At 43.0% G+C, this 144,179-nt stretch overlaps 1 protein-coding gene across 4 annotated transcripts; it reads left to right on the top strand.

Annotated features, from left to right (window-relative positions):
* The first annotated feature begins 28,679 nt into the window (after positions 1–28,679).
* GRHL2 (grainyhead like transcription factor 2) lies at positions 28,680–135,038 on the top strand. 4 transcript variants are annotated; one of them, XM_043539255.1, is made up of 16 exons: positions 28,680–28,832; positions 53,941–54,130; positions 62,789–62,856; positions 64,456–64,846; positions 68,254–68,309; positions 71,790–71,943; positions 74,688–74,799; positions 87,682–87,776; positions 99,106–99,264; positions 111,149–111,236; positions 111,328–111,464; positions 114,031–114,062; positions 115,864–115,958; positions 120,548–120,633; positions 129,291–129,355; positions 130,830–135,038. In XM_043539255.1, exons 1-16 carry the CDS (start codon positions 28,813–28,815, stop codon positions 130,942–130,944), a joined length of 1,863 nt encoding a protein of 620 aa, XP_043395190.1. In that variant the 5' UTR covers positions 28,680–28,812; the 3' UTR covers positions 130,945–135,038. The 4 variants fall into 4 exon arrangements, with proteins under 4 accessions (XP_043395190.1, XP_027686874.1, XP_027686875.1 ...); XM_027831073.3 differs by having other exon boundaries at positions 71,787–71,943; XM_027831074.3 differs by having other exon boundaries at positions 28,724–28,832; positions 111,325–111,464.
* The last annotated feature ends 9,141 nt before the right edge of the window (positions 135,039–144,179 follow it).

Genomic DNA, 144,179 nt, shown 5'->3' with positions numbered 1-144,179 from the left:
TGTTATCTATGAGTTGGAGCACTAATTCAGAACACCCAATGACATTAGTTTTACATTCCAGTCAATCCTAAAATGTCACATTGGAGCCTAAGGAACTGGAAGAGGAATCCAAATGTCTCGTTCTCAAGTATCCTATGGATCTTTTGGAGAGCTTACCATGCGAAATCTTACATCTGAAAAAAAATTTCAAGTCTGCTTTCGGAAAAGAACTTGAACTCCCACGACTTACCTAACTTAATGAGATTTACAACAAATAACTACAGCTAATTTTTAGTTAAGTGTGCATAGTCCTATGGGAAAAAATTGTTTTTTTGCACATTGCCAGTGACTGTGGCAGAAGTTGAAAAAAATTGCAATGAGCTGGCACTCATCAAAAACTGCAGGTGATCTCCTATCATGCAGGAACACTTAGGTCATCTTGCTATTGTTTTGTCTATTGAATGTGAACTCACAAGAAAAATTTACTTTAGTGAGGTCATTCATGATTTTGCAACGAAAAAGCTCAGGCCTTATCACTTTACAACTTTATTTTTCTATCTATGCCATTTCAGAAACAACATATACATTTTTCTTTGATTAATTAGTGTGTCTCTGTGGGATGGGATGGGGGCCCATGTTATGAGTTTGCCCCAGTGAAATGTTGATTGGGGTCTGGGCTAGTGCACGCTTAGTGTGAATGAAATCTTTGTGGAATTTAGCTGCTAAAATCTAAGAATTCTTTACTGAACATGTGCAAACTGTGATGTTTCAAAGGCCTATAACTTAGTCAAATTTGGTCAGATTTTCACAGGGATGGCTAACAACACATCCCTGACACCAAGGCCATGCTGTGCTAAATTTCAATTCTCTATCTCAAAGCATAAGAGTGCTAGTCCTGTTCTAAAAAGGTCAGAATTTTTTCACATGAACAAAAACATGTATTTTCCCCTAGCCTCATTTTCAGAAATGGTTGAACTATTTAGGCTGAAATATTCCAGTATAATTCAGCTTGAAGCAGACACTCGGCATGGAAATTTCAGTCCAAACAGTTACAATTTGTCAAAGTCAAAAGTAACTGAAATCCACATCTTATAATGGGAAATGTTGAGCAACTTAAGGATGTCTCTTTCCCCTGTATCTGCTCCTTCTCTCTAAGAGGAGCAAGTTCCCTAGTTTAAACTAATCCCTGTGCACTGAATTCTGAAGGTTTGGCATGCTGGCTTTTTCCCTCCAGCCTTTCAAATTCTTCTTGATTTCGCACATCTTGACTCCTCTCTTGAAATGTTTAGAAACTCTGTTAGACAGTTATGGCTTAGATGCCGTTAAGGTGTGAAGCAGCATCAGTGTTGATGAGCAAATCAGATTGAAGTATTAAATTCCTTAATGTTCATGTTCACAAAAAAGTGTTTAAGAAAATTAATGGATATGCAAAGCTCTGTCACAGGGACACTGCTGGTGTTTTCTGTAACACCTTTAACACCAGCTTCACTTCTCTTCAGAAGGTAATGAGTCTGCTCTCCCTAATAGTGTGAAAATTGTACATCTACCCTGGAATAAAAGACCCACTGGCTTAGCTGACTTGGGTTCATGGGGCTTAGGATTTGGGGTTAAAAATTGTGGTGTAGATGTTTGGGCTCAGTTCATGGGGGTCCCAGAGCTCAGGCTCTAGCCTGAGCCTGAATATCTATGCAGCAATTTTACATCCTGGGCCCTGCGAGCCCGAGTCAGCTGACCCGGGTCTGCTGTGGGTGTTTAAGTGCTGTGTAGATGTACCCTTAAAGAGCATATTATTCAATGCTAAGCAAGGTCCAAATTCTCCACTCAGATCTCCATCCACATTAATGGGAGATGATCACATGGTCTCCGATCCAACTCTCCGTGAAGTCTGTGGGTCTCTTTCCACTAACTTTAATGGGAGGTGGATCAGACTCATGTAAAGAGAGAAAAACACCTAAGCTAAGTACTGCTGTGCAGAGGGGACAGGAGAATTTTGCTCTTGGTTTTGGTGCTATGCATTTCTGCTTCTGGAGACACTTCTTTACTCAATAAGTCAGTGGGGTGTTTTGGTTCCCCCCCGCCCTTTAAGTGAAAAAGGTTGCATTGGATGTAACGAAGAGAAGAATTTGGCCCTATAGGTGGACCAATCACAATATTCCTTTTTCCATACAGGCGCTTAACACAAACTGTTATTTCTTTTAAACAACAGCACATCAACAATTATTCCTTTTCCCAACCTATCCCAACCACTCATTCCTTCTCTGACCATTATTATTATTAAATGTTTATATTGTGGTAGTGCTCAGAGGCCCCAAACGGAACTGGGGTTCCATTGTGCTAGGGGCTGTACAAGCACAGAATGAGAGAGCCCCTCCCCAAAAGAGCTAGCTATGCCCTGAATATCTCCGTAGTGTAATAGTCAAGAAAAAGATGGCAGCGCAGCACTTCCAAACATATTTATTTTTATGTTGTGGTTTGTTCCAGGATGTAACAGGAATGCTCTCTCTTACTTTGTCCTATACTAAACAGCTCTTGAGAATGATTAAACACCTCCTCTTCACTTCAGCTGTTAATCATTCTCACCAGACATGTATTGCTTCAAATGCAATAGAGATTATCCCTTGATTAAGATATTAAACTGCAGTGTACCATCAACTTTTAAAGGCTGGGAGCATTGCTGGCTCCTACTAGGACAAGGCAAATGCTTTCATGTTGTATCTGATTATGTGGATTTTTTCTTCAAACAATGACAGACAACTAGTATGCTACAGAGATCCTTTGTGGTAGAGAGTGATGTTAGTTGATAAAAATATTACTTATATTCAAAATAAGAAAGTCTGGTATTAAATGACTGGGTGAAATAAGCCTTATCTCCATGGAGTTGGATCATGGATGAATTTGGCCCATCACATATTGATAATACAAGAATAATTAGCGTGTTTCATCCATGTCTCCCAGGGCTTTATAAAGATGGGAATCACTCTCTGTGCTTTACTGATGGGAAAATGGAGAGCTGGAGAGGTGAAGTGACCTGCCCAAGGTAATTCTACAACAGTTCAGTTGTCAAGAATGAAACAGGGAAATCTAAACACCCAAACACAAGTGCCTTTTCCCAAATGTAAAAATCTTCTTTGAAAAACCATAAAACTTGCTGCTCATGGAACTGCAGGTAGCATTCAGATGGTAGCATGGTGCTGTACAGAGTATGGAAATATCAAATGTTTTCAAAACATATGTACAATTATTAATTGTCTACATAGTTGATAAGAAACCAGTTTTGTCAGACCCTCTCACTGGAACAAAAGGGTGTCGGATATTGAAGCTGGGGATTCTGAAGGTCTGTTTGGTAGAAGACTATCGTTAGGCGTTGACAGTAGTGCTATTTACCATTGACAAGGTGATTTTCCTTTCAAGTCAGGTTCCTCTTTCAAAACATGTTGTTTGGTGCCATGTGTGCCACTGGTGAGCAAATTCTAAAGAAAATTCTTAAGCTCCATTCTTCGAGCAGTCAGCTCAGCCGACGGACAGCCAGTAAGTGCTGCTATTAGACAGACAAGGAGGAAACGGGCACAACTCCACTCAGATAATCTCTACACTGAGATTCCCCACCACTTTTGCCATCTTTTTCTAGCACCCCGACATTTTATGTGTATCTAATTTACCATTTGTTAGGTTCTCTGATCAATAATCAAACATTCTTGTCACCTGACAAATGGAAAGGGGAAGAAAAAGGGCCAAATGCTCCTTGCAGTCTTTTCCTTGGCTTGTCTTCTCTGATACTATTTATTTTGCTTCTTCACCTTGCAAATAGCTAAAGTCTTCAAGCCAGGGCTAAGCCCAGTCCTTTTGTGCCCTGCAGTCATTGCTGTATCTTTAAGAGAAAACTGATTCTCTGGAATGCTGTGCGTGCACATACCTATCTGAGCTCTACAGCCCACACCTGCCTAACAGGTAAACCAGATCCTCCGTGCTGGGCCTCAGCAGCAACATTCCAGCTAGGCAAGCTATTACTCTCTAATTGTTACCTGTCAAACAGGTAAACTAAGCTCTTGGCCCAGGTCCAAACAAGCATATATTCCCACGAAATCCTAAACCTGCAAACCTTTGACCTTTTCACAGTCCCGCAGATGATTTTAACCAGGACTGACTTAAAATACGATTATATCTTTGGCTGGCAGCAAGAGAGTAGCATTTGCAGTCATTTTTACTGTGACAAAGCTTTCCTGTACATGTTAATACCTGCACTAGTGCCCAGGATTACCACAACATGGCAGAGGAACAATCAGCACAATAAACACGATAATAACCAATGGCTCTGAAACCACCTGCCTCTCTTTATCTGTGTGGTGGTTTTTCAATGATCTCAGCAATAAGATGTTGATACCAAAACTGGTTCGATGACTTTTTGGTGCTAATATATAAAGTTTCCTGAGCCTGAACAAGTTAGTATTCAAAGCCGCCCAGAGCCATTTTGAAGGGCTGGAACTGGCACTTCCTGATCATTTGTTCCAGTTCAGACTTGCTCTGCAGAGCGTAACAGGATCATCTTGCTTGCAACGAGAGGGTCTCCAAACACAGTCTACTGCAATACCCAGTCACTGTTGTCCAGCTTGTCCATATCAGTTATCACCATTGCTCTCCTCTACATTTTATGAAAAGGCAAGAAAGTGCCAGCTAGGGGAAATGGCTCAGGCCCAATTACATCAGCAAACAAGGCTGAGTTTTTTTGGGTAATTACACTAGAAAGCCATTTTCATTGGCTCTTCTGTAAATGTACTTGCAAAGGAAGTCTGCTGCCACTGTAACATCCTTAAAATCTCACAGGCTTCCACAGTGAAAGATGCTATCACAAGGAGAAAAAATAGCTGTTACTTTATTGAGATTTTATAAATTGTACCAAATATTTAACACACAAAACAGAAATGACAAGTACCAGCAAAATAATAAGGAGGAGTGTGACTATTTGGAGAGGCTCTTGCCTTGTTAAGGGTGTATCTTCCTCACGACCTGGACCTTGATGGCAGAGGAGCTGTTGTAAGGGCTCAGTAGGATGCAGCAAAGGGCAAGAATTTAGACTCATGGTAGTAAATAACTTTATGAGACTGTGGCCTCTTCTTAAGGGAAGCTGTTAATCCAGCGGGCCCAGGCTGGCTGTTGGGAGTTCAGGACCAGTCCAGTCCTGGCTACACCAGAGGATGTGCAAACAAATCTAAGTTTTAGCCTTAGAAACCAACAACGAACATCTGAGTAACTCTTGAAAACACCTCTTTTAAAACCAAGGCTTGGTCTACACTACCAACTTATATTTCAGCTTTCAGAGTAGCAGCCGTGTTAGTCTGTATCTGCAAAAAGAACAGGAGTACTCGTGGCACCTTAGAGACTAACAAATTTATTTGAGCATAAGCTTTCGTGAGCTACAGCCCATCTACACCGTTATACTGACCTAACCACCAGTGTAGACAGCTCTGTGTCGATGGGAGAGCTTCTCCCATCCACATAACTACCGCTTCTCATGAAGGTGGATTAACTACCAAAGGGAGAAACTCTTCTGTTGGTGTAGGGAGGGGTCTCAAACTCCCGGCCCGTGGGCCATCTGCGGCCCGAGAACCTCCCCACTGAGGCCTGCGGAGGAGAGATGGGAGGAGAGACGCAGGCAGACCTGCTGCGGCAATGTCCACTGTAGGCGCAGCCTCCTGTAGCTCCCATTGGCTAGGGGTGAGGGACAGAGATATCGTCGGTTTCAGAGTAGCAGCCGTGTTAGTCTGTATCCGCAAAAAGAACAGGAGTACTTGTGGCACCTTAGAGACTAACCAATTTATTTGATCATAAGCTTTCGTGAGCTACAGCCCACTTCATCGGATGCATAGAATGGAACATATATTAAGAAGATATATATACATACAGAGAAGGTGGAAGTTGCCATACAAACTGTACGAGGCTAATTAATTAAGATGAGCTATTATCAGCAACTTCCACCTTCTCCCTATGTGTATATATATCTTCTTACTATACGTTCCATTCTATGCATCCAATGTAGTGAGCGGTAGCCCACGAAAGCTTATGCTCTAACAAATGTGTTAGTCTCTAAGGTGCCACAAGTCCTCCTGTTCTTTTTTACAGATATCATCATTGGTTGCCGGGCAGAGTCAGCCGGGCAGAGGCAGCATCACTCTTTTCCACAATGAATATAAACAAGTCAAAGTACCAAACACAACTATCTGATGCCCACCTTGCTGCAATCCTGCAGGTTTCAACTGCTCAGTCACGCAGGCCAAACATCAACAAACTGACAGAACTGAAGCGTTGCCAGGTGGCTGGCCAACACTAAAAACTCTCTGGCAGGCGAAGAATTGTATAAAGTTGTATGACAGTTTTATTATTTCTAAGAAATTCAGAATAAAAAATACAATATAAACATTTTCTTTTCTGAACACCATCTTCAGTGACATTATTGGCCCGCTGGGAGGATTTGAAGATTGGCACTGGCCGTAAGGCAAATTGAGTTTAAGATCCCTGGTGTAGGGAGTGTTTTCACTTAGCATGACAGTGGCACAGCTGCACCGCTGCAGCACTAGAAGGGTGGACAAACTTTAAGGAAACATGCAGGTAAAAATCTTTTAAGATGGATTGAAGGCTGTTAATGTATCAACTAGCTGGGGTCACACACTTTGATTCATTTATAGGCTGGGCTCATTGAATGCACTGCGAGCACCTTGCATTTTCCCCCACAAGCTCCCTCCCTGAGTGCCATCCCCTCTATTTCAGGGGCTCTGTGGGTTCTCCTTCCCCCCACCATTCTCATTTATTTTCTGTTTTGGAGGGAGAAGTATTTCAGGGTGTCAGGATTTTAAACAACATTGGGAGGCACAGCAGAGCCATGATGGGGGGGCGGGGCGGGGAGGGTGTGGTATTGTTATGCTGAAAGGTGCTAATGGCTGCCATCAGCAGTTCTTTGATCTATAGACAATTACCAAGGTGCTTGAGGCTGATGGCTGTGCTAAGCAGATGCCCCGGGCTCTCTGTGTCAGTTTCCCTCTTGTGTTTTTTTTCCACTTGTCACCATAATCAATACAGTTCTGCAAAAAGAACAGGGGTACTTGTGGCGCCTTAGAGACTAACAAATTTATTTGAGCATAAGCTTTCGTGGGCTACAGCCCACCTTATTGCATGCATAGAATGGAACATATAGTAAGAAGATGTATATATACATACAGAGAACATGAAAAGGTGGAGGAATTAATTAGCATCTTACTCCACCTTTTCATGTTCTCTGTATATATATATATATATATATATATATATCTTCTTACTATATGTTCCATTCTATGCATGCAATAAGGTGGGCTGTAGCCCACGAAAGCTTATGCTCAAATAAATTTGTTAGTCTCTAAGGTGCCACAAGTACTCCTGTTCTTTTTGTGGATACAGACTAACACGGCTGCTGAAATACAGTTCTGGACACCCATGCCTACATAGAACATTCTCTGAAATCTTGGAACTGATCAGATGAAATGTTCAGAAGTTATCGTATTGCAGACAGACAAATGCCATTGAGTTGAGTGTCAGACCTCATTTTTGCTTGGCTAGTTACTAAGGAAAGGTAACCCTAAAAGAACATTGTAGTTTAAATAAATAAAATACTGGACAGCAAGGAAATGGATGCAAAGTTAAGGTTAGAATTCCTAAAAATGTAGGAAAGTATGGAAACAGTGTGTAAGTACCCAAATAACATCCACTCTGACGCCAGGCCCTCCTGCCCAAGAGCATGAGGCAGCTAGAGCTGGCTCCAATTTTCTGAATTTTGATTGTGTGTGTGGTTGGCGTGTGTGTGGCTGTTTTGGAGATTTTTGCTCCATACCAGAAACTGATCTGCAGAGCCCCAAATCCTGCCTCTGCTTTGCAAAGGGGCAGCAGAACCCTTTGTCAGCACATAAAGTTCATAGCTCTTATAAAATTCCATACAAAAGCTATTCAAACACAGGGAGGTACCTTAACAAGCTCCATTCAACTGAATGTTCCTTTTTGCCTTTCCCACTTCGTAATCCGCATACTTGGTCATTAAATAGGTGTCTTATTATCTGCCTCCAGTTCTCTGTCAGGCTTCTAATCTCACAGTTTGCAGTGCTTCATCCCAATTCACCAGGGAAGACATTGCTGTCAAGACTTGGTCAATTTAGTTATTATCTGTTTATTCAGATTCCTTTACTGATGCCCAATAACACAGTGTCTGAGCAACTTTGTTGTATCTAAGGCCAATAGCAATATTTCAGATCAATAGTTCTATTTAGCATAAAATGCAAGACATTTCCAAAAGGAGTTTAATGCAGAACATGCAAAAGATGCCAATTTCAAACAACCATTCTATGAAAATTGACACATTCATTATTAGTACATGCCTCATTTACTGCATAATGGTCATTTTTAAAGTATTCTCAACAATAGCTTTAAACATCTTTTTTGGTCAATCTAATACTGAAAAGCTGAGGAATAAAAGATTATACTATATCAGACCTCACAAAAGCAATCTAATGGTAGAGAATGAAAGATGCTCGTTGAATCAAATACTGTGAGACAATATCTCTTCCGTAACACTATTTTTCATCTTATTTAGGGTCCTGGCTATTGCCAGATTATCCACTGTTTTTTTGTTTGGTTGCACACACCGAGGGCTCCTTGCGTTGTTGGCTTTTTAAGCATGAGCACTCTAACATTTTAGTCCTGCTGTGCTGATGTAGCACTTTTTTACCAATAGAGATTTAGTCACATAAATCTTGCACAGGGCTAGAGACCTTTAAGTATGGTTTATTTTTTCATACTAGCAAACTTTGGTATGCTGTCTTGATGTGCAAAGATGTGAGAACACAGGGTTCTGTGCATTGAAATGTATGTATATGTATGTATATAAATATACATACACACACACACACACACACACACAGGACACCAAGCTGTGAGTTTCTCTGGCGGTGAGCAACCTCAATTTATAGAGCTTCTGACAGCAGCTCTACAGGATCAGGTTGCTCTTCCTTGCACAGTGATTAAAGAGGAGTTTTATGTGGGCAATTGGGAGCACACACCTATTGCTTTCCCAAATTTATGTTCCCAGCACAAGGGTTCCTAAGGATGATTGAAAAATCTTGATTCAACAGATCTAGCTAATGGTAGATGTTTTCATTACATAAATGAACTGAAACCTGTTTCTTAAAAATGTACAGGTGCTATGAGAATTAAATTACTGATGCGATTTCTCAAATAAGAGAAATAATCTTAAAACCAAACAAACCTTTAGTTCTTAATTGCTACTGGGTAAGAAAAATAAATACACTAGTACGGCCACATCCCTGCATTGAAGGGCATTACTCATGTTTATGAAAGTAATGTGTTTTAACTTGAACTTCAGAAAACGACCTAAATCAACTAGCTGATGACTTGGACAAATGAAACCCAGTCAAAATTTCATCTGACGGATGTTGCTTAATAGTTATGTGTCGTAATAATCGTGAAATCACTTAAGCACAGAGGCAGATACGGGCTTAAAAGGGAGTTCAGTACTTCTAATAGAACATTGAAAGGTTTTGAACCAAATTCAGCCCCTCTGTAAGGAGGCATAACTATTGACTTCAGCAGAGTTGTGGCAAGACTATATCTTCCCTCTCTTCATTTGTTTATGTATTTATCTTTCAATCAATGATTAATATAAAAAGGTGCTTTTGGCAGTGGGTTACCGTCTCCCCATGTGACTGCTGCTGCCTCAGTCTCCTTCATCAGTATGTTAATATAGCCCTCTAGCTGAGCCCAGAAGGGGTAGGGTTTTCGTTTAACAGTTCTGAAACAACCTGGAAGTTTCTAGGCCAGCCCGTGTTTTAGATGTGGTGTAGCAGATACGGAAAACTTCTCAAAGTGCCAACTCTTGATTTTTTAAAACCAGACCTTTTCCAATTACTTCTCTCTCTCTCTCTCTCTCTCTCTCTCTGTATGCGTATATGTACATATGTACACTACAACAGAGACTACATATATATATATACTACTATATATAATTGTTACTATAAGTTGCATGTACATAGTCTCTGTTGTCAGGGCGCCATACCAGCAACTTCAGGTAGCTTGGTTTAAGGTATTGTTTTTAACCTAAGAAATCCCATGCAATACTTCCGCAGTAAAGATTAATGGAGGCCCTTGAGCTGGAGCCCCATTATCTTAACCTGGAGAGGGCTGATGTTCTCCAGGAAGGAGCTTTGACTTTGTATCTAGCTTTGCTTTTTGTCTGTAAGCTTGGATTTGTTTGATGGGCCTTTTGGAAAGCCCACCATTTTCCTCAGGCATCCAGGGAGGATTTGGGTCAATGGGCAAGAACTATGGGGGAAGTGGGTTGATCTAATGGTTGCATTATTTTGATCATTGGGAAGGCTGACTCTATTACTGCAGGACTCACAGGCCTCTCTTGCTGATTGTGAATTTTGCACTGAATATTGTGCTTACTTGTGTGATGTGCCTAGAGCATTAGGGCTTGTCTACACAGCACGGCAAAGCACTCTAAAGCAGTGTGATTTGTAGAGCACTAATGCATAGCATCCTAACTGCCCTGCATAGACACTGCTGGCATGCGCTAAAGGTACCTAGTTCACATTCATGTTCAGGACTACATTAACATGAACTAGGAATCTTTTAGAGCACACCAGCAGGGTCTAATTAATTCTGTGACCCCCGACATCAATTCTGCCCTGCCTGTCCCCTTAACTCCTGCATCTGCTCCTCCTGCAGCTCCTGGGAGTCTTCACCCACACCCAGGCCTAGGTGAGCAGCTGCAGTGGGGTCCTCATATCCACCTTCCCATCTAAGTTCTTTCTGCTCCCTCCTCTGAAAACAGTGAGAGCTGTTCCTTCTCCTCCTCCCCTACCCAAAAAGTTCTCTCTGCTCCTGTCAGTGATTGAGTCTTAGGTGGCCTGACCTAGTGGTTGGAGAAAGAGTGCAGCCTCCCACTTAAAGCTGGATTCAGGTGGGGCAGATCCAGGAGCGAAGCCAAGGATCAATGCCGTGTCAGAAACCAACGCCTAAGCCAAGGGGTTAATCAGAGCTGCAGACAGAAGGTGTAACTAGCAGAGGGTCGAAGCTGGGAGTCAGGAAGAAGCTGGGGGCTGGAGCAAGGCTAGAGATAGCAGAGGCAGGGACAAGATCAAGTGCAATTGTGGTCTAAGAATCCATTGAACAGCTACTGGACTGCTGCTGCTACTGAGCTTAAGTATCAGTTGGCTGACTCCTTCAACCAATCAGGAGGCACCATCAATCAGAGAGCTCATTAGGTGTCCAGGAGACTGGCTCTGCTGCAGGCTGTCCCCTGGCATCTCCTGAGTGGGGGAAGGAGAACTCTGTCTGCCTCCTGCAGCAATCCTGATTGGCTGTTCTTTCCAAGGAGGCAGGCAAGTAAGGAAGGCAGCCAACCAGAGGGGGCATTCCTCCCAGGCAGGGTTGAAATTTGCAAGAGGGCTGGAGCTTCTTGGGTTGTGATCAGACTGACTCCAGTCCCAGACAAAACTGTGTTACTCACAAAAAACTTGCAAGAGTTGACAACACTGAGAAATTGATGTTTCACTTCCAAATATTTAGAATGCAGGGGATTTCCTCCCTGTGAATTAAAAAACTTCCAACATTAGTCAAATTAGGTGATTAAAATCCTTGCTGGTTTCATTTTAATGTAGTGGTTTTACATTTTTTATTTTTATTTTTTTATTTTTTTTTTTTTTTGGTCTTAACAAGGCAAAGGGATGGGGGAAAATTTGCAGTTATTCAGATTTAAAGAACTATCTTCCTGCACTGAAATAATAAAGCAAAAGGATTTTGCAAATATTACCCAGAGTATTTCAGAAAAATAGCTTAGTGCCCAATGATGCATGCACTTACTACCTCAAGCAGTGACACTGGAGACCTAGTCAACTCCTGCAGTGTTATCACAGGTTTCACAATAATTGGCGCTTTTCTTAAAGCCCAAGCTACTGGACTCATGTGACTTTTGAGAATCTCAGCCTTCTTCTTTTTTTTTTTTTTTTTCATTTTTGAAGTGTGATGAGCCATACAAGCCCCACGCTGGCAAGGAGGGGGTTAATGAGGGCCTGTGCAGTGCACCCAATCGGCCCTGCCCCATTACACCTGTAGATGTCAAATGTGGAGAGAAGAGTTAAAAGGAGGAGACCAAGCTCAGTCTGGGGGCTGACCAGGAAGAAGAACAGAGCTCTTCAGCCAAGAGTCTAAGACAGCTGGCTGCAAGGATGAATTCGTGGATGGGATGACGCAGCCCAGAAAGGATGGCTAAATGAACAGGCTGCATGAAGGCAAGCCCTGAGTAGAAGGGTGGGGTTCTGCTGAAAGATGATTCTGGTTTTGAATTTGCAGCATCCCTTTATCTTCTGAGTTTGGTACCTTGGAAGGGATGGATCTCAAGCATGCCTTCGCTGGAGGGCTGTAGCACCACTGTACTGGTCCCATGAGAAGGAGCAACCACTGTTGGAGACCCCATGTGCTTTCCTGGGCTCAGTGTCTTGTTGGGCCACAAGGGAGCACCATGGAGGCAGACCCTGTCACAGTAAATTTCTCTATATAAGTGATTTTCTAGGACAGCTTTAAAATGACACCTAAAGGCTCTGATACCAGAAGCCAAATAACTTTCCAATCATTTTTTTTCAAATCTCATGATTTTGGGGGGAGGGCGCGGCACTTGTTCATAATTTAACGTTTGAGTCTGGCGACATTTGGGCTGCTCACAGTAGCATGCCCATGTTCAGTAATGTTTGCAGGACTGGCTGTCATGCTTGTGTCACTCAGGTAGTACTCAGTGTTTTCTGTGCCCTGCACTCTTGAATCTAGCATATGTTTTGAGGCACTTCCTGTCCATATTTTGCATGTGTTCTTCCTGTGCTATGAACTTGGTGCGGAAAAAATGGAAACAGGAATAACAAGACTTGTGCATTTGCAGAAAGACAGCTTGCACTCGCTAATGTGACTTAGGACTCGACAAGCTGTTCATACTGGAGGGCCTTTAACGTGGTGTCTAATTATACTGCTTATTGTTCTGGGAGTTTGGTTCTGTAACGCTGTTTAAATAGTCACATACCCACTCTCGCTTTCTGTTGCCAAATATAATTATTTAATTGCTCCAAGCAATGGTAACAGTTGATCACATGGGACTGCTCTGATTATTTTCAGTTTGCCATAGGTGGGGATTGGGAGGAGTGCACTTCAACTGTCAGTCACTAATTAGCCACTAATCCCGTAGAGTGAAATTCCCACACATGGCAAAGGCATCATTTGGTGACTCTCCCAATTAGCATTATAATACTCCAAGCTTTTGAACAGTTTGTGTATATTTATCTTTAAATTGCATAGGCTGCCATAGATTAAACCAATTTAATACTATACACAAGCCTATTGTCTGGCAGCTGTTAGCCTAAATCACCCTAGCCCTCCTCCTAGGTAATGGTTAGAAGCAAACTTATATTAAAGGGGTATAATTTGTGTTCTTGGTTTGAATTTGCTTGTAATTTAGTGGTATTCCTATGAAACTGGAATTAAATTTACCATCAAAAGGGACAGTTTTTGCCCTTCCTCTCTAGGCACGCAGGACCTAATGGGCAGTGGAGTCAGTGCAGTTCTGCTGTGAGGGTGAGCGTGCAACAGGAGGAAGGGAGGAAAGGACAACCTGTGAGGAGCCCAGTCTCCACAGGAGCTGAATACATGGCAGAGGGGGTTGAGGCAGGGACGAGAACGTGACCACTGGATAAGAGCCTACATGAATCTATGGGGCTGAAGTACCCTTCTGAAAAGGGAGACAGTGGCTGGGAAGCCTTCCGCAGCCCTGAACATTCAGTTACCTTCCAGTGAGGCCAGAACTCACCTGCAGACTGACCTGTGCACAGGGCCAGGTGTTTGACTCTATGGGTCTTGATCCATAGCCCATGGAAGTAAATGGAAAAATTCTCATTGACTACCACAGGCTTTGGATCAGGCCCTAAGAGCAAGTAGTTTAAAGAGAAGAAATCGCAAGCTCTTCAGAGGGCTGGGATAGTCTTTGTGTTTGTACAGTACCTGGCACAACAGAATGCTGACCTTGATTGGGGCACAACCACAGTACAAATGTTCAGTCTTCACGTCTCTAATTCCTAGGAAGACTGCAGGTAGTGGTTATGTCACTGTATCCAGTCTTTAGACAGTAAAAAGCATTTACTTATGTGTTCAGCAATGTGTAGGAGAGAGCAAAGGGAAATAGTCTGAAAGTGCCTCAAAGAATTCCCCCTGGTCTTGCTAGTTATGAAGCAGAACAAAGTAATGCACTGAATAAAAGAAGGCTACACCACATTCATACATGGAAATTCCAAGAACTAGCCCCAACTGTGGTCTAAATCATGAACAGCTAGGTACAATGACGTCACTTATTTCAAACGTTCTCCCCTGAGCTAAAGGAGGTTGCAGATCCATCATGAGATACAGCCAATGAAGTAGAGGCCAACGTTTCAGAGGTGTCCAGATCTTTACCTATGAATCCCAGATTCACAAAGCAACCTTCCACTGTCCATCCCACACTGCTACCAGCATTAGTAATGCCGCCAGGCCAGAAGCCATGCTACCATTGGCTAATGACCCATGACTGATGGCACTTAACTGCTGTACCATCTATCCCTATCTAAATTCATTTCCAATCTACACAACTCCTGCACAGCTTTGCCATTTTTGTTGCCAGCAAACTATAGTCAACAGAGACCAACAGCTGCTAACTTCTGAACTCTGTAGCATCCTGTTAAAGGGAATCTTTGCTGCAATTTTGAGCAAAGGCTGCTCAAGCACTTTAAAGTATTGTCTTAAAGATCAGTTATCTCCATCATGCTTTAATTGCTTGTTTACAATTAAGTAATCTAAATGTGTGACATCCCAGCAGAGCAGCCTCTTCAGCTGGTCTTGTATACAATGAGAATTTTCAGAAATTCTCCTACCTTTGGTGTAGCACCCATGCTTGCTAAAGTTGGGAAGTTTTAGAACCTGAAGAAAATAACGTAGAGCAAGTGTAAGTATTTCTACCATCATGTCACCTAGCCAGCAGGGCTAGATGTTACAGTGGAATAACACCTGCATCCCCCTGACATGCTTTCACCAATGCTAGACCTTTAGGTGCTACCACAGTATAAAAATAACCAACTGTGGGATAACTTCTAACTTCATCAATGAAGATGCAATCCTACAGCGACCTAAAATGCCATGCTCTTCGATTGTACTGAATATAATCTTCTAGACGTTGTGCTTTCTGCATGTATGTTCCTTACAGGTCAGTGAGAGTGGCCACACTTACCTGCTACTTAATTAATATTGAATTTTAGTCAAGTCTTGCCCTTGGATATACATCCACAGATCCTGCTGACTTTAGCGGGTCCATCTGCACGAGAGAATTGCACTGAGCATGTGCACTTAGAACAGTGTTGGCAACATTTGTGCTCTGTTACAACTTGTGTGAGTGGAACATGAAATGTCCAATAAGCAGGGGCTTCCAAAGGCTCTAGCAATGCCGAATTTCCCTTAAATAGATTGACTTGAAGTGAGCAGCATGTCTCCAAGTGAAGAATTTGGCCCTATAAATCCTGTAATTAATTTGCTTTGTTGTACAACCTAGAAGACTTTTTTTCTGAACAAAAGACATCTTAGTTGTATTGTCAGATCTAGTTAGTGCTTGATGTTTGCCCTAGTTCAAGTCATCGTGTTAAAGTTACAGGCACAGCACATCTCCATTATACAGACCCTTAACAAAACTGGTTTAAAGTATGCACTGCAAATATCTGAAGGGACCTTATTTTGATTTCAGCTTAAAATGCTGAGTTTCAAATGTAGTCACAAGTAATGGAACCGCATTCATATTGCAAGAATTCTTTGTTCTTCCGCAACCACTTCCACCATCATGGACAACATACTTTCTATTAGTCTAAGCAGCAAGGCCAAGCACTGATTGAGAATGGTGCCTGAACTACTCTTCCACCCCTAGAGCGGGTCTCTCCAGGGCAAGGTTGAGGGCTGTTGCTGACCATGCTGCATCTGTATGCAATATCCAGCAAAACGTTTAAGAATGTGCACATGGGTAGAATCAGTTACTCCAGTGGGACTACCTCAGTGCTCTGCTGAAGTGGGGCAAGAGTGCTCAGCACCTTGCTGCATCAGGCACTATAAGAGGAAGATCTTGTCTATTGGGTCCATAAGCTTTTCATGGCGGCAACAGTCTGTTACTATGAGTGTGTACAGGGCCTGTGGGGTCTTGATAACACAAAATGTTTCTGGGTTGTGGTTAGAAGACTTGTCTGTCGATCTAACATCCTTCATGAGCAGAGTTCATTACAAGAAATTATGTATCCATGTACACTAGTTCACAGGGGAACGGCACTGACAAAGCACTTGTTTTCACTGTCACACCCAAACTGCTTTTAACTACCTTTTAAAGACTTTAGCTCAGATCTGCTTCCTTTCCCAGACCTGAAGAAGAGCTCTATGTAGCTTGAAAGCTTGTACTTTCCACCTACAGAAGTTGGTCCAATAAAATGTATTACCTCATCCATCTTGTCTCTCTCAGATACTGGAATCAACACGGCTACAACAACATTGCAACACTGAAAACAACTTAACTATGTTTTCAGTTTACAGGGCAGTGATATGTCCCCAGAATGAAAGTAGTGCTGGATTTGCATTCCCCTGTGGAGTGTTAGTACTAGTACGCCAAGTTAGTTTGTGGTAAAATAGAAACACACTCATTCCGTGCACCTTCAAGGCTATTGCTGATGTGTGGGAGCAAGAGAAAGAAGTGGCAAAGAAACTGAAATGTAAATCTTACTGCTTTACGCCTCACAACCATATGCATTAGATAAACAAACAGCCATCTCCATCTACTTTGTTTTTCTAGCTGAACAAAGGCAGGCAAATCCTTAGAATATTTGTATATCTTGGAGCCATGTGAAACTAACTTCTTCAGTAAAATGTACTTTCAACTCACTTGGTGAAAAGAAAATGCTTCCATGTAGGTGGAAAAGAGAAAAACAAACCAAGAAAAAGTAGAATGAAGCAGAAAGAAAAAATACAGGCAGAGTATATAAACCTGTTTATTCTGCGATGTTTGCTTTCCACTGGAATAAAGGAAGCAAAATCTCCAATACAACCCTCATTTGTTTACAAAGTGTCTTGAGGCATTACACAGTATGAAGAGTTTGCAGAGCTCAAACTGCTGAAAGCCTTGAGAAAACATAGATACCACATCTATCTCTTAAACACTGGAACCAAGGAAACAGATATAATGTCATTACACAGTGTATTCCATAGCTTCGAAGCAGGTAACAAAGTCTCTGGAACCCACTATTTACAAACTTTGTTAAAGAACAGTTAATAAACTTGTGCCAGTTCATGCAGCATAGGAACATAAAAAGCACAAGCTTCATCGGATGAAGTGAGCTGTAGCTCACGAAAGCTTATGCTCCAATAAATCTGTTAGTCTCTAAGATGCCACAAGTCCTCCCGTTCTTTTTGCAGATACAGACTAACACAGCTGCTACTCTGAAACCTATAGGAACACAGGGGTTCAGCTAGATAAGTATCTGGTCTTACGAAAGGATAAATAAGGCACAAAGCTACTCCATGCTGCCTGTCCCGGTAGCAGCCTACTTTCAACACAAGGGGCCTGATTTTTGGATCCGGACATGCTGTGATCATTGCAGGACCTAGGAGCTGGAGGAAGGTGGCAAAGTGGCTGTTAGGGAACCATTTGGGAATCTAGTAGATTCTTCACTGCAAGCCAAGGGATAACTAAAATTACTTCCAGTGGGGGTCTAAATATGAGAAATAAAATCTCCTTGGGTGTGCTCTGTGTGTGTATCATATACACACCCACTATCACCTAGATTGTGAGGATAGTCGACTGAGTCTGTTGCTGCAGGGGATCCCGAGCTGGGGTCTTCCTGAATCACTGGGACTGAGTGCTCTTAAAGCTAATGAACATTTAAAAAAAAACAAACCTGGAACCGATAAGCAGCCCTGAGGAAGGCTGAAGGTTATCTCAGCAGGCTCTGATGGTTCAGTGTACTTAGTCTGGCTTGTTGAGTAGATTTATTTCACTTTTAAGCCAGGAAAAATTGTTTATATGCTCTCTTCTTAGAAACTCCCTGTCTGAATGAATAGAAATAAACAATGGAAAGTGATAATATTATGCACATGTCAAACTGACATAAAAACAAAACTTACATAGAAACTCAGATGTGGGCTATTGACCTTGCTATAGGAGTAGAAGCCAGGGCCTCCAGAGTTCTCCTCTGGTTCTAACTCCCCTTAACATTCGACAAGTCACTTAACTCTCCTGCCTCAGTTTCCCTGTAAGTAAAATAACAGTTACCTTCTTCACACAGCTGTTGTGAGGATTTACCAAGTAACATTATAAAGTCCTCTGAAGATTATAAATGCACAGTCGGTATTATCCTGACATTCCTTGAAAGTTGCTTTTCTATTTATAAAAATGCCATTTCCTAATATTTCTTTTGTATTAACACTGAAATAGTCCCTGCCATCATCTAGATTAAAATATCATTGATAATTTTCAAGCATCATTTTCTATAATTTTCATAGTATTGATTTACATTGATAGTTGGGGCCAATTCCAGTGCAATTAAAGCTTTATTTGCTGATTTCAACTGTACTGAATGAAAAGCTTTTTTTCCTGAGACTCTTTGGATTGAGTGAACTATGATTCCTGAAGTGTGGAGAAGGTAAACGAGCTTTGTTTAGAATCCATCCTTCCTGTTAATCTACTGAATGAAAGATTGCAGAGTGCTGGGAAGTATTCTGAATAAAACACCTTGAACAGATATATCTATTACTTTTAAGACAATAAAGTAGAGCAAAAAGAGATCCTGAGAAAACACACAGAACAGTTTTTGAGTCATTTATCATTTCTAATGGATATTTTATATCTGTATTTTCTAAAACTCACAGCAGCTTTACAATTTTTGTAAACTGGCTGTGTTGGACCATATTAAAGAAGTTCTGTATTAAAATCACAAATGAGTTTGATTCCCCATAGTTTAAATTCCAGGGTATTACTAATTAAGAGATCTCTTGGGTTTTGGTACTGTTTCTCTCCCTCTATGTGTGAAACTTGCAAGCTGCTAATTGCGTTAGTACATTCTAAGACAGAGTCTGTTCTCAAAGCAATTCACACAGAGAGAGACTCAAAGCAATACTCTGTAACAACAGAAACAGCACCCAGAGACTCCCCGCCCTTTTGTTGTATTAACAATTGTGATTAAAATAGAGATAGAGGATGTATGTGGATGGATGCTTGGTGTGGATAATAACTGAATGATCAGGGAGGTGCCAGCCTAAGAATCCAGTGTCCATCGGCTGAAGAAGGCGTCAAGTGGAAATAACCAGAGGACCCCCGGAGGGCAGACTGGAATCCACCTAACAGCCTCAAGAATGGGAGAACCAAAGAACAAGATAACATCTAGCAGCACGGAGTCGTCAGGAATGTGCCATCTGCTGATTGATTCAGCAACAGCATGATGAAGCAGTTCCCATAGACTGGCATAGGAAGAAACTCCTATAAAAATGGACTCTAGAAAGTGAGAACTTTGGGGTCTGATTCTGCAAACCAACTTCCAGGAGCATCAGATGAGCATCTGACAAGGCCTTGCTCCCTCCTCATGTCCAGGCCACCTGGCCAGTGGCTTGGCATGAGCAACTCTAAGGCTGGTAACTACGATAACAACCTTGCAGAACCTGTGTGTGTGTGTGTGTTTGTATGAATGAATATGTGAATAAATATGTGATTGAATGGAATGTTATAGCTATAACTAACTGCTTATTATGATTCTTTCTGTATTCACAATAAATGTGGTATTTTGCCTTTTCCTCTTTAATAAGATCCTGCTGGTTTTTATTTTATTGGTATAACAGCTGGAAATTCAGTCAGAGGTCCAATCCTGCACTGAGTGGTGTGAAAGCTCTGTGAAAGTCCAGGGGTCCACCTGCACAGAGCTCACTTCAGGATTAGGGCATTAGAGTGCACGGTGACCTGGATTATGTTGAGTGTAGAGCCAGGAAAAAACACTGCTTTCATCTGTACAACTGAAGGAATTCTTTGGCATAAAACAATAATTTTAATTTGGAAATTTTGGAAAAGGAGACTGAGGTTAAACTAATAATGGCAAATAAAAAAAAAAAGCTATGAATTTTTCCTGCCATTAACAAAAAACTGAGGTCCAAAGTTTAGTGTCGCCTCCTTCTGAGGTTCGACAAAGGCTTGTCACACACTAGATCAAATAATAGCATTTTATGTGTCTCCCCAAGACAGCAAAAACTTAGATCTCAGATGAAGTTACTCCATGAACTTGAAGATTCTCCCCATGATGATTTAGAAAGATTCCCATGGATTTATATGGGAGCTGGATCAAGCCCTAAAACTGATGCCTTGATAGCATTTTCTCATTCACCCCCCACTCTTGCCCATTTATTCTTCAGATTGCACTCCCAACTGCTATATTTACTATAAATTCCTGGAAACTAGAGACTAAATTGTTGGAAGTCAATTCCCAAGATTCCTTCCTCCCCCGCCCCCCCCCCCAAAAAAAACAAGAACCCACCCAAAAAAAACCAAGAAGTAAATAATGTGTTGGGGAGGAGAGGGGGAAAAGAAAGTGCTATGTGTCTTGTTAAAAGAAAATCACCTGAGCTTGCTGGAACTCTCAGGGGGCAAACTGTGGGCCAGATCTTCAGCTAGTATAAACTGGCAGAGCTCCACTGAAGTCAGCTGGGGATCAGGTCCTACATATATTTAGAATAATATAAAGAAATTGAGCGAAACAATCAAATAACATTTCAGCAGGGAGATGATACATAAGATGACTACAAAGGAGAGCCTACAGAAGGGCTTAACATTAAGTGCTACATGTCACAAAATTAGTAGGTAAGCAACTTCTTGTGAGTGCACGCAGTCTGGATCAACAACTGACAATGATATACCAGTACACAAGTGAAAACAGAGGGCAATCCTTTCAAACTAAGGGCATGTCTACACATGTAGAGCACCGGGAGTTAAACCAACCCTTGAAGACCGCAGCAGGGAAAGCACTGCCGTGTGTTCACACTGTCAGCTGCAAGCACAGTGATGTGGCCACATTTGTGGCACTTGCAGCAGCCCTGGGAGCAGTGCATTATGGGCAGCTATCCCACAAAGCACCTCTTCCCATTCTGGTGCTGTGGCTTGTGGGAAGGAGGACTGGGGGCGTGGGGCATTCTGGGTTCTGTCCCAATGCCCTGTGATGCATCGCTTCGCATCCCAGCAATCCCTGTGCTTCCGTCCACATTTGGCGCCATCTTTGAGCGTTTTTTTTCCTGCACGCTCTGTCATCCCTTTCGGTCTGCGGGAATGGATCCTGAACTTGTGAGGAATATGCTGATGGGTCTTGCCAGCACGTCACAAATTGTAGTTGAGTTCCTCCTTAAGCTACAAAGTGACAGCGAGGAGTCCGACAATGATGTCGACTCACATAACGCATACGACATGAGATTGCTTGTGGCATTCATGGACATGCTCACCACCGTGGAACGCCGCTTTTGGGCTCGGGAAACAAGCACTGAGTGGTGGATCACATCATCATGAAAGTCTGGGATGACGTGCAGTGGCTGCAGAACTTTTGGATGAGGAAAGCCACTTTCATGGGACTGTGTGAGGAGCTTGCCCCCACCCTGCGGCACAAGGACACGAGATTGAGAGCTGCCCTGACGGTAGAGAAGTGGGTGGCTATTGCAATCTGAAAGCTGGTAACTCCAGACAGCTACCAATTGGTCGCTAACCAGTTTGGAGTGGGAAAGTCGACCGTTGGACTCATGTTGATGCAAGTTTGCAGGGCCATTAATCACATCCTGCTCAGAAGAACCGTAACTCTGGGTAACGTGCATGACATTTTGGCTGGCTTTGCACAAATGGGTTTCCCTAACTGCGGAGGGGGATAGATGGGATGCATATTCCAATTCTGGCACCAGCCCACCTAGCCTCTGAGTACATAAATCGGAAGGAGTATTTCTCTATGGTTCTCCAGGTGCTTGTGGATCACCATAGGCATTTAATGGACATTAACGCAGGCTGGTCTGGAAAGGTGCATGACGCATGCATCTTTCGGAACACAGGCCCGTTCAGGAAGCTGCAAGCTGGGACTTTCTTCCCAGACCAGAAGATCACTGGAGGGGAAGTCGAAATGCCCATTGTGATCCTTGGAGACCCCACCTATCCTTTAATGCCATGGCTCATGAAACCATACACAGGGAGCCTGGACAGTAGTTAAGGAGTGGTTCAACAACAGGCTGAGTCGGTGCAGAATGATTGTTGAGTGTGCTTTTGGCTGCTTAAAAAGCCGCTGGTGCTTTTTTTATGGGAAGCTGGACCTGGCCGATGACAACATCCCTACGGTTACAGCCGCGTGCTGTATCCTTCATAACATTTGTGAAGGGAAGGGTGAAAACTTCACTCAGGCATGGACCACGGTGGTTCAACACCTGGAGGCTGAATTTGAACAGCCAGAGACTAGGGCTATTAGAGGGGCCAAGCGTGGGGCTTTAAGGATGCCTTGAGGGAGCAATTCGATGCTGAAAGCCACAAGTAATGTTTGGTGCCCTGCACAGGAGTGAAGTGCAGTGGTTCCAATGCTAGAAGGCATCTGTGTTTGCTACGTATGATGCGCTGACTTGCAGTGCCTGTTGCTTTCCTGGGCTATGCTATCTTTTACTTAATGCAATAAAGAATGTTTGCAAAGCCAAAAAATTCATTTCTTGAAAAGAAACACAACTGCTGGGAAACAGAAAGGGCGTGACATATCTGTGCTGCGTGGGAGGAGGGAAGGGCGCAGGATGGGGAACGGGACAATCACAGATTTGCATATGTCCTGTCCTTCCTGTTTGGAGTGCCGTGCAATAAGTGCTGCACTTAAGGCTGGCTAAAGTGCATGGGTGATGGGGGCTGAGTGCAGTGTATAAGGGTTGTAGTTTGCGGGGCTGGGTGGTGAAGCTACAGGTGTTGGAGGCAGCTGGTGGCGATAAGAAACCAGATGTTGGGGAAAGTGGGTTGGCAGTGACATGGGGGCACAAGGGAAAGAGTTTTGGGACAAGGGCTGCAGGGGTGGGTGGGCGCGGATCTGCTCCATATGCAGTGCTATGAGCGCCTGCATCGAGTCCGCTTGGCGCTCCATAATGCTTAGGAGCCGCTCCGAGGTTTGTTGCCGGCGATCCACATTCTCCTGGCGGAGCCTCCTTTCAGTCTCCCGCCACGCCTGTCCTTTTGATTATCAGTAAGGGACTGCTGCATGACTTCATTCAGAAGGTCCTCCTTGTTTCTTCATGGCTGCTTCCTGATTTTTGCAGCCTTTCGGCCGGTGATAACAAGGACAGCTGGGCTCTCAAGGTTGCATCTGTAAAGCCAAAATGCAACATTTAACAGAGGCAGCATTGTTAACACTAGACAGAGCAATGATTCGGCCGAGCTTAAAGACAAGCACAGTGCAAATGATAGCAGAAAGTGCCTGTCCCAAAGCGCACATAACCCACAAGAGCACCGAAATGGTGAGTAACCACAGGGGCAAGGGGGACTGATTGTTGCAGGGCCGTACTGGGGTTCTGTGCTTTGGGGAGAGCCAACAGCTGCAGGTGGCCCCTATACTGAACACTGGCCCCACATTTTCCACAGGATGAGTTTGTCCTGGAAGATATCTCGCTGCTGAGGGTGACATGGGAAGCAAGGGAGGGTCTTCTACTACAATGCAGCTTCCACCCTGGCCCATATGCAGCTTGCCTATGTGCAGCAATGATCCCCCCACCCCTCATGGCACAGTGGCATGGACATGTTAGCCTTACTGGGCCAAGGAGCACAGTAGCTCTTCCAAGGAACCTGTGCAAGCGGATTGCCCAGCTTCTGCATGAGACCTTTGATGAGATCACTGAGGCCAATTACTGTGATGTGAGAGAGCACATCAACGCCCTATTCCGCATCTAGGCATGCATGCAGCCCTGACCCTTCTTTCTGCAATCCTCCTCGCCCCAACAGCCCGCACTGAACATCTCCCTTCCCAAAATAAAAGCCGCATACTGGGCACCTCCTCTGCTCTTTGTTCTTCCACAAGCACCATCTGCTGCGACTGGCTACCTTCCTCCTGGCTTGAAAACAGCTCCTGGCTGCATGCATCTATGGATGTTGGGCCGTCTTCTGGCTCTGGGCGCCCCTCACCTCAGCACCCTCGTTTCTGCTTTGCTCCTCCTGCCTTGTTGCACTCTGGGCTGCAACGGCCTCTGAAGTTTCCACAGTGCTCTCTGGAGTGGAGGTGGGGTCGCCCCCAAGTATCTCGTTCAGCTCTTCGTAGAAACAGCAGGTCATGGGTGCAGCACTGGAGTGGCGGTTTGCCTCCCGTGCTTTGTGGTAAGCGTTCCGCAGCTCCTTCACTTTAACCCTGCATCCTGCACTGCATCCTGGTTATGGCCCCTTTCCATCATGGCCCTTGATATCTGCCTGTAGGTATCGTAATTCCTACAGCTGGAATGCAACTCGGACTGGACAGCTTCCTTCCCCCAAACACTGATGAGGTCCAGCACCTCGCCATTGCTCCATAGTGGGGATCGCCTGGCACGTGGAGGCATGGTCACCTGGAAAGATGCGCTAAGAGCACTCCACACCTTGTTGAACAAACAGGAAGGGGAATTTCAAAATTCCCAGAGAATTTTAAGGGCAGATCTGACGGTTGGTCACCTGAGGACAGGGCAGCAGAGTTCAAAGTGATGACCAGAGTGGCTAGAACAGGCATTGTGGGACACTTCATGGAGGCCAATCAGAGCGCATTAACAGACCAGGGCGTCCACACTGGCACCGCGGCGCTCCAGCCGGGGCACAGCACACTCTATGCTTCTCGTGGAGGTGGATTACCAGGGGTGCTCCAGCCGCGGAGTCCAGGCGCTCTACGTACCTTGCCAGTGTGGACACCTCAGGAGTTAGGGCGCTCAGGGCTGATTTAACGCGCTCCAACTCACAAGTGTAGCCAAGGCCAAAGAGAAGGGGTTGTCAATCATTTGCTGTCTCACTGAACTTCTTCATACCATTGTTTTGATATAAATATAAACCTTTAACACCCTTTATCTCACAGACTTCTTTTAGTAGTTTTCAAAAAACCATTTTAGGTACTTACCCCAATTAGTAACCCTAGTTAAACCTTATTTTCATTTCCTATATTCTCTGCCCAGTACTGGCAAGTCCAAACAATGCTAATATTAGCTGTAACAGAGAAAATAATGCAAACATGAGGTAAGGTCTCAGTTGAATTCTATGCTGGTTCTTTATAGGATAATGCCATAGTAAAACTAGTGGCTGCTGTGCAAACAAGCAAGCCACAGCAAAGTATGAAAAACAGTGGTTGACTGGAACTGTAAATAAAACTGTCGTTTTAATTGTTCTTGTAAGCTCCAAAGACAAGCCATAGATTTTAAAATGTATGCCACACGGCCATTGCATTTTAGCTCACTCACTGTTCATAACACAAGAGAGGAAGACTGCTCTGGTCAGAAGATTACTGTTAGCTGATTTTGCAACTGACTCCATGACACATAAACAAATACAGGTTACGGAAGTTTTGTAGATCACGGTGAATGAGCAGCAGGTTAGACCAGACAGGACTTGTTTGACTTGCTCAACTAGAGCTTGACTCCAACACTTTAAGATTTATTTCAGTCTGCTAGATGTAGCAGAAAAACTCCATCCAAACAAAGAAATCCCCACCAAATATAGTCAGATGATTTCCAGGATCTATTTTCCTTCTCCCACACCTCCAGGCTGGGGAATAAGGATATCACTAGACATCTCCATTATCCACAAAACAAAAAGGGACACTACCCTATAATGTTCTATTCTTGTCCCTAGTTTTGACCTTGGACCACTTTCTTTGAGATTGAAGGCTTATTCAGTCTCCAGGTTAGCTCATTCCAAGGGAATCTCCTGAGATCAGACTGCCAAAAACAGTTTTGTGTTGTGATCTGTGTTAGGACAACAAACTTCAGTTCAGATTACGAATTGGGTTTGACCCAGAATTGCGGATGTGATGAGAAAGTTTTTCTTATAAAGTCACCCAACCTTCTATGTCAACACTCCTACCTCATTACAGGTGGGATTTTCAAAAGTACTCATCAATGGTCTTACTCTGCTTTTATAGACTTCATTAGGAAAATGAAAAATCACATCCTAAATGTTATCGTACTGTTAAAAATAAAGGGAAAGAAAGGATTAGCCCCGATATGGGAACCATCTATTTGCCTTACTCGTACAAATAGTCCTTTTTGGCCCAATAGTTTCTTTCAGGATAACTAAAACATAAGGATTTGGGATGAAATCCTTACCCTATTGAATTTAATGGGAGTGTTCACACTGACAGTAGAGCCAGCATTTCACCATTTATTTTTCCAAAAAAAAAGCTACTGAAGAATTGTACCCTTCGGCCCTCAAGTGGTTTTAAGGTGGTACCATAATTCCTTATTAGAAATGAGCAAATAATTTGTAATGCATAATTTATTGAATGAACTGGCTTTTTTCTATTCAAATTTTGATTTTCTCAGATTTGTTACACACAACTACTTGTAGAATCATTTTTATGAATAATTCTTGGTCTATAGATTGTTTGAGCAGTTTATTGCCAGCATTTGTTATTCAAAATTCAAGCTGTTACTTTGTTTTGACTGGATGTGTAGGTTGCAAGGTATTGTTTTTGTCCCCTAATAATTAGGTCCCGTCTATATTCAAAGCTCTACTGGTGTAGCTAAAATAATTTCAAAATCAATTTAGCTAAACCAATGCAAATTTTTAGTGGACACTCTTAAATCAATTTAAATCTGGCTTATATTGATTTGAGCTTAATTGGCTAGTAACTTGGACTATAAACTCAGGTTTGTGCAAATATTTATGTGCCTGATTCTGATATGCTGATTTTTACATGATTGAAATTCCATTTAATTAAAGAGAGCTGAGCCTTATTTAAACTGGGGTGAGAGGAGAATCCGGCCCCACAAGTTCAAAATTTTCTATATTTGAACATAATATTTACAGAAAAATCTACTGTTTCAGTGAATGTTCCTACCAGGGAATGCCTTTATGAACTAAAAAGGCATGTAAGCGAGCTGAAAATGAAATATCAAGCTCTTAGGTGCCTTATGAATAGCTGTTCATCTAGTGAACTATCTTTTACTTGATTAATTAATTAATCCTACTGTGAAATAGGACAACTAAGTAAATATTATCCCATGTGAAAAAGTATATCATATAATGGCCTAGCTTTATGCACTATTTAGGATATAAAAGATTATTATTTATAAAGCACAGCAAGCTTTTGTCTCTAAGCTTTTCTAGCTCTTACTTTTCCTAGGACTTCTGTGCTTGCAGACTATAGATGTGCCACACCATTTGCTACCACTAGCTCTTAAATTTTGATCGTGGGTATCATCTTCTGGCATCATGTATCTGTCTTCACTATGAAATGTTTTCTACACTGACAAATCCACCAGTTTAAAATTCAGTTCATTCTAGCCTCATGAAGTATTTATTTTAAGCTTGATGAATTGAGTGTCTGTCTAATTCCTGATTCTGTGAAGTTACAGGGCAAATGTTGATGCTACTCTGGAGAACTTCAAATGCCAGCAACAAAACGAAACACAGAAACAGCCAACAGATGTTGGTGTGATACTGACAGGGATCAGGAACTGCAAGAATGGGTGGGTAGGGGGTGCAGGATACTAGTTGACAGGATTTGGTTGGGAAAAATCCTAAGGCATAGACATTAATTTTCCCTACCATGTACTTAATGCCAAATCCAAAGCTGGACAATGCTGTTTGAGCAGAAATCTCACAAGTGCCCTTTTATAGTCCTGATCAGGATTGTAAATCTTGTATGGGTAAAACTGGTACAATGCAATTATGTAATAGATACACTTGTCTCTAAGGTAGCTGTAGACTAGTTACATATTTCTGCCAACCATCCCTCTTTACGAGACAATAAACGTTCTTGTTTGTTGTTCTCAGCCATACCCCATTGGCCATCCAGGACTCTTTATATCCCTGAATTCAATAGCGTTGGCCTTTCCCCCTACTTGGCTGGCATTTCAGCTGTCTGCGGGTGGGGGTAGGGCCGATTGTTAAACAGCCCTAAGGAAAAAGTTGCTTGGAGGGGAGAGAGCTCTAATGGGGCCTCGCTCGGGCCTGCGGGCTCTTGGACCATCAAGTCTCCCCGCAGCTCAGCTCAGCTGCCTGCAGCCAGCCCCGGGCAGCTCTTTTCTCAGCTCTCCCCAGCCAGCCCCATGCTGCCCTGCTCCGCAGCGAGTTGCCTGGAGTTAAGCAGGGGCCTTACCTGAGCGCGCCTCTTCCAATGGCAGATCACCTGAGAGCCACCTCCATCCAATCAGCTCGCAGCTCGTCCCTCTGCCTTGTATCCTTGAGTGAAAGAATCCAGCTCCTCTCGAGAAAGTTACCTGTGGGCGCCTAGGTCTGCTGCTTTCCGCTCTGTGCCTCCCACTGCCCCAGCACCACGGGAGAGAGCCCAGCACCCAGCCTCTGCCCACATGTGAGGGGGGAGGGGGCTCTACCTGTCCTACCTCTGGGGCTGGCGGAGGGGGGGGAGGGAGGAAAGCAGAATTACCAGTAGCTCTGGTTCTCCCGTCCCGGGCGCTCACACACACCTTCACCTGCACAGACTTGAAAGTCCAGTTTCACCAGAGAGACTGAGGCAGCAGGAAAAGGGGAGAGAGTTCATTGGATCAAACATGTCACAAGAGACGGACAAGTAAGTGATCACAGACATCCTGCTGCTCCTGCCGCTTTGGGCTGATCAGACCAACTGGTTTGTTGTGTTTTGTTGGTGGTGGCTCTGGACCTGCTGGGATTACGATTCTGCCTCGATAAAAAGCACTAGACTGAGGAGGTTGAATAAATCCCAGGGCTGCTGAGCACAAAGCTGCAGCTTAGCGTTTCTCCTCTCGCTCTTTTTTATTGGTGTTCCCTTTTCGCTGCGCTTTCTTCCGTGTGGGGGACTCTTTCTTTTCGCCCTGGAGCAGAGAAGCTCCTTCCACTGGCCTCAGGCCCGGGCCGAAAAGTGGCTGTTGGCTTTTGTGTGAATGCAACAAAGAGCTTTTATATTGGATCACAAACGGCCATCTTCTTCCCCCTTCGCCTTCCACTGGTGCGTGTGGCCGAGAGCAGGAGCGGGGAGCTCTGCAATCTCTCCTGGGGAGTGTCTAGGGAGAGACCCCACTCCAGGTCCTGGCTGGGGACGTTGTGAGGAAGGGGGGTGTTTGAAAAGTGGCTTTTGTGGGATTTTGTTTCCTCCCAACGGGAGTCAGGGAGTCCAAGCACGATCTTGTCGGCAAGGTCTTGTTTGACCGTTGTTCTCTGGGCTGCTTGTCACTTTTAATTACTACCTGCATAGATCTATTTTCAGTCTCTAGAACCTGAAATTGTTTTTAACCAGGACGTCTCTGCAGCGCCTAGGCCTCTCGCACCAGCCTGCGTGCGATCCCAGGGGTTACAAAATAACTTTTACAGCCAATTGCCCCAAGAAGCGCCACAATTATTATTATTTTTAAACAGTGCGGAATTAAAACAAACCTGTCCACATGTATTTAACGCAAGGACCCCCCGGAGACAGGCACTTTAGCACGCCCCGGTTCTCGTTAAACTTGAAAACAAATCCCAAAGGACGAACTTTGAAAAAGTTTCATCGAACTTTTTACGCGTGAGTTTCGAAGGCCACGAGACGGCAAAGCTGCTTGTGTGCTGGGGGACTGGTGTGCCCACGGGCGTAGAGTACCTGTCTGGGCAGCAGCCTCCGCTCGCCCGAGCCCTGCCTCCCCCCAGTGTGCGGGGCAGGGGGTGGATCTCTCGGGGAGTTGTTTTTTCCCTCGGGATTAGACTACTCCTTTCAGCGGCGTGAAAGCCCGCTGGCTCTTTGTAGCTTTGTTTGGCGACTTCAGATCAGGCAGCAGCCGCCGGCCCTGCACAGCCCGCCGACGCAGGGAAAGGGGCCAGGCGACCGCAGGAGGCTGGGGCTGGGGAGCAGGAGTAGGAGTAGGAGCCGATTCTGCGCTGGCCAGAATGTGCCCTCTCCTTCCGGGCATGGGCAGGCGCAATGTGCGTCGCGCTGGGAAAGTCACGTCTCGCTGAAGTGGCGGGGCCCTTCCCCTGCCCAGCCAGCGCGGCTGGGTCAGGATTGGGGGCGGGTTTGGATCTGAATGGAGGAACCTGGAGGAGAGACGTTTGGGGGTGGGGAGGGACATCAGAGAAGGGGTCCGGGGACCCAAAGGAGGGGAGGGCGCAGAAATGGAGGAACCTAGGGCATGAGGCGAGGAGCAGCTGGAAAGGGGCAGGAGGGGAAGGGTGGGTGGGCAGGGAAGGCTGGGGTAGGACTAGTGATCAGTGCGTGGGGGGGGGGGAGGCACCCAAGTTGTGCGGACGAAGGGAGGGAATGAGCCAGGAGGAGGGTGTGTGGCTGGAGCGATGCCATGCCAATGGGAGGGGTGTGTGGGGTGTCAGGTATCGGGCCCCTGGGGGGCGGGGGTGGAACTTACAATGTGAGGACACCACGGGCAAGGCTTGTCCGTGTGGACAGAGGGAGGGACAGATCTGAGAGACGTTGAACTGGGAAAAATCCACAGGACTCGGCGGCGACAGGCTGCCTGACTGTGTGGGGTGGAAGAGGAGCTGATGAGGAGACTAGCTGGGCTGGTGGCTTAGACAGAGCGGGAGAAGAAGGGACGGTTTAGAGAGCAGAGGTGGCAAATTTAGTTTTGGCCGCTTCGATCATCACCTGGCAGGAGGATCCTGGAACGGTAGATGCTGAGGAGCCATTAGAGAAGGGGAGGGATTGTAGTGGAGATTTGGGAGTCACCAGAGCACAGATGGGAACTGAAGCCAAGGGAGCAGATGAGGTCAGCAGGGATAAGGTATAGAGAGAGGGACAAGGGCAGAGCCCTGAGCGATGCTGGTATTGAGGGAGGAGCAGCTGAAAGAGAAACAATAGAGTTGGGGGTGGGGGGGGGGGGACCAAATGACTACAGTGTTCCGAAAGGTCAGGAACAAGAGGGAGTGAATGACTCTGTTAAAAACAATGGGTATGTTAAGGAAGATGAGAAGGGAGAAGAGGCTGTTATGCTTGACAAAGAGAATGATCTTAGTGTTAGTGATTTCATTGGAGTAGAGGGGCAGAGCCAGGTTTCAGTGGATCAAGGAGAAAATTGGAGTGGGGAAGTCAGGTGAGGTGAGGGAGGCAAAACCTCCGAACCTCCAAGGCAAAAAAAGGAAGATGGTGGAGTAGGTGCAGAAGTATGCACTTGTCATTACTGTTGCCTGCTAACCACATGGTGGGGAACACCAGAGGGCTAGAGAAGTTGCAGGGGCCATGTACTTCTCAGACATCAACATCTGCTCTCTGCAAGTGTGCCTGTGAAAGATCCTGGGTGAAGGGAAAAGAGGGTTTGAAGAGGAAATAAAAGGTGGAAAAACATCTCTGGTCTTTGTAGACATAGGTGTGAATCAAGAAGGAAAAGTAAAGTTGTTTATCAAGGATGATTTATGAGGAGAGGCTGAGGGAACTGGTATTGTTTAGTCTGCAGAAGAGAATGAGGGGGGATTTGGTAGCTGCTTTCAACTACCTGAAAGGGGGTTCCAAAGAGAATGGATCTAGACTGTTCTCAGTGGTAGTGGATGACAGAACAAGGAGGAATGGTCTCAAGTTGCAGTGGGGGAGGTTTAGGTTGGATATTAGGAAAAACTTTTTCACTAGGAGGGTGGTGAAGCACTGGAATGGGTTACCAAGGGAGGTGTGGAATCTCCTTCCTTAGAGGTTTTTAAGCCCTGGCTTGACAAAGCCCTGACTGGGATAATTTAGTTGGGTTTGGTCCTGCTTTGAGCAAGGGGTTGGACTAGATGACCTCCTGAGGTCCCTTCCAACCCTGAGATTCTATGATTCTATGACACGGCTGAATAAAGAATTTTTTTTTGTGAAGGAAGTCTGTCAATTTTGTTTTAATATATTCAGTATATAATTGTATCTAATTAAAACCTAACCTGCGTTATCTCCATGCGGCATCACCCTTTACTTTATACATCTATATCTTATATCTGTATCTCTCTATATATCTCCCAGGGGCAAAACAAGATAGAGCTGTTCATTATTATGATGTCAATTAATTCCTGTCAGTTTAAATTAACATTTTATTGGTTTTGTAATATTAATATTTTGGGATAAAATACCTATGAAAAAAATGCACTATTCCTTCTTCTGTGTCGCAGAAGTGAGGACGGTTGGTGGAAGTTAAATCCTAGTGAGGAAAATAGAAAGGAGCATAAACTCTGGCAAATTAAGTGTAAAAATATAATTAGGAAGGTCAAAAAAGAACTTTAAGAACAGCTAACCCAAGATTCAAAAAGTAATAGTAACATTTTTTGGTCAGGTTTCAGAGTAGCAGCCGTATTAGTCTGTATTCGCAAAAAGAAAAGGAGTACTTGTGGCACCTTAGAGACTAACAAATTTATTTGAGCATAAGCTTTCGTGAGCTACAGCCGAAGTGAGCTGTAGCTCACGAAAGCTTATGCTCAAATAAATTTGTTAGTCTCTAAGGTGCCACAAGTACTCCTTTTCTTTTTTTGTAAGTACATCAGAAGCAGGAAGCCTGCTAAACAACCACTGGGGCCCCTGGACGATCGAGATGCTAAAGGAGCACTCAAGGACGATAAGGCCATTGCGGAGAAACTAAATGAATTCTTTGCATCGGTCTTCACAGTTGAGGATGTGTGGGAGGTTTCCAAACCTGAGTCATTCTTTTTAGATGACAAATCTGAAGAACGGTCCCAGATTGAGGTATCATTAGAGGAGGTTTTGGAACAAATTGATAAACTAAACAGTAATAAGTCACCAGGACCAGGTGGTATACACCCAAGAGTTCTGAAGGAACTCAAATGTAAAATTGCAGGACTACTAACTGTAGTCTGTAACCTATCATTTAAATCAGCTTCTGTACCAAATGACTGGAGGATAGCTAATGTGATGCCAATTTTTAAAAAGGGCTCCAGAGGTGACCCCAGCAATTACAGTCCGGTAAGCCTGACTTCAGTACCGGAAAAACTGGTTGAAACTATAGTCAAGAACAAAATTGTCTGACACATAAATGAACATAATTTGTTGGGGAATAGTTAACATGGTTTTTGTAAAGGGAAATTGTGCCTCACCAATCTACTAGAATTCGTTGAGGGGGTCAGCAAGCACGTGGACAAGAGGGATCCAGTGGATATAGTGTATTTAGATTTTCAGAAAGCCTTTGACAAGGTCCCTCACCAAAAGCTATTAAGAAAAGTAAGCAGTCATGGGATAAGAGGGAAGGTTCTCTCATGGTAACTGGTTAAAAGATAGGAAACAAAGGATAGGAATAAATGGTTAGTTTTCAGAATGGAGAGAGGTAAATAGTGGTGTCCCACAGATGTCTATACTGGGCCCAGTCCTATTCAACATTCATAAATGATCTGGAAAAAGGGGTAAACAGTGAGGTGGCAAAATTTGCAGATGATACAAAACTACACAAGATAGTTAAATCCCAGGCAGACTGCAAAGAGCTACAAAAGGATCTCTCAAAACTGGGTTACTGGGCAACAAAATGGCAGATGAAATTCAATGTTGATAAATGCAAAGTAGTGCACATCGGAAAACATAATCCCAACTATACGTATAAAATGATGGGGTCCAAATTAGCTGTTACCATTCAAGAAAGAGATCTTGGAGTCATTGTGGATAGTTCTCTGAAAACATCCACTCAATGTGCAGCGGCAGTCAAAAAAGTGAACAGAATGTTGGTAATTATTAAAAAAGGGTTTGATAATAAGATAGAAAATATCATATTGCCTCTATATAAATCCATGGTATTCCCACATCTTGAATACTGTGTGCAGATGTGGTTGCCCCATCTCAAAAAAGATATACTGGAATTCGAAAAGGTTTAGAAAAGGGCAATAAAAATTAATAGGGGTATGGCGTGTCTGTCATATGAGGAGAGATTAATAAGAATGGAACTTTTCAGCTTGGAAAAAAGACGACTAAGCGGGGATCTGATAGAGAACTATAAAATCATGACGGGGGTGGATAAAGTAAATAAGGAAGTGTTATTTACGCCTTCTCTTAACACAAGAACTAGGGGTCACCAAATGAAATTAATAGGCAGCAGGTTTAAAACAAACAAAAGGAAATATTTTTTCACACAATGCAGTCAACCTGTGGAACTCCTTGCCAGAGGATGTTGTGAAGGCCAGACTATAACAGGGTTCAAAAAAGAACTAGATAAGTTCATGGAGCATAGGTCCATCAATTGTTGTTAACCAGAATGGGCAGTGGATGGTGTCCCTAGCCTCTGTTTGCCAGAAGCTGGGAATGGGCGATAGGGGACGGATCACTTGATGATTATCTGTTCTGTTCATTCCCTCTTGGGCACCTGGCATTGGCCACTGTCGGAAGACAGGATACTGGGCTAGATGGACCTTTGGTCTGACCCAGTATGGTCGTTCTTATGTGTAGGATTTGCATGGCCCATGCAGAGGGTCTACAGAATCTCTGCAGCACAGTGACTTGGGCACATCAGGCACCTCAGTGTTCAGTTGAGTTTAGTGGGAGAAGCGGATCCAGTGGATTCACAACTATTCTATGTGGCTCCAGTAGCTACTCTCTCTTAAGGGAAGGTGTATATCAGCATCATGTGATAACAGTAAATAATCAGTCATTTGATTCTAACACTGAACAAGAAACATTTTTACAAGAAGAAAAAAACCCAGTATTATTCCTGAAAATTTTCTCTCTCTCTCTGCTTCATTGTACCCTTCTGTCTAGATCCTGTCCTACCGGGCTTCCTTCTGCAGATTTGTTGTACCAATAAAATAAAAACCAGCAGGATCTTATTAAAGGGAAAAAGGCAAAATACCACATTTATTGTGAATACAGAAAGAATCATAGTAAGCAGTTAGTTACAGCTGTAACATTCCATTCAATCTCATCTTTATTCACACATTCATTCATACACACACACACACACACACACACAGGTTCTGCAAGGTTGTTATCATAGTAAGCAGTTAGTTATAGCTATAACATTCCATTCAATCTCATATTTATTCACACATTCACACACACACACACACACACACACACACACACACACACACACACACACACACACACACACAGGTTCTGCAAAGTTGTTATCATAGTTACCAGCCTTAGAGTTGCTCATGCCAAGCCACTGGCCAGGTGGCCTGGACATGAGGAGGGAGCAGGGCCTTGTCAGATGCTCATCTGATGCTCCTGGAAGTTGGTTTGCAGAATCAGACCCCAAAGTTCTGACTTTTTAGAGTCTATTTTTATAGGAATTTCTTCCTATGCCAGTCTGTGGGAATTGCTGCATCATGCTGTTGCTGAATCAATCAGCAGATAGCACATTCCTGACGGCTCCAAGATGTTATCTTGTTCTTTGGTTCTCCCATTCTTGAGGCTGTTGGGTGGATTCCAGTCTGCCCTCCGGGGGTCCTCTGGTTATTTCCACTTGACGCCTTCTTCAGCCGATGGACACTGGATTCTTAGGCTGGCACCTCCCTGATCATTCAGTTATTATCCACACCAAGCATCCATCCACATACATCCTCTATCTCTATTTTAATCACAATTGTTAATACAACAAAAGGGCGGGGAGTCTCTGGGTGCTGTTTCTGTTGTTAGAGTATTGCTTTGAGTCTCTGTGAATTGCTTTGAGAACAGACTCTGTCTTAGAATGTACTAACACAACTAGCAGCTTGCAAGTTTCACACACAGAGGGAGAGAAACAGTACCAAAAACCAAGAGACCTCTTAATTAGTAATACCCTGGAATTTAAACTATGGGGAATCAAACTCATTTGTGGTTTTAATACAGAACTTCTTTAATATGATCCAACAGATTTAAAGAAACAGTACATATACTTTTACCAGCCAGAAGGGCCAACAGCAGTGGTTGCTGTGTGGCCTGGGGGGGATTTCTGTTCCCCCAGCTGCCATGGAGCACTCCTTTGCACAGTGTCTTTATTTGCACTGTGCACAGATTCCAGGATTTTCCTCTACATTAATACATTAAAACCTTTTAGTATTAATATTTTCTTGCTGCAGAATATATAATTTAATATATAATTCCTAGATCTTCAGACCAGTGATATTAAGTGCACTAGTGATACTGAATAATGCTGGCCTCAGTTTTCATGGGATTTAACTGGTTCATAGGGGCAGATTAATTGTTGCTCTATTACTCCATAGCCAGTGCAGCAGGGCTGTAGGCCAAATATAAGGCAGGCATGATGAATACCATTCGTGCAGTGTCCCCTTTGGCCAGGCACACAGCCCCTGCTAGAAAGGGCCTGGGGCAGGTGGAGGCAGAGCTGGGTCCCCCTGGTGCCCTAGTTATAGCCTTCTGCCCCAAAGCCCATAAGGACTGTGGCACTAGACTGGGGCCTGATACAGCCCCAGCAGCCCTTGAACTGGGGAGACAAGCTGCCTCCCCTTTGTCTTTGTGCCAACCCTAGAGCTGGGCAGACTGATGGTGTATAGTTTAGTATTTCATGGTTTGGATGTCTGAAGCTTTCCTTGCACTCTTTATAGCTTAGCAGAAAGACCTTCTCATGTTCCTTCCTGAGTGACTGTATCTAAGGGTATTTTGTTTTATTTGTTCCCTTTGTCATAGTTAAGTTAGGAAGTTTAACAGTATGATTATCTCAGCCTTTATTTCTGATCTGCTGAATCTCTCTCCTGGCAAGTTGTAATCCTTTCCATATAAGGCCCAAGTCTTAAATTGGTCTCGAGCTGTTACAGTAGAACCTCAGAGTTACGAACACCTCGGGAATGGAGGTTTTGTTCGTAACTCTGAAATATTCGTAACTCTGAACAAAACATTATGGTTGTTCTTTCAGAAGTTTACTACTAAACATTGGCTTAATACTCCTTTGAAACTTTACTATGCAGAAGAAAAATGCTGCTTTTAACCATATGAATTTAAAGGAAACAGGTGCAGAAACACTTAGTTCCCTTACCTTGTCAAATCTTTTTTTTTAAACTTTCTCTTTATTTTTTTAGTAGTTTACTTTTAACACAATGCTGTACTGTATTTGCTTTTGTTTTGGTCTCTGCTGCTGCCTGATTGCGTAGTTCTGGTTCCAAATGAGGTGTGTGGTTGACCAGTCAGCTTGTAACTCTGGTGTTTGTAACTCTGAGGTTCTACTATATAAGATAACCTGTTACTCATCTATTAAATATTTATTTAGGCTATATTTTCAAAGGTATCCACTAGTTTTGAATGCCTCAAATGCCCCTGCGTAAGACATAGTTGGGCCTGATTTTCAAGTGGTGAGCATCCAGCAACTCCAAGAGAAGCCAATGAGAGGTGCAGGTGTTCAGTACCTGCATTTTTCAAAATGTTGCTCTTATCTATTTCAGTGTCCCTTGAAAAGTGTCTGACTTTGTGTCACGGAAGCAAGCAGATGAATGGTTGCTATTCTGAGGAATGTACAGAATTTTCAAACATAGATTTGCTTGCTAAGAATAAAGTTAGTTAACACAGACACATTATGATTAAGGTTGCTTGTCTGTCACGGAGGTCATGGAAGTCACGGATTCCGTGATGTTCCGTGATCTCCGTGACTTCTGCAGCAGTTGGTGCTGGCTCAGGCAGCGTCTGGGCCAGCAGCAGCAGTTTGGGTTTGTGGGAGGGGGCTCAGGGCTAGGGCAGGGGGTTGGGGTGCATGGAGGTGCTTACCTGGGGGATGGGGAGGGCTCCCTGGCTCCCACTGGCATGTCCCTGCAGCTTCTAGGCAGAGGGGCCAGGTAGGGAGCCTGCCAGCTTCGCCAACCATTCCCTCCCTCCCTCCCAGCAGGGGTCCTGCTGTCCCATCCACCCTAGCACCAGTGCGGATCCTGGGCTGTGCCCCACCACCAGACCCTCCCTCCCAGCACCAGCGGGGGTCCTGGACTGCCCACCACCTGTCCCCTTCCCAGCACCAGCGGGGGTGCTGGGCTGCACGCCATCACCCACCTCTCCCTCAGCACTAGTGGGGGTTCTAGGCCATCCCACATCACCTGCGGCTCCCCCGGACTGCCTCCCCTTCCCTGCTCCCCAAGCACCCACGGCCTTGGCCCAAGTTTTAGTTCGGGGTATATAGTAAAAGTCATGGACTGGTCACAGGCCGTGAATTTTTGTTTACTGCCTGTGACCTGTCCATCACTTTTACTAAAAATACCCGTGAATAAAACATAGCCTTAATTATAATCTAAGGCATATTTTATTGTTACACCTGTGCCCCTTCATAGGGCTGGAGACTGAGGGCCCCACCTAAAATGAAAGCTCAAATATGGAGGGAATACTTCTGAAAGCCAGTTGTTACTGCTGAAGAAAGAAGAAACCTTGATTGGAATGGTCACCTGCCCTCTCTGCACTGGGGAAGGATTGTGGAGGCAGGCCGGTGGGGATGTGCTCTTATCCTGGCCACATTAAAAAGCTCATCACCATTGCTATGGATGGAGTATCTGAATGTGAAATCACCTGAAACCAGTTGACACTAGATGTCTTTTGAAAAATATCAATTCAGTGCACTATTGGAGAGTCCTTTGCTTGTATCATGTACTCCAGTAGTCATGGAGAAGATGGTCTGGGCTGTCTTATATTGCTCAAAATAAAACTTGCAAACATTCACCAAGATTCTGGGATTCAGCACTGTATGAATCCATTAGCTTACTAATGCCCCTCTGAAAAAGCAGTGGCTAAATACGATTTGAGGGTAATGGTAGATGAAATCAGCTGAACATGAGCTCCCAGAGTGACACCCCAAAAGGGGTAATGCAATCCTTGGATGCATAAACAAGCGAATCTTGAATAGAAATAAAGACATTATTTTACCTCTGTATTCGGTACTGGTATGACCACTGCTGGAACACTGTGTCCAGTTCCGGTGTCCACAATTCAAGAAGGATGTTATAAATGGAGGGGTTCAGAGAAGAGCCATAACAATGATAAAGGGTTAGAAGTATTGTTGTAGTTGTGTTGGTCCCAGGATATTAGCGAGACAAGGTAGGCGAGGTCATATCTCTTACTGGACCAACTTCTGTTGGTGAGAGAGACAAAGAGCTCTGTGTAAGCTCGAAAGCTTCTCTCTCTCACCAACAGAAGTTGGTTCAATAAAAGATATTACCTCACCCACCTTGTCTCTCTAAAGGAATAGAAAACACGCCTTAAAGTGATAGACTCAAAGAGCTCAATCTATTTAGTTTAACATAGAGAAGGTTAAGCTGTGACTTGATTACAGTCTATAAGTACCTATATAGGAAACAACTCTTTGGTAATGGGCTCTTCAGTATAACAAAGAAAGGTATAACAATCCAATGGCTGGAAATGGAAGTGAGACAAATTTGGATTGGAAATAAGGTATACATTTTTAACAGTGAGGGTAATTAAGCATTGGAACATTTACCAAGGGTTATGCTGGAATCTCCATCATTGGCAATTTTAAAATAAACATTAGAAGTTTTTCTAAAAGATACTCCATAGGAATTATTGTGGGGACATGCTATGGTCTGTGCTACAAAGGAGGTTGGCTTCGATAATCACAGTGGTCCCTGCTGGCTTTGGAATCTATATGATAGGCTTCTAATCAATGACTGGAAGAGTAACAGCTAATCAGCAGAGAACAGCCAACAGCAATAACTAACTAGCTCTGATCTCCCGACAGATTCGGTACACAATCCTTCTTTTCTCTAACAATATCAAATATGTAAAGAGGAAGATAAATCTTCCTTCTGAAAGAGTGACTAATTAAACCATATTAAGAGTGTTTGAACTGTGGAGAAATCAAATATTGCAACATCCCTGTAATTTGTGCATATATTCCTAATAACTATTGCCTCAAATGAGAGACTCACTTACAGACTTGCTATTTTCCCTAGTAGTAGTAGAATGCAATTCTGTCCCTAGTAGAAGAATGTATCTATTTTATGTTTGAAATAAACTAAGATTTTATGATAATATGCCCCTTTTCCATTGTGAGAAGTCGTGGCTCAAAAGAGGTTAGGACTATTGCATTTGTGCTTTCCATATGATTGTTTCATCTTCAGAATAGAAAGTCTCTTTAGTGATCTGCATTGCTGATGCTATAATTATTGCATTCCTATTAACTTCAGTGAGAGTGTTGAGTGAACCAGAGCTGCAGGAACAAGCCTTAAAATGCAGCAAAGAAGCTTTGTCATTGCTACTTGGAGATTAAAGAAGTGCTGGGGGGCCACCTGCACAGAGAGGTCTGTTAAACAATCTCATATGATATTTCCTGTCAAAAGAATCAAACTACAGAGACAGACCCGAATACAGGTCCTGATACAAAGCCCATTTAAATAAAGGGAAATATTCCTGTTGATTTAATTAGGCCTTGAATCAAGACCACAGTGCAAATCCAGAAAGTCCTCCAGTTCTTTGAAGATATGCCACATAATCTTGTCCCACTTAATAGAGTGAAACCTTCCTTCTGTAACTACCCAAAGGTCAACAAAAATTGGTTGCATAATAGAAATTGTTTTTAACTAAGTCAAACAAAACTGTATTTGAAACCACAGAGATACTTTAAAGTCTTTGCTTAAGACAGGAAACTGATTATTAGAGGTGGACCTTAGTTCAGGTTTTACTATATATTTTTTATCCTTCCCTTCTGTGTCAAATACTTTTCTATAGCTGACGTTGACACATTTAATAACATATCCATGTTTGCAATATATTTTACTTTGCCTCAGAGATTAGTGTAGGCAATATAATTGCTTTTAGTCATTCAGCATGTTTGATCTTGTTGAGATTTGTCATTATACCGAAAAAGAAAAAATTACCTAGAATTACAAAAGAGTCCCAAACTAGCACTCCTTAGTAGGCAAACTCCCATTATGTTCAATGGGAGTGTTGTTTGATTGAGGGAGAACTGCCGATTGGGCCAGAGGTCTGGTATCTTCTTACCTGTAGTTTCCAAGTAGTCTAAACCCTTGTATTTTACTCTACTTTGAAGTTATTTGTGTGCATACATGTTTTCAGGGTTGGGGTGAAGTGTATTACAAGGACTTTATGTCTTCCTCTGAAGCTTTAGTATTGTCCATTACTAGAGACACATCCATCTGACTAGATAGACCTTTTTCTTATTTGAGAACGGAAATTCTTATGTTTCTTTATAACTTTGGACACTGCCATCTAATTGAAGCCCTGATTTTACTGGCTATTAAACTGTAATTTCTGGGACAAGTTCTCTGGATTCTAACATATCTATTCAATAAATTAAAAAGTCACGATGAGACGGTGGTATATTTTATTCTTCACCTCCTGCCCACAAAAATATAGTGTGAGTTGAGTTTGGGCTGAGCTAGAATTCTCAATTCAAATCTCTTCAAGTTCGAGGAATGTCAGGACAATGATCAGAACTTTGTGGCTTATGCTTATTTCTGTAATGGGCACAAACTAGAACTCCAGTTTCAAACACTCTCAAATTCAGAGAAAATTTAGATCTGGATCTTAAAGTTGTGAACTGGGTCTATCACAAAAGAGAATTTTTGTTGCTATTTACCCACACTCTCAAATTTGTTCAGAATGTGTCCTCCCTTTAACTACATGTCACTCAAGCAGGGCTTTCCTTGTACCTTAACTAAGGTCCCAGCCACAGACAAAGTTGTACCAGTTTTAACTAAATATGATTTTTATACTGATTTAATTAAACCTGTGCAATTTGTGTGTGTACCCTTGGTTTAAATCTAGTTTATATCAGCTTCACACATCTGTAAAATTTACAAGCACAAGCTAAACTGATCTAATCAGTTTTAAAGTGATGTAAGAAAATCCACACACAAAAATTGCACTGGTTTAACTAAACCAAATTAAATTAAACTGGCACAATGTCTGTGTTGAGACAAGCCCTCATTTTGTATCTTTTCACACTTCTATATAGTGGCATGTTGCCCGCAGCCTAGAAGTTTGGTGACTTATTTAACAGCTGCTACAAGCTGCCACATAGATCATATCCAGTTCTGAGCTTGTGTCTCAGCCTACTTGCATCATATTGTATCATTTGAATCAAATATTTATTTGAAATGCAGTTGTAAATGTGAAAGGTTTGTTGATCTACACATTTACTCATATCCATCTAGAAAGCAACTACACAACAGCACATAACAAGAATCAGCATATCAGAGAAACTCTCAAGAAGGGCACGTCTGTACTTGAAACTTGTGGCAGATTTTGTGTATCCGCATTAAGTGATCTTCATTAAGTGATCCGCAATAACTGTTGTGCAAGCGGTTTATATACACCACACTGTTATCCTGTAGTTAATGTACTTTCACCTTGTGTCCTTGCGGCCACACAGCACTGTTTTGTTTCTAAATAAACGCTCAGCATTCTGGTCAGCCATCCCATGGTGCATTGCTCTGTAGCTGTGCTCTATGCATTCTGGGATTTTTCGCACTGTGCATTGTGGGGTATCTATTGGCAGGCAATGGAATTGTGGGGCTGAGGGACAAACTAAATAATTACCATGATTCCTCATATTTCATCCCATCAGCCACCCGGCTTTTGCGAGCTAGCCAGCACCATTTTCAAAGCACTGTCAGGCATCACAGAGGATACATATGAGAGCACTATATTCATCACCATCTAAATTCATCCAGTATTCTTTAGAGCCAGGGCAACAGAGGCCATGTTGAGGAGGATTACATTGAACAGACGTTTCTCCTAGATGTCGTCCTGGGGTGGCTTCGCTTGATGTAGAGCTGCTTTTGGGAGCAGACAGATAGCACTTACTGGTGAGACAGGATAATGATGCAGACCTGGGATGACTAACAGCAGCGATATATCTTCGAGATATCAAAAGTTACTTTCCTAGAAATCTGTATAGAGCTGGAGCTGCAGTGGCAGAACACCGACACGAGAGCTTTTGTCAGAGTGGAGACGCGCATGGCCACTGCTGTCTGGAAGCTCACAACCATTGATTGCTACTGGTCAGTAGCTAAGCAGCTTGGTATTGTTAAATCAACTGTCTGGGCTATTGTCGTGGAGATGTGTACGGTCCTGGGCATCAGTCTGGGCTATGCACAGGAGGTTATTGATGGGTTTGCATGATTTGGGGTTCCCAAATTGTGCTGCGCACATTGATACGACCTGTGTGTTTATTCTTTGCCTCCTCACCCTCCAGCCTTGGAGTTAATCAACAGGAAGGGATGTTTCTTGATGGTTCCGCAAAGCCTAGTTGATCACTGTCAACAATTCACTAATATTGACATTGGGTGGTCTGGAAAGGTCCATGATGCCGGGATCTTTAGAATCTCTGGAGTTTTTTCCTGCAATGAGAAATGGAGTTTTTGCTCCCATGATGTCAATGGACATTGATGGTGTTCACAGTGTCATTGTAGCCATGTTGGTCCTGGGATATGAGAGCGACCAGGTAATATCTTTTATTGGACCAACTTCTGTTGGTGCAAGGGACAAGATTCCACCAGTCATTCTAGATACTCAGCTTTACCATATGCTCCCCTGGCTTTTGAAGCCTTTTACTCTATACTTGGATAGGAGAAAGAAACTGTTTAACTATACTGTGAGAGGGTGCACTCACTGCTGGTGGCGCCTCTTACTGGCCATCCTGGGGATTAGCTCTGCCAGGTGCTGTGTCCCCCTTCCAGTGGTGTCTTCACCCATCCTGTCTCATCCTGCAGTCCCTCTTGCTCCAGAAACTGCAGCCTCCCCTTTGTGACTCGGCCCTCCAATGAGGTCACTAGGTGGTTTCCCTTTCCTGGGGTAGGAAAGTCTCTTCTCATAACAGGCTCAGGCAGTTTTCCTGTTCACTGCCCTGCCACTGCCACTTCCCTAATGGCTGGTTGGGGAACCCAGGCCCACCCTCTACTTTGGGTTCCAGCTCAGGGACCCTCTATTCAGCAGTCAAGGCTTGTTCCACCCCATACCTTCCTGCATTTCCCTGAGCCCTTTCCTAACCTTCTGGTTCTCCCCTCCTTCTCTGGATCTGTCAGCTTCACCACTTCCTCCTCCCAGGAAGCAAGTGCAGGCTACATGTCTCTGCAGCCTCCAAACACTCCTCCCTCCTTCCAGGGAGTGACTGCAGCCTTTCCCATCAACCCTCGTCTTTTGCTAGCTTCCCTGCTTCATAAAGCCAGGACAGCTCCTCCTCCAACTGGACTTCATCAGCAAATTAGGCCTTAGCACTCCCTGGCTCTTCTCCAAGTATGGCCTATACAATAATTGGCCTAATTTACCCCATCAGGCCTTGTGTGGGGGGGACACTGCATCAGCTATACCTTGAGTGTTGCAGAATGACAATGGAGTGTGCATTTTGGAGATTGATAGATAGATAGAAGCGTTTGATGTCTAGGCTAGAGGCTGATGAGAAATAGCTGCTACTTATGACAGCTGCTTGCTGTGTTTTTGCGCAGCCTTTGTGAGAGCAAGGGAGAGAGCTTTGCAGATGGATGGGAGGAGGAGGTTGGCACACTTGGTGAACATTTTCAACAGCCAGAGAAGATGCCTCTGTGAAATGCTGCAGCTACTGAGGGGGCACAGTCCACGATGCATTATGTTCCTACTATGAGGCTAAGGGTCACTTGTGAACAATGTTTATGCTTTTGTATATCATATTGCCTCTATATAAATCCATGGTACGCCCACATCTAGAGTACTGTGTGCAGATCTGGTTGCCCCATATCAAAAAGAATATACTGGAATTGGAAAAGGTTCAGAAAAGGGCAACAAAAATTATTAGGGGTATGGACACAGCTTCCATATGAGGGGAGATTAATATAACTGGGACTTTTCAGCTTGAAAAAGAGACAACTAAGGGGGGTATGATAGAGATCTATAAAATCATGACTGGTGTGGAGAAAATAAATAAGGAAGTGTTATTTACTCCTCATAACACAAGAACTAGGGGTCACCAAATGAAATTAATAGGCAACAGGTTTAAAACAAACAAAAGGAAGTATTTCTTCACACAACATACAGTCAACGTATGGAACTCTGGCAGAAGATTTTGTGAAAGCCAAGTCTATAACAGGGTTCAAAAAGAACTAGATAAGTTCCTGGAGGATAGGTCCATGAATGGCTATTAGCCAGGATGGACAGGGATAGTGTCCCTCTCCTCTGTTTGCCAGAAGCTGGGAATGGGCGATGGGATGGATCACTTGATGATTGCCTGTTCTGTTCATTCCCTCTGAAGCACCTAACATTGGCTACTGTTGGAAGACAGGATACCGGGCTAGATTGATCTTTGGTCTGACCCAATATGGCCGTTCTTATGTATACAGCTTAAATCAGGATCACTGTGCTCGTATTAATGTGTATATTTTCAGTGCTGCTAGCTTTTGACATTCTGCATATAGGGATTCTAGTATACTGTATGTGGGAATTTTTAACATAGAGTATGGATGGATTTTATCATAGTGCATGTGAAAGTGGGCATTCTTATGAATTAAGTCAGTGGACATATGCATTTTCATGAATTGTTCTAGATGCAAAACCATGCAAAGACATTTTCAATAATTTTTATAATAAATAACAAATACACAAATTTGAAAGTTGTGATCAGTAAAAAAGTATTCAAGCTTCATAAGATTGTGCAAATTGAAAAACACTTTAGAAACCATTAAGTTATAAAGTATAGTGTGCAAATAAGTTTGTGCTTTCAAAGTCATAAATGTATATACGTAGGGCACTCAGTACTGCTCTCTGCATCTTGGAATATGGGATGATGGTAGAAGGAAATCTCCCTGTGTCTCACGGACCATGATTTTCTTTGTCTTGTGCCACAGACTGCCTAGAAAAAGACCTCTTTCCTGGCATTGTTGCAGTGAATGGTGTTTTGCAAAATGTGGAGGTTTCAGAGGTAGAAGGCTGCATAGGTGCATAGGCTATGGCTTAGGCAGGGGTGAAAGTAAGTCTAGGGACTTACAGGTACGGGGCTAGGCTGGGGCCGACTCTGGACCCCGGAAGGGGCAGGGCCTCGGGCGGAAGGGGGCTGGGCTGGGGGCGTCAGAGCCAGCCCCGGCCCACCCTGTACCGGCAAGTGCCTCCTTCCCCCTCCCCAGGATAACAGCGGCAGGCAGGGGCTCTGGCAACAGTTTGAAGGGTCCTGGGCGGTAGCGGTGGCCAGAGCCCTGGGCAGGGGAGTAATTACACAAGCACCTCTGCAGGCTGTCCTTACTCTGGGGGATGTTACTTTGAGGCATGTCACCAAAAGGCAGAGAAGGATTCTGTTCAAAAAGGCCATGGGCAAAGCAGAAACAATATGCTGTGCTGCTGTTTATCAGGGTGGTGCCCACAGAACTGGGGTACAACTAATAAGGAGCCACAAACTGTGGGCAGTGAGAGAAGAGCTGCATTGCTGTGCAATCTTCTTGCCAAAGCAGAACACTCTCTTTGGCTTAGGTTCTGTTTTTAAAACACCCATGACTCAGCACAAAGTGCCCTGTAAAATAAATAGAATGCTGCAGTAGCCCAAAGGGAGCTGAAATTCTTACAGTGCCTTACAATAAGGTTATTTTTGGAAATATTTATGTCCCATTACTTTTCTGATTTACCTCAGAATAGTGCGCGTTGGCTAAAAGCTGAGGGCATTAACAAAACTGTGAGCAAGATACATGATTCCAGTGTTTTTCTTTTCTGTGTCTGCCACTATAATAAAAATGCTTTTACTTTACACCATATTCTTTTTAACCCATGTGGTGCTGCCATCTTGGCTGGGGGCGGGGGAAGAAGAAAGACCAGGCAGGAGAGAGAGCAATAGACACTGCAGTGTGGAGGTTGAGGGGGTGGACAGTACACAGCAAGCTTAAGGCTTGTTGTGTTTTTTGTTTTGTTTTTATTTTTTAATTGATGCAAAGGACACACCAGTTTGTACACTCTCTCTAGTGTGGCCGCCATTTTGAGCAACAGATACATGGGGCTAGGATAGACCAACTGAGTGACACTTGGATGGTCCGTGGAACTAAGCTGTTTGATATATCATAGAATAATAACTGGAAATGGTCCTCTCCACAGATTGGGGCTCTGCCCATGATCCACATGGTTTCTCCAGATGTGATTCAGGCAGTTCCTGGGTCTCCAGGACTGTGTCTGCTTCTTAGTTCACTGGCCCAATGAGATCAGGGATTTCATTGTCATTCTCCTCCTGGTCTTCATCATGGTTGACGGTTGCAGGGGTGTCATTGGTGGTGTCCACAAAATGCAGTGGTTGAGTTGTGGGATCTCTCATAAATATATAGTCCAACTCATCAGAGAAACTGCAGACTCTGTGAGCTCTCCCAGAGGTCCTATTATTGTCCTGCATGCTCTTAACCTAGCCAGAGTTCCTTGTTGTGGCACTGCTTAGGTCCCGATTGTATCCTTTTCCTTCATTTGTTTGGACAGCCATATGTGCATTGTGGTGGCTAGATTTCAGAAGGCAATGAAGTCCAGGCCCTCAGCATGAGGCCACACTGAAGCAAAAGGCATGACTCTTTAACAATCAGGAGTATGACACAGGTATGTGAACGCCCCACAAGCTGGATTCACAAAGGACAGAACTTGGCTGTGTGCTAGCATTTAAACAAGAAGGTGACATCTGGTCGGGATGACCATGGAGTAGTAAAGGACACACAGGTAGACAGATGGGCTAACCCAGGTGCCCAGCAAAGCAATGTGGGATACCAGTAGGAGGACTTGGTAGATGAGCAACAGTTGCTTAGGGATGGGGATTCAGCCACACCTACTTTGTTGTGGGTAAATTTATCCCACATCTCAGTAAGTCTGCTTCCAAAGCAGGCTTAATAGCACACATTAAAACAACAGATGATTCGCAAGAACAAAATAATCTTGTTTGTGGATGCAAGGCACTTTAATGCGACATAACTCCAACTAACCTGCTATACATTTCAGATGTAGACAAGCCCTAAGCAAAGGCATTATCTTCATTAGTCATAAAAATCAAGCATGAGGCTGCCAAAACCCATAGCCAGGAAACATAGGCAATGTTAAGAGGCCTAACAACTTGCCAACCAAAACCCCACTGAATAAGTCAAACCCCACTCAGACCACACAATAGATCCAAGGGGTAAGAAAGTTCAAGAAGACATACAATGATGGAGAATCACATGAAGTTGTGCCTCTCTCTCTCTGGTACAGACAGAATAGGTGGTTGCCTGGAGCAACAAAATGTCCACTAACTATTTGCGTCTGTATGTGCCTCCAATCTGGAGGAGTTGGACATTGGCTGTTTGCCTAGATCAGCAGAAACCCTCGAGCTAGCCCCACTCAAAGGCCTGGTGGTTAGCCACTTGGTGTAGCTTCTTGGTGTAGAGGAAACACATTAATGAAAACGGTGACTTAGAATCATAGAATATCAGGGTTGGAAGGGACCTCAGGAGGTCATCTAGTCCAACCCCCTGCTCAAAGCAGGACCAATCCCCAACTAAATCATCCCAGCCAGGGCTTTGTCAAGCCTGACCTTAAAAATATTTAAGGAAGGAGATTCCACCACCTCCCTAGGTAACGCATTCCAGTGTTTCACCACCCTCCTAGTGAAAAAGTTTTTCCTGATATCCAACCTAAACCTCAAAAAGAAAAGGAGTACTTGTGGCACCTTAGAGACTAACCAATTTATTTGAGCATAAGCTTTCGTGAGCTACAGCTCAAGTACTCCTTTTCTTTTTGCGAATACAGACTAACACGGCTGTTACTCTGAAACCTAAACCTCCCGCACTGCAACTTGAGACCATTACTCCTTGTTCTATCATCAGCTACCACTGAGAACAGTCTAGATCCATCCTCTTTGGAAGCCCATTTCAGGTAGTTGAAAGCAGCTATCAAATCCCCCCTCATTCTTCTCTTCCGCAGACTAAACAATCCCAGTTCCCTCAGCCTCTCCTCATAAGTCATGTGTTCCAGTCCCCTAATCATTTTTGTTGCCCTCCGCTGGACGTTTTCCAATTTTTCCACAATCTTCTTGTAGTGTGGGGCCCAAAACTGGGCCTTGCTCCGGTACAGCTGACATGGAGCAGACTGCAGGGCCCTGGAGCAAGATGCACCAAGATGCATCAGTCCTGGTTTACACCTGTTCACTTGACCTAAGTTAATAGGAGTAGGTAGCAGTGCACCATGTACTGATGTAGCTGTACCAGTGGCAAGAACGAGAAAAAAGAAAAGGAACTTAACTCTGTTCAGGTGTACAGCCAAAAGTGAAAACAAAGGAACTGTACATAGACTGTGCACGTAGAGAGTGTGCATCACAACACTTTCTTCCTGGTCATTTCAATCAGTTATTTAAACCCCCCTGATTATAGCCTTTTCTGCTCTGCCAGTGCAACCAGTGGCCAGAGAACACCTATTGGCAACCTTTTCTTCTTTACCAACATACCCAACCACCTCAGACCAGTGTTCTGCTCCCCCTCAAAGGAGACCAGAAGAGCATATTCACAGCTCTGCCAACTGGAAGGAAAATGTACTAGAGACGAGTCATAAACAACATCATGTCAAATGGGCTTGAGGAGAGGCAAGTCATGCCAGGAATTGGGGAAGGAGCCTGCAAAAGTGCCTAGCGTGACCCACGTGCAGAAAGAATTTAGCCTAGAGGGATAGAGGAGATTGTGAAATCCTGTCTATTAGGGAAGGAATGGTTTGTACCTGGGAGGGCCAGATGAACTGTTTAGTTCTTGTAATGTTTCAGAAACCAGATCCTAGGAATGAGGGAACTTTATCTGAAGCATGTTGGATGTGTGCATTTCTTGGAGAGTCAGAGGGCAAAGTGTGGCCTGGACAACCCAATGATGGGACAGACTAGAGTGAACCCTCCACATTTGCCCCAATCTCTTCAACCTGTGCCTAGCTTTTGGTGCTTAACAGAGGAATTATGTTATTGTGACATGAAGTTTCTATGGACATTCTGAATCTCATGGTATTTGTGAACTCCATGTGGGCCCAATGTGGGTGGCCATGCTCTGGGGAGTAGTTTACAGGAAATCAAATATGGGAATGGGAGAGAGACAGACACATGGATGGGAAGGGGATGCTATTGCTATTAATAATGCCTTGTGCCACTCCAGATGCCTAATACTAGGATTGCAATTTTGGTTGGATGTCTCCCTGGAGGTTTCATCACATGACATAATCTTTAATTAAATATTAATCTTTAATTCATGGAGACTCCAGGACAATCCTAGAAGCGTGGCAATCATACTTTCTATCTCAAAATGAGTTATTTAGGGGGAGGTGCTAGTTCAGTTTAATTTAAACCTATTCCAAGTTTACTTAAGCTAAACTGGCAAAACCCACCGTTGACCTTTACAATAAGAGTTTTCACATCGGGGTTTGCAGCAGTGTAAGTATATTGGTTCAAATTCATACTTTTGGTTGTAGTTGTGCAACTTTCCTGTGTACACAAGGTCTCAGACTAGGCTTATACAATCATGGAGACCAATTTGCTACAGTGTGTAAACATTTTGTTGTACTAAACCTGGCCAATGAGTAATGTGATAGTTTTGCTGTTCTTCATAAGCTTGTATCCCTTCCTTCCACCTCACTCCCATCCTTCCTCCGCATCAAAAAATTGGTGAGTTCTGTGCAGTGCTGACAGGTGATGTAAGTAATGCAGTGTCTACACAGACACTGTGTTGCCCTAACTACATTGACCTAAGCACTATGCCTCTTGTGGAGGTGGAGTTATTAGGTCGGTGTAATGGGGGACTTACATCAGCAGCAGCAATCCTGTAGTCTAGACACTTACAGAGTTAGGTCAATGTAACCTTATGTTGACCTAACTCTATAGTGTAGACTAGGGCTAATACCACATTCTGCCCATGACTAGCTCCTCTGACAACAATCAATTGGTTGAAATGATTTCACAGTGCTTAACTTGTGATAATTAGGTCTCAGCATTAACCCTCCTGTGAGCTGACTGCAGGGCTCAGGGTAGGGAAGAAGTTATTATTTCTGTTAGTGTTACTGTTTCAGTTTGTTTTCAAGCTCCATAAAATGACAGTGCTTTTGTTTACATGCTGCAGGCCATCTCTATAACCAGAGGAGACGGGCATTTTATTTTTAAATATGAAAGCATAGAATCCAGAGAAAATGTGTTCAATTCCATCTGAAGGAAGACCGTAAATCCTAGTCTTCTGATCTCCACTGCCATGAATTTTTACCTCCCCAGGCTATTTAATTATTGACAGGCAATTCAATTACACTTGTCACCTTAGTGTCTGAGTGCCCTCCAAAATGATATCACTTATAGAACTCTCCTTTTTTACCCCTTTAAGATGGGTCCTCTCTAGGACTGAGTGCTTAGAGGCTGATTCCTTCTGGTTTGGGTGTCTTAACATTTCTCCAGATAAGCGTGTTACAATTTCAAACAGGTTTCAGAGTAGTAACCGTGTTAGTCTGTATTCGCAAAATTTAAAATTTAAAACAGGTGATTCTTGCGATAAGCCTGTAGCACTCACACTATGAAGTCAGTTATGATTGTCAAATGCAAGCGCTCCAAGGGACAGAAGAGTAAATGTTTGTAGTTTTTGATTATGAGCTAAGATCACTGCAGAGGAGAATGTATGTGGTATTGATGCTGCTCACAATGGGCAGTTGCCCATGTCATAAAACCATCATGTGTTTAGTTAAAGGAGAGCTTTGTTTAGGAAAGAAGAATCTGAAGGGAATAATTACCTCTTAGCTGGAGAGAAGTGGCTCTTCCAGGGCGGGAACAAGGTTTCAATCACCTCTTAAGCACAAAGAAGGAGGTTATTGCAAACCTGAGTTGCGGGTCACTAACAATACAAAGCTGAAAAGGAAAGCAGGCCTTGCAGTTCCTTACATCTATCTCTTGTATTATAAATAAATGCTTTATTTTCCCTCACTGTAGCTGTAGGTACCCAATTATACAAATGGAAATGAGAGGGGGAAGCCCTAAAATAGTGCAAAAGGCCAGATGATGGTGGAAAGGCAGTGCAAAAAGGAAAGGAGGATCTGAAAGTCAAGATTTTTTAACCAGAAGGAAAAAATAATCGGAGATCATTATTCTGGTTATTTGTGTAATGAAGTTATGAAATGCTCTCTCCTGCAGCTCATAAAATTTTGACCCATGTACTGGCTGATTATTTTGTTTTTCGTTAAACAAAGTAACATGCAAACAGTGCTGTGTTCTGGAGAGACGATAATCTCTACCCCCCAAAATCCCTTAATTATTCAACAAGAAAATGCACTTTACAAAGCCCGTTCAACCATCAGTAGCGTTCAATGTGAAGTTTGTGCTTATGAGTAAATGCACAGTAGGATTCACTGTAACTGGAAAATTGTGGTTCAGGGCATATCCCAGGGGAGTAAAGGGAAGGGAAGCACTTATTTAGATTGTGAATTCAGTTTGACCTTTATTGTCTCCTATTTCTCAATTCAAATATAGGACTAGATTGCACAGTGTTTGTGTTAACAGAAGTCACACTAAGGGCTTGTCTACACTACGCAGGTTTTAGTGACAGCCTTGTCGCTAAAAGTCAGCGTGTGTGAACGCTCTCTATCGGTATTTTGTCGGCACTTTTGCAGACAAAATACTTCCAGCCCCGCGAGCGGCAGTAGCTTTGTCAGCAGGAGAGCGCTCCTGCCGACAAAGCTGCATTCACACCGCCACTTGCGTCGGCAAAACTTTTGTCTTTCACGGGGGGGCTTTTTATAAGTACCCGTGAAAGACAAAAGTTTTGTCGACAACGTCCCAGTGTAGACGTACCCTAACTTCAATTAAAGTTTTTCCTACTTAAGAACTGTAGGATTAGGCCAATGGTAATTAGAGGAGAACCAACACATCTAAAATGAGCAGTTTTACATAAATGTAAAAGATTGTAAGGAATTTTTTTAAAAAAACTTCACAAGGAAGGCTAGTCAAGTAAATAGGCTGGCAAATGAAGAGAGCACATTCAATTCTAAGTCATTTTTATCCAATTTGATTCTTCCTCGGAGAGCTGATACATTTTTTTAAAAGGAAATGTTTAAAAAAGATTTAATCAGGTGCATAGTTTGAACAATCAAACTGACTCAGTGCTTCCAATGAACAATGGGATTATCCGCCTTTCAATCCAGATAAAACACTTCCCTCCTGGGTTACTTCTGATTTTTGTGTTGTTATAATACTTTGCATTTATATAGCTGTTTATCTGTTGGATCACAAAGCAGATTATAAAGGTGGTCATTGTTATTTCCATTTCCAGTAACTGAGGCTTTGTCTTCAATGGCCTCAGTTACTGGAAATGGAAATAACAATGACCTACCTTCACAGTAGGTCAGTGGCAGGTGTGGGAATAGAATCCAGGTCTCCTAACTTCCACCCCATTGGACAAGAGATGCCCCAATTATTGAAAGGCAATCTGAAATCACTGTCAAATTACCTTCCAAATAAGCAAGAAGGGAGAAAAATAGTTCTGCTATAAAACAGGCATATTTCTTAAATGGAACAATATTACCTATTGTTTTATAACAATTTGAAAATTATTTTAACAGATACACCAATATACATTGTACAGAGTGAGGAAAACAATGCACACAAATCATCGGGCTGCAGATGCACACCAGTTTAGTCTTCTGGATGCATAGATACATATCGTTAAGGTCTGAGGATATCTATCTAGTATTGATGCATGTTTTAAGAGCAAGTTTGGTACCCCAGTCTTGGCTTGACACTGTTAGATCAATTTTACTCCATTTTGTCTTATTTTTTGCTCATCCTCTCTTGAAAAGATTATGCAATAGAAAATTGTAAGGGGTTTGTAGATCTGAAAGGAAAAATCTCTGGTGAATTACCATTGTGTGCCTTGTGTTTTTACAGTAACAAACGCCTTGTGGCCTTAGTACCAAATGAGACACCATTCAATACCAGACGAGCCTACACAAGTGAAGATGAAGCCTGGAAGTCGTACCTGGAAAATCCCCTAACAGCAGCTACCAAGGCTATGATGAGCATAAATGGAGATGAGGACAGTGCTGCTGCTCTCGGCCTATTATATGATTATTACAAAGTAGGTAACTTGATTGATATATCTTCCAACCCTGCTAATTAGCAGGGGTCTGTTTTTAAGGCATACCAAGAGAGAGAATTATGCTGCAGAACAATTTCCAAATAAGTGTCTTTCCACTGGACACGAGGATTAAACTCCCTCTCCATTTCAAGAAGACAACTTAAAGGCCTTTTGATTTAGCTATGACTGGGGATTAAAGCTAAAATTACAAACCTTAAAAGAACCCAGCACCCACTATTTTGTTCAGCACAGTATTCTTGCTTTTCTTCATTTTTAAAAGCCTCTGATGAATATAATTAAGTTTTCTTTTGGTTTATAAACCTGGAGTATTCTTTAAAAAGCTGAGACCATGCTCATCTGGAGGTTTTTCTGTGGTATCACGACTCATTTTGGGTAAATTGAAACTTTTTATTTTTGCCCACTCTTTAACTGGGTTTTCTCTCTTAATGGCAGTTCCATTTGTTATTGTTGTTGTTATTGATTTGTATTAAAGTAGTGCCCAGAGGCCCCACTGGTCTCAGACCCTATTGTGCTAGGCACTGTACAGACACAGAATAAGAGTCAGTACCTGCCCCAAGGAGCTTACAGTCTAAATAGACAATGAGAGAGACAAAGGGTAGAAGAAAGGAAGTAGTGTTACGCTGTTTACAGATAGGGAACTGAGGTGCAGAAAGATTAAGGGATTTAATCAAACTCACATAGGAAGCCTGTGACAAAGTCATGATTTGAAAACTGAGACCCAGGCCAGTAGCTTAACCACGAAACCATCTTTGTTCTCATATCTCTGATAATGTCTAAGTATGGCTGTTGCTAAGACTCTGACCCTGATTACTGGCTCTGACTGAAGTCAAAGCAAAACCTCAGAATGCTTCTTACCAACTTTGCCATGCAGTACCTGTGTGAGAAATACCATTTTAACCCCTGCAGCGATCCTGCTCTAAAGCATGAGACTCAATGCTGATTCCTGTTTGTGTAATCTGAAGTTCTTGTTGTTTCACTTAAATTGTCTTGGTCCCAATGTCTCTGATGTCTTGGATGACATTTTTTTTACATTACTTTTACAATAAATGTTCATTTTCACAACCAAGCCATGTTTCATTGGGGTTTCTTTTTCATGTTTTGTTTTTAACTAACCAAACAATATTCACCTCAACAATTTAAAATCTCTTGAAAGTATAAAATAAATTATCTAAATTGATCAGAGGGGTAGCCGTGTTAGTCTGTATCCACAAAAACAACAAAGAGTCTGGTGGCACCTGAAAGACTAACAGATTTATTTGGGCATAAGCTTTCGTGCGTAAAAACCCACTTCTTCATATGCATGGAGTGAAATTGCAGGCATATATATAATGGCACATAAAGAGAAGGGAGTTACTTTACAAGTGGAGAACCAGTGATGACAAGACCAATTCAGTCAGGGTGGATGTGGTCTACTTCCAATAATTGATGAGGAAGTGTCAATGCCAAGAGAGGGAAAATTGCTTTTGTAGTGAGCCAGCCACTCCCAGTCCCTGTTCAAGCCCAAATTAATGGTGTTAAGTTTGCAAATGAATTGTAGCTCTGTAGTTTCTCTCTGAAGTCTGTTTTTGAAGTTTTGTTGTAGTATGGCTACTTTTAAGTCTGTTATTGAATGTCCAGGGAGATTGAAGTGTTCTCCTACTGGCTTTTGTATGTTACCATTCCTGATGTCTGATTTGGGTCCATTTATTCTTTTGCATAGAGACTGTCCAGTTTGGCCAACGTACATGGCAGAGGGGCATTGCTGGCACATGATGGCATATATCACATTGGTAGATGTGCAGGTGAATGGCCACTGATGGTGTGGCTGATGTGGTTGGGTCCTATGATGGTGTTGCTAGAGTAGATATGGGGACAGAGTAGGCAGTGGAGTTTGTTGCCATTTACAACGCACACTTTACTTCTCTACAGAGGAAAAAGGACAGTCTAAATTATCTAAACTCCTACATGCCACAAGGGACTACAACAGTGATACCCTTAACTCACCCAAAAATATTGTTAATCTATCCAACCACACACTTAGCCCAGCAGAAGAGTCTGTCCTATCTCGGGGACTCTCTTTCTGCCCCCCCCTCCCCCCCCGCCCCCCCCGCCTGAACATGATAGAGTTCTGCGGTGATCTGGAAGCCTACTTTTGCCATCTCTGACTCAAAGAATATTTTCAACACACCACTAAACAGTGCACTGATCCACAGGAATCCTCCTACCCACTGGACACTAGCATTAAACTCCCTCTCCGTTTCAAGAAGACAAGAAGAAGAAGAATTCCATGTGGACTCCTCCTGACGGTCGAAATGACAGACTGGACTTCTACATAAAGTGCTTCCACAGACGTGCACAGGCTAAAATTGTGAACAAATAGCATCACTTGCCCCATAACCTCAGCCATACAGAATGCAATACCATCCACAGCCTCAGAAACAACTCTGACATTATAATCAAAGGTGCTGACAAAGGAGGTGCTGTAGTCATCATGAACCGGTCAGATTATGAACAGGAGGCTGCCAGGCAACTCTCCAACACCACATTCTACAAGCCACTATCCTCCAATCCCATTGAAGAGTACCAAAAGAAACTACATGAGCTGCTCAAGAAACTCCCTGCTACAACATGGGAACAAATCTACACAGACACACCCCTAGAGCCCCGACCAGGGGTATTCGATCTGCTAGCCAAGATCCATAAATCTGGAAATCCTGGATGCCCCATCATCTCAGGCATTGGCACTCTTATAGCAGGTTATCTGGCTATTTGGACTCTCTCCTCAGACCCTATGCTACCAGCATTCCCAGCTACCTTCGAGACACCACTGACTTCCTGAGGAAACTACAATGCATTGGTGATCTTCCTGAAAACACCATCCTGGCCACCATGGATGAAGAGGTTCTTTACACCAATATTCCACAAAAGGATGGACTACAAGCTGTCAAGAACAATATCCCTGATGAGGCCTTGGCACACCCACAAGGGGCCATGCTTTGTCCAGGCTGAGCTTTGTAACTTTGTCCTCACCCACAACCATTTCAGATTTGTGGACAACTTATACCTTCAAGTCAGAAGCACTGCTACGCATGGCCCCACAGGTACCCGCCTGGCCCCACAGTTTGCCAACATTTTTATGGCTGACTTAGAACAATGCTTCCTCAGCTCTCATCTCCTAGCCTAGCGTCCTTCCTCTATTTGTGCTACATTGATGACATCTTCATCATATGACCCATGGGAAGGAGGCCCTTGAAGAATTCTACCTGGATTTTAACAATTTCCACACCATCATCAACCTCAGCCTGGACCAATCCACACAAGAGATCCACTTGCTGGACAGTACAGTGCAAATAAGCGATGGTCACATAAACACCACCCTATACCAGAAACCTACCGCTATTCTTACCTACATGCCTCCAGGACACATCACACAATCCATTGTCTACAGCCAAGGCCTAAGATACAACCACATTTGCTCCAATCCCTCAGACAGAGACAAACATCCACAAGATCTTTATCAAGCATTCTTAAAACTACAATACCCACCTGGGGAAGTGAGGAAACAGATTGACTGAGCGAGATGGGTGCCCAGAAGTCACCTACTGCAGGACAGGCCCAACAAGGAAAATAACAGAACACCACTGGCCATCATGTACAGCCCCCAGCTAAAACCTCTCCAGCACATCATCAACGATCTACAACCTATCCTGGAATACAATCCCTCACTCTCACAGACCTTGGGAGGCAGGCCAGTCCTCTCTTACAGACAGCCCCCGAACCTGAAGCAAATAGTGACCAGCAACTACACACCACACCACAGAAACACTAATCCAGGAACCAATCCTTGTAACAAGCCCCGCTGCCTACTCTGTCCCCATATCTACTCTAGCAACACTATCATAGGACCCAACCATATCAGCCACACCATCAGGGGCTCACTCACCTGCACATCTACTAATGTGATATATGCCATCATGTGCCAGCAATGTCCCTCTGCCATGTACATTGGCCAAACTGGGCAGTCTCTACGTAAAAGAATAAATGGACCCAAATCAGACATCAGGAATGGTAACATACAAAAGCCAGTAGGAGAACACTTCAATCTCCCTGGACATTCAATAACAGACTTAAAAGTAGCCATACTACAACAAAAAAAACTTCAAAAACAGACTTCAAAGAGAAACTGCAGAGCTACAATTCATTTGCAAACTTAACACCATTAATTTGGGCTTGAACAGCGACTGGGAGTGGCTGGCTCATTACAAAAGCAATTTTCCTCTGTTGGTATTGACACCGCCTTATCAATTATTGGGAGTGGACCACATCCACCCTGACTGAATTGGTCTTGTCATCACTGGTTCTCCACTTGTAAAGTAACTCCCTTCTCTTTATGTGCCATTATATATATGCCTGCAATTTCACTCCATGCATATGAAGAAGTGGGTTTTTACGCACAAAAGCTTATGCCCGAATAAATCTGTTAGTCTTTAAGGTGCCACCGGACTCCTCATTGCTTTTATCTAAATTAAGGGTGTCAGAACATGTAGGCAGTGGACTCAAGCCAACCTCCGAGATACATCAAACAGGCCTGTCAACCAACAGAACACTTTAGTACAAATATGACACCACCAACTACATAGGTGAGAGGTTTTTCGCAGGAGTGGGTGGGTGAGATTCTGTGGCCTGCGTTGTGCAGGAGGTCAGACTAGATGATCATAATGGTCCCTTCTGACCTTAGCATCTATGAATCTATAAGTGAAGATCAGACGCCAGTCCTCCGTGTCTCTGTTGTCTTAGAAAGATACTTTATGTTAATTTTGACTACTGGAGGACAGGTGCTTATTGGTTTTTCCTCTAAGCCTGAATGTCTCCTGATTTTTCTTTGGTGCTTTAAAGGCAGTAAACACAATTTTGATTTGGTTTCAAGCCTGTCCTTGCTCTGTTTTCATGGTGGTCCAATGCCATGATGAACTGGAAATAGCTTCCTTCTGCTGTAAGAAATAGCTCAGAAGTGCTGGTTCCAAAAACTGCTAATTTAGCCGGAGAAAAGAGGCCTTGAAGAACTTGGGGCCTTGAAATTTTATTAAAAGCCTGAAGAGCTATTTGGGATAATGAAAACATGAGGACTGTCTGAGGAAGGTAGGAAGGCCCACATGCTCTCAGAATTCAAAGAGCAGAACCAAGAAAGTCTAACTGTAAAGTAAAAATGGGTTTATGTTTTTTTCACATTCTTTGGGATGTGTTAAGAAAGCCTTTTGTTCTCATTGTTTCTACATTCAAAATTCAGATATTGTCTACCTTGTTTTTCCTGGAAGACTCTATGGAAACCTACTTGATTTATGACGTCATAGAAATCATGCAAGTGAAACTTTGTTAAGTGAAATAGGAAAGGTTTTTTATTTAGACAGTTTAAAACTCTTTGGGTCTCATTCCTGTGCTTGAGTCAGGGAAGGCTGGGGTGGGGCCAAGGTGGCTTTAAATTACCTTGAGTGTCACATAATCTGGATCCATAGAGGGGCCTGCTCTGACTTTCATTCTGCTTCTCATGGTGCTCTATAAACCCAGGGAAGCAGAGAATAGCTGTAGTTCAGTGTTCTCTGGTGATGCCCCAACATGTCGCCACCGTTACCCTAGATGTGGAAACAGGGCTGGTACACAGCCCTGGCACCATCTCTAGACCAGCCAGGGATGCTCTTTGAGCAGAGGATATTCTCAGGGGACTGTTTTCTCCCACATTAAGGCCCATTTATGCTGCCAGCCTAGTGTAAAAGGGCCTTGGGATAACTGAGAATTAGGCCCTTTGTACTTTTTAACACCATTTAATTCAAAAGGGTGAGGAGAATGCCTCCTAGTTAAAGATTCAGCACCTCCATGCACTCCAATTAAGGTAAGTGAGATAGTTCCTGATCCACACCTCTCAGTAATTCAAGGAGTTCTGTAAAAACAGAACCGAAGTGCTGGTCTACACACAAATTTGCCCGGATTGAATCAAATTGGTTTTCGGAAACCAATTTACTGTGGTGCAAGTCAATGGCTGTGTCTATATTACAGAGACCATACCATCATAACTACGTTGGTGTAGCTGTGCCAGCATATCCCAATAGTGCAGTCATAACCTACACCAACCTAAGGGTTTTTCCGTGAGCACAGGAACACCACCTCCCCAGACAAAGTTAGCTATGTCGGAGGAAGCATTCTTCCATCAACATAGCTGCAACTACACTGCGGGGTAAGTTGACACAGGGTAAGTCGACCACATTACAAGCGCTACAGGGCACAGCTATAGTGCTATAGCTACACTGCTATAGTGTAGACACTTGCTACAGTGATGGAAGGGTTTTTTCCGTCCGTGTAATAAATCCATCCCCTGGAAGGGTGGTAGCTAGGTCGATGGAAGAATTCTTCTGTTGACCAGCGGTGATGACACTGGGGCTTAGGTTGGCTTACCTGCGTCTTACAGGGGTATGAATTCTTCACACCCCTGCATGCTGTAGCTAGGTCAGCCTAAGTTTTAGGTATAGTCCAGGCCATAGCTACATTAGTTAGATGTGTGTTTTTTTCACACCCTTGACTGATATAGCTATGTCAGCCTAACTTATAAGTGTAGACCAAGTCAATGTGTGAAGACTTTTAATTTGGAATAAAAGTAATTATGGGCTTGACTACACGATGGGGCAATGCATACTACAGGGATGTTACTTCTAAAGCGAACTAACATGTTGCACGTTAATTGGTCCATATAGACCCTGCTGGTGTGCTAAAGGTTCCCAAGTGTGCAATTAATGCATAGCATATTAGTGTGCTTCAGAAATTACACCTCTGTAGTGCGCATTGCTACACCATGTAGACAAGCCCTCAGTTTGATTTGGCTAAAGCTAGTCTTTTACTCATCTGAGCTAAATTGACTTCAATCATTTTATTCTTAACTAAGACTATGTACACACCAATGTGTGCCAAAATAGCTAAATTGGTTTTAATTCACTCCTTTTATTATTTTTGTGCAAACTGTATTTATACCAACCTGGAACTTGATACTTCTGGTACACCGGACCATCGCTAGAACATGCGTCTGTATAACGCGAATAGGGATATAATGCGGTCACGGCCATGGATCCCAAATATAAGCACTGTACAGTATAATTTTTTTGAGTATAGATGCAATAAATCGACTGCTGAGCGCTCTCCTGTCGACTCTAGTACTCCACCAGAATGAGAAGCGCAAGCGCAGTCAATGAGGGAGCATCAACTATTCACGTAGCTGAAGTTGCGTATCTTAGATCGACCCTATGCGGTGGTGTAGAAAAGGCCGTTCTTTTGCTACACAACTGTCCAGCGAATCCTCCGGCCAAAAGACTCAGAACCCGTGACAGTAAAATACAGGTTGAATACTTACCTAAAATAACGACTTCCAAAATCCAGCTGCTTGATCAAGATGTATCGCCATTTTTTAGCAGCACTATCGACGAAACTTGGTACGACAAGTGATAGAAAGCAAATTGTCTGTCACCGATTTTCTGAAGAAGTTGACTATAAAAGACTTCTTTTACATTGGCGGCGATTTTTGGAATTTATTATGCGCTGAAACGATAAACCGCTAGTGGATGGTGGGATGCGAGAGTCGTTTGGCCACCTGCTCCTGGAAGAAAATGAAGAAAGCAGATCACAGTGTGACGAGGAATTCGACTTAGAGGGATTTACAGAGGAGGAAGTTGGAAGAACAGACATGGAGTGGATGCAGGAGCTGTGCCAGCAACTGTCCGGGCTCGGGGTAAATGTTCTGCCACAAAATATCGAGTCCTGGATAAGAGGTGACGATGAAGCAGAAGAATTTTGTCCCGTTGCTGAAAGTCTAACAGATGACCAAATTCTTCAGGCAGTACAACCAAACAACATTCCAGAAGCTGAAGAATTGGCCTTCACCGTGAAAAAAGAAGAGGAAGATGAAGTGGACGTCGTTCTCTGCGACCGTAGCCGGCTTAGAGACTGCTTTGAGAAGGTTTGAGACGCAAGACGTTGAGCTTATAAAAATTATGCAGCTCCGTAGTCTTTTGCCGTTTGCTAAGCGGAAGCGGCACAGCAGCAAGAAGCAAAAGCCACTCACCGACTTTTTAAAGAAAAAACAAGACTAGTTTATTGTAATGTCGACTTTAAATTTCCAATAAAGCAATACTTTTTTTCTTGTTTATTGTTTCCTTCAAGTGGGAGTTTATTTTCTAAGGTTTTCTATACTTTATGGATGTGACATTTACTGTATACAGTAAATTTCATTTTAACGTGGTCCCCGCTATCACGCGGTACTTGGCATGGATCCCAAATCCCGCGTTCTAGCGAGGGTCCGGTGTATTTCAAAGGTAAAAAGCAAGCAGAATAAAACCTTATTTTGGGGAAAGAAAACTAAAAACCTTTCCAGGCCTTCTTTACATATCCAAGAACCAAAGGAGAGAATAATTCCTGTATTTTTTCCCACCTGGGGGAGGGTAGGGTAGGGGAGTCATCTTTAAGGTTACTGTCAATATAATAGAAAAAAGTAAGCCCTGACATCCATGAGTTTGACATCCTTGGTCTAAATAAACCTTACCTTTTGTTAGACTATATTAATCTGAAGTTGCAAATACAAACTGTTACACTTGCCTGACCAATGCCTGGTGCTTTTCTCAGGTTCCCAGAGATAAAAGGCTGTTGTCTGTTAACAAAGTGAATGACAATCAAGAAGACCAAGATAAAAGGTATTGTATCATTTAAAATAATATATTAATACACTGCAAGTAAAAGAAACTTTGATCAGATGTGAATCAAAAGAATTGTTATGGCCTCTGACTTCCTTCTGCAAGATAAAAGAACAAAGTCTAGTGTGGGAAGCAACCATTACACAGCTGTACATATTAAAAAAATTAAACGGGATTTTAAAAAAAAGTGATTTGCAAAGTAATAAAGAATCCCAGTGAAGTTGTCATGTTATTTGAAAAAGTAAACCAGAAAAAAATATTGACATTAGAAATACTGCTTTTTTTGGGTAACAAAAGCTATGTAGTTTGGCTTCAGTAAACTGGTTTAGGTAGTTATACTTAGCCTAATCTCATCTCTGTCAGGGAGCAAATAACTTTACATAGCACCTTCTTCATTAAAACTACCTTCTGTCAAACGTTTTCTTCCCCCCACACCTTTCAGATTACAGCTTTTGCTGTGTCTGGAGTCAAAGTTGCTAAAGGGTCCTGTGTGGCAGGTTAAGAAGAAAACAACTGACTTTATTGAGACTCACGAGCAGGAGAGAGTGAGGCTATGTCTTCCCTGCAAAAAATAGGTATGTTTGTACATCGAGTTAGCTATCTCAATGTAAAATCCTAGTGGAGAGAAGGCACAGGTAACTTTTATCTTAGTTAGTCAAGATCATAGCTATGCCCCAAAGTGGAGTTTGTCTCAGCTAGTTACATAGAGATAAAAACTAACAGTGCCTTGTCTCCACTATGATTTATATAAACTAGGTATCTTGTTGCACAAAAAGCTCCTTTTTGACAGTGAAGACATAACCTGAAACTTCTTCAATCTGCATCTAGAGAGAGAATTCCACTTCCATCTAGCTCTAGAGAAATTCCACAGCAGGATTGGCAAAACATCCATCCAACAGAAAGCCAAGATGGCAGTCATTTTCTCATCAGAGCAACTCTCATTAGTTACTGAAAATGAGAACAAAACATGTAGCAGCTGTTGGAAGCTGAAAGCTTTATGAATTAACCATTGCATGTGTGTGACAACTGCGCATTATATGGATTTTTAAGGGCACCTTCATAAGATATAGGGTGGTGCTGCTGAAAGCTACAGTGCACCCGCAACAATTACTGTCCTGCTCTGTTACGATGGGATTCCTCTAAGTACTTCTTCAGGAATTACATCAGTAAACATGGTCACATCCCCTGGTTATCTGAAAGGGCAGATAGCAAAATATTAATCTCATTATTGACAATTCACTCTCTCTATTCCACATGAAAATTTTTCTACTGTGAGTAATATGTATTATTTCATATAAAACCCTTGATGTTTATTTTGGCCAATAGGCTTTTGTATTGATCTATTAACTATGTATCCAAATAGTAGCCTAAGGAGAATGAAAACTAGGTCACACAGGATTTGTCATACTAGATGAGACCATTCATTCACTGATGTTTCAGAAGAAGGTAACCTTTCCTGGTCCTCAATACATGAAGAAAGTTTTGCATTGCAGGTGTATTTTCTTCCTGACTTCTGTAGCAATCAGCACACTCTCTAAATGAGGAAATTTGATGCCAGTTTCTATTCGGACAATTCACAGGTTTTTGTTTGTTTCACAGAAATTGTCTTGGTACTAATGAAGCTCAGAGTAATTTGAGTGGAGGAGAGAACAGAGTTCAAGTCTTGAAGACAGTGCCAGTTAATCTCTCCTTAAACCAAGAACATCTGGAGTCTTCCAAAAGGGAGTACAGCACAAATGTATCTGGGAGCCCAACGCCAATCTCGGTGACTGGAGTTACCGTGGTAAAGGCAGAAGAGTTCACACCAGTTTTTATGGCCCCGCAAGTGCATTATGTTAGGGGCGAAAACGAGGAGCACAGGGGGGTTATCTTCGAACAAACTCAGTATGAAGTGCCCAACATTGCCCCCCATACAAACTATCTCAAAGATGACCAGCGTAGTACTCCTGATAGTACTTACAGCGACACTTTCAAAGATGGGGGAACAGAAGTAAGTTTTTCATTTTTGAACTAGTATCTTGGAACTCATTAAAAAGAATCATACAGTGTGACTTTGTGTTGGACAGCACTGAGCACAGTGGGGGCTTGTCCTTGACTGGTGTTCGTAGTTACTACTACAATATTAATAATAATAATAATTAATAATAATTAATAAATAACACAAGCAGCATATTTTAGCTCTCTGCACAACAGAGGAGTAGGTGAATGACTGTGACCGTCTTTAGTGAACTCAGCTGCTCCTCACAGTGCTCTTCTCTGCCTTCTGACAGCATAGGGGAACACCATCTTCCTAGATGGTAGTTTGGCTTCGTACCTATTGGAAACAATGAGAGGTGATGGGTATTTTTATAGAGGGCATCTTGTGGCCCAGTCCCATTGAGAATAAAGTGGGTAGGGGTGGCTTATTTTGAAAGAGGGCAAGTTAACTATTAGCAGGCTGTAGCTTCAGTCCTATTCGCAACAATAGGAGATGGTAGCCATTCTGAAAGTGGATAATTGTTCATGAGCATCTCTTAAGGGGAAGAGTTTATCCACCAACCTCTGTTGATGAATACATTTTTTAGTTGTGAAAAGTAATGGCAAAAAATTACCATTAATCCTAAATAGGTCATTTCAAAAGCTATCCATTGCACCAGATCTGCTCATCAAGAAGGGCAAGAGGGGGAAACGAGTGGCATTAGGAGGGTGAAAGGAAATGTAGAGGTCAAAAGGTAGGGGGAAGATGGGGTATGTGGGTGGGTGTTTGTACAGAGGAATGTTGAGAACAGGAGGGAGGGAAGAACTGATGTGTGCTCTGGCTGCTATGCACTGCTCTGGCAATGCTAAGCAGCTGTAAATTCAGTTTAACTGGCCAGTATGCTCTGGTTGCTTTGTGCTGCTCTAGAGTGCCTGATCCTAGAGGTTAAAATTTTAAAAATAATTTAAGGTTGATACTACATATCTTCAAATCACATAGTAACATTCACCTTTGGTTTCCTGATTCCTGTTAATGTATGAAATTATTAATAATTAAAAAAACCCAAGGAAACTCCCAGACAAAAACTACATTAAGATGGAGTTAAGGTTGAGAGTATGTATGACTCATTTAGGAAAAAAAGATTACAGGGATGTAATTATCTCCAAAACAAGTATTCAAACCCAGGAAATGCAGAATTAAACTTAAAAGAAATACAAATATGTTAAGGTATGGAAATGCATATTTAGGGCACCTATACAACCTGAATTCATTCTGTGATGACATAATGAGGAAATCTATTGTGCTTTTAAAAATCAGTTTAAACTAAACTGGGAGCACAAGCACTATTATGAATTAATTATAATTATATGGCTTCAACCCTTATGCTAGAAACGGGTAAATACCCTCTTGTAGGAGCTGAGGAGTAGTGTGCACATAGGCTTTCCCCAGGGTAGTTCATGGCACTGATCCCATCATGCCAGTACATGCTGTTGGAGATGCAGCTGAACTTTCACAGAACAGTGAATCCATCCTATGAAGTGCTGTCAAACGGACAAAATTAACAAACTGGAAAACAAGAGCGAAAACATATATTTGCTAATACCTCAGTGACATCAGTAATATTTTGTCACATTTTTTTAAAAATATACTCTGTCATTTATATTACCAATTGAAAGTTAGGCATTATGCACTGTCTACTGTAACTTACAAACACGGCTCAAGCCTACCAACGTTCCAGCACATAAGCAACTTCACACATATAAATATTCTTGGTGCATTCAATAAAATTACTCATATGAGTTATGACCCTTGTTTTTGAAAATGTGTGCAGGATGGGCCCAGTCCAGCTCTCTTATTCATGTGAACAATCTCTTTTAAAATCAATGTGAATATTCATGTGAGTAAGAGCTATGTGTGTGAATGAGTTTGAGGGCCTTGGACCAATTGTCTCAAGTGTGAAGTGTAAGTTCGTAAAAAGTCATTTTTCTACCAACAAGATTGCCTCCCCACATTTCATTGCCCTATGCTCATCCATTTGTTATAAAAGTGCAAGTGCAGATACCTTTTAGAAAAGTCATCTTGATGTATATTCTTTTTATCAGCCAAGGCAGAATGCAAGAGAATTATGTATAACATTCCATATAAATTACAGTACTATGATCATGATTTTTCATAATATTATAAAAATGGTAATTTCTTCTGTCTGACTGTTGCCTGATTTTAATATGGATTTAAATAACGGATCAGATTTTAAATTGTGTCTCAGCTGGATTAAATAAACTAGTTTAGTTACATACTAATTAATAGAAACTAGTTGTATTTATCTCACAAAAACAAGGATTAATCTTTTAAAATTGCTTATTCTACGGAGACATTCTTGGCATCACTATACCAAGCCATACTGAAAATATCACATAAAATGATATAAAAATCAGACCAGTCAACTGCAAAGCTACAACCACTGCTGTGCTATGGTAAAAATACTCTGTAATAAACTGACATCTCTTAAACAGGTTTCAAGTCTTTTTATTGCAGAGCATTTTTATCATGGCACATCAATATGTAATTAACCGTGAGTGGTGACAAAATAGTATAGTAATAATTAATAATCCATGAGATTATACCTAACGATCCATCAGAGAGGTTTTAGAAACAGTGTATTATGGCCACAAAAGGTAAACTGAAAAAGCAAGGATCTCATAGAATAGATAAGGATCTCTTATCATTTTCCTCTGCTCTATAATGTAGTGTATGGTTCTTTCTTCAATTTATGCAGTGGACATAGTTTTCATAATTCAGCCTCTTGATGCAATATATTTCACATTTTTCATCTGTACCTTTTTATAGATCTGTTTTCATTTTGTCAAATGAATCTATTATTCTAATATGATCCTGTGTTACATGCAGAATACTTCCTGAGCCTGTGTCCCCACACCCATCCAAATGAGATGATACAATAATACGAATTTTTATGAGCCTCAGTGTGTGGGTTGTGGAGGACAATTAGAAATAGATTCACATAAACCCTCTTTAAAAATATAGGTACCGTAAAAGCTTTCGTTTAATTTTCAGCTTAGGACATGCTTGCAATTGTGAGTCATGCATGTTATTACAGGTTTCTTCTAAACATCTGATAATGTAAGGGCAAGCAGAACACAAAAATACCTGCCACTTTACTGATATTGTTATAATGAGCTTGCTAGACTGACAAAATCCAAACACTTGGTGCAAATAATTTCTCTGTGTCAACTCTAGAAGTGAAACCGCATAGGGACTACTCAGGCTAATAGGTATTTTGAGTCTTAACTACCTGATAGTTTATTATAAGGGTTCCCTAACTAGAAAAGTTTTAATATGATCTTGTCAGTAATTGTAAATTTCTTTGTATCCAATAATTCCTCATCTATTTTTTGTTTGTTTTTTATTTGTATAACTTTTAGAAGTACCGCAGTGCATCAGTAGGGGCTGAGGAATACATTTACGAACAAACAGCAAGGTAGGTTACTCAAAGACAAATGGGAATAGATGGAGCTGGATTGGCCTCATATTAAAATATAGTATGGAGAACCCCACTTTGCCACCACTAGGGATGTACTGCTGGTCCCCTCCATTGCTCTGCACATTGGCTTTAAAATCTGACTAGTGTGTGTGTCTTCACTGAGGGCAGGTCTACACTTACCGTGGATCAACGCTGTGGCGATCAATCCACCGGGGGTCGATTTAGCCGGTCTAACGAAGACCTGCTAAATCGACCGCCAGTCGCTCTCCCGTTGACGCTGGTACTCCATCAGGAACAAGAAGCATAAGGTAAGTTGACAGGAGAGTTTAGACACTGCACAATGTAGACACTGCAATAAATTGACCTAAGCTATGTCGATTCCAGCTATGTTATTCACGTAGTTGGAGTTGCATAACTTAGGTCGACATAACCCTGTAGTGTAGACCTGCCCTGAGTGTCAGGGCCTGATTCTCTTCCTACTTGCACAAGCTTAAATCAAAAATAACTTTGCTTAAGTCAATGGCGCTGTACAAATGTAAAACTGGTGTGAGAGGAGAACCAGGCTCTTGGTACCCCAAGTACAGAGCACAGATTGCCAGCCTGCTCCTGGAAAATCTTCACTGCCTTCCAGGACGGAAGGATGCAGAGCACACATGTCTGAGGTTGTTAAATCAGCTCCCCCAATTTTATGAAATTCCCATTTTGTTTTGTTTTGTAACAATTGGTTGTGGTGATCTTTGTCACTATATATTGTGGTACGTTTCTGTGTATTTTGTATTATTTAATCTGGTGGTGTCTGTCACCACCCAGCTAAGTACTGCAAAATAAAACTGAAGTTTTGGAGAAATAACCAGTCGTTGCTGTTAGCTACTAAATGCAGCAAAATGCATGCATATAAATGGGCAAGAGCTAGATTAGTCATTGACTCATATTAGCTCTGATCCAGGAAAACACTTAAGCATGTACTTAACTTTAAGCACATGAGTAGTTCAATTTATATCAGTCAGACTATTCATGTGCAAAGTTAGACATATGCTTAAGATTTTTCCTGGATTGGGGCCCTCATGCCTGGGGCTTTTTTTTTATGGTGTAGCTTTCTTAAGGCCCAGTCCCTTTCTGAAGAAGTCAGTGACAAAACCCCCATTATCCTCAATGGATCAGGACTGAGTCTTTAGACAGGAATATATCTGCAGCATCAATGCAGCATAGTTTCCATTTCCTGTGTTGGGTATTTTTGAAACATAATCCAGGAGTGTTTGTATTGTCAGCATTTCTACTAAGGTGAAAACCTTTAGCATAAGAGCCAAGGGCAACTTCACATGATAATTTACCATTCAGAAAGGAAATGCCTCCCCTCTGTGAATTATACAGCATTCTACTAAGTGTTCCATACCCTGTATGTACAGAAATGAATGCTTCAGATGAATAACATGAACATAATTTAGGGCCTGGTCCAAGACCCACTGCAGTGGATTGAAAGATTCACATTGATTTCAAAGGTCTTTTAGATCAGGCAGTTGATGAGATTCAAAACAGGCTTAGAAAGTTTTCTGAATAATAACTGCAGTTACATTTGCTAGGGTAAAAATGACAAGTGGTAGCAATGCTCATGCTTTAGGGCATAAACTGATTGCCAATTGGAATTTGGAAGAAATTTCCACTGTGGTATAGTACAGGTATTACACAATTGGCCAGGTGCAGTATGTCTGGGATTTGGGGTTTTTTTAACACCTTCTGAAACATCCAGAGTAGGAAACTGTCAAACACAGGAGAACAAACTAAGGCACATGGACTATTAGTCAGTTGTACTGTGGTACTTTCTTGGTCTGATTTTGATTCACACTAAAATCCATTTTAGATTCCTTTATACACTGACTGATGTAAAGGAGCCTTAATGTCAATGAGAATCTGGCCTTTTGTGTTTAAAATACCCTTTTATCATAAACAAAATGTATACTGTACATACAGTAGTCTTTTCAAAACAATGCAAAATTTAGCACAAAAAACAAACTTTTTTTTTAAATATTAAAACAGAATAAATTTTAGAGTAGAGTAACGTAATTAGGAACACCTTTAAAATTTAGCCTTCATTTCAAATTATAAAAATTACTACTAAACTATATTGAAACTAAACAGTTTCTGAACGTTCTTGCATCTGGTGGAGGAAAGATGCAATGGAGGGTTTGGGGTTTTTTTTTTCCATCTCTTTGGGTAAGATTTGAAAAAAAATTCTTGTTATTACTGAATTTTGGTTGGTTTTTTTTTATTTGGTGGCTAAAAATAAGAAAAACAGTGTTTCGGTCTTTGCCTTATTTCCTTTTCATATTGTCAGAGGCAATGGTATGACATCAGAGTTAATTTCTTTTAGACTAAAAATTCAAGGACACCGTAACCTTTTGGTTTAGCATGTTCTTGCTTTTGGCCCTGATTCAGTAGTGCTTAAATGCTTTGTTGAATTCAGACCTTTGAGAAGGTATTATTTTCTTCAACTTGTGGCAATATCCTGTAAATGACTCTTTCCATCATGGTGTCTGTAAAAGTATTTTGAAAGGAAACATTTTTTCAGCAAGTTTTACTATAGTGTGATGGGGATGAATATACTGAATTGTCGTAATGCAGCGTGGTAGGTTGCCAACAGACAATGTTCTGTGAAGAGTTTATTTAGGGAAGGAGTCTATAGGACAGAGATTCTCAAACTTTTTCGTAGTGTGCACCACAGATAAAGGTGCAGTTTCTCATATGGAACATCTCCCCTTCCAAAATCCTAATTCTCATACGATGACATCACTAATGTCTTGTCTTTTATTTTTTCTAATTGTATTATTCATCAATTGCACGACCAGAGAAATCTAGGTATTCTGCACCGTCGGGTTCATTTCTAAAGATACCCTTAAAAATTAGATTCTAATTTGTTTTTAAAAAAATTAACCCAACTCTGCCATTCCCCTTTCCCATCTCCTCGAATGGTAGTCAGGAGTCTTGTTCCTCCCACACACCATCGCAGCAGCTTCTGTGTTCCTCTCATTGGACTCTTCTTCCTGTGCCAGCTGCAGGTTCAAATGTTCATAGAGGCAGCTTAGCTCCCCTTACTAGCGGTGAAACAAGCTCTATTCCCACCTATTAATCAGCACCTTCATCACTGGGGTGTATATAGAGGCCCATAGTTGACCGTAGTTATGTACAGAGAAACTAAAGAGACAGTCTCTGCCCAAAGAGGCTTACAATCTAGCTAGTCTATTCTTAATGAATTCCAGATTTGATGGATTTAAAGGAAGAGAACTTTAGTTGTTGAATCACCTGTCTCTGTTTTTATGTATTTTGACCTTTTCCCATCATTATTGCTATTTAGTTTCCTATTAATTTTATGCCAATACCATCTGTACGCATATGAAATGTATAAATAAATAAGGACAAAAAGAAAAGGAAAAGTCATGGAGATTGTTTGATCTCTCTCTCTCTCTTTCTCTCTCACAGCAGCACTTTTCAGTATACTCTAGAAGCTACCAAATCTCTGCGTCAAAAGCAAGGGGAAGGACCAATGACCTATTTGAACAAAGGACAGTTTTATGCCATTACTCTGAGCGAGACGGGTGACAACAAGTGTTTCCGACATCCCATCAGCAAAGTCAGGGTATGGCAGCCTTTGCTATACAGAACAGAACTCTGCCGATACGTTCAGGGGGTTGCTCTTGGTTTGTTTTATTTTTCTTGTGGGAACAGCAGAAACACTTGGCTACAACACCAACAGAAATATGGGGAAAAGTTATCAGCTATGGATATGTGCTGTATATTTTTTAGTCCTTTTTCAGTCCCATCTCATGAGCTGCCCAGTTGAGTATATATCTGTCTAAGGCCATGATTCAGCAAGACACTTTCAGCACGAGTACTCCCATTGACTTCAGTGGAACCATTCATGGGCCTGATTCAGCAAAGCACTTATTCCTCTGCTTAACTTTAAGCACATGCTTAAATTGCACTGACATCCAATGTTAAGCACCGGCTTGTGTCCTCGTGGCCCAAACCTGTGAGGTGCTGAGTGAGCTCTCCCAGCTCCCACTCAAGTCATGGGAGGTTGAGGGCATTAGCAGCTGGCAGTATTGGGCCATTAATTTACTAATGATCTGTTTTAAAAATCAAAACAAGCGTGGTTTATGCGTGTGAGCTGTTTTATATTCAAGAAGAATGCAACCTTTATGGAGATTCCCACCTTGGAAATCAGATTTACAGCTTCATCTCAGTTCTCAGCTTCTGAAGCAGAGCTGTGACAATCAAACTGTGGTGAACACACTGGGCTCACCCAGTAATCTTTCAGATTAACTGGTGATCACTCATTAGACTTGAAATGAAAAATGAGCCTCAAAGCTGCTGCCCTGAGAATGGCGCTGCCCCCTGAAGCTCAAAGTGCAGCAAGTATGTGAAGCAGATGAAATACTACCAGGCTGAGAACGCTGTGGCCACTGTAGTCCAATCTCATTTGCAACATGGTTTTCTTGCTGTGTGTCAGAGACACAGTGGGGGATTAAAGCAAGATGAAATAAATCTGTTTATTGAGGCTCTTAGATGATTAGATCTCTTAAAGGGGTTACCAGATTTATGACATAATCCCTTCTGAGACAGTTTGGGGACAACCCTCAAACCCTGCTAGAAGGGAGAAAATATGAATATAATCCTAGAACAAATGCCTGCTGCAAAGTCAATTGCAGTTAGCAAGAGGCTATTCAGCAATGTCACTGCACTGGATCAGGTCCAAGGGAACACCATAAATTGTGCTCTTTATCTCACACATAGTTTTGGGAGAATTTACATTCAGAGGCAGACATTTTTTTAAACAGTTTGGTGATTCAAGGTGGGAGGCTATTTATGGGGAATTTGTGTGGAGATTGGGAAAAACTTCTTCAGCTAAGAACAAAAAGAACACATTGAAGGGGCTATTTTTTGTTTTCTATAATTTCAGGTTACTTTAGCATGCAGTGTTTGTGACTGCAGACAGAATTTTTATTAAATGTGCTTAAATCGGCAAGTTTTTTCCTGAGCTTTTATGACTCCAGAGTTAAGATGTAGAGTGAATTTACAATTTGTTTTGGTTTGGTTTTCGGTATCACCTAATTAGAGCAAAATGAATCCAGAACTTGAAATGGAAACTCAAATGAGGCTCAGTAAAAAACCCATATAGCATTGTGGTAAAAATAAAAATATATGCAAGACTTCTGACATAGATGGGTGCTTGGGACTAAGGCAGTGGTCCCCAAACTGTGGAGCGTGCCCCTCCCTGGGGTGTGTGTGGAGGAACGTTCAAGGGCAGAGAGGGAACGCTACCCAGCCCCACTGCGCCCCCAGCTCTGCTCCGGCCCACCCCAGTCCCCTGGCCACAGCTCCTGCCTCGACCCCAGGCCCACCCCCAGCTGCGCCCCAGCCTCGGACCCCTTGCCTCTTTCCATGCCTTCTCCTCTCCTCCCTCCCCGGGGAGCCATGGCTCCGCTCTCAGCCCTAGCTTCTGAGGAGGGGCATGGCCAGGGGTAAGAGCGGGTGCTACTCTGAAAAGTTTGGGGACCACTGGACTAAGAAATATATAAAGTGGTATATCCACAAATGCAGAAAAAGAACACTATGTTTTAGTGACTGCTGCTCATCACATATGAAAACACCTGTTTGAAAGTAGCTCAAACATTAAACATTACAGGCTGTAATTTGTCTGAATTGTTGACTGTTGCAGGCACTAAAATACTACTTTTTTGTTAGGGTGTATTTTCAGCTGTGTTAAATCAATTTGTGGCTATATATTTTTTTAAACAACAAGAAAATTCACAATGATATTTCCTGCTGCACTTCTGATTTTCCTGCGGTGCTGTCCCCAATCCTGCCCGCCCCACCCCACCCGCCACACACTTAGTTGATTGCAGCATTATAGGAACTTTTTGTGTACGTTTCTTTTACCCAGAAGAGCTGCTGTCATACCGAGCATATCATTCCTACTTTTATATAATCTTCTAAAGGCCCAACGAGTCCAAATGACTTATTCCAAGTATCTCAGTCAGAATTAGAATCTGGGATGCTTTTGCTTTTGAGATCACCACTTTTAGCAGTATGAAACACAGCCCTCTTACATTTAAATACTCAGTCACATTTTACTCAAACTCCACAAAAACCATCATCATTGTCCCTGCTTTATTTTTAAATTACCTTTCTATTGCACACAAATATTAAATGCATCACACATGTAGGGCCAGAATACAAAACACTGAATGGTATTCCCTTCAAGGGCAGATTTTCTAGTGGCAGTGGAGGCAGGTGGAAGTTTCTAGTACTTAGGCATCTCAGAATTAATTAAACGCGAGGTACTGCCAGTAATATAGTCTCCACTCCCCTTTTCTGTAGAGTGTGGTCATGGTTGTATTCAGTGAAGATAAAAACCGAGAGGAACAGCTGAAGTATTGGAAATACTGGCATTCTCGGCAGCACACAGCTAAACAGAGGGTCCTTGACATTGGTAAGTGAGTAGTTTTAAGAATTTATATTCTCCTCCATACTCCATATTGAAATGTGGAGAAACACAGTTTGCTATTATGTGAGGGAATAGAACATTCAAAGAGGGAAAAATCAACTCTGTAAAAGGTAAATGCAATTTATATGTGAACAGCATTGCAAATACTGTACAAAATTACCATAGGTGGTAGAACTTTTTAACACCTGGACTACCTAGTGATTACAGGTCAAAGCTTTGTGACACAACTGTTAGCAATTGCTCAGCCCTATTGAGAATTGGGCTAAGGGGAAGAGGATGCAACAAAAGAACCAGTGAAAGAGCTGTGCTGTCATGTGGGACTCAGAGAATAGCATGCCCACAACTCCTCCATTGATGGGAAACCTATGCCCCATGCACTCCAACTCCTCTACATGGGGAAAACTCTTCTCAACAGAAAGGATGATACTTTGGGAACTTTTCAAACCTAAACTCGTGGAATGTCCCAAGCAGTTTTTTTATTTGAATGTCTAAGCTGTCCCTCTGTTTCTAGATAGCTCTCTTTTAGGGCTTGTCTATGGGGAAAGTTATACTGGTATAGGATAAGGTTGAATTTAAACCACTCTAGTTATATGGGTATAACCTCCTGTGTGGACAGTCTTATTCCAGTATAAGAATGTCTTTTCCTGATTTAATTTACGTTTCCTTGTAAACTGTTTAAACTAAGCCAAAAAAAAAAAAAAGCCACACTTATTCTGGAATAGGAATGCCCCCTTGAGCAGTTCTACCAGTATAACTACAGTGGTTTAACTATACAAGTATAATTATACTGGTGTCACTGGTGAAACTTTCCCATATAGACAAATGCCTAAGCTTAAGTATGTGCTTAAGTGCTTTGTTGAAAAAGGATGGGGTTACTCACATGCTTAAAGTTAAGCATGTGCTTAAGTCCTATTGAAGTCACTGGGACTTGAGCACATGCTTAGATGCTTTGCTGAATCAGGGCATCTGTTTTGTTAATCTTTAATTAGAACACTAATGAGGACTCATAATTAGCCTGTAAAGATTGGCTCTTAAAAGCTTTCTCCTATTTATTTCTTGACATTGATTTTGAAAATAAGTAGCTTTATCAGTTATTTTTATAATGTCTACACTGCGGTCAACAGCTGAATGTTCAATGTATTAAATAACAGTGATTGGTGGGCAGGGCTGTTGTTTTAGTTGGAAGAAATTCCAGAAATTGTCAGTAATCATCTAATAGTGTCCAACCTCATGGAATCATGTTTGGTCCTGGGAAAATAAGGCTTCTAATAATAGTACAGCTGAATGCTGTCTCTGAGAAATTCACTATTTGGTTTCAAGGGAATGAATCAATATTCCAGTTTATTTGCTGGCCTTGTTTTCTTGAGTGGTATTCTTACAAGGTTGGACTTACCCCCAAATTGTGCCTCCTCTCTGTATTTCTCAGGTGTTTTCGTTTAGCAGCAGGTTAAGGCAAGCAACCATAGTGTGACTAAATGTGAAAAAATTCCATGTTTCTAATACGCCTCCACTGATACTGTCTAAGGCAAGGTTCTTTATTTTTTTTTAAAAAGCATGTTCATTGACCAAGGCATGATCTTTCACCCAACACTGTTATAGACTCTTTCCGAAGCCTGATTCTTTAAAGATAGTGAACTGGTGGACTGCAACATCCACACAGGGCCCCATCAAAATCAAATAATGAGTCTCTGTGCAGACACAGCAGTCCATTTGCCCTCTGTCTGTTGTAGGATTAGGGCCCAAGATGCTACATCATCATGTCCATTCAGCACTTCCCATACGTTGCCCTAGAAAATGTGAAAAAGGGAAACATACAGAAACTCCATTCCTAAATCTAAACTGATCCTGCTACGAAGACGTCCATTACTATAAAACATTCCTGCTATTAGAAAGCAGTGCTGCAAAACAATATACATGTGCAAATATCCATTCTTGGTGTCTGCTCAGGAGCTCAGAGTCTGCATGAGTGACTGCCAGTGAGCACGCAGCACTCCCCGTCACCCTTTGTTTTCTGCTTTTAACTGTTTACTCCCAGTTTTTGGTGAGACAAAGCTGTTTGAATCCTGATGAGTTATCTTGATAAGCTTGTTTATTACTCATCCCACCAGAGGCATTTACGAGATTCTCTGAGAGCCTGCAACTGCCCTCCCCATGTGCTTAGGAAGATCTCATCACTGGCAGAGCTTCCACCTGCTGCCTTCCACCTTCCACCTAAAGTCCAAATCTGTGGGAGTGTCTTGACTTCAATAGCTCTCCCCACTCCCCACCCCCCCATGTGCAGTTTACATACCCAGTAATCTGCAGCAGATTCTGGCCTAAGGAGTTTGCTAGACCAAAGCAGGCAGAGTTTACCTTGTTTTGACTGCCTGAGGGAACCAAACGATTGAGTGCAGGCAGGGATGGGGAGGAATGAGAAAAGGAGGATTTGGAGATGGCAGAGAAAATAGCACTGGTAAAAACAAAGGAGTAATCAAAGATCACCTGTACTGGGAGCAGTCCCTAGGCTCTCAGCCCAGACAGAGAACACCAGGTTTGCCTGTACACTTTCCAATGCTGCCAGCCTCTACTGGGGCCAGGTCTACACCACAGAATTAGGTCAACTTAAAGCAGTTTATGTTGACCTACTCTGTAAGAGTACACACTACAGTGTTCCTCCCGCTGCTGTAACTCGCCCGGTACACTGACTTAACATATACACCTTGGCAAGAGGCGTAAGACTTAATTCGACGTAGTTCATAGTTTGTAGTTACTTGCATTGCTGAGAATGTCAGTTTCACTGCTGGTAGGGTCCCTGTTTTGAAATTGAGCCCCCAGGGCAGGGAAGGTGTTCCAGCTGTGAGCCTTGCAATGCTGACAGCTGGAGCCTTGCTGCCTGTGGTGAGAACCTGGGCTTGGGCTCTCTGCATGGCTCAGAGCTGGAGTCTCCCTGCCCGGCACTGAGAGCCCAGGCTCTCAGCTCCCCCAGAGCTCCCAGCTGGGAGCCCGACTGCCGGGCGCCAGCTCCCCACACTGCCCTTCATAAATCAGTGGAAGGGCTCCTCGTGAGGATGTGTGCCACAGGCAGAGGGAGGGTAGTGTGGACATGAAAAATGGAGTAATTACTGCAGTGTAATTGTGTAGCATAGACAAGGTCTCAGACTAGGATTGTTTAGTAACCTACCTATTTGGTGAGAACTACTAAGGTGCTGTTACTGAGTTCCTTCCTACCAACCTGGCCCTAGTGATTCAAGTTGAAAACTGTCCATCCGTCGAGGAAGATTAATTAAAAATTCCCTTTCACCTCCCAGGCCAAATTAATCTGTCTGTTTAGTTGTCATAGGAAATACACTAACAGAGCAAATGTAGAGAGAAGTTATATCATGTCACAACTATTATTTAAAGCTGTATATTTTGGCACTAGTACATACATGCTGCAGTACCAATGTTCATACCTTTGCACCTTTGATGACATGGGGTGAAATTCCTACTGACTTCAATGGACCAGGATTTCACAATGGTTTAATTGATACATTTTAGGCCCCTTGCCCAAACAAGTAAATCTACAGTGTGTGTTCAGTATACCGGAGTACAGCAAAATGAATGCTGTGCATAAGCAATGTGTTATATATGCTAAAATTAATGTATTTTATATTTGTATTAATTTGAAGAGAAATAGGCCGGCACTGACTTCCAGGCACTCCTATCTGTAGTTTTTATTTAGACTGTAATAGTAAACTTGAATGAAACCTGGAATAACTAGGTTTAATGGTACAATGTTCAATGTCAAACACGAGAACTATTTAATATGGATCTAAACTTTGCCAAAACATTTCTTAGGAATAAGCTCTTGCACTGTAGGCACTCCTGTATGATATTTCAGTTAAGTGCAATTGAAATAAGCTCTTTGGTGGTTACCATTGCCAAATAAAATGTTTAAAAAACAGATTTTCCTTTAATCAAAAATTAAGATGTTGGACATTGGGCTTCCAAACTGCTGGTGTCACAAATGATGCTGCCACTTTGGAACAAAATGATTGTCCAGTATAGTTCATACATGAGCTTTCAAACACTGTGCTCCTCAAAACTGTTGCACTTTTCTTTTTCATGGGACAATAATAACTCGGTGCTTAGTCTATGCTACATCTATTCCACACACTGGGCCAAGTTGTGACAGAGACAGAAGACATTATGCAACATCATGTCTAAATTGTATTTGCATGTAGATCTAGATGTTAACTAATGAACACACTGATCTTTGTAGTGCTTATTATTTATAGTCAGTTTATTATTCCTCATGCTTCTGTTTCTGTTGCATCTAGAGTACAATATCAGGGCCTTCTTAAAGATAATTCAGTAGTTACCAGCTTCCTCTTGGAGTGGGAGAATTCTCGTTCTCAAGAGTGCTAACATAACAATAAACTAGCTTAGTGTTTGTGATCATGTCTCCTGCTTGTGACTGGTCCAAGACACTCCTTTCTGGTCTGTTCTCATGCTAACTGGCTGGGTCATTTCTATATTCCAGCTTGTAAGCACTTTGAGGCACGGTATTGTCTAGCTATCTTTCCTGAGGCGCCTACAACACCTTTAGGCATGGTACAAGTAATGCATATTGCACATACTTCATATTAAAAATACAGGATAGTTTATGAAGGATTAAGAAATGATTAATTTATGTTGTAGTAAATTGCCATAGATTGGTATAACCATCTATAGCACCTTGTACTGATGTGCTCATAGCTAATGCTAAGTTTTTGTCACGAATATTTTTAGTAAAAGTCACCTACAGGTCACGGGCAATAATGAAAAATTCAGGGAAGCCCGTGACCTGTCCCTGACTTTTACTAAAAATACCCATGACAAAAGGGGGAGCCTGGGCAGCTGTGGGAGGAGACTGTTGGGAACTCCAGGGTCCCCCTGCTGGAGCTGGGAGCTCCTGGGGTCCCCCTTGCTGCCTGCAGCAGCCAGGAGCTCCGAGGGTCCCTCTTGTTGGTCCCGGTGCATGGGAGCAGTGGGGATCCCCCCTGCCGCTGGGTTCCCTCTGCTTCCCGGGGTGGCCGTGAGCAGCTGGGATTCCTTGCCTCTGGGTCACCCCTGCTGCCCGCAGCGGCAGGGCGTAGCACGGGACCCCCCTGCCACCTGCGGGGGCAGGGAGTGGCCAACGCCCCCCCCCTGCCGCCCATGGTGGCCAGGAGCTGCGGGGGAAGGGGACAGGCGACCCTGCAGCTCCCAGCCAGCACTGGCTAAAGTCACAGAGGTCTTTGGAAGTCCCAGTGATCTCCGTGACTAAATCGCAGCCTTACTTATAACTCTCTATGTCACATATTATTCATGCCTGTTACATGCTTATAACCTCTATTAATCATTCACTATAAACTATTCATTATAAATTATTCATTAATATATCCTTAATATAAAGCATGGCCTACAGAACAACAATGGTGCTCAGAGCTAAAGGAGTAATTCCTTTAGGTCAGATAATAGGGCAGGGGTTGGCAACCTATGGCACGCGTGCCAAAGACGGCACGCGAGCCCATTTTTAATGGCACGCTGCTGCCTGCCGGGTCCCAGCCACCGGCCCCACTCAGCCCGCTACCAAACCCAGGCCGGGACCCCGGCAGGCAGCAGCATGCCATTAAAAATCCTGCCCGCCCCGGCCCACTCTTCTCCGCTCCCCCGTGGGGGCAGGGTGAAGAAGCTTGGTCCTGCCAGCTGCTGCAGGGCAGGCAAGCTCCCCCCTCCCCCATCTCTTCCCGCAGTGTGCTGGGTTCTTGCCCTTCCTCTTCTCCTTCCCTGCCGCCCATCAGCTGATGGCCCTTGCGAGGGAGGGGGAGAAGCCTAGCCGGACCAGCGCCGGGGAGGAGGCAGGGAAGGGGGCGTTGAATCAGGGCATATCCCCTCCAGCCCCCTGCCGTGAGCCGCTCTGGGCAGGGGGCTGGGAGCACCCCCACGATCCTAGCCCACACCCCCAGCCCTCTGCCCTGACCCCTACACCCCCACACATACTCCCAGCCCCCTGCCCTGACCCCTGCACCACCCTCACAAACTCCCAACCCTCTATCCTGACCCCTGCACCCCCCATGACCCCAGGCCTGACTCCAGCCCCCCCACATACCCAGCCCCCCCCACCCCATGCCCTGACTCCTGCACCCCCCTCACATGCCCCAGACCGCTTCCCTGACTCCTGCACCCCCCCACCCCATGTCCTGACTCTTGCACCCCCCATATTCCCACCCCCGCCCTGAGCACCAAACGGGAGCTCCTGCACACACACCCCCACATTCCCACCTGCACCTCTTGCACCAAATGGGAGCTGCCAAGGTAAGCACTCCACACCCAAACCTCCTGCCCCAACCCTGACCCCCTCCCTCATTCTAGCTCTTGGCCAGGCCCTACACCCCAACCCCCAGCCTGTGCCTTCACCCCCAGCCCTGTGCTCAGTGCACTCCCACCCTCAGCTCAGTGCAGAGAGAGAGGAAGTGAATGGGCTAGAACCAGGGAGAAGGTAGGTACCCACTCTGTGTGGGCAGGACCGGGATCCCAGACCAGCAGCGGGCTGAGCCGCTCAGCCCACTGCCGGTCTGGGGTCCCAGCCGCTGGCCCCGCTCAGCCCGCTGCCAGTCTGCGGTTCTGGCTGCCGGCCCCTTGCCAGCCGGGGTCCCAGCCACCGGCCCCGCTCAGCCTGCTGCTGGCCTGGGTGAACGGAACCCCAGGCTGGCAGCGGGCTGAGCTGGCCAGCGGCGTAAGATCAGCATTTTAATTTAATTTTAAATGAAGCTTCTTAAACATTTTGAAAACCTTGTTTACTTTACATATGACAATAGTTTCGTTATATAATATATAGACTTATAGAGAGAGACCTTCTAAAAAATGTTAAAATGTATTACTGGCACGCGAAACCTTAAAGTAAAGTGAATAAATGAAGACTCAGCACACCACTTCTGAAAGGTTGCCGATCCCTGTAATAGGGGCTGGTGCTGAAGGTTCCAGCTGTGATACCTGCTAGCCGCAGTGGTGTCCATGTGTCTGTGCCAATATTCCATCACGTTACTTCTTTTTAGATGCTTCTGTCATCAGCTTCTGTGCATTGTTCTGCTTCTTTGAATTAGAGATGGGCTTGAGTTGCAAACTGCAGATGTGGAGCCAACTTTTACCCAAATTCAGGAGAGTCCAGATCCGGGGGTTTGGCTTGGGCTCATCTCTACTGTGAAGTTTGCAGAAAAACATCATCTACTGATCATGTGAATGAACTAAGGTTCCATGGTAGGTTGATGTCTCAGTCTCAGTGTCCAGGTTTGCTTCAGTATTGAGAGCATGGAGTGAAGCCAGAGCACAGCTGTTCACAGGTGAACTGCTTGTGACTCCCTTTTTGTCTTCCATTAAAAGAAGATATGTGTGTTAGCAGTAAATCAAATGCTGAAATGATGCAAATTTGTATTGACAACCCCTGGAACTTGCAAGAAGTCAGTTTTCCCACTCCTCAGTTATGCACCTCAAGGCTGGAGAGACCAAACAGAGGCAGAGGGAGTCTGAAGAAAACACTCCGGACACTTTGCAGAACTGAAGACTCCTTTTCCCCCCTCGCTGCTGAAAAGATGAGCCTTCTGAAGGATAACGATAAGCACTGCCGAAGATGAGGCAGTGCTTATCGTTATCCTTCAGAAGGCTCATCTTTTGTGTCACACTTGCTGATTTCCTGTGGGTCTACCTGTTGAACAGCTAACAGTGGGAGGGAGCCTTAGCCGATATTGGGACTAGCTGTGGGAGGAAGAATCAGTTGATAGTTGGATGATGTCTATATTCAGGAGTCCAAATATTTAGATGACATTCAGACACATAACCAGCCCCCAAATACAAATGGCTTCTGATAGCCTCAGTATCCTTTCTCTGCCTTCCCCTATGGCGTAGGGCTGTCCCTGAAGAACACTTCTCTCTCTGATATAAGGTTGTCTTCTTGGGGCAAGGGGGAAGCTGGGTAGCCTGCTCCAGCTCACTCCAGATACACAGGGGTGGCAAACTTGGTACACTTTGATTTAGTGCTCCAGCTAGGGTGGAAGAGGTGGTTAAGGTGCTAGGTGGGCGCTTTTGAGACCTTTGTTCAATTCCCTGTTCCTCCACAGACTTGTGACCTTGGCCAAATCACTTAACTCTCTGTGCCTCATCGGTAAAATGCAGCTAAGAGCACTTCCCTACTACACAAGGTGTTGGGAGGATAAGTATGCTAAAGATTGTGAGATATTTAGATTCTTCAGCAATGGGAGCCCAGTATAAATACCCTAGAGTTCTATTTCCCCATCCAAAGTCCCTAAGCATATACTTAACTCTAAGTATAAACTTAAGTCCCAATTACTTTAATGGGACAAGCACATGCTTAAACTTAAGCAGTTGCTTAAGTACTGTTCTAAATAAGAAAGGATTTAAGGGCTTAAGCCCTTAATTAGCAGGGAGCAAAGGAGCTTTGCAAAATCAAGGCTAAATGTAGGTATGGATTTTTGCAGAAAAGGAGGTAGGCACTTCCACCTCACCTCTTTCCTTCCATAGGAGGACTGGGAAATATTTCTGACCTTTTAACACTTACATGCTCAGACATCCCACAGTGCACTGACTTTCTCTTCAGAAACAGTGGAGCATAGAAGCAGATTACATTACAACATCATTTGGCCAGTATTGATACCATAATATGACCAACAGTGGTACAGTTTTACCTATATTTTACCTAATATTGGTATCATTTGGATGCTTAAAACAAAAACAGTTACCCATAGCATATAACCCAGGCAAGCTTGTACCCAAGTAATGAATTTATAGTGTTTTAATAGACTGCAAATTTCAATATTGGTTTCGTATAGAATTTCCCAAACAAAATGGAAATAATTCTTACAGAGCCATTTTCTTGCATATCAAAGAACCCCAGTTTTCTATTTCTGTTAAAGCAGTAGCAGCTTGAGAGGAGAAAGTGTAATGATGGCAACTTTCCAATATCCAGGGAAATGATTTCTAAATGACAGTTTATCGTTAGTTAACATTTATACTAAGGTAACACCTAGAGGCCTCAACCAGATTGATGCTTAAAACAGCTACAGTAAGTCAATTTCAAAAGCAGGAATGCTGACTTATCTGCTCTGGCTTCTTTAGTTATCTTTGAGCTGGAGGGAGTGATGTGCAGCTCTGCTTTTAAATGGCATGTCACACATTTCCTGAGATTTGTGTATGGCAATTAAGGAAATGGGGGTGTGTTTTGGGGGAAGAGAGATACTGGTGGGATGGTGGGTACTTATTGTCTTTTACATGAAGAAAACATATGTCTTTCCAAGACATCTTGTTCACCCTTTTCCAAGACACACCTACACAGCATGCTCATGTGCAGCAATCATTTGCACAAGGCATTTTTGGGTGAATCATAAATCAAAGGGGTGGGTGGAAAGGGTGGGTGCATGTGCATATTAAACTACATATGTATATCTCCTAATTCTTCTTGCTTACACTCTCCTTATAAACAGGAAAACCAATGTGTTCATTTAGAAAGATGACCTGTGTTCACAGTGGGGATAAAAAAGCCCAGAGACCATCTCTGTACACATTCACTGTGTCCCATTGCTTGACTTCACTGAAAGTTTCATGCCATGGTTCATGTGGTCTGAACGTTCTGGATTGTTTGATCCAAACTGTTTCAAGCATTTCAGGCATGTTGTTTCACTAGTCCAGACAGCATCCCTGTTCTTCAAAGCAGAGAAGTTTATATGAATTACACATCTCTCCCTCATCACACCCACAACACTGGCACTTTTGAAATTTGCAATTATTGTTGCTTCTTAATTATTTTTTTTGAAAACCTAGATAATGTTCATTTTTCTTAAAGGAATAACAAGGTTGAGAAAAAGAATATCAAATTCAGATAGGGCCATCACTTACAGAATGTAAAACATTCTCTTTATGCAACTGAGTACAAAGCTATGAATCAACATACTTCTGAAGCGCAGATGCAGGTAAAAGTTAAGATAAAAGTTATTACATTGAGTAATCTCAGCCCTCTGGTACTGAGTCCAGTTATAGCTCTCAAGGGATTCTCAGGCAGCATATGCTCCATGGAGGATCAACACACATTTTCTCTTTGAAGAATATGAAAGCTTTTAATATGTGATTAGATATGGAGCAGAAATATTAAAGGAGACTGGCAAAGGAGAAAAATGGGCTATTGTCCGTTTTTGCTTCTCTGTGATGTATAAAGAAAAGCTGAAATCTCCCATATTCCTGCTTCCTTCTCCCACAATTTTTTTCCTGCTGTTTTTTACATTAGAAATTCAGGTCTCACTTACATTGGGTTTTTCCCTTTTAATACTGTTTGGATGACTAGAGTATTGATAGGGTTATGACATCATAGGTTCCAAGGAAGAAAAAACCAATTAATTGAGAGGGGATACGTTTGGTTACTTTTGTTTTTGTTTGTTCTTAAACACTCATGGGTTTTGTTTGTTTGTTTTTGTTAATGCCAATTAAATTTTTGGAAGAAAAGATCCCTTTGTTAAAAATCCAATGCCCTGCACTTTTGGTTATCAGAAAGCAGAGAGAGTTTGTAACCACTGCACTGGGGACACCCCTGGAAACATTCCTGTTATATCTAACATAAAAACAAGCAGGATTTTTTGTTTGGCAGTTGGTGGTGAATGATTTGTTTATTTATTTAATTGCAAAAGAGACAAAACTTTCTGGTCAAATTGGAAAGAAGCTATTTATAATATCTATCTTCCTTTTCTTTGATGATCACCTGAGCTTGCTTGTTTGTTAAAGTGATCATGTCTTTAAATGTATTCAGACACTGCGAGAAACTTGGTGCCAGGAAAGCTTGTTTGTTAAGAGGAATTATCATCCTTTGGTCAATGAATAGTAAAAATGAAATTATGCAGCCTGTGGTGGTCTAATAGTTGGATCCCAATAAACCAGACATTTGTGCTGTAGGCCTGGATTTAGAAATGGGTTCATCCTTTTTATTCTACAGAAAAGTAAAAGCTGGATCCGCTGTAGAGCAGGCCTTGCTTCTGCTTTCAATGAATCTATCAGAGCTTTTTTTAAAAAAAATCATGTAAAGTAGCATCTGGCATTAAGGGCTCAAGGAGACCAGTGGCAAACTCTTGTTGATTTCACTGGAAGCAAAAGTGGACCCCAAGGATTTAATCCAAAGCCCACTGAAGCCAGCAGAAAAACTTCCACTGACTTCAGTGGGCTTTGGATCAGGCCCCCAATGACTAGAAATAGACAAAAATCTTTCTCCGTCTTCAAATTCCTCCCTAAATCCCAGTTACTACTTCAGAGATTCTTTCCTGCTCAAGGCCTTATCTGGAGAGAATCTGAGTGGTCCCAAGAGGTGCTGAGCATCCTTAACTCCCATTGACTAAAAGGGAATGGGAGGGGACCATTTGCAGAACTGGGGCCCTTGGAATCGGCATCATCTTGGCTGGGTAACCTGTAAATGCTCAAGCTGACTTCAGCAGGGCTCCATGCAGGTACAGCCGTCCGCCTGCATGCTACACAACAACCGATTTATTGAAGTCTTGTGGTATCTAAACTACAGTAGTGGCTTGATTCTGCTTACACTGAAGTCCCTGACTCCACTCCCTTTTCCTTAGAGGAGTGGAAGATCAGGTCCTAGTTTTTCTCACATCTCCGCTATAAACTTGGGCAGGCCAGTGTTCCTAGTTACAAAAACCAATAGAAATTTTTTGTTTGTTTGCATATTTAAAATGTAATTGTCTTTTTAACCAACAATTTAAAACCATTTTCCTTTCCTCCTCTGAGGATTTCTTATCTAGATAAATTATAGCTTTAGAGAGTTTAAGCCCAGATGGATCATTAGATCATCCAATCTGACCTCCTGTAAATCACTGGCCATTCAGTTTCACCCAATTATCCCTGCATTGAGTCCAACCACTTGTGTTTGACTAAAGCGAACTTGTGTTTATCTAAAGCATATATTCCAAAATAGTTTGATAATGAAAGAATGTGTTTGTTTAAGAAATAAGCTTCTTCATTATAGCCTAAATAGTGCATTGTTACTTATTCCAAACAATCGCTGCTAAGCTTCCCCATGGTATAGGAAGAAGGGTTTGGAGGAAAAGAAACCACAGAGAGGTTGCATTGCAAACTATAAATGAGAAGAGTCACAGTGCCCCCCCGATAAAGGCATTCTACTGTGTATCTTACTTCCCCATTGAGCTCTTTCTTCCTAGATAGTCAGGAGTATTCTACACCACTGGAGTTGAGATGTGAGTTCTCTGGACACATGACTTTTCCTGCACTTTGAAAGAAAAGTTCCTTTGCAAAGTCCGCAGTGCAGGAGGGTGGAGAAAGGAGAGAACGCTACTTCCTGCCCCCTTCCTCCTCCCCCCCCCCCCAAATGCTGGCAGATCAATGCCAGAATAATACTTGCATTGCATGTTGCAAGCCTTCCTCAAACTTTGTTGCAAGGCTCATTGGTCTCCTCGGCTCCATGCATTTCCATAAAGGATTAAATGTTCCTTTTAATGTTCCCATTAACTTGTTTAACTTCCCAGTTTCAGCCTTTCCTTCCTATTGCCAAGTTAACAAGCACACTCATTCCCTATACAGAAACACCGGTTCCGTGTTAGCAGTAAAACCTCCATTAAAAATACAGCTAGCCCAGTATAATAAAGAGTACGGCTCCAGGAAGATTTATTACTCTGAACAGCTGAAAGCTTACATCTTTGTAAATCACATTTTTAATAATGAAACATGAGCAGCACCATAGCTTTTCCTGACCCCCTAGGCATAGCTGCATGAAAAGGCAAAGGACAACCTTGCAGAAGAATCTGTGAACTATGAAGATAAATGATAGAACCCTGTTCTTAAGTCATTTTTATTGGTTGTATCTTACAGCTGATTACAAGGAGAGCTTTAATACCATCGGGAATATTGAAGAAATTGCATACAATGCTGTGTCCTTTACTTGGGATGTCAATGATGAAGCCAAGGTGAGTTGCAGCACAGAGTGGATGTATTGTTATTATGATATTTATAAATATCACCTTCCACCCCATTCACCATTAACAAGCATACAAAAGACAGAAGTGAGCAAGTTCCACATCCTCAAAGCCAGTGCAGTGAAAGCTTGGTCACTCACTGACTTATGGGTGTGATGGTGGAATCTCTACAAGGCCAGGTGATGTGTGAGAGTAGGAGCCCATCAAGAGGAGACTCCTGGAGGAATGTTTCAAACATAGCCAGGTCCCTGTCTACTAAAGTGAGGTGCAGTGCAAAAAAGTGACTGTAAAAATGGCATAGTGTGGGTCCATATTTATTGACTTTCAATAATTTCCATATAAAATATGCTCAGTTTTACACATAATAAGATGGTGATTTTTTCTAACTGCCAGATCTGCCAACCCAAGCTGAGATCTGAGACTCAAGCTGGGGTCTTCCCTTCTCATGCATCATCACCAGTAAGAAAGATTCTGCAAGCCAAATTATGCCCTCCATGGTCTGCGTGCCATAGTTTTCAATGGGGTTGTAGGTGGACATGAGTATAGTATACCTCTTCTGCCTCGTAAGTGGTGTCATCATAAGGCTTAATTAATCTTTGTTAAGCTCTTTATATTTCTGTGGAATCCATCATCCAAGACTGTCAAAATATTTATCATTATAATTCAGACACATTTAGGAACTTGGTATAGTACTACAATTTAAGGTAAAGGATGAATGCGTTTCACAGGGGCAATTCCCTGTAGTATGCCCCTTGTGGTCTCTCATGGCTCTGCAGGTGCATTGCATTCAAAGCTCACTTGGGTTTTTCAATCAGTTACCAAGACTATGGTTCAAAACATGTACCCCTTTGGTGGGGTCTGATTGGTTAAGTCTTTCTCCAAAGTGTAACTCAGTTCATTAGGTGCCCCAGTTCACGCCCCACTTTGGATCTACATGAGAGTCCTGATCAGGAGGCCTCCCCAGTCCCCTTCCTGAAGCTTGGACTGTACTTCAAATGGTCACTGTTTCTTAGGCCAGGAGTCCCCAGCTCTCTTCCCTGGAGCTGGGTTGTACCTTAGGCTGGCTGTAGGGCCTTAGCCAGCTTCTCCCTCAGCTGGCTCCTTTTCCTTAATTAGTCCTCAGACTCAGAGGGTTCAGCAGGCAGCCTTCTCCTGCTGATGTCTGCCCTGCTATGAGGGAGGAGGCAGGCGGCATTATGCCAGTTCCCTTCTCCCAACTCATCCCCAATTGGGTTGGGTGAGGGGGGAGCTTTGCCCAGCCCAGTCTACAAGGTTCCTGGGCCCTTACAGAAACAGTAACGGATTTTTCTCCCAAACACTGCTTATTCCTGGGACTGCTTCTTTTCCACCAGTACCTCTTATTTCCTGCCTTTGCATACATCAGAACCTCCCAAAATCTTAAAGGGTCTTGCCATGCGATGGGAGGGTCTGGACCTCTGGGCCCCACTACCCTGTCACATACTGATACAACATGCAATCATATGGCCATGTAAAACTGAGGAAAATTGCTTTAGAACCAGTGAAGGTGACCCAGCATGAGTGCAGGAATGTGACCAGCCATCAGGAGTGACTATGAATGAATGTGAGAAGGGCAAGTGATATTTTTTTCCTGAGTTTCCTGTTTCAAAGAAGGTGGATTTTGCTATTGAGAACAAGAGCTACAGCTACAGCTGGTGAACATTTTTCATTTACAACTTTTCTGTGGTGGGGGAGGAGGGAAGGGAAACAAAAAATGGGTTTTTTCTTCAACTGATCAGAAATGAATTTTTCCTAAATGTTCTTGTGTAGGAATATTCTAGTTCTTTTTGTTTTCATTCTGCTTCAAAACCGAAAAACATTCAAAATTGTGGATTTTTGTGCAAAATGAAAAATCTGGTTCCTGCACAGCTCTCTTAGATGGGAGCATTCCTGCCTGCAGGAATAGATGTAAATTCTGACTAACATAATTTATTCATGGAGATACAGTTAATCAGAGATTGAACTGAGTGCGTATTCATGTTGAGATTATATGGCTACCTAAATCAGTATGAGTTTATCTAAACTTTCACCTATTAATGCTCAGCTGGATTTCAACTGGCAATTTCTGGGCTTTTCCAATTTTGTATTGGCGTGCAGGTCATTACATTAAGCTGTACAGATGCAATGATATGTGTGAGAAATGAAAAGCTGTAGGTAATGCTAAAAACAAGCTTGTATTCTCTAAGCTTTTGTCAGCAAGCAAAATGTGCAGTGTAAAAAAGCTTTTTAGAGATCTAGAAATGATAATAAATATTGAACACTGTCAATGCTCAATAGATTATGGGCCCAGCTTCATTTTAAATACAAACCGCACTGTACTAATGTAGCGCAAAGGGGCTGACAAACCCAGAAGGACAGATACACTCCCAGCCTAGGTCACCTCTCCATCCTACCACAGCAGCGTTCTACTCATAGCAGACTGCACTCAGAACTAAGCAGCAGCCTCAGCCTCCATTCCCCCAGCTGTTTGTGGATTTAACTGGGAACACTGAGATTATTTTAAAAGAGATTTTTATATTTAATCCATTGTAGAAGAAAAAATACAGTCAACACATCTTTAAAACAAAGGTGTTGAAAAGCTCCTGAGTTCCTTCAGACCCTGGGCCTTGTTAAACGGTATAATTGTACTCGGCCTAGTTGCCATGAAAAATTCCTCTGGAACTTCCAACCCAGCCTGCCCTTGCCTCATGCCCAGGAAAAGTAGGTGACTCCACCAGGGTGTCCAAGAAAATCCAAGGTGGGAAGGGAGAGCCAGAGCTGCATGGACCCCTCATAGAGGGACTCTCTCTTGCTGGCACCCTTGTGTATATGTTAGGAGCATGATAATGGTAAGGACACTGGCATGGGAAGTTGGTGTCCAAAGTAAGTGGTGGGACTGGCAATTAGATATCCCCCTGCCCGGCAAAAATATTTGACACCCCATCACACACCCTTCCAAAATCATTTCTGCCCCGCCCCCCTTGCAAATAAAGATCAACTAATCAACTTGGAGCTCTTCCTACAATGAAGGCTAGAATCTGCCTCCTTCCCCTCCTGCTCCCTCCATTGTGGAGAGAAGAGAAAAAAGAAAGGCAGCTGCCACAAGGACTCTTTGTTTAATGAAGGAGAGGGGATTAAAGACCTGGGTGTCATAGGCCATACTTATAGGATGGGGGACTCTATACTGGGAAGCAGTGGCTCTGAAAAAGATTTAGGGGTCATGGTGAATAATCAGCTGAACATGATCTTCCAGTATGATGTAGCCAAAAGAACTAACATGATCCTTTGGTGCATAAACAGGGAACTTAAGGAGTACAGAGGTTGTTTTACCTCTGTATTTGGCAGTGGTGTGACTGCTGCAAGAACACTGTGTCCAGACCGGGTGCCCACAATTCAAGAAGGATGTTGATAAACTGGAGAGGGTTCAGAGAAGAGCTACAAGAATGATTAAAGGATGGAAAAGATGCCTTGAAGTGATAGACTCAAGGAACTCCATCTGCTTAGGTTAACAAAGAGGTTGAGAGGTGACTTGATTACTGTGTGTGAGTACCTACACAGGGAACAAACAGGTAAAACATGAGCCAATGGCTTGAAGTTGAAGCTAGACAAATTCAGACTGGAAATAAAGCATACATTTTTAATAGTAAGAGTAATTAACAATTGGAACAACTTACCAAGAGTTGCGGCAGATTCTCCATCACTGACAACTTTTCAGTCAAGGTATGCCCTAGGAATTATTTTGGCCTGTATTAAACAGGAGGTTAGATAAGATGATCATAATGGTGCCCTCTGCCTTTGGAATCTATGAAATTTATTATTTTATTAAAACGCATTATTTGAAATCCAATCTCATGATTTCTGGGTGCCTGGCTCCTGAATTTTAGCTACTTGGCGTTGGCAATTCTGTAACCAGCCACAACTGATACTGTCAAACCGTACCCGGCCAGGACACCAGGGGCTTTAGAGAGGTACGGGCTCTGCCATTCCATGTGAAATAGGAGCAGAATGGCCAAGGGAGCTTTCTCCCACTCTGCCACTCCAGTCACTCCCTCTCCATAATGTTAAGAAGGCAACTCTCTCTTACATCACTGGGAATTTAAAATAATAGGAGCTAATGAGTCTTTTTAGGACAAAATAGTGCTGCCATGCTGCTATGCATGACGTCTGGGGAACCTGTAGTTGCTCATGGAAATGCATGGCAGCCTGTGCTTAGTCATTGACATGATCATCAAATATTTGACTCAAAGTGGACTTGAAATCTATGTGTATTGACAAGAATGAGACGGTTAGTGATAAATGTGGGGGATGCAGTTAGCGGGTTATATGATAACACGATAGGTACAACTTGCTGCGAGTTACCACCATACACTGAAACGTATTGGCCAGCACACACACACAATGAGCTCGGGATGTGATTCCCTTGCGTGTGTACACATGCTCGGTCTGGGTTTTAAGCGAGCTAGTGTGAGTATAAACAGCAGTGCAGCTGTGGTACCACTGGTAGCAGAAGGGCAGGCACAGCTGAGCTGTGCCAAGTACAAACCCTCCTGAAACCAGTGGGTACGTACTCAGCCGGGCTCAGACATGCCCTATCTCCAGAGTTAGATTTTTCCTTTCTCCGTTATTGCCTGCTCCATCTGGTGGGCAGCTGATTTAGGGCCAGATCCTTCCCCCCCCCCACCAATATTCCAGCTGAGTGGAACAATTTGAGGAGAAAGATACTACTCAGCCTGAGTAAGGGAGTCAAGATCTGGCCATCAGCAAGGGAAGGCTGTCCAGAACTTTCACACAGAATATCAGTTTGGTCTTATGTAAAAGGAACAAACACACACAAAGAATTCAAGCAGAGACCTCTTTTATCTCCTCAGTTATAAGAGAATTACAGCTTCAATAAAGCCAGCACATCTTGCTTTAATCCTTGATTTTCCCACTGTTCCTTAGTGTATCTTGAAAGAGGAAGAGGAATCATTCTCCATGAACCCGATACATAGCACACTGAATTCAATGAGCGTCTGTCCACCCACTTTAGTGGGCTTTGGATCCGGCTCCCTGGCAGAAGAATCATTTTCTTTTGCCAATTAAGATCCTTCAGGACTCGATCCTGCTGCCACTGAAGTCAACAGCAACAGTCTTACTCAGCTGAGTGAGAGCAGGAGTAGGCCCTCAGTCAGCACACACTTCCTCCTCCTTCTGAGTGCTGACTTTTCTTACTGATTTAGGCTAACTCCATAATTTATTGGCTAGATCTGGGGCCCAGGGGGGGTCAGAAGAAGAGATTTCCAGTTATGTTAAGCCTCATCTCCAGCTTCCTCAGAAGAAAGACACTGTAGGTATTAAGGGAATGTCACCAGAATGGGAAAAAAGATTTTATCTGGCAAGTAACCCATCTCACTTTCATTCCCCACTTGGTCTTTATGCGCAGAATATCTATATTTAAGAGCAAGGTGTTGAGCTGGTTTCTCACCTAGTTTAACATGAAGGCAGCCTTTAATGTTGGTAAGGGAAGATGAAAAACAAATAACTAAGCGTGGAATGGCTGTGTGACTATAAAAAGCTAATATTTCTGCAGTGTCTGTCCTGCTGTATTATAGATGTGCTGAAGTCACCGCTGGTTGGATAACAAAGATCTAGTGGAACTTTGGCGACAACATAACTCTTTCTTTTCTTGGTAACAGTTACTTTTCAGTTTGACTCATGATAAAATTTGAACTTTCAGAGAAAGTAATTAAAAACCAGACCAGAGACCACACTAGCTTCATGGAAACATTTCCCCCTAAGCTGCACAAACTCTTAAGATGTAGCTGAAAATAAATTGGTGCCTTGAGCATGATTAATAGAAAACAAATTTAAACAGTTAGACTGAGCTACATCTGGGCTTTCTCCATGATGAAAAAAACATGCATACAGGAAATTTACGTCCCGTGATTATTTTGTATGAAGGTCGAGGCACCAATTCAGTGCACAGTTCATGAAGAAAAATATCACTTTAATGCAGATGCAAAGCAGCATGTAGATTGGGTTGAGGTGGTTGCATTGTGGTGACCTATGCATTTCTGTATACTCAATATAGATAATGTGTTTTGTTTATCTTGTGAGCAGTGTAGGTTTTATGGTGGCCTTACCTATTCATAGTCTTGCTAAAGCTACATCAAATTCCATTTCACTGGGGAAGAAAGACATTAATTATTAATGATTAATTATTGTTATTATTTTTTGTATTACTGTAGCACCTAGGAGCCCCATTCTGCTAGGGGCTGCACAAACACAGAACAAAAAGAAGTCCCTTCCCCAAAGATTAGTCTTTTTCAAACTTTTTTTTTTTAATTTAAAGTTGGAAGGAATAGACATTTTGTATTTGAGGACTGGTACCAGAACTTCTGTAGTATTAGGCTTGGAGCCAGGTTTAATAAATCATCCCTCTGTATATGTATAAAGAGGATAATAAAACAGCTTGTGGTAGCAAGCAAGGTTGAAATTTCTTTGTATACAAATGGTTCAGTAAATATGCAGATGGGATTAAGGGCAAATGGCATTTTTATGTAGCTGCTGGGGTGTGGTGTGGGTTAAGGAAGCTTCAAAAGAGAAATGTAAACATTCTCTGGAGACATTGGTATTGAACTAAATCAAAGGCCTTACCTTTGTATAGGATTTATAAGGTAATGCATGGCAAGAGAAACTATAAAGCTGCATTTATGGTATATAAAAGCGATGACGGGATTGATTTTTCTTTTTCCAGTGAACAGACATGTAGTTTAACTCTTTGGTGTCACAGTATGGAATGTGTTGTTTCAAAAGCTGAAGACCGATCAGTCCTCTAAAGAACGGAGCTCTGGGGATAGACTACATATATTGGCAGCGATATATAGGGAAATGGTTGCACAAGGTTTAATTTTTTGCTGTAAAAAACTGCTATCAGTTCTTTTTAAAATGATGAAAACAAGAAATGCAAACAATAATAAAAGGTTTATATGTTACAGATTTAATAACTAAAGACCTTTACAGTGTATAAAACAGGAGATTGAGGTAGGAGTCATGCTGGCTGGATTAAATGATAAAGGGGAAATTAATCCCTGAACCTTCCATTCTCTCCTGGCAGGTAGCTGTGTTTTTTTTTTTTTTTTTTTTGTCTTGTACAGCACTAATTACCCTGCCTTTGTTATCAAACGATAAGTAATCCTCATAATTGCTGCACAAGAGAGGAACTCCTCCCTGAAAAGAGGTAGAGATTTTGGCTATAGGTTCCCCATATGAAACAATATAGGCTGGTCTCAGTTTCTTATTTGTTTAGGCCAGTTCTGTCAGCTTCTCATGCATCAAACATTTCTCCAGTTTAATTTTTCATTGTCAAAGTGCAGTAGCTCAGGTGAGCAAATGGATGAAATACCATGACTGTCTTATTGCTCAGACGTGTTCCTCACATCCAGCGGAACCCCAGCTAAAGTTCTCTCCGCACCAAAGATACAACCAAGGCTCTTTCCTGGTTGCAGAACATAGTTAAGGTCCTGTCTACCCTACATATTGGAGTCGTATTTGTAAACGAATTGGGGGTCAAGTGCCTGTAGTCAGAATCCCAAATATAGTTGTCTATGGAATATTAGACAGGACCTTCGGAAAAACAGCAGTACTGCTATTATAGCTTTTTCCAAGTCTATGTTGTCCAGCCATATGACTCCACCATGGAGGAGGCCAGGGCAAGAAGGCTCTGGGACCAAAGAGTATCTTTGAATGTGACACTCTTGTTTTTCCTGACTCCCGACTGTCAGTGTGTTAAGAAGAATGGGCCTGGGAGCCTGGTATGATTTATTTTGCACCCTTTCATGGCTAGTTGCCAAGTGTGTTCTGCTACCTCAGGAGAGGCTGTTTGCACTCTCAGCCTCAGACAAGAGTTAGGTTTACATGGGTGTTATACAGGGAAATGTGGACCCCACTTGAAGGGGCAACTGAAATCACTGTTGGTCAGAACAGCCCACATTCCTTAGTCATTGCCTCAGGAAGTGGGGAGATGAGCATTGGGTCAATATTAGGAAGGGGAAGGAGAATCTTCAGTAGGTTAGTTGGGTTCCTTTCACTGCAGAGAGATGCTACAATAACTATTATGGCCAGAGCTAAATTCTTCTAGAGGGGAAAGGAGAGTAACAATGTAGGAAGTCAGAGGAAGCTATAAGGGAGAAGGATGGTGCTGTAGAGGATTACAGGCTGGGTGATCCAACAGAAGGGGTTCAGCATGTTCTTTTTCCATGTTGTTGCTTTTCACCTCATACCAAATTCCAAACGTGTCTTCCTCTGTTCCCAGGAACAGTATATACGGGATGGTGTGTAATGCATTTTAAGAAGGGATCAAAGCTGGAAGCTGAATTCATAGTTATCAATAGGACAAGTGGAAAGACTGGAGTATGGTTCAGCTTTTATGATTTCATAGAACATATATAACAGAAAAGGCATCTGCTTTAGAATAATTTGTTTGCCAAGAGCAATTCTACTGTCTGGAGCAAAATAGTCCATGTTTCAAATTCTAGTCCTGCTGCTTGTGGTAGTTTGATTTTTTGTTGTGCTCTCTGCTGCCTGCCTACCTACCAATCTATTTCTAAAGCATCAGTCACCATGGTATCTAAGTGCCATCCTGTCTAGGGCCAATCAGTGGAGTCAAAAACTCTGTAAAAATTGAAAATGTGCTGATAAATAATTTAAGGACCCCCCTGAGCATTCAAATAATTAATGACTGGTCAGACAAGTTTTCCAGAGGCAAACCCCAAGGTAGCACCTTGTCATCTTCAGTGATGTAAAATAAAATAATAAAATAAATTCCAAGAAGCTGTTCCCACCCTACCATGTTGTAAATTGCTTTTCCAGATCAAAAGCCTGCTTTAAAGGGAAGCTAATAGAAAAGTGTTCTGAGACACAAAACTCTTCTGAAAATCAATGATCTGTGTTAATTCTAATCAACCTATCTATCCTCATGGTTCAAATGAGACAACATTAAGCACAGTATGCCAGTCCTCACCTTCATATGTGTGCCATGAATGTACAACCATTGACCATTGGAGTGATGAAATATCACTATGCAAGATTAAGATATTGAATTTTTTGTGTCCATCTATTGTTTTCATTAATATGATATCTGTCTCTGTAACAGGGATCTTTGTAATGTTACAGAAAAATGAAAGACCGCTGCAACTGCTAGCCTATCTTCTCTGATATCTCTTACTATTTCTCCTACCTCCAGAAATGTAGGCCAGAGAGAATACACAGTGAAGGAATTGGATAAGATGGGGGCAGTGCTTTATGGCTCATGTGAGCACACTGTGTGCTTCAGAGTGCCTCAATGAGCAACCTGTTGAGCAAACATGAAGTGCAAATGTGGCGTGGGTTTCCCCTCACATTTTTAATGTTGCGTTCGGTTCCTTCCGGTGCAAAAATATAGACTGAAATATAGCAGGACCAGATTCTCACCTCTTAAGGCCCTTCACCATGCTCTAGCAATGTAAAGCAATGTTTACGTTCTCTATAAGGCACTGTCAGAACAGTGTAACAGAGACTTAAGGTAAATGAGCGTAAGGCCCCCTGTGTTTCCAAGAAATTTGCACCCATGTCCACCCCTAACCTAGGGAACTGGATAGGCTGGGCTCTAAACTGAGGCAGAATAGCACTATCTGTTTCAAAATCAGTTTCAGCTAGGGCCCTTCCCTGATGCCTTCCCCTCATTTCAGTTAAAGTTCAACTACTTGATTTGTAAATGCAGCAGTGTGATACAATCAAGTGCAGAAATGCTGCTGTGCCATTAGCTCAGTCAGGCAAACAAGCTTTGCCAACTCCATCATAAACTACCTTGCGGTAATATTAACTCCTGCAGTTAAAGTGCCCCTCCCCCAAAAGCGACACCAGCACTGCTCTTTTCTCTGGATGCAAGCTAGCACAGAGATATGAGGGGCTGGACTTTATGAAAATGTTCCCTGTTAAACAAAATTCTTTCCTTTTGTGGGTGGGGAGAGGCCTCTGCAATTCCGTGATGTCTCTAATTCTTATACCGTCCTGTGGATTCCCACCGCCTACAAGTCTCTCCTCTGCACCCTCAAAGTCCCACGGCAACAGCTTGTGTCCCTGCAGATGAGCAGGACTTTGGGCTCTCTATGGAGACCATCAAAGCTCTTCCTCTAGGAGTCAGTAAATTTTACTCCAGAAGGTTTCATTGCCATAACTTAGGTAATTTGTTTTGGCTGTTTTTCTTTGTATCCTCTTAGTATAAAGTGCTTAATTTTCGTCTATGGGAAAGAGATCAATCTCATCAAGTTAAAACATAATCAGCACAAACGAATAAATGATGCACAGGTACTTCAATGGGAAATAACTAAAAGCAACCGGATTTTTTAGTATCACATTTTTCATCTTTAAAATCCCATGGGGGGTATTCTGGATTGGGAGAAATCAGTGTTTCAGAGCAAAACTAATAATTTATTATTTGTATTGTGATAGCACTTAGGAATGCCAGTCATGCACCGGGACCGCACTCTGCTAGTTGCTGTCCAAACACGGAACAAAAAAATGGTTCCTCCCCAAAGATTTTACAATCTAAGTATAAGGCAAGAGATAGCAGGTGGATACAGGCAAACAGACCAGGGGAATACAAGGACACAAGACAATATTCATCAGCACACCAGCTGCCTAACTGTTCTCAAGTTTTATGTAAACTTCATGGCAAAGAAGAGTGCTAAGAAAGGATCGGAAGAAGGAGAATGAGGTAGCTTCACAGATGTTTATGAGGAGTTTGTCCCAAGTGTTTGGGGCAGCAAGATTTTTTGTTTTTAAATTAACAATGTGTGGGGATAGGTCATGAAAGTAAAGACAAGTAGCTTATGTTTGATCAGCAAGATTTCAACGCAGCCTGGGTGTGAGAGGTCTGAGTCAAAGATGACACTCAGGTTATGGGCCTGAGTGACAGGGAGCATGTTGGTCGTGTCCACACGATGGAGAGGGCTTGGGGAAAACACTGGGGGCTCTCTTTTGGCCATGTTGAGAATGAATTGATGGCTGGACATCCACAAGGAGATGTCAGCGAGATGGGCCAAGATTTTAGTTCAGACTGAAAGAGACAGATGCAGAGTAGAGGGGTAGATTGGCAGCACTGAGATAGTAGTTGACTTTAATAACAGTATCTTTTTTGGATATATGGTTTGTGTTGGTTTGGTTTTTAAATGGGATGACCTTTGCTTTAATCTTTGCCAGACATCTCCATATGTCCCAAGTGTCCTATGTTTAGTAGCAATTTCAGAATAACAGTTTGAACAGCATTTTAATGTAACTTCTGATCTCCATCTCTCTGCTTCAGATTTTCATCACGGTGAACTGCCTGAGCACGGATTTCTCCTCTCAAAAAGGAGTGAAAGGGCTTCCTTTGATGATTCAGATAGACACATACAGCTACAATAATCGCAGCAATAAACCCATCCACCGGGCCTACTGCCAGATCAAAGTCTTCTGTGACAAAGTGAGTGAAGATGACATTGTGAAAGATGGAGGGAGCCCGTATCCAAGGTCTCCTTTTTCTCTTTTAGGTGCTTGCTATCACCAATATTTGGAGTGGCTTCTCCCCTCTCCGCGTATGGGTTGGGGACTGGGTTCTTTTATTTTTTCTTGGTGCATGGAGCCTCCACACAAAGTGACTCCTCACTGTGCCCTATACACAGGGCTGCAGTCCCTTGAAAAATCAATGATAACCCTACAAGCTGGAAAGGAGTGTAAATCCCAGGACACAGGGGACAATAAGGTAAATAATAGCAGAGCAGAAACACCCCTTCAAAAATAACAGTGTAACAAAGGGAGGGGGAACTTTACTGGGAACAGGAACATAGGATCTGGGGAAGGAAGGGATTAAGGTTAACTAATAAACATTCCTAAATAAACCATTTTCTGCCTCCTTATACTCACAAACTCCTCCGACCACACCTCATCCCCTGACACCTTAGCGAGGTTAGCCAAGGGTGCATGTGCCGAGATGGAGAGCTGCAGTGCAGTGGCATTAACCAGCTTAACCAGAAGTCACCTTACTTTTACTTCACCCCTTGTTGGGCAGGGTCCTCTCCTGATTGAAGCCAGGCTTGCTGGTTTCCTGATCTGAAATTCTCCTAGGGTCTTGGCTGGCTGTCGGTAGCTGTCGCTCTGCCTGGATGTTTTTCACAATAGTGCTGCTGCTGCTTGATCCAGAGAGCTAAAGTCTCAGAGCATGCAAATGCCCTTCCAGGGAAGGGAGAATTCAGCAGGAACTCCCTGAGCTGCACTTTCTCTCTCCCAGCTCCAAAACTCAACAGAAACCCCAAAACCACCTTTCTTTGTCAGTCTGTCCCTTACCCAGTTTTGAGGTTTTGAGGCCTGGGACGTGCAGGAGCTCAAACTGGATGATCACAGTGGGTCCTTCTGGCCTTAATGTCTATGAGTCTATCCACAGTGGATCAGCTTCAACAGGAGAGACAGAGGGAGACCCATATCAGAATTTCCTATAACTCAGTAGTTAGTGCACTCTCCTGAACGGTGGGAGACGCTTATTCAAATCCTTTCTCCACCTCTGGCAGAGTGGGGCAATTAAACCTGATCTCTCACGTCCAAGGCGAGTGCTCTAACCACTGAGCTAAAAGTTATCAGATGGGCACCTTCTCCACCCAGATTTTGAATGGGCCCTGATCTGGTGGGTGTGCTCAGAGGCAGGGGTGTGCGCAGGAATTTAAAATTTTACCCCTTTGGGAGGGGCACGTTCTGTGCCCCCACCAAGGCCCAGGGTTGGAGGAGCTGTCAGCTCTCGCCGTGGCCCCCGGGGCTGGAGGAGCTCACTCTCCCCAGCCCCTGCTGGGGCCAGAAGGAGCTCGCTCTCCTCCCTCCACTGCAACCCCAGGGCTGGGAGGAGCTCACTCCTTCCCCACACTGTGGCCCTGGGGCTAGAGGAGTTCTGTGTCCCTGACAATTACCTGCTTGCCCCCACTTGTGCACGCCCCTACTCAGAGGCTGCCTACTGGAGCAGGCCCTGCACGCGACTTAGGCTGGTGAACACCTATCTTCCCCTCGTTCATGAATTGCTCTGGGGCTGAGGCAGGAGACTGGCATCTGGACACTTAGAGGGAGGCAGCAGTGCACGTGCAAAGAGACAGAAACTTAGGTTCCGAGGGAACTTTTACCCTGAAAACTTAGGTGCCAAGTGAGTCTAGGTGCTTACAGGGTTCAGCTGGAGTTTTGTGGATTATAGTGGAGCCTCAAACTGGAATTTAGGCACCTGAACAAATCTGAGATGTGGGCACCTAAGTCTGGCAGTTGAGTGCCTAAGTACCTTTGTGGATCCTGCCCTAAGTGACTTAGGCACCTAAGTACCATTGAAAGTCAAGGGGTCTCAGGCAGCTAAATCATCTAGGTGCTTTTGAAAATGTTACTCAGAATTCTGATTCCCATTTTACAGACGGGGGCAGAAAGTTAGAGGCACGCCAAGCCACAGGGAGTCAGTGTTAAAGTAAGTGTAAGATCTCAAGCGCTCCAGGCTTCTAGGCCTTTCCTCAGGTCGCAATAGCACTCCCTCTCCTTTTATCCACTATCTCCCTCTCAAATTCCCCCCTCCTTCTAGTACCCTCTTGGCAACAAAATCTTTGAAGGCTAATCAGGCAGTTTTATGAGTGGAGAAAAAATGTTGAAAGTAATTAATGTAAATGTATGCGCTGAAGTCATCTTAAGGCCTAAGTGCTATATTTTTAATTGTAACTTTGAATGTCAAATATTTACGGAGATTTAAAGCTACAGCTGGCTGTTAAAAGCTCAGTAAATATCAAAGGAATGAGTGTTTTTCATCTACCCATTTTTAAAAAGCAATTAGAAAAATCTGAACTATTAAAAAAATTAAAAAAGGAAGAAAGACATCTAGAGCACAACCTCAGCAAGGGTGACCTGCAGATTTGAATTATAAATGTTCATTACTTTGGCTATCTATCCACCTAATTGATACTTCACATTTCCAGGCTAGGAAGCAGGAAATGAATGCTGAGACATTTAATCAAAACCATCTTAAAGTAGGAGAAAACATCACGAGGGTAGTTAAAATGTTACACACATCAAAACTATGTTAAAGGTGTGGGCTGGAGAGCTCAGGGGGATTGGGAACAGGATATAAAACCTTTTAACTGTAGGTTGTCCTAAAGGCTGATAATGACTGAGATTCATCCCTCTCTGAAGGATGTTTAGCGGCCTATGTGAAATGATTTGATGGGGTCTCAGTCCAGTTCTTAATGTGCAAGAGTTCACTTCACTAAACTCAACATCACCATTCGTGTTCACTGGCACTTTGTGTAGAGATTGGGTCCTGATTCTCCGCTCCGTTACGCAGGTATAAATCAAGATTAACTCCACTATGGTCAGTTTGAGTTACACTGATGTAAAATGCTTGTAAGTGAAAGGAGAATCAGGTCCCAAGTATTGGTTGGGCAAGGAGATTCAACTACGCTCTGTGCTCTCTCCTATACATACATGTGTAGTCTCATATTCACCTGGTTACCTCCTTCAGCATCAATCTCCTTATGAGATTTGATGGACAGGCCTGGCTTCTTTTGGTTCCCACCTCCCACTCAGCAGAGTGTAACTTCTTTATTTTCTTCCCATATGAATTTAGTTGGCAGTGCCTACACCCTCCTTGCTCCTTTCTGGCAGGTCACCAGGTCAGCTTGGGAGAAAAATTCTAAGCACTGGGAAATCCCCACTTACTTGCCAGATAGTTGGAGACGCCCAAGAAATAACAAACACATACTATATATATTCAACAGAGTAATATGGGAAGAAAATATAACATAACAGGGTAAAACATTACTCTTAGGGTCACAGCTGCCCACACTGATAATATCCAGGAATTTCCCCAGTCCCGTGACCTGATAAAGCAAAAGTCAAATTTAGCGTCCCATTGGTATGTGTACGTCGTAGGGGCCCTTGATGACCTGTGACAATAATATCTTCTGTAGTCCCAAAGCAACTTGGCTGATTGGGTTCAGTACAGCCCACAAAATTCACACATGAGATAAGGTGGTAAGTCCCTCGACAGGTTTAATAGGCAGCAGGAAATAAAATCCCCCAAGCCTTACCCCTCAGCTGGAGGACACAGTTCAGGGAATAGGGGGTTCCCCAAACAATTTCCCGGACTAGCTAACTAAAAGATGGTTCACTCACAACTCCACGAATGGACTTTGGACTCCTCAGCAACTGCAGAGAAGCTGATGATCACTGCTCTCAGGAACCCTCTTCCTGCAGGAATGAGGCTGATTCTGTTCCTGAGATTTCCCCTCACCACTAAGGGATGCAAGGATCAAGGTGCAAATTATAATAACTCAAACTCTAATCTCCTGCCCTAGCACTCAGATACATTCACAGTAGGCAGGCAGGCAGGCACGAGCAGCAAGAGCAGCACTTGCCATGTGGCAGCTGTGTTTATCTCGGAGCTGGAGGGCTAACCCAGTCTGGCTGGGTAGGGAGGTTTCCCAACAGAAATCAGAATTCCATACACTGGGAGTTACCTTGAAGAGGGAAAGGGCCAGGCTTATGGCTATTGCTTCCAGGTACCCAGAAGCCAGTTCTCAGGGGAACCCTGCATGCAGGCCTGGGACTAAGGAGCTCACCCCACAGCCAGTCCTTCCCTTTCAGTGGCTGGCTCCAGATTCCTCCAAAAATGGCTTCTCCCCACTCACAACTCTCCTAGGGGCAAGTATCTCACTTCCTGTTGGTCAGGCTACCTCTTCTTCAAGGGCATTTACTTGTCAATCGTTTGACTGTACTCCCCTCTCCCTGCTTTCTCTCAGGCACTGCTCCTCCTTTGAACAGGTGCACAGGTGACCATCCAGGCACCCTTCTACCACCCCCCACCTCCCCGAGCCAACAGGGGCCCCTATTGCTCAAAATAGTCTCTTTCCCTCTTGGTTGCTCAGCACACTCTGAGTCTGCCCTTGGCTCCCCTTCCAAGCAGGGATAGCGCCTCCCCATGAGTGACAAGCACACAGATCCAGGAACCAAGTAAGCTCCTTGGGGGTTACAGATGGTCATTGTGTGCTTCTTTCAACTGGGCAGCCAGCCCTTCCTGAGGATTTAAACTGTTTCAGAGTGACGGCAGACCAAAGTACTCAGTGGGGATTGCAGCAGCAGCCAATGCCCTTTGCATCCTGCTGAGGCAATCAGAGAAATTCAGGCAGCACAAAGGAAGAAGAGCCAGATATGAGCTGATCAGAACAGCAAAATAGACAGAGATACTGTATTTTTACTACCAACAGTCTAACTAGAGCTTCTCTGGCTGGGTTTCTCTTACAATTCAGTTATGCACCACCTAATGACACAGAAAGGAAAGGAAGAAAAGGAAATGTCTTTGTGCCTTTTGTTGCTCCTTTCCAGGATTAACAAAAAAATTACCATGAAAACAGTTTTTAAAAAGATAACACACAACCCCTGAAGTATTTGCAAAACAAGCATTGCAGCATCATGCTGGGGAGCACATAGCCAGAAAGTGAAAGTGACTAGAAAGTGATTGGGTTATTTTCGTTGTCCAAATAGGGGGAATTGCAAAGTGAAATTCTCCTTCCAGCATAAACAGTGAGACGCAAATACACTTTAATCATTTACGGCAGTGGTGGACAACCTGCGGCCCACAGGCTGCACGCGGCCCGTCAGGGTAATCCACTGGCAGGCCGCGTGACAGTGTTTACATTGACCATCTGCAGGCACGGCTGCCCACAGCTCTCAGTGGCCGCTGTTCGCTGTTCCTGGCCAATGGGAGCTGCGGGAAACGTCGGGCCACAGGGACGTGCTGGCCGCCGCTTCCCGCAGCTCCCATTGGCCAGAAATGACAAACAGCGGCCACTGGGAGCTGCGGGCGGCCGTGCCTGTGGTTGGTCCATGTAAACACTGTCTCGCGGCCCAACAGCCGATTACCCTGACAGGCTGCGTGTGGCCTGCAGGTTGTCCACCACTGATCTATGGTGTTGTTTGTAAAATAGGGAAGAAAACATTTAAAATGCTTTGTTTTTTACTTGCCAGTGTTGTTGTAAATAGCTGTCTGTGGTTACCATGCCTCTTCAGAGCCCGTGGAAGTCTAATATAGTAACTAAGCATATGTCTACACTACAACAGCCCAGCTGTGGCACTGCAGTTTTGCCGCTGTAGTGTGGACACTTCCTACGTTGACAGCAGGGTTTTTTCCATCCATGTAGGTAATTAATCTCTCCAAGACGCCATAGCTAGATCAACAGAAGGAGTCTTCTGTCAACCTAGCCACATCTACACCAGGGTTAGGTTGACCAAATAATGGCCATAGGGTGTGGATTTTTTCACAGCCCTGAGTGATGTAGCTAGCTAGGCTGACCTAAGTTTTTAGGTGTAGACCAGGCCTTAGTCAAATCACAGATAAATGTGGCTAATTTTGAAGGCAAACTTCTAATTGAATGAATACACTATAATTGAAACTCAGTATCAAAGTACTATAAGAAGAATCCTCAAAGAAATAAAATTATATCCAAGAGTACATTTTATGTACAGCAATATTATTTACCAAGTATTGCATTTCTTTTGCATATCAGTTATGTAGGATCTGATCTAGCTTGTGCTTTACTTGAAGCATACCGGTAAAATGGTAAACATGGCAAAGGCATAACTGGTGATCCCTACATATTCTCCAGTGCTTTGTCCCTGGTGTTGTCCACCAAGTACTCTTCAAACAACCTGTATGGAGTTTCATTTTCCTACATGTTAATCCTGCTACCCTTAATGCTCCTTTACCGTATGCAGAACATTCATGCCTTCTTATCATAAAATGATGTAATTTTTAGGCCTTAATAAAATTACATAGGTTGTCAGGGAAACTTGCCACCAAGTCTATTTATATTCATGAATTGCAATGTGCTTTTACCACATAGAATGGTAGAATTAGGGCTCCAGAAAGGTTTGATTCTTTATGTTACAGTTCTGTTAAAATAGTTGAAGAAGCATTTGACTCAGGGCACTTTGTTCACAGTACAATACTATGTTTTCCATAGGCGTCAACTCCGTGGGTGCTCTGGGGCTGGAGCAGCCACAGGAAAAAATAGTGGGTGCTCAGAACCCACCAGCTACCCACCGATCAGCTGTTTGGTGGGTCCTGCCGTTCAGTTCCTCCTCCTCCCCCCAGCACCTCCCACCCACCACCGATAAGCTGTTCAGTGTGGGCAGGAAGAGGCGGAGCAAGGGCAGGGTGCACTTGTGGGAGGCTCGGGAGCAGGGGCGGGAAGAGGCAGAGCAAGGGTGGGGCCGTGGGGGAAGGACTCTGGGTGGAGCGGGGATGGAGTACCCCTGGGGAAAGCTGAAAGTCAGTGCCTGTGATGTTTTCTTCCAAAGTCAAGAGGCCTAACCCCATATTCCTTACACTGATTGCTGTTCCTATTCTTCCCCCGCTCTCTACTTTGACACCAGCGCTATGGGTGGAAATGGATTTCCCTTTGTACATTATTCCAGTACATCAACCTTCAGTGCTAAGTAGAGGAAATGTGGTTTCTGTGGGCTTGATCCTGCCATGCACTGAACATTCTGGCCCTGGTCCAGCAAAGCACTTAGCCACATGCTTAACTTTGAACATGGGAGTATTGCCCAGTAGGTTACAATTTTAATTACTTTGCTGGATTGGGGCAGAGTGCTGAGCACCTTGCAGAATAGAACCTTTTATGAATTTCAGATTTTGGGGGCAGACATACATTTCAGATAATCTGACATTCACATACAGGGATTTGCCTGTATTATTAATAACTAGGGGCCTACCAAAGTCACGGTCCATTTTGTTAAATTTTACAGTCAGAGGATTTTTAAAATAATAAATTTCATGAGTTCAGCTATTTAAATCTGAAATTTCACAGTGTTGTAATTGTAGGGGTCCTGACCCAAAAAGGAGTTGTGTGTGTGTGTGGGTGGGGGGGGAGATTTGCAAGGTTATTGTAGGGGGTATTTCGGTCCTGCGACACTTACATCTGCACTGCTGCTGGCCGTGGTGCTGCCGCCAGAGCTGGGCAGCTGGAGAGCAGTGGCTGCTGGCCGGGAGCCCAGCTCTGAAGGCAGAGCCGCTGCCAGGAGCAGCACAGAAGTGAGGGTGGCATGGGATGGTGTTGCCACCCTCACTTCTGCGCTGCTGCTGGTGGGGTGCTTCCTTCAGAGCTGGGCGCTTGGCAAACAGCCACCACTCTCTGGACGCCCAGCTCTGAAGGCAGCGCAGAAGTAAGGGTGGCAATACCGCAACCCCCTAAAATAACCAACCATTCCCCTTCGGGTCAGGGCCCCCCAGTTTGAGAAACGCTGGTCTCCCGCATGAAATCTGTATAGTATAGGGTAAAAGCACACAAAAGACCAGATTTCATGGCAGGAGACAGGATTTCACGATCCATGACACATTTTTCAAGCCACAAATTTGGTAGGGCCCTGTCAATAAATAACAGAAGAAGTAATGAGCATGTTGCTGCCATACAAAACTATGTTACTGTGCTTGTCTGGGTGAGTCCATTCAGAGAAAAAGGCCAACAGCATTAATGTTACTAAGAAATAAAGGTATATGGGCCAAAAGCTCCAAAATCACATATGGATCCAAACTTCCACCAAATGGAGGAGTTTTGGAACAGACGTTATGCTTCAGGACCATGTCTCCAAAGAAGGGAGGGAGCCATGGTGGAAATAATCCAGCCTATGTTGTTGCTTTTTGGAATTATGACTGTTCATCCAGCTAGCAGTAGAGGGAGAAAATAAATCTAGTAAGGGATGCACATTCATTTATATGATTTGTCTGGCTATAGCCTGGTTTTTAGCCCAACATTTCTGTGCTGAGGACTGTTTCCACTACAGGGAAGCATTCAGTTAATATTAAAGCTCTGGTTTATCACATATCAATATTAGAAGATTCAGCCACAGAAATCCACCATCAGGAACTGTATGGTCCGCTAAAACTCCAGCCTGGCTCATTGTCTCAGCATCTAAAGCAAAGACAAGCGGAACAGGTCTGATTCACCACCGCTTTGCACTTTGTCTCATCAATGCCACTTTTGCTAAGCGAGTGCAGAATGCTAACAAATCAGAATAGTAGTTAGTTTTTACATTCATTTTGCATGCATGTAAGTGACAATGCAAGGTGCAAAGCAATGGAGAATTTTACCCAATGATGTGCTGTTAAATAGCTGGTTCATTTCAGTGGTAGGCAAAGTTACTCTTGTTGGCTCAATCCTGCAAGGTGCTAAGTTCCTAGGCCTTATCCAATGCTCACTGAAGTCAATGGGAATCTTTCAATTTCTTTTTGTGAATGTTGGTTCAAAACCTTACTGCGAAGTGTTGAGTGCCCTGAACTTCTAATGAAGTCAGTGTATTTGTAAAGCACATTTGGCGCCATCTAGATGAATGGCACCAAATCAATGCAAACTATATAGAAGAGAGGCCTTTTCGGAAACTGCCTCCGTCCTTGAAAGTTTGGATGTCTTATCTTGACACCAGTAACATTTGGCTTAAAAGGCAAAGCCTTCCCAGGCTCCGACCTTTCAGAAAATATTAAAGGAAAGGACTACAATGTATGTTGCTTGTAGTGTGAGAAATATCAATTAGGACAATGGGGGGAAAACCACCTCTTTTACAAATAATTGGTTCAAATTTGACAAGTGGACAAAGTATATTGAGAAAATGTTTACATGCTGAATTAAAAGAGCCAGTGTTGAGTTTTTAGCCTGCTGATGTTGTAAGGACAGAATTTGAAGGTGCACGGCCAGATTCCAATGAAATCACTGGTTACTCTGGATTTATACCTGTTATATCTGAGATCAGAATCTGCTGTGCCATTTTCAGTCGGATTGTAACGTTACGGTGGAACTGAGCTATACAGCTGTTTTAGCCCCCTACTTTATATTTTGAACATTTTCAAAACTTTGTTTAACCATTTGTCCATTCACTAATAGTACTAGCGGAACTGTGAGGAAGGAGCCATTTGAGTGCCCTTGAGCACTCTATGGCTCCTCCATAGGTCTTCCACTTGCAGTGAGTATGGAAAAATCTATTTTAATAGTCAACTGAGTGGAAACATAGGGGCCATTTTGAGTCTATATAGGCGAATTGCTGTGCTCTCTGCTACCACTCATTTTCAGTGTGCTTACATGGCCAATTTTTAAAGGAAAGTGCTGCTGTTAAAGAAAGCAGGTCAACAGACAGACATGGTAAGAGCTATGAAGCTTTTCAGCAGCAGTATGGAGACTGTATTTCAGCTTGTTAATGCACCAGTTGTACTTGTGCAACTTTGTGCTGTTAATGACAGCATAAAAAGAGGTTGCAATATTGAATCAATTACCTTCCAGAGCAAGTATGCTAAATGCCAACTTCTCCTCTGCTCTCAGTTACAGCTGTAAACACAGAGTAACTCTTATTGAATCCATTGGAATTGCTTTGAACTAGCTCAGAGCATGGGGGTTATGTGTGGCACTTGATAGCAGTAGCAGAGATGACACTCACAGAAAAATACCTTTTTCTCCTTTAATAAGAAGAACTGCATTGATGCACAAAGTACACACCCCTTTCTCATTAAAGAGACAGAAGTCTTTTTAATACAATATCACCTATTGGCATGTTTGTAAAGGTAATGGGTAGCTCCGTCCAAGTCAAGGAGAGTTTTGTTGTTGTCAATTGGAGCTGGATCAGGACTTAAATCTGGGTCGGAGGTTACATGATAAATGTTAATTTTCAGGGATAAATAACTTGATTTTTTTTTCTTCTCAAAATGAACATTTTCCATTTTCACTTTCTGGGTTGGCTCTTGGTCCCATTGCAGTCATCAGAAGTGCCATTCATGGATCATGTCCAGGGTTCTAAGAAGATTAATGGCATATTGGGCTGCATTAGTAGGAGCATTGCCAGCAGACTGAGGGAAGTGATCATTCCCCTCTATTCTGCCCTGGTGAGGCCACATCTGGAGTACTGTATCCAGTTTTGAGGCCCCCACTACAGAAAAGATGTGAACAAATTGGAGAGAGTCCAGTGGAGGCCAACAAAAATGTTTAGGGGGCTGGGGCACATGATTTATGAGGAGAGGCTGAGGAAACTGGGCTTATTTAGTCTGCAGAAGAGAAGAGTGAGGGGGGATTTGATAGCAGCCTTCAACTATCTGAAGAGGGGTTCCAAAGAGGATGGAGCTTGGCTGTTCTCAGTGGTGGCAGATGACAGAACAAGATGCAATGGTCTCAAATTGCAGTGGGGAAGGTCTAGGTTGGATATTAGAAAACACTGTTTCACTAGGAGGATGGTGACGCACTGGAATGGGTTACCTAGAGTGGTGGTGGAATCTCCATCCTTAGAAATTTTTAAGGCCTGGCTTGACAAAGCCCTGGCTGGGATGATTTAGTTGGGGTTGGTCCTGCTTTGAGCAGGGGGTTGGACTAGATGACCTCCTCAGGTCTCTTCCAACCCTAATCTTCTATGATTTTATGATTCTCAGCCTCCAGAATCATTTCATTCTCTCTTACTTTCTTTTGTAGGTGGATTCATTTAATTCTGCATAAGTACATGTGAATTTTACTGGCTCCAAGTGAACATCTCCCACTTTGATTAAAATAAAAAAGAGAAACTTCTATTTTTACGGTGAAAAAACTGGGGTATTTAATATCGAATGACAACTGTCTTAGAGCATATGGATTTTTATTTTGCTTAACAATATGTCTGTACTTCTATTTATACAATCAATCTGAATAGCTTCAAAGGAGCTTTTTGCTGCTTGTTATGTCAATAACAAGGCTTATTTTATAAACTCCTTAGGAATGTATTTACATAACAGCCCATTGACTGCAAAGGAGCTGTTAGGACCTATTAGGTCAACACTATGCATCTTCAAAGTCTGTGTGTGCTTCTCCATGTCTTTAAAAGTCTAATCATATCTGTTTACATGCTTGAAGGCTGTGGCCTATACACTCTTATAGGGACTAGATTAGCTTTCCCCACCATTGCTAATAATAATAATACCTAACTCTTATATAGCACTTTTCATCAGTACTTCTCAAAGCGCTTTACAAAGCTAGCACCAGTAGAGTTGCTGTACTAATGCAAATCTAGGAGCTCCTAAGGGAAAGCTCACTGTAGACAAGGTTTAAAGGAATGCCAGTCCTGCAGGGTTCTCAGTTTAGTGCATAACGGAATGAAGCGTCTAGGCACTGTGAAATGATGCAGAGTTGGCCATTGTATTGAGTTTTCACTTGCCTGGGTTTATTTCACATTAACTTGATTCTCTCTCTTTCTGTTTAAGCATTTCTAACGCACCCATGACCACGGTGTCTACGCATCACGTGCAGTAGTTTTATTAGCTGATCCCTGTCAGGTAATATCTGTATTTTTGGTCTCAGGGAGCAGAAAGGAAAATCCGTGATGAAGAGAGGAAGCAGAACAGGAAGAAAGGGAAAGGCCAACCATCGCAAGCCTCATGCAATAACTGTGAGTAAGGAAAGGCCAGTCCAGATAGCTCTAAGTCATGCTCATTATGCCTTTTATCATAATAACACTGCTTTGTGATCCTTATTAGCAGCCGAAGGGAAATTGTCTGCTCTCCCTCTGCAAAAAAAGAGTGACATCACCTACTTCAAAACAATGACTGACCTGGATTCCCAGCCAGTTCTCTTCATACCAGATATTCACTTTGGAAACCTACAAAGGACCGGACAGGTAGGAAACAGCAATGAGAAGCACAGGTGTCTGATAGTTATCCAGCTACATATGCTGTAAGACATACTTCATAGACTCAAAGCAGGGGTTTGGTGACAGGGTTTTTTGGTTTTGTTTTTATTTTAATGTTGCTCTTGAGTAGCCCTGTGGTACAGGTACACCAGGGAGACCTCAGAAGACAGGGGAAACATTGTTCATAGTTCTACAGGGGAAGGAAGGAGTTAATTTAATATTTCTAGATTTTTTGAAGGGAGCAAATAGGAACTTCAGAATAGGAAGTTGGCATGGGACTGAGAGAAACAATTGTTTCTTGTCTGTGCTGATTGACTTTAGAGAGACTAGGTGGGTAAGGTAATATCTTTTATTGGACCAACTTCTTCTGGTGAAAGAGACAAGCTTTTGAGCTTACACAGAGCTCTTCTTCGGGTCTAGGAAAGGTACTCAAGTGTCCCAGCTAAATCCAAGGTGAAACACATTGTTCAGCATAAGTAGTTAACACATATTGTGAGAGACTTTAAGAGATAATGTGCCCCCTTGTGGTAGAAGAGACAACCACTCCCAGGATCATTTAAAACAATGACCAATATGATCAAACGTTAACTTCATGTCAGTCTGTCAGGTTTTTGCTGTCTTTAAAAGTAGTCACAAGGAACAAGCTCCCCTAACGTCATTACATATGATGCCTGTCACCTTCATATCTGTATTTACTTAGAAGAGTCTTGCACACATATAGGTAGAGATAATGAAACTCTGGAGATCAAGGGTAATGCTCACAATCATTACTTCTATTGTTCACAAGCATGATTTACCTTTTTTAAAGACCTGTGAATTAAATACCACAGAGTCTTTGCTGGCTTGAGATGTTAGAGCCACTCCTTTAGCTCCTTGGGAAAGCTGCAAACCTGAATTCTAGCCCATCCTTTTTCCTAAACATGGCTTTTTCCTAAACATGAATATATTAACTGTGTACTGCTTAGTGGATGGAGTGAAAGCTTAGTAATAGGGACTGCCAAATCTGTGTCTAGGTATATGCACATCTCACTAGAAATGTAAAAGAAACGAAGACTAAAGTGACATTGAGTATGAGTTTATCATTAATTTTTAAAGCAGCCAGCATTGCAGAAGAGATTATGAAACGCACATAGACCTTAGGCATCATGATCACAGCTGCCACTAAAATTATTCACCAGGAATGGAAAGACTCCCACTTATATGTCAGCACTGGGTACCTTCTATTCTTGTGACTTTCAAATGTGAAAGTGTATTTGCGTCAAAATGTAAATAGAATTATTCCTTACTACATGGAATGTAAATAATTTTCCAAATTAAAATGGAATATATCATATTCTTTCTGACTGCATGCTCATAGATAATATTTATCCCTATTTGATACTGCTGTATACTAGGGTTTTCCTAATGTTTTTATCCTTAGCTATTTTTTGTGTTTTGTATTTTACAAAACCTCCTATTTCTTGGTTCCAAAATGTTTTATTAGAACAATATTTTGGAGTTATAGAGCACCTTTCATCTGATGATCTTATACTACTTTACAGATATTAATGGATTTAGCCTCCCCACACTTCTCTGAGGTAGGGTCAGTATAATCTGCCCCATGGTACAGCCACAGGGGGTTAAAAATCCACTCCTGCAAGATGGCAAGTGCCCTCATCTCCCACTGAAAGTTTCAGTCGGAGTTGAGTGCAGTCAGCACCTTGCACCTTCAGACCATAGGAGACGTGTCCAAGCTCAGTCAGGAAGTCTGTGGCAGAACTGAGACTAGAAGAGAGGTTTTTAGTTCTGTGCTTCAGTTCCTAGTTTTCAATGTTAGTAGAACAAGCGAGCATTCTTACCTACCAGTAAACATTCTTACCTATCTACTTACTTATCTGCTTTGCAGGGGGGTTGTGAGGACTATGATTGATCTAGTGTTTTATACAGCACCTGAAACATGGAGAATGCTATGAAAATACTGAGCATTATTTTGTATCTCTGCTACAGACTGTCAGGACCCTGGCTGGTTTAAAATAGTGCCACTGAATTCAAGCTGTGCTAATTTACAGGAGCTGAATATCTGGCCCTGTGTATAGGTGCATTATGCTAGAAACAGATGTGTACCACATATACTAATACTATTTGCATATCCATTAGTGCCTTTGATTTTTTTATCAGTTTTTATATTTTAATTAGCTTCCTCGACATCTATTTTATATATAAAGCTTGTGATTGCTGTGTTGTAAATCACATTGGGGTTATTTAGGCAAGTAGTAATCTGATTTTCAGGATTGTTATACTTTTCTAACGATTGAAAGAACGATGTAAACCAGACTGGAGAAGATTCTTGTCAAAATGCATTGAGGTACCTCCATTGTGGCATACACAATAGTAGTTGTTCTAATCCACATTTTCTTCAGGTCACAATTAAAACCGTAGACAATTGTTTTATACAAGGGGGGGGGAAATTAACAGATGCAAAATTCATACTGTGTCTCCTCTCCTTTTTTGAGCTCTTCCATGCAGCGGATATCCATGCTGTAGCAATAAACTTGTTCCTTTTCCACCCCTACAGGTTTGCTATAACATAGATGATGAGAGAGAAGGGTAAGACATTTATTGCTTTGCAATAAAGTTTTGCAGCCAGTAGTCCAAACCCTTGCGAATCAGGCACACAACCACAGAATCAAATAAACGTGAACCTTTTTTTCCTTCCTGTTCTGTGTTCATAACTTGCGGAGTTGAGAAGGCAAAGGTTTTTTTTATTTTGACTACTGTTTTCCTCCACGTGGGCTGGCTTCTTTTTATATCTGTTTATTTTTACAGTCCATAATAAAATAGTGCATTAAGCAGGAAGGGTCAACACACAGTCAATACAATGTATTGGATCATAACATAAAATAATAACTTTACATTTATATTAGTACCTTACACCTTAAGGAACCCCAAACCACTTTAAAATTTTTCCATGTAGCAATTGCTTATAGCCCCATTGAAAAGCAGGAAGCTCTTGGGTGGAACACAGAAGCTGTTTAACAGTGCAGAGCAACATGTGACACAGCTGTGTAGGGGAAGAAGTGGATCCATGTCCACTACAAATGCAGAAGGGTTTTAAATCGGCTGGATCTAGTTAGGTCCGCATGTTGGGGCCGGCTCCCCTACTCTTGCAAACAAAACGGAATTTTTCATGGTACCAAGTGGCCCACTCTCAATTTTGACTTACCCTGAAGATTGTAGCTCCTCTATCATAGTGCCCCCTAGCAGCATGCAGAGGCATTAGCTCAGTGTGAACTAGAGGAAGAATGCCCCCTACGGAACCGCCACAGTCGCTTCCTGCAGCCCCTTTGGTTTCTCTGGTGGTCTCCCAACCAGGTACTGACTGTTTGAGCCTGTTTAAATATGGGGAGATCACAGTCAGAAGTTTAAAGGTTGCAGACTGCAATCACAACCCCTTTCCATTTTACAAGTTATGAATTCTCTGCATTAACTTCATGTTCCTCCTTCTTTTCTGTTTTCTTTACAAATGAGCATGGTGTTGCCTTTTAAACAAGTGTAAAGAACAGGAGTTTGGAATACTATTGAGCAAGGCTCAGCCATATACATTACAGGGTATTATTGGCCAAGAGAAGCAAAATCCTACATTCAAATTGATGGCATTTCTCATTCTGTCTGTCTGTCTGTTTGGATATAGTGCTTCCAATAACACATTCAACAGATCAAAAAATTGGTGGATGGCAGCCATTAAAAGCTTCCAGCATAACAATACCCCAGTCTCATCTCTGCCTGTCTTCCCAACAGAGTTTCACATGTTGATGATTTATCTCCCAAACACAAGAAAAGGAATAAAATGCAGGGTGAGGGAGGGGAGATGGGGGGCATACAGAATCCCAGCTGGGGAGAATGGAGAAGCTGGTATGGGAAAGGGGGGAATGAAGGAGAACACAGAGACCTGGCATGGGAGTAAGGGGGGATGTGGTGCATAGAATCCATGGAGAGGGAAATGAGGGGATAGTGAGGTACATACCCCGGCAAGGTGGAAGGGGAGGGGTGTTTCAGAGCGTCCTTGAAATAGAGGAAGGTGGGAGAGTGACTGTATAGTGACATCAGCAGCTAGGTCTTTCTTTTTTCATGCTCCTTCCTCATATGTTTAAACAGATATTGGCCTTTGTAATTTGTATTTAATATTGGGAAACATTTACCTAGCATAGTCATTCTGGGCAATTCAAGAGGCTTGGATAGTTCAGAGAAGGATCAGGATCTAAATCCTTGCAATTCTTGCTCTACCATTCCTTGAGAAGCTGGTGGGAGTTTTGCTTGATTATGAAGTGAGATGTAAACTGTCACTGTTGTCTCCTCTCTTGTTGGGAGGACAGTATTATGACAAAATAGCTGTGTTCTTATTTTCTAGTAGCAGCATCCTGGTTAAAAGGATGTTCCGGCCTGTGGAGGAGGAGTTTGGCCCATTGCCTTTGAAACAAATGAAAGAAGAAGGACTGAAAAGAGGTAATAATTAATTATTAGGAAAATAAATTCACTGGGCTGCATTCTTCACTCATGCAGTCTAGGGTGAACCAGAAATTACTCAAATGAAAATCAGTGGAGTTACAATGGTATAAAAATAGAGTAAGTGACAGGAGAATCAGGCCCACTGTCACCACACCAACTGTTATACCAGGAGACGTCCTAGAACATGCTAAGTGTAATTAATAGGTACTAGTTTGCATGCTATCTTGAGAAGGGATACACAAATGTGATTGTATAAAATATAAACTGTCCAGAACGTTTCCCAACCCTTGAAACAGACTTTGAGGTTCAAAAAAGTTCCCCTGACAAATCCTTCACTATTTATTTTTCATTTGTATTCATCATGGCACTTTCTTGTTCTGGCTAGGACTATGATACAAAGGACACAATACACTGGGTCAGATACAGAGATCCAAGCTCCTGCTGACTTTATTGGGAGATTAGCCTGAGTAAAAACTTTGTAAGGATTAAGGATTTAGGCCAATGAGGGAGCTGCTTTCATGAGACTTTCAGTCAAATATTGCTGAAGACTCTAGAGGTTTGAATAGTTCAGATCAGTCAAACCTGCCAATGTGTTGAGATTGTGAGTGTGTGTGTGTGTATCCTTGACAATATTAAGACAACAAAACACAGAGTTGTGCTACACATCGGTGTCCTTTCACCTTTTCAGGAATGTCTCTCCATGTGCTTAGATCTGTGATTTTTCTTTGTTGGCCGTGGTGGTGATGTACATGAATCTGTGAAGGGTATCATATGTACCAGGTGGATACTGTTGTCTGCTTAGAATTAATGAGCAGAAAGATTTTTAAAAATCAAAATGAAAATGTGAGATAAGCCCCAGGCAAAGACCCAGATCTGACCAAACTAAAGCCTTGGTCAGTTCAGATTTGGGGGTGTTGGCACCACCCATTCAAAGCAGAGGGGCTAGCTGCCAGGGCTGGGTGTGAAACCCTTTTCTTCCTATCCACTGGGCCCAACAAAGAATTCCCATCTAACAGCATGGTGAACTGACATGAGAGAGATACTTGCTTTGATTCCTTCAGTCGAGTGATTAATTTATAATATGGTTCAGGAAGATCACACAGGCATGCACATAGGAGCCATTGTTGTAAAGATCAAAGACACCTGTGTAATTCACTTCTTGTTCTGTGATTTGTTGTTTTAACATTATTCAGGATTCACAGCTATGTCAGGGTGAAGAATTCAAAACAAAAAACATTTTAATAGTGACAAAATTTGAACAAATTAAAGCCAGCAGCCTCCAGCTGCCCTATTCTCACCCTCTTTCATGCAGTGCTACCCAGAGGTTTTACTTTGCTGGTCCCAAGCCAGGCCTCTTCCAGCTTGCCTTCCTGTCCTGGCAGACTTTCTGCAACCTGTCTCAGATTTTCTACCCAGAAAAGTGCCTTGTCTTTCTAGCTTATGTGTCTCAACAAAATCACTATAAATTACTAGAAAATAGTTTGGATTTGTAGGGTCATGTGAGCTGTTCACATGGAACACAAAACCCACCCTAAAGTATTGTCTACACTGAGAATTTGCACTGATGTAGCTGCACTGGTACAAACCCCAAGTGTAGACATGGAAATTCATGATAATACGTACCAGTGGAATTCACCCCCTATTTGAAGCTGGGGTCAGATCCACCAGCGCAAAGCACATCTTTACTTGTGTAAACCACTTCTCCCTCTTTTTGGTCACATAAATCACATCTCTCCCCATTGTCGAGTATCCATAACCCACAACACAACACATTGCACTTATTTGTCACACCTTGGTTACTTGTATCATATCTTGGTATGTTTGAAAGCTGAGAGGCATGAGGTTAAAATTTTCAAAGTGTGTGCCCAAAGTTAGGCTTCCAAATTCCTTTTTTAATTCTTATGTGGCATCTCCATTACTGGAGGTTTGCCACCATGTTAGCCCATTCTCTACAGCCCTCTGCTAATCTCTTTGTGGATGATCAGTCCTTTTGATCCACACAGGGTACCACATCATCCATCCAAGATCTTCTTTGCCTGCCTCATGTTCTCCTGCCATCTACTTTCCCTTCCTGCTCCCACAAACATGCATCACCTGCTGAACCCCTTAAAATGCGTCCTGCAAATTGAATCTTTCTTTTCATAAGGTCCCAGTATTTGCTGAGTTCCAGTCATCTCCAGTAGTTTTTCATTGATTATGCAACTTATCCATTATATTTTCAGAATTCTTCTATAACATCATAATTCAAATTCATATTTAGACACCTAAATTAGTGGCCTGATTTTTCAAAAGTGCTGAAGATCCGAGCAGCTTTGGTTGAGTTCAGGGGAGCTGCTGGGTGCTCAGCATTTTTGAAAATTGGGCTGTTTATTTAGGCACCTAAGTATAAATTTAGGAGTCTGCCCTTAGGGACCATATTTGAAACTCTTGGTCTTAGAGCATTAAGTAACACAGTGCAGTCCAGAGCTGGGAAGACAGTAGGTACTGAATATTTAGAGCCGGGGACAGATAGCTTTAGAGGTTACAGTTTTTCTGATTTGCCCCTACACACAGCTCACTGTCTAGTACTATATGTAGCCTGTCTCTAACACTGTGATTTATCCTTTGTAAGAGAGACTGGCTAGATGACATGGAAATAGTGACAGTATGATGGACACTTCATCAGATGGGATAAGAGATGTTTGAATCACATAACTGAGTGAATCAATGACAGAATTCCATTCACGCCACTAAAACACCATATATTTACAACTCCGTGTCCTGTGTGTGCATAGCAGTGATTCAGGATCCCCATTATCCCTGTAATGGATCTTTTGTTCAACATAATGTTCTCTGACATTCTCAGTACAGCAAAGATTTTTAACTTTAACTACCGTAACGTTAACATTTGATTGAGTGATTTCCCCCCTTTCAGATGTAAGCTGAAGGTTACATGGGAACTGTTTTGAGTCACCAAAAGGCCATTCTTGAATAAGCAAACAGTGTTACTACATACCATCAGATAGATAAGGCTCCCTACATTTCACTATTACATGGATTTTTAAGGCTTGTACCTATCCTTGGGTGCACTTTATGTGGTTCTATCGTAGGGTCCTTAACATTGCTAAATACGAGGAGCAAAAACATCATGATCCCCTGAAGCCCACAGTTTTAAGACAGAGAATGGACAGTGATCTTGACAGCTAAGTATGAGCTCATTTCAGTCACCTGAAAGCCTGGGCAAAGAAGTTGCAATTCTTTCTAATGTGTCCATGTTCACACTTAAACATATTTCCAGTGGGAATTAAAGCCAGTGGCACTGGCTTGCTATGGCAAATACCCTTCTGCCTCTGTCTTAGCGTGGAGGTAATTCTATTGTAAAATTAATATAATCTGGTGGAAAATACCCTCCAGACTCTAAGGGTTAAAAACTAGTCTCCCTTTTTTGCATTTCCAATTTGTAGGTACAAATAATGGCTGGTGCAGTTTGTTACATGGACCTCTAAATATCTGATAGAATATGTAGATGTGCATGTAATATACATTAATTAATATTGAATTACCTGGTTGTTTGAAATAAACTGTCCTGTTAGAAAAAAAATTATCAATATCTTACACTTCTGTCTAAAAAAGTTTAACCTAACACCTAAGATTCAGATAAGTAAAAGAGATTAGACTAATAAATGCATTTTTCTAATTTTCAGTTTGTTTACTTTGTACCTGTGTCAGCACTTTGTGTAGAGTCTGTTTCACTGTTTTCCCTGAATATCCAGCCAATCGGTTTCCCTTTTATCTGTGTGGGTGTTTAGCACAGCAAGAGGGGAGAGAAAAAACATCTAGATCAGACAGGAAACTATGATTGAAAACCCGCAAAAATTGGCAGGGTTCTGAGGAGATTTTCAAAGGCACAAAGGGCAGGTGAAAATCAATGGGAAGTAAGTGCCTAACTGCCATTTGTGCCTTTGAATAACTCCCCTATAGTGCCTGAAATTACTTTTAACTCATTCTGTGAAATTGACTAGATCTCATTTTGAGGGTGCACATTTAAGACTGCCAAAATGGTAACATCAAAGAATGTTACTTTCTTTTAACTTACTTTTTTCTCAGGGTATTGGCTTAAGGGAAAGTTAATTTACGAAGTAGACTTGCCTTTTCTGAATTCCTTTCCCTAGCCTTTTGGCTAAAGGTTAGAGAGGTGCAAATCTCATAAATAGGTTGCAGAGAGAACTGGTTATAATTTCAGTTGTTTGATCCCACAATTCAGCCCAGGGACTGAAAATCTACAAAGCAATAGCTCAAAATGCTCTTCAGCTGGGACTTCCCATATTTCAATAAAACTATTAACTAATCTTAAATTCACAAAAACATGGATTCCTCAAAAATTTAATGTAATTTGTTTAATTTTCTTTGTGTGCCAATATGCCTCCTGCAAGTTTACATAAGTGTTTACAGGAGATGGTGTTACTTTTTTTAACAACATCTGGCTTTCATTATTTGTGTTGATTTGTCATTGATTCAGGATTAATATTTGGCTTCCTATTTAATAAGACATATTTCATCTGTTCAGTTGTCTGTGCCTGCTCCAAATTTGATTCTTGCTCTTTCAGTGCTTCTGTATGTGAGGAAAGAGGCGGATGAAGTGTATGATGCTTTGATGCTAAAGTCACCCACAGTAAAGGGGCTAATGGAAGCGGTAAGTATTTCACATCCCTACCTCATTAATCTTCCACTCAAAGAAAATCTTGAGATTCTCAAAGTATTACTTAGACAGAACACATTGTGCACACACAAAGCCATCCTCATACATATTTAACTGCTCCATAAAGGCTTTCTGGAGCATGTCTCCTTATCTGAAATTCAGGACTGTCAGCAGGTCAATGAGATAAGACTAATTCGTACAGCTGATTTATGGGTCTTGAGTCTTGAGAAACTGAGGTAATTAACAAATGCCTGAAGAAGAAAATAGGGTCAGACTATGTGTTCCGACATGCCTCCCTATGCAAGAGCTTTTTAAACCTTTGCCTGTAGCAACTGCATGTGTGTCCACTGCTAACGCTTTTTAACCTTAGGATACTGACTGTGAATATACCTTTTCCTAGGTCTTTTGTGGGATTGCTCTGCTGGGGTGAAAGGATTGGTAATGGTTACTTGGCAAGAGCCAGTCCTTTCCTCTCCTCGATACCTTCTGCGAGCAACTCCCTATCTTTTCCAGCCTTCCAAAGTGAAGTCTTCTCTTTATGAACTGCCTGTGCCCGCTCTGTTTCTTCTCTGATTTGGCTTTGCTGCTACTTGCAATCCAGTGATCCCTGATCAGCAGTGGACACCTCCAAATTTAATCCTAGTTTGATGACCTGGCACCAGTTGTGGTCACGTTGTGAGGTCTGGTGAGGTGCAGGAAAGACCCCAGAGTGGAGAGGGGGTTGGGAAATGTCAGATTACCAGTGAGCTGTGCATGGGGTGGCTGGGTGAGGCAGGGAGGTTAGAATTTAGTTAAGAAGAGAAATGGGAAGGGGAGAGGAGCACCAACTTAGAGCTTGTTTCCAGGTCCTCAGCTATGAGCACTAAAAAATGTACACTGGCACTGTCAGGGTTAATGTTGGGCTTGTTCTTGTCTACAGCCTAACAGCAGAGGCCTAGAACAAAATGTGCTGGGTGACAGTCCCCTGTAGCATGCCAGTAGCAGGGGAGAACAGACGGCTGGCTAATGAAGTAGTTCTAAGGGCCCTGAAGAGTTTGCTATCTAATTAATAATGTTATAACAGGATTTGATCTTGTTGTCGCTGGGCCCTAGGTGTGTTATAATCATGCTACAGCCCTTCATTCTGACAGTAAATTTAGACCTAAACGTCCTCTTCATCTCTGTGCCTATTCACTCGGCAATGTGCATTAGAAAAGATAGCAGAAGTAGCTCAGAGGCAGGAAAATTCCCTGTTTCTTGTCCATGGGCATGGCTGTGGGTTAGTAATACATTTTTAGCACTGATGGAATCTAGTCTGGGCGTGAAATGTTCATTTTAGTGATCTTGAACACATTCGGAAAACAGACATTCTCGTTGGTAGGCAGAATGGTGGTATGATGGGGAAATCCATACCAAACGCTGTATATTTGCATGCACCATGTATTCTTCCCACAGTCTTTCCAGCAGTTCCTTTTATGAGAAGGTCATTTGAATTTTTACACAATCTAAACTCAGTAATAAGGTTTGAAAGAATAAGGCTCAAACCCATGAATAATGAAGGGCTCCCTGAGTGATCCTAATTCAAACTCCGCTTTTGTGTTTACAAGATATACATTTTTCTTGTTTATCACACTTCCTGGTCTTTGGCGTTCTCCACATTTTCCATGACACTTGACAGTATTTTCTCAGACTTAGGGTTTGTTTTATTCTTCTTCTTCCTATCACTTTCCAAAAGAACAGTCAGTTTCCTACTCAGATTACTCTTTTCTGGGGAATAGCTACTGGTCTCAGGTTTCAGAGGTAGGTGGACTCAAAGACATGATGCAAATATTCGTCCCTTCTATGCTTGCCTTTTACTCGAGGCACTCGTGGTCAGCAGAAAACAGTTACATGTATCCGTAGTGTCTAGAAAAAAAGATCAGCAATCACAAAACACTGCGTTCCTGCTGATTGCTGACTGTCAGGGGTCTAATTCTGCTTTTGCTTGAGTTGATTTTAAATCAATGTAATTCTGTTGATTTCAATAGAGTACTTCCAGAACTACACTACGTAGGACCAGAAGGGGCCATTTGCTTTATTCTAGCTGCAGAGGGGAAAAATCAGGCCTCTCCCAAGCAGTGAATATCTCATGGTTACTAAAAAGTAACAAATAAATCCTGTGGAGTCTGGTTAGACAAAAATTGGAATATAATGGGTCAGATGTATCGTCTGAGTGCAAATTCCCCATGGAATCAGTTCCGCTGCAGAGAGAGGGCAGTAATTTTAACTCCCAGCCAGAGAGGAATCAGTACACCTCCCAGCCAGCCGGCTCCTGCACTGGCCTGCATGCTTTGTGGGCAGTGCTGGTAATCTCCAAGACCTCAGTGGAGCAAGAATTGCAGGTTGCTTGTGCCACTGTATCCCTGCTACCTGCTGCTACAGGCTGGCTTTCCCCTGCTGTCTACCTGCAGCCCAGGGAGTCAACAGAGTCCAGTTAGTTTTAGTGAAATTCTCCCCTCCCTGTGAACTCCAGACCAAAGAAGTGTTTTGCAGGAAACCGAACAGGACGGGGTGGGCAAACTTTTTGGCCCAAGGGCCAAAAGAATCGGTATGGAAATTTTATGGCAGGCCATGAATGCTCACAAAATTGGGGGTTGGGGTGCAGGAGGGGGTGAGGGCTCCAGCTGGGGGTGCGGGCTCCGGGGTCGGGCCAGAAATGAGGAGTACACGGTGTGGGAGGGGGCTCTGGGCTGGGGCTGGGGCAGGGGGCTGGGGTGTATGGGGGTGCAGGCTCTGGGCTGGGGCTGGGAAAGAGGGGTTTGGGGTGCAGGAGGGTGCTCCGGATTGTGACTGAGGGGTGTGGAGGGCAGGAGGGGGATCAGGGCTGGGGCAGGGGGTTTAGGCGTGGGAGGTGGTCAGGGGTGCAGGCTCCAGAAGGTGGTTACCTCATGCAGCTCCCAGAAACAGCAGCATGTTCCCCCTTCAGCTCCTACGTGGAGGCGCAGCACCGGCCAGGCAGTTCTGCATGCTGCCCCATCTGCAGGCGCCGCCCCTTCAGCTCCCAACAGCTCCGCGGTTCCCAATAACCAAAACCTCTAAACTAACATCATCCTCAGGGCTTCTCCCTTTGTCCCATGTCTTATGTCAATTTACATTCAGACAGCAAACTCCTCTGAACAGGGACCCTGTCTTTCTTTATGTAAACACAGAGGGTGATATTTGTGCTTAACAAATTAGTAGGAGAAAGAAAGATGTTTAAAGATGTTTAAAGAATAATATAGTCACTTATCCAAAAGACTATAAAGTGCCAGTGCCATCAAAGTACCACATCCACATGCTCCATTGCTGCCTGTGAACTATCCAGACATACCATTTATAGTACCTCTTAAAATAAGATCATGGAATCTAGCCAGCTTCCACTTTGGATTCCACCATATCCATTGATCTTCTCCAAAGATGGCTTAAAACCATTACAGTGAATCATGGCAATCCCATGGCTGTGGTGCATCAGGGGAGATGTAGTCTGTCCAGGGAGCCCAGCCTGTAGAAGAGAATGGGAGCGTGAGGCATCCAAACTACAACTCCCATGAGGCAATGTGGTCACTCAGGAAGATGTGGTTTAATGTCAAACAGAGTCCAAACAAAACAGTTTTATTTGGGAAAGCTGAAACATTTTGTTTAGGTTAAAAATCTCAAAACAAAAATATTTCAGCATTACCAAAAGGAAAGTTTCAGTTTTCAGTGGAAATCATTTGGCTGAATGTTTTCTTTTTCAGTCAAACACTGAAAACTTTTTGTTTTTCAGGTGTTTGGGTTTTTTTGACAAAAGTTGAAATTTTCCATGGAAAGAATATAGAAATTGCAGAAAATTTTGTTTAATCAAAAATCCAATTTTCTATGAAAAAATGGGTTTGATGGAAAATTTTTGACTGCCCTACACAACGTGCTTCAGCTCTGTGCCATTCCACACCAGACAGCACATGGCCCTCCAACATGACCTCTAACGTGGGGTGGGACAGGCATGGGTCGCATTTTGCCAGGCTTGACACAAAGGGCTGGAGCAGTTAGTCAAGGATTTGGTCTTTAGTCTCTTTTTCTATTATGGCTGTTTTTCCTGTGTTCATCTCAACATAAAACCATCCTTACTGGTCACATGACAGGGATATTTTTTAGCTATTTGGGAGTCTCGTTCATTGTTTTAGTAAAGAAAGGATAGCTCTCACTGTTAAGGATGGTTCAAAAGTTAGCATTTGCTGTTAAATTTCAAATACTGAAGTTACTTCACTCAGGGCTTGTCCACATGGTGTGTTAGTCCACACTAGAGGGATGTAAATTCTAGTGCACACTAGCGTGTTGTACACCAGCTGGCAAAGTGGACCCTGCTAGTGCACACTAAAAGTTTCCAAGTGTGCATTAACCTAGTCCCATTTCAAACCGTACTACATTAGCTGGCATTAAGAAACTTTTCATGTGCGTCAGCAGGGTCCATGTGAGCCAGTTAGTGCACAGCATGCTAGTGCACACGAGAATTTACACACCTCTCGTGCGGACTAACATGCTACATGGACAAGTTATCTATGGCAATTGGCAAATATTTTAAGGGTGACCACTTGATCTAGGAGCAATGAGATGAAATTCAGGAAGGGAATATAAAAGCTGAATGTTAAGAAAATGTTCCTAACAGAGAGGTCTATTCTAATGTATTATAATCTCCCTGAGGAAAGGGTAGAAGTCCTATTATTTGGGTTATTTATAATGAGACTGGCGATAGCTCCGGAGAATACTCTGTATACCAGCCTGCTTTGGAAGGATCCCCACTCCCAACTATCCTGCTTTGAAGAGGGTGTTAAATGAGATGCCCTGACAGTACATCTCTAAATTCTCTGATTCTATAACAGGACTCGAGGATTCTAGCACGTTTGCTGTGGCTGCTCATTTTCAGAACCTTCTGAATCAGAGGCTTTCCCATAACCCCACTCTGATCCCTGCCTCCATAGTTTACTATTCTAAGTAGTTGGCAGAAACTTTAGTGGTTCCTGAGAAATGTGCTTAACTCAATCAACTTCAGGTATTTCCCAAAGCCCAGTAATCCGGACATGTTATATAAATCCTGCACCTGCCCTAGGGTTTGGCAAACAAGGCATTCCCCAAAGTATCTCCTAATAATATACTTAGAATGGGACATCCCAAACCACTTCTAAAAACATGTGGTATGTGTGTCTTAGGTCTACTGAGGCTTCCCAGGAAAGCTTTGCCTTGGTATGTGCAGTATGCTATGCATTAGCTGCTGTCAAATGGCCTTGGGACAGGGAGATTTTCTTTTATATGTTTGCTTGACGTTTTTGATAAACATTGCCATGGGACAGAGATACAGATTCATGTAGCTGTGTTAATAGCCTGTTAAAATATTGACGATTAAGTCATCATTAGGCTTCAGAGTCAGCTCCCCAGTGAGGTAAAAGGGGCAGTCCGTATCTATCACAAAGCTATTGTTTGAGCCTGTCTGCAGACACTGCTGCACCACTTTACGTTTGAGTAACATGTTCAAGGATTTCTTCACAACCAACAGGGAAAGAGCCTTAATGCTTCTTTTCAAATGAAAGTGTAGACTTGGGAACACATGAAGCTGCAGCCACCAGTTCACTTACCTGATATTATCTGATCCCTGGTCACTACTTAACCAGGCTTGTGGGATTCTGTGTTTATACAGTGCCTAGCAAAATGGGTCCATGACTCCAGCTCCTAGGCGCAACGGTAATACAGAGAATTAATAATAAGGGAGAAGTAAAAGGAGGAAATGGGAATATCTGAGGATTTAATGCCTGGAAATGGCAGCTACCCTTACTGATGTTCTAGCCTCTTCTTGAGTTACAGTGACAGGGCAATTTGCCTTGAGTGCACTTTTAAACCGTCCCCCCTTTTAGCAATCAGACTTAGACACTTTCTATCACTTCTGTTTTCCACTTCAGCTAAATTACTTTTAGAGCGTCACCTTTTAGTCATAATCTGCTGTCTCTCTTTCTTCCCTCCTCTCTCAGACAGTATGCACACATGTAGGTATGTTCCCCTCTTGACACATGTAACCCCCTGCCTCTTTGGATGAGAATAAAAAACAGTGAAAGAGCTTTCCTGAGTAGCAATACTGACTGAGATTAGTTTGATAAGGATACTGTCTAAGACTCCAATACTGCAACGTGAGCTACGTGCCTGCAGCAGCCCACCTGCTTAGATCACAGTGCAGGATTGGAGTCTAACTTTGCAAGCAGTTACATGCTGTTAACTATGGATTCTGTATAGGCACAAACCTCATCTGTCAAGCCTTCTTCATGTTAGCAGAGTGTTAACTGGTTTTTAATGCAAATCAATTTAGAACATCTTCACCATCCTTCTGTGAACAATGGGCCTGACCCTGCAAGTTGCTGCGTGGCCCTGGGAGATACTAAGAACCCCCACTCCCATGCAAACCAGTGGGAATTGAGAGTGCTCAGAATCTTGCATGATCTTATCAGCGTTACCCATGTCCTTTCTCTCTTCCATCCCTCCTCATGTTTGATAAACCCACCTGTTATGTTTTGTTTACATAAGACTGTGAGCTCTTTGGGACAGGGACTGTGCTTTACTACATGGCTGTAAAGTGCCTAACACAATGGGTCCTTGATCCTCATGGAGGCCTCTTGGCGTTATTTTAATACAAATGATAATATGGGACCAGGCCTAGCATTAGCACATCCAGCCATTTCCAGAGGCAATGAACCATGTCAGAGCCATGACTGAGAGCACCAGCCTGACAAAGCACAACCCTAAAAAAATTGACAGTTTACAACTTTCACATGGAAACCACACTGCCAAAATGTAAACTGCCTCACATTCCTTATGGGGTGTTAAACCAGAAGTGTGGGTGGCACCTGCATCTCTTATCAAATCTCCCTGATCTAGTCTTGCAGTTCCTACCAGGCCCATTGTCAGAGCGACCAGACACACCCATTTGCAGTGCCCAACACATTGTATTGGTCCTGCAAAATCTAGGAATTATGCTATATATTCTTGAGCGCCATTTGTTAGTGCCTTATCTATTAGCTTCTATACAACACCCATCATGTCCAAGCACTTCCCAGATAAATTAGATCAGTCTTTCAATTTCCCTAAAGACTTCCTCGAGGCTCTGGTCATGACCACTTCTTGATGTTAGGAAGCCATGTTTTGATTTTTGTAGTAGCATTTTCCTTTACTTCTGAGACTGCCCGTGGTGCTGGAGTACTGGGTATTTGTTGCTCTTCATTCTCCATTTCACAACAATTATTCTCTTTTGCCTTTAGAAAACATTCCATTTTCTCAAAGTCATGCTGAACACACCCACACCCACCCACCCACCCACACACACACACAAACACCTACCTAGGGCTAGTGGCTGATGTCTGACAGTCTTTACTCAAAAAGAATTTTTAATTGTGCATTTCACTTCTCTAATGCAGCGGACAATAAACTGTTTAGTAGCAACATAATTTAATTTCACCTGGGAGAGCGCAAATAGTTTGCTTGGATGCTTGCAGCGTCCTCTTGCCTGGAACAGTCTGTGACAGAGACACTCCCTTTGACATAATTGTTTTCCCTTTTTGGAACAATCTGCTTTTGCCTTTCCTTTAAAGGAAAAAAGCGTCACAGAGCTCCTCCCCAAAGAACAAAGTAATAATTCTGAAATGAAATTGGTATGAGATTGATGAATTACTATCTCCGTAAACATTAAATGGGGTTATCGTGGCATGGGTTATGCTGTTATAATGAGCATCAAAGGAATTACCAGTGAACTGCCACATCCTGCAAAGGGCTGCCTAAAGCATTACAATAGAGTGGATTTGTCCTTGGTAATTTCAGTTAGCTGAGATGTCATCCTTCAGAAGTTCTCTTGTACGTTCTGGTTCACCCATGGACACATCTCAAGAGATGTTTTTGAAAGCCCTCTAGTTTAATGATATTTTCTTATGTGCCTCAGGGAGTCAGACTATAGCTGGCTGGAAAATTCCAACCAAAAATGAAATGTTGATGAAAAATGAAAATGTGCACACATTTTTTTCATTGGTCAACCAGTTCTAACCCAGGTTGTGGATGATCCAGTGACAGCCCATCTTTCATTCCGTGGTTAGGGTGTCCCTGCAGACTTGTGCTCCAGGAATGGATGCCAGGCACATGAGCCCCCCTGCACAGAAAACCAGCACTGTCAGCAGAATGAGAAACTGCATTTGATTATATGGAAGGTATATTAATGGCCTTGCTAAATGCACAAATGTGACCAGGGACAAGAAATGTTAACTGCTGGAGCAGAGTACTAGGAAAAACTCTCAAACTGTACTCAAAGGTGGTTTTACTTACCATGTTTCTTGGTGCTGGACTGATGAGTGTTTTTATAAAAATCTAGTTATTTAGGATTATCCCTCTCCAGAGCACAACAGTCTTTAATTAGGCCACATTGTCCATGAAAGTAGGCTGATGGTGACCCTTTTAACATGGGAAAATATATATATATATATATATATATATATATATATATATATATATATATATATATATATTTGCTAAAAGAGTCTCCATGAGTTCGTGCTTCAATATCTTATCCTAAAGGTACAGAATGTTTTTCCTGTTCCTCATTTGTCTTTAATTCTTGTGTTGTTGTTGTTGTTGTTGTTTAATGATTTCAGATATCTGAGAAATATGGGCTTCCAGTAGAAAAGATTGCAAAACTTTACAAGAAAAGCAAAAAGGGGTAAGAGAAAGTAAAACCTTAATCATGATGATTTTTTGGTACAGTAGTGCCCAGAGACTGCAGCTAAGATCATGGCCCCATTGTGCTCTGTGCTGTACAAATACCTAATAGGAAGCAAGTCCCTAACCCAAATAGATGACAAAGAGTGAGAGATATGGAAAAAGTTGATCTCTAGTCTGTGTCTGGAGAACGTAGTTTCAGTATTTATGGACTGAATGGGGTACAGCTGGGTATCAAGCCCATAATGGGGTGAGAGCAGAGTCCTGTGCAGACCATATATGTAATCTTTATGATTTACTGGCCTATTGGTTCTCCAGCCTTTAACTAGTGGGTGCATTCGGAATTGACTTGGCAGGATGTAGAGTTTTCTGGAATAGTATATGGCCCCAGAGCTGAAAGTTTGACAGGGAGCTGGTAGTTGAGGGAAGGACAGAGCTATGTTCAATATTAGAAGGTTAGCTGAGTAAATGTAGACCTTTTACAATGACTCAAATGTGCCAATAGTTTAAAAACAACCAATCTCCAACCCCCAAACCTTAATGTCCTGACTTCCAATGTTTACTTTGAAATAACGACAACATTCTAGTAATGTCATTTTAAATTAATTGGCATCTATTTACAGCCTTAATTCTACCTGAACAAAGTGTTTTGTGGGGGAATTTCCATGGCTTCTAAAGAAATTCTAGTTTGCTTTTTAAGTCAGCTTCTTTCTAACACCATATTCAGCTGTTACATTTCTTAGAAGAAGCTATTTTTGTCGAAAAGAATGAGGAAACATGTTATATTCTCACATGCAAGCTGACCTTTACGACAGCCCACCACATATGGTGTAGCTCAGGCTTCACACCCAGCTACAAATCATTTCCAAAAAATCATTGACTCACACAGAAGTAATCCTCCGTGTGTATATACAGCAGGCTGGGAGTAGCAAGATGCATCTGGGCAGCCCAACACCTCTGCAGGCAAATATGAGCTATCGGGGCAGGGAGAGTGGGGAAGCTTCATTAGAGTTGCATGATGCAGAAGCTTTGGCTGTAGCTCTACTTCTAGGCAATTTATAAACTCCACAGATGTCCTGCCCCTGGCAGCTCTCTTTTGTCCTGCAGAGATTATAAGCACCGCAAGAGTCCCAGCTCTGGCAGCTTCCTCTAGTCCAGAGGCTATAAGTAAAGAAAATAAAGCAAACAAACTACATCCATTCTCCCACCCCCATTGAGATTTCACAATGCATGGCCGGGCGGAGGGAGAGGGAGGGGGATATTCTGTTCTCTTTAGGCAGGGGAAGAGATTTCACCAGTGGGTCTCTGAAAGAGATCTCTGTATGTCCCTTATAGCCTCCTACTCCAGTTTGGGGGTCAATCAGGATTAGGAAGTGAGTACACCTAGCCAGGCAGCTTTGCTTTGGGCAAGTGTGCATAATCTTCCCTTTGATTAGCCATGTATGTAAGAATACTGATTTCTTCATTTTCACCAGTATCTTGGTAAACATGGATGATAACATCATTGAGCACTACTCCAACGAGGACACTTTCATCCTGAACATGGAGAGCACAGTGGAAGGCTTCAAGATCACGCTGACTGAGATCTAGCCCAGCTCAGGGCCCTTTCCTGAGGAACCACAGCATTTCATCCTTGTTGTGAAGAAGAACACTCCCCAGGAACCTTGCAGACTTGTCAACGCTGATCAGAGAAGCTGTTACAAAAATGCATTGAAAATATCACCCACTCTGTTATTCAACACTAAAAACAAACCCAACAAACAGTGACTTGAGTCTGTCAAGCATGAGGCCATGCATGTTCACTTGACCCCCTTATTTATTGCTCCCCCCTCTTCAATGTACAAGCAATTACCAGAGCAGTCACCCCCAGCTCATGTGAAATAGCACCTTTTGAACCCAGATGTTAAAACAGCACAAGTGCCTCCTAAATTAGGGAAAGGAATTGTATTGGTCCAACTTGGGAAATCTGGTTGAAATTGCTTTAACAATAGCCCCCTCCACAATCAATTGCCAGAAAATCTGATGCTACTAATTTGTGCAGTGCTAAAGGTGGGGAAAGTGACCAACTGAATTCACCTACTCAAAATGATGCCTATTGCTCTGTAGCGCATAGTCTTGCCAAATACCTCTGGTTGTTCTCCGCGTGTAGCAATGAGGACGTGTAAGTAAGGCATTCATCTATATTGTAATTTGTAAGTAAGCTGGAAAAAATACCATTTTAACCTTGTATATAATGTTTATAATATGCAATAATATATTTTAACCTACTGTACATGGGCGTGTTTACTGCCACTATGTTTTTTTGTGTTTGGATTAAGGGTGAACTGAGTCTCTCCTCTCTGCGAGGTTTAGATTCCTGCAAACTGCTGAGGGGTGAGGCTGTGCTGGGAAGCTAATATTCACATCTGATTCATGGGTTTGGTTCAGTATTTATACTGGAATATTTACAAGTATCAGGCCAAATTCCTCCCTGGTGTAACTCCATTAACTTCAAAGGGCTAATTTTGGGGATGAATTTGGTCCATTGCCTCTAAAAATTGAATGCACTGCAATTGTTTGGTGGTTCTATTGGTGTGTCTCTATTTTTTTCTCCAAAATCCTTTCCCTTCTGTCTCAATGCTGGTCCATTTCAGGCATGTTATTGCAATGGCCACTTACAGAAATGTTTGCCCAGGTTAATAGGCCTGATTCTCTATTGCTTTGCACCTCATATTGTCATTTCCATCTGTGCAAAGATGGGTGTAAAATGCCAGCAGTCTGATTTGGTGATATTGTTTTAACACTTGCTTTGTACAGATGTAAGCTCCCAGCCCTTCACACATGCGTAACTGTACTCATGTATGTAGTCCTAATGAAATCAATACTTTGCAATAGTAGTTCAGCATGTACGTAATCATTTGCAGGACTGGAACCCAGGCAAGGTTCAGGGGAGAATCAAACCCAGCGTATCCAGAATCTGCTTTTTGCTGTATTTCTGTCTGCATTGTAGATCTTCTATTTTTTCTATTTCCCCTCCCCATCTGCAGCTCTCTCTCCATTAAGTAGTGCTGAATGATGTGTCATGGCCTTTTCATACCACACACAGTCCTACGTGGCTGCTTTTCTAACCCACCTGTGATGAGATATAAGAGCGGACACTCTGAGGAATAGGAATCTTGTGGTATTTGAATTTGGCTTTTGTTTGGAGCAAGGATCTACCCTGACTTGGGCCAGATCTTTGTTTCTGACTCTTCATAAAAAGAAGTGAATTCTGGCAGGTTAGATTCAGGCCTGGGTACGATGCACAGTCCGACTGAGTTATGGGATTTGTTCTCGTATTTTTCTTTTTTAAATAGAAGAAATGTTTGGAATTCTAAGACATCTCAGCAGGGTCTTTCAGTCAGTCACAAGGGTCCAGTGGGGCTACTCGTGCTTAAAGTTAAGCCTGTGGGTAAATGTAAACAAACATATAAGCCCTTTGATATCAGGCAAGCTCTTTTATCTATTTTAACCATCTGTGGCTTTTGATACTAAACTGTTTAGCAATACACATGATTGGCAGATGTCGATGGGGATTCTGGATTCACCACATAGTTGCCATTGATAAAGAAAGGCTCAGCAAAGCCTGCACATGTAGCAGCAGTGCTTGGGTTAATAGTGGACTTAGCATTCCCTCCCCCAGGAATGTGTTTATTCCGTCTCGCCTGCATAACTGATATGATGTGAATGTCCTGTGGGTTGCAGTGTGTCCCACTGTCCTGGAGCACTGCTGCTTGCTAGCTTAGGATGGGTGGGAACTGCAGGGTTTTAGGAAATGGGAACAGGGGTGAGACAAAACATCTTTCTGATCCCAGGCTCGGGAGCTGCAGCTCATGCACAATCTGCAAAAGGGAAGGTGCGTCCAAGATTAACTGAAAAGATTTTGTAAAATACACTTTCAAATAAAGTGCTTAAGATCCCATGACAGTGACAGAACATCCAGATCCTTCTGGCTTTACTCACGCAGGTAGCCTTACTGAAGCTAAAAGCTTCTTTGGAAGCTAAAAGCCTCTTTGGCAAGCAGGATTTGGCCCGATATAGAGATGGGTTTAACAATGACTAATATAGCTATATTAAGCAAATCTGCTAGTCATGTCTTCTTTAGAGTTATTGATCTGAAGTTTAGGGGGCTCCAGTGGATGGCATCCCAAGCACCTAAAGCCTTACAGAGAACACAGCTCGCTGCCCTGCTTTAGGTTTTAGTGACAGCATGAGCTGTGGAAGGAGAAACACAGGACCCTGAACTCTGGTCTTGACAGGTTAAAAGCGTGCTGGCTCACCTTTAAGGGTTGTTGGCCAAAAGGAGGAGTTCAAGTCACAGAAAGGCCCAGTGCCAGTAACTCACGCTGCTAGAACAATGGGAGAGCTCCTCTGTCCAGTCTAAATATCCATTATACATTGGTTCAAAGGCTTCAGCTGGCCCAGAAAAATACCATGCATTTATTTACATTCATACTGGTTAAAACATGTATTCACTTATCCTTCATCAAATCTTATGATGAATAATGTAGCTTACATTTAAAATGTGCTTCTAATTTAAATGGGAGTGAGATTTGGCAATGGTGCACCAGAGGACAAAAATGCCTGTGTTAGCTTGCTGGTCTTTTGTTTGTTTTGTTTTGGAGGGGCACTTTGTGGCTATTGGTTTAAAATAACAAAAATCTCCTCCTGCAAGTGAGGAGTCCTGACTGTGAACTAGTGGAGTCTGAAAGGCGGCTGGTTCATGGAGCTCTTTACACTAAGGGAAACTTCGTGTTTACAGATGTTCCACTAGTTTTTTAACATTACAACAGGACTGTACATAGAAGCTGTCCCACAAAAGACCAACGCTATAATGCAACAAGTAGTAATTCCTGAGCTGTCAGTGGATTGAGTGCCTTATTATGAAAGCCAAACTATGCAATGCAACTCTAAAGTCTGATGCTGCTCCAACATATTTCAGCTGCTTATAGCCCAAAGGAAATGCATAGAATCGTAACCCCTGTTTTGAAGGCTACATTTTTTTGTTGGTGGGTGGTGGGGAAAGGGCGCCCCCTCCTCCCACCCTGCCCAAGATTAGCGACAACTACAATTTGGTGGGGTTTGGAGAATTTTTGCCACTGAAGGGCACGCACTCAGAAAAAAATTGACTTTTCTTCCTTGGGTGTATCTCCTACTCTCTCTTCTCTTGCACAATGGGTTGATCAAGCAACTACAGATGATATTGTTTCAGACACTGTTCCTGTTTATTTTCCTGTATTTAAAGCTATGGATTGTTTAAAAGTTGCAGATTGAGTGGAACTGATGGCTTCAGTGCTATCAATAAAAATGAAGCTGCACCACTGTTCTGAATGCAGCGTGCAGTGTGACCTAGAACTGGAAACGAATGCTCTTCCCGAGACTTTTAAAGTGTAAAGTATGTCAAATGTTTATTCCCTTCCCCACTTCCTTTAAATTGTGATAAGATGCAAACAGGTGTGTTTGTGCCAAATTTTGTGACAGCCCCTCTCTCTGGCAAGCAAGGAAGCTTTATGTATAAACAGTGTGCGTTTTTATTAAGGTAATAGCTCATGTAACTTAATAGTGTTGTAAATGGGAGAGGGGATTGATAAACTATAAATACAGGTATTTTATTTTTTTGTACATTTTTCAGAAGGAAAATAATAAATATTCATATGTAAGAGAGACTGGTGTCCAATAGGTTCATTGGTGTATAGTGCATTATTAGGTACTGTTTTTCCATTTCCTCTTTCTGTCTCTAAGAAACTTTCCAAAAAAGTAGAAGTAGCAATTATTATGAAGGAATCAAGAGGGGCTGGTGAAAATACATATTACTCAAGCTCTGGAGTCAATACGCGTGTATTTATAAGTAGGGACTGGAAGTCACAATATCAGCCTTAATCCATGGGCAGTAAAGCACAGTATTACACTGGTGTAGTGTTTGATTCATGCACTGAGGCCCCCATGAGTTTCATAAAACAAAGGCAGCAAATGTGGGCTAATTGCATGGGGCACTGCCCCAAGCTCCATAGCAAACATTTTCAAAGCTAATTGTCATGCTGGATCTGCTAAGGAGGTGATGCCAACGCCCATTAACCCTCTTCCCCTTGCACTTATCCTTCCTCCTGGCCAGGTGGGAAGAAGGATTCTGACTAGGAAGGGACTGGGCAAGCCTGGGCGCCAGGAGCTGTAGCGAAGTGGTATACTGAGAGGACACCGCCCCCCAGAAACTGCATGCAGAGCCTGTGCCTACCTGATGTTACAGCTGGATGCAAGTCTCTGTGGGACTTATGAGGGAGCCGCAGCAGCTGGGCAGGAAGTCAGTGCAGCGGGGCCCCAGTGAGAGAGACTGAGTCTGGCCTGGAACCCAGCAAGCTCCTGACTGGACTGGAAAGGGTCCTCCCCCAGGCACTGGGCCCAAAGATCCCTGATGCTCAGTTGGACCACCCCAGTGACCTTAACGTTTACTGCTAGTGCTCACATGACCATTTAAGGCTCTATACCTGGAGTATTTGCAACCTTTCCTGCCAGGCCTAGTAAAATATCTTTTCCATTAGCCACACATCTGAATGGGACCCAGCATGGCTAGGATCTATAAAGCCTAGCTGCTGAAGCACCTACAGTACTTACTTCTGAGCTGCAGTACATCTCACATGCAACTAGCACCCCTGAAGCTTGGTGTTCACCAGCATTGAGCCACTATAATAATTACTGTCGTCAAAAGTCCCTCTTCCCGTGTGTGCAATTTTTAAACTGCTTTTCTGCTTCCTTTGCTTAGCCAGGTTTTTCACGCACTCCCCCAAAAGCCACGGCAGGGGTGTGTACATGAGCAGCTCCATCTACTGAATGGGGCGGAAGACGGGTCCACTGCTTAGGGCAGTAGCCAGGAAAGCTCAGTTCATGTCCTTGCGCGTCCATGGCCTGCCTGACCTTGGGCAAGTGCCACCAAGGGCCATAGGCAGGCATTGCAATAACTTTTAGGTGGCAAGCAAATCACTTGCATCCGACAAAGTGGGTATTCACCCACGAAAGCTTATGCTCCAATACATCTGTTAGTCTATAAGGTGCCACAGGACTCTTTGCCGCTTTTACAGATCCAGACTAACACGGCTACCCCTTTGATACTTAGCAAATCACTGGCATTCATGACGCTGAATTAGGCACCAAGATTCCTAATACAGTGTGGTGAGAGCAGAGGGGGCTACACCTGGGATTAATGAAAGCTAGCACACTGAGTTGGGCGAAACCTAAGTTAGCCAATGGGCAATGCCGAAGAAGCTGGATGACCTGCCTCACTCTCAGAGAATTAGGTACCTAAGTTGGGCTGCAGGGAGGTGCCTGTCTCTGCTAGTGAGTCTCAGCCATGAACCTGCTCCTGCAGTTGGGCTTGTGAGGAAGAGGAGCACCACCCCCCAATCCCCCACAACTTTCAACCCAGGGGTTAGGTACTTACTTGGGATGTAGGAGGACCCCCGCTCCCCGTCCTTCCAGTCTTCTTCTACCTGACAAGAAGGGAGCTGAACGGAGGGGGGGGGGGTGGTTTGTGGTCTCACGCATGGCCGGTGCATAATGGTGGCTGGGGGAGACTAAGCCTCCCCAAACCTCGTGCCATTGTGGGGGTGGGGAGGGAGGCAGTGGCAGATGAATGCATGAGCCCTGGGACCTGTGCCCAGGGGCCATGGCCAATTTGGGACCCTGGAAAAATTTTCCCCACCACTGCCCTGGGACTGGAGGCGCGCTCGCGTCATGCTGTGGCCCTGAGCTTTTCCGGTCTTGGGGCCACAGCGGGGGGGGGGGGGGGGGAGGGTCCGAAAGGAGCGAGCGGGGGGAGGGGCTCGGGAGAAGTGGAGTGGGGTGCAACAGGAGCAGGGTGGTGGGAGAAGGGATGGAATGGGGTGGGGGGTCTGGGCTCAGAACTCCTGCCAGGCCTGCCAGGTCTGCTGCAGGCTCAGTCAGGGCTGACCGCTCAGCTCCTCCCCTCCCAACCCCATGGTCCCCGACCGAGCTCTCAGCACAGCCCCCCACCCCCACAGGCTTGGGCCATGGGCAGGGGTCCAGCTTTCAGCCCCAGTGGGGAGGGGGAGAAGAGCAGCAAGGGAATGAGAGCAGCGAGCGGGAGCATGGCCTCAGCCAGAAGAGGCAGGACAGGGGCTAGCCTCCCCAAGGGGAAGCTTCACCCACTGCCCATGGTCTCCCGCCTCTCAGGAGAGTGCGCAAACCACTGTACTTGGGGCTATTCTGATGTGGAGGCTCCCTCAAGCTCTCCTGCTGAAGCCGCTCCATTGCAGCTAACTAATTAAAGTGTCACTGGGCCTGCAAGCGAGACTGCCTCCAACCTGGGTTGGAAGGGGGTGTGGGGCATATCTAGCAGGTGGAAGACCCACGATCCAGTGCCCCTGCTCCAATGACACTAATTAATTAGCCAAAGTGCAAAGTGCAATAGCCAAAGTGCAAGGTGAGCCTGAGGTTGCTCCACATCAGATTATCCCATAGCTCAGTGGCCAGAACGCTCATCTGACAGATGGCAGAGCCCTGCTTAAATCCCTTCTCTTTATTAGGCGGGGGGAGACCTGATGGGGGAGGTCTCCCACCTCAGGTGAGTGGTCTAACTCCCCCGGACTAAAGGTTATGCGGGAGCCCCCCGGGGCAGGTCTGTGTGGCATTAGGGGGTCTCTGAGCATGCCCAGCTCGTCAGGCCCTGCAGGCAAGTCAGGTAAAAGCACATCTTTGTGACTTGCTCTGAGGCTCAGGCCTCTGGCCGCCTGCCGGGGCGCTGCAGAGCACAAGCCTAGGGGCGGAACCATAGGTGGACAGGAAACTTTTACAGAAAAACATAGCCGCTGGCCAGGTTGGGTGGCAGCTGAGCAGGGATGCCAGTGAATGCCTAGCTCAGGGACCTAGGTGCCTAACATGGCAGGTGGGTGCCTAAGGCCCTTTGTGACGCTAGCCCTTAGTTCTGCTGTTGCTTAGTGCCACATTTGTAAAATGGGGATAACAGCACTGCCCGGCCTCATGGCAGCGTTGTGCGGGTAAATACGTTAAAGCCTGTGAGGTGCTCAGCTACTAGGGTAATGGGAGTGGGGGGCAGGCCTGTCAGTACCTAAGATAATTCTAGTCATAGCTAGCACTATATGCGTAAATGCGGCGACACTGGCACGTAAACATTACCTAGAGCCTTAGATTGCCTTGAGGGTTAGTGCAATTAATTTACTGCTCTGTAAACCAGCTGCATGTTGTCTATGTATAAGCTGCTTAGCAGCTTTCACACTCGGCCCAGTTCAGCTTGTGGCTACTATAAGGCTAAGAGAAGCTGTTGACTGTGTCCTAATGGCATCCGCCCCCCTGCCCTTCCCTCCCCACCAAATACAGCAGCCCTGAGTCACCTTTCACACTGGTATGCACTGGGCCACAGGGGCGCTAAAACTATCATCAGAGGAAACTAAATCTTCCCCCTTCATGCCCTTCTGACCATGCAGCAGCGAAGAGGGGCAGGGCAGGGGAGGGGAAGACGCAGGGGTATGCCCTCTCCCACATTTCTGCCTTCCATTTAGCAACAGCTAAATATTCTGAGGGGACCCACTCAGAGGGGCTGCTGCAGACTGACCCACTGGGGGTGAGCAAGGCCTTGGGCTGCCTCTGGCCAGGATGCCCAGCAGCTCCCCCTGGTTGGCAGCACACTCTGTGTGTCTGTGCCACATGGAGAGGGAGGCAGTAGCATGGCAGCTGGCTGCGGGCTGAGTCAGCCCCTCCCCCCCCCCCAGCTACTTGGGGCTGCTTCTCCTTCCCTACTGCTGGTGGGGCAAATGCGGCGTGCCTGTTCTCAGAGCAGAAGCCGCTCTCCCATTCCTATAGTAGGGGCTCTGCCCGGGGAAACTGCTCCCCTCGCACTGCAGTGGGGCTTGCTCTGTCTTCCATTTAGCAATAGGTTCTGTGGTGAGTCAGGAGGTGGAGGTGCTCTTCCCTTCCCCACACAGGACTAGCCCAAGACACCTGGCATTGCTGTCTTCTCCCCCCCCCCCCCAAAACGTTCTTCTGTGCCTTCCGCAGGGGGACCCGTCCCCCAGTTTGAAACCTTCTGTGCTACAGCCAGATGCAACGCATGCGGTGGTCACATTCCCCCCGCCCCCCCAACTAGGGTGACCAGACAGCAAATATGAAAAATTGGGACAGGGGGTGGGGGCTAATAGGAGCCTATACAAGAAAAAACCCCAAAATTGGGACTGTCCCTACAAAATAGGGACATCTGGTCACCCTACCCCCAACCTTTAAATTGTGCCCCACCCCCACTATCAACAGTTACATGTTGTCTCTGTGCTAGTGTAACAATCAAGCTGCAATGTTCACCTTCAAACGCAACAACTTGCACCTACTGTCCCAGCCATATTGTAAGGATTGAAACGATCACTTTCAGTGTTCGTTGTCTGCCGAAGATAAGATACTGAGGTGAGTCCCTGTTATAGCAAAAATACTGCATCTTGCTTGGCCAAGTGGGCATTTTTAGTCCTGGCCTGAAAGTGTGAAAGGAGCTGGCCTGCTGCGGTGGAGACGTGAGATGATGGAAAACCTCTACTCACCCTGCCTGCTTGGCTTCCTATGTCCAAACTCAAACTTTTTAGGGGTCTGAAAACTTCCTCTCCCCCCCGCCCACACTTCAGGCCAGGAATAGAACAGGCCACCATGTGAGAGGCTGTTTTTGTGCTACATTGGCAGCTGTGACTGAAAGGGAAGTGCCCAGGGATATTTGAGAAAGGCTGTTCTAAAATTTCCAGTCCAGTTTGTAGACTTCAGAGATTTGGATCATACAGATCCACCGCTGATCTACTGGAATCTGATCCATACCAAATTCCAGCCACATTCACCCATCTCCATTGGAGACTGGCCCTTCCACAGATATTTGCCATTTTCAGAGAAGGATTATTGCTACACATTTGGTATCTTCTAATATTTTGAATGTTATTTGTTAATCCATCAGTTTATTTCGTAGCACCCTACAACAGGGACAGCTGGGAAAGTAATGGGCTGATTGTTAAATTAGTCTGAAAGAAACATAATACCAGAAGAGCTTAAATGCTACTGAATCTCCAGCTGCCCCCTTTCCTTTACACGTTTACCGCAGTGTGATGCCGTGGTGACACAGACCCTGCCTCTCTTTGGCTAACTACCTGGTCCCAACCACTATCCTTCGTACAGGGGGGCCATTTTATAGGAACATTTGTTCCCAGCGTGCTTTTTTGAAGCTGGCCCTTTAAATATGACAGAGCCTAGTGGCTGTAACCCTACTGTAGCCATTTTGTACCTGGCAGCTATTTGCTCTCTCTCTCTCCCAGCTGATAAGCATTCTCTGGTCCTCATGTTTCCTCCTCCCTTTTCAGTTCCTGAGGAGATGGTACAAATACTCCTAGTGTTTCTTCTCTCTTTTACAAAACTGGTCTTTAGTTGTTTCATCTAGTGCCGGGACACAGGCAGGGACATTGTACCCAAAATGTTTCAAATAATGCATGTGGGGAATAATTTCAGTCTAAAAATAGTCTTAAGGAGGACTTAGAGATGCACAGACTACACTGGCCCTGTGCCCTCGGATGAATTCCACCCTAAATGCATTAGTAGGAAACCCCAATTCTAATGCCCCTTCCTAATATAGTATTTAAACTCTGGAACGTCATAAAAACTTTACTTAAACTTAAGGTCCACTGTGTATAGATTGTGAAAAGAGCAACTCTATACCTCATTTCTCTACATACACATGTCAGGCTTAAGAACGGTATCGGATTAAAGAAATAGTTCAACCTCGCTGCAAAGATTTTAATTTTAATTAAGGTTATTCATTCTCTTTATCTCTATGCTTTTCCCAGCAAGAAATTTCCAAGCCCAGTCATCCCAGCTGGGTCCAAATGTAGAGGCATTGTGTTTAATCCTCTTTGGAGGATGCTGGTTTCACAGCAGGACTGCAGGAGGCCGGCAGGTTTTAACTCTGCATAACTGTATGTTGTAAAACCAATATAGCCTGGAAATTCTTGTTCATTGCTTCCTCTCACATGTGTAGAAAGCTCTCAGCCACTGAAGTCACATATCTGTAACTAAGACCCAAATTGAGGGACAATAAATGAAATGGGCCAGAAGGAAGCTTGCAATGATGCAGAGATGTGTCGTTTCCTCTAAACCCAGCTTCACAGATTGTCATTTCTGATGTCCATACCTCATAGCAACAAACAGAGAGGTGAAGTCAGACTTGTGAGAGAGGGAGATAGGTTTGAATTTAAAATGACTAACATTTCATTTCTGGCAAGCAGGTACTTGTGGGGGAGGGTGAGTTTTTGTGGCAGGGGATTTTTTTAAACACTGATCATAGGTCACCTCATCATATTTCTTCCAGTTTGTAAGAAACAGTGCTTCCAATGGCAGTGCAATATTGATTCAGTACTTTGAGCTGGTGCTTGTTCTTCAGGAGCAATACAACAGCACTTTCCAGAAAACTAGCTGCAGCAGAGTATTTATTAGTAGGCAGGAACATTTAGGGGCTTCAATAGGGAAATTTCTTTGTGAACCTTGGTATTCACCATACACTGATGTTCATAAAGATTGTTCAAGGTTACGCATTTATATAAGAAAAACAATTCAGAGTTCGGTGCAATCAGTAATTCCAGTATGAAAAAGCACCATGTCACAAAACAGTTTACAATACAAAATTCTTCAAAAAATCTAATATTTAAAAAACAAGATTTGTTCAACAACAACAATAATAATAATACAGTAAAAAATTCTTATTTCCCTTCAAACAATACTGCTCATATGTTTGGCACTGAAAAAGAAACTGTCACAAATGTATCTTTTTTAACCACACAATGCTGTTTTGTGTGTGTTTGTATAACAAGGAAAAACAGTTGCTAAATTTATCATTTGGCCAGGTGCATTTTAAACTGTTTTCTCATAAAAACATCCATAAGATGCAGCGGCACAGTGTGCAAAATGGATCCATTTTCCTCTCAGAAAATTTGTTAAATATCGAGATTGGCCCATCCCAAAATCCTGGATCTGAGCACCCCCGAAACTTGAAAGGAATGTGGATCTAAACTTCATAATTGGTCCCATCTGGATAATGGGCTGAACCTAACCCTGAGCAGGATTCAGACCCAGAGTTAGCTATTCAGGCTCATTCTTATTTAAATGATACAGTTTTTAAGTCAGTTACCCACATCAGCATGAAAAAAGGACTACACTAGGCTAAGCTAAGGTTGTAACACATTCATTTTGTTTTGACTTAGCAAAAGTGACTGATCAGTCTGTCTTGTGGGGGGGTAAAGGCCTGAATGATCTAGTCATGACATCATGCTTGAAAAACTGAGATAGCTGAGCACTCCTCACTGCTCTTTCATCACCCGTGTCACATGGGGAGTGGGGCATAAGTCTATGGGGAAGACTTCCGATTCTTGCCCTCATGCAGACCTGGCCACAGGCAAGTAGCACTGGGAGCAGCACAGAATGTGTGATCAAAAAAAAAAAAGCTTGAAGCTGAGAGATAAATACACAAAAATAGACTTTTCAGGAAAAGTCTGTGTGAGTTTTAAACTAACCCCTATTAAAAATAAGGATGCGGGTTTTGTACACGATGTAAACCAATTGCATCATTATAATGACTGTCCGCAGCTGCACAAGGAAAAGTGAACAAGAACATGCATTTCTTAGTGCTGTTTCTATGAACAACAACAAAAGAAGTCAGTTTAAATAGTTTGTACATCTTACAACAAAGATGCCATTTCTAAAACACATTACCACACATTAGTACAGTCTTTAAAAAATTCAAACTAATGCTGCTAAGACTTCCGTAAAACTGCATGTCATATATACAAAAGAAAATGTCTGACATATTGAAAAGCATAGTCAATAAAGAAATAATATATAATGCAGGTACATTAGCAGAATAAGAAAAGTTTACTCCTTTCACATTAAAAATTCCAGAAATGTCCTAAACATTTATAAAATAGCAAACAGTGATCACGCTTAGAAACACAGACTATATACACTAGTTCCTATCACACTCCTTCTCTCTTTTAATTTAATTGGCTGTTTACCGATTTCATTTCAGAGGTTTGGTTTAACCACTGACCCTGTGCATTTCTAACACATACCTATGAATACTACCCAGGGCCCAAATCCTGAAGTTTTTCCACGGGCAAAGCTCCCACTGACATCACTTTCATTGAGTTTTGTCTGTGTAAGAACTGAGTAAAGTCTCACAAGTGGCCAAATGAGTTTGCAGCAGAAACAAAAAGAGGTGACCCACAACATTCTGATGTGAATATACATAGGAGACCAATGATTTCAGAAAACTGTAATAAAACACTTCAGATTGCTCTAGTTTAATTAATATTTGCCCTTCTTTCAGAATGTAACATTTCTTCCTTGGATTACATCGATTAGTTTACAAAGGGTTAATCCAAGGGGTATTTCAATTTTCCAACCTAAGAGATGAAGATGCAAGTGGTCGACTTGTGGAAAGCCCACTGACTTCAGTGTGGGGGTATATATGTATAGTGTGCATACACAATTGGGCCCTAAATTTTTACCCTACATCAAGATCATATGTTCATAACTAGTAATGTTATTAAACGGATCAGCCTCAAGTGTTTTTGCCAAAGTATAATACTGATCACCTCTTTAAAGTTAAAGTTAAATAGGACTGAATCTGCAGAACCATAAAAGGGAAAAGTGGAAAACCCAAAGAGGCTGGCATGGGTGAATGGAGGAATTAGCAAGTGCTAATGCAAGAAACAAGTCAAACCAATCACAAGTACAACCTATGCAGCAAATATTGTGCAGACAAAACAAAA

This window comes from Chelonia mydas, chromosome 2 (assembly GCF_015237465.2).
Source record: "Chelonia mydas isolate rCheMyd1 chromosome 2, rCheMyd1.pri.v2, whole genome shotgun sequence".
Taxonomy (NCBI): Eukaryota; Metazoa; Chordata; order Testudines; family Cheloniidae; genus Chelonia; species Chelonia mydas.
This window is presented reverse-complemented; position numbering and strand designations above follow the sequence as displayed.

Excerpts from the sequence above, each read along its gene's own strand:
- GRHL2 (XM_027831072.3), top strand. The coding sequence starts at position 28,813 with ATGTCACAAGAGACGGACAA. Across the intron at positions 99,265-111,148 it reads TCAAAGTCTTCTGTGACAAA|GGAGCAGAAAGGAAAATCCG; the intron begins GTGAGTGAAGAT and ends TTTTGGTCTCAG. Across the intron at positions 111,465-114,030 it reads ACCTACAAAGGACCGGACAG|GTTTGCTATAACATAGATGA; the intron begins GTAGGAAACAGC and ends CCACCCCTACAG.